The sequence below is a fragment of the Miscanthus floridulus genome, chromosome 13, assembly GCF_019320115.1.
Source record: "Miscanthus floridulus cultivar M001 chromosome 13, ASM1932011v1, whole genome shotgun sequence".
Lineage (NCBI taxonomy): Eukaryota > Viridiplantae > Streptophyta > Magnoliopsida > Poales > Poaceae > Miscanthus > Miscanthus floridulus.
Window position 1 is genome coordinate 48,298,593 of NC_089592.1, and position 144,179 is coordinate 48,442,771.

The following is a 144,179-nucleotide window of genomic DNA, read 5'->3' on the forward strand; positions in this document are numbered from 1 at the left end:
ATGGTAAATGGAACAATTTTAGTATTCATGACATGAACCAATGTTGCTTCTAAGTGTTGGTTTACTTTGAAATGCCATTTTCATGATGCTAGTTTGACTAAAGTTAAATAGTGGTTTAGACAGCCTTCATGGCTATATGACCTAAATAAAAGTTGTAGTTCACATCATGGGTAACAAACTTTATTTAAGGGTCATGAGCTAATTTAGTGCCTACCATGGTCAAATAGAGCCAATGAAATGTTGTTTCAGTGACTTAATAATTTTTTCTAAGTGTTTAAGTTGTTTTTAGTTTTAAAGTATCTTGCTTTGGAGCACTATAGTTTGAAAACCATTGGGAATTAGGCCAAACTCCTTTAAGAATTTTTGAAGTGTTCATGTAGCTCTACAAATTTTATTAATGAAGCTTGCATTGATTCACCATGGATTAGTAGTACTAATCGCTTGAAGATGCACTATCAATTGAGTTCAGGGTGGACTGAATTAGTGCCCCACGCACGCGTCATGCCCGACCGATGGTGTGCCTGGCCTCCGCGTGGTGGGCGTATGCCGGTGTTGGCCCCACCCGTTAGACCGGTGCGGGTAGATAAGCGTGCCACTCCCTCCCACTCTCCCTCATGCGCTCACTCGCCTTTGCCTCACCTCCCTCTTTCACTCTTGTGCTCACCGAGCAAAACACAGCGCTGCCATCGCCGCTGCACCTCCGCCTCGCTCACACGCCAATGTCACCATGCCATTGTGCGATTGCTCATGCACACTACTCAGCCATCACCTCCGCCACCTTGCCAACCTATTATCCGTGTCAATCAAGCCAAGGTAAAGGCCTACGAGAGAGTTCACCTTTACAGTGCCCTCGTCGAAGCATCGTCGAGCTTGCGCTCACCATGGCCGTGCTCCACCAAGCCATCTCGCTCACACTTTTCTCTCATTAGGGTTAACATAGGGTCACGTCTAGCTCACACTGCTGTCCATTGAGCCAATGCCATCACACCGACATTGGAACATAGTTGTGCACCACCGTGCTGCCATGCACGCGACCAAGCTTTGTTGCCACTCCACCTTGGCCTAATCCACTGCCATAGAGCTTTGCTAGGGTTTGTAGATGTCATAGGTGTGCTCACTTGGCCATGCCATTGCCGAGGATGGCCTAGAGCACCACCACGCACCACCGCCAAGCCACCATGACCGTCGTTGAGCTAGCTCCAATGATCCTCTGAGCAAACCGAGGCTACCTGTAGGTGTGGAATAGGATGGGGAACACATTGGTGCCGACCTCATCACCGGTGACCTCACCGACGATGAGTTCTCGCCAGTCAAAGCCAGTGCTCTTCTCGAATTCACTTACATGTGGGGTCAGTTGTCCTGTGGAGCCTAGTCATCAACACCTCTATGGTGTATAGACCAGGTGCACCTAGCAGTTAGGTTTTAGTAGTTTTTGAATTATTTTCACAAATGTGAATACAAACTTAAAAAATTCATATCTAGAGCTAGGAGTATCCAAATGAGGTGAACCAAATTTTGTTCGATTTATCTTGATGTGTACTATTTGATAAAAATATTAAATCTACTGATTATAGTATTTTTATAGGAGAATTAAATTGAGCAAGATAAGTGCTTTTAAAGTAGTTTAGTATCTTGTAAAATGCATAACTTGAGCTAGGAAAGTGATAAAATTGTGATTTCAATTTTGCTAGGTCTTATGTTGACATGCTATAGCTAGGAAAAATATTAAACCTATAGTAATCATACTTGAAATATGGTCTTCCTTTTTAATCTTAATTAATTGCTAGATTCTAGTGAAATTAATTGGGGTAAAAATAAATAACATATGATCATGCAAATTTTTGCATAGTATTCTGGTGCTAAGAGGAAAGTAAGAAAAATATTACATCTATTGCTTGACACTTTTTATTAGGCTAAACAATTTTTACTATAGTAAACCTATATAACTTGTCATTTCATTAGAGGTGGCTATACTTATCCAAATGGCATGAAATTTATACTGTAGACTATTAGGGTCATGTGTAGCACTTGGAAATATTTACTCTGTAAATCATGTTATTATCTAAGGAAATTAATAAATTAATATAAATAAATTAGTTTGGCTTAACCATGATGTTTTCTGTGGTGTGTGTGATGTATATGATCTATTGATGTTATTAGTTAGGCTTAGAAGAAACTGGTTGTATGCAACTAGTTAATTATTGCTTTATAATTCAACTAGATGGCTGCATATATAGTTTCTATTGTGATGATGATTTCATGATGATAATGATCTTTTCTATAAAACTTGTTAATAACAAAGTTATAGATCACTTACTTGTCTACCTAGTCTTAAATTTTAATAGACATAGGTTTTATGGTTTAAGAATTATGGCTATTAGAAATCTACAGTCAGAAATGCTTGTTCTCTAGACAGATCTGAAAGATTGATTTGTTTGACCTAGATAACTGCTTAATCCCATTAGGATAATTAAGAGCAAGTTGTAGGCAATTTCATAAGCTTTCTAGAAAGTCCACAACAATATTATTTTGATATGAATACCTCCAATTATGGTAAAAAATAACTGGCTGCTGTCTTGTAGTCTAGAAAATTACTTAGGTGAGAATTTGTTTAATTACTAGAGAAGAGATATACACCTACTCAATAAAAGAAAATGTAACTTGTTATCACCTTAATGCAATGCTGCTGAGAACACTTATGAGGATTCATTCATCCCATCATATCACATTATACATGTCATTATATATGCATCCAAGATATCTTATTCTGTGCTCATGCATATAGGATCATCTGAAGGGACAACTCTGTTGGAGTTCAAAGAAGAGCTAAAGGAACAACAGGAGGCACCTCAGGCCATAGCTCCAAAAGGAGAGGAGCAAACTCTTGTAGACTTACCCATGTGCCTAGACCATAGGCCAACTTCTTTTATCAAAGGCAAGCCCCAGAGCATTTTAAGCCTCCCATGTTTTACAAAATATCACTTAAGTCCTTTATGTTTGATGCATTAGGTTATAAGAGTTGAATTGGAAACCCTTGATGCATAGAACTACCTTGTCTAGATATATACCTTTAACCCTATGTAGGTCTAGGATTGAATATATACTTAGCCATGCTTAGACCGGTAGAAGTCGGGTGATTTCCTATCACCTGTGAGGTATAGGTTGATACCGAAGCATGGTTGACTATATTTGCTATCATGGAACAGAACCATGGGGTAATGTAACTGGAGGAAGGCGGAGTCTATGTGTGGGTTGACTCATGTGATTCTATCTGTGCCACTTTAGAACAGTACCATTGTTTGTGCTTCTATCGAGATTGAATGCATGCCTCTCACTTAGCTAGGTGGATAACTTATTCTGACCGCGAAGCCGAGTAGCTCAACTCAGGCCGGGACCCAGTTCTATAAAAGTGCGCACTCAAGATGATAGTAAGGATGTGCGGGGAGCCAAATGTGAGCCCAAGGGTAGGCCAGGCCTAAACATCCTGGCAGCTGATTGTCCCTAATTATGCGGCACTATTTGAACCCACAAAATGTGGACATGAGTTGTACCAAAGGTGACCGTTGATCTGGTCTGTCTAGGTTTGTGATAGGAATAAATTCCCTACTTGTTGAAATTGATTCAAATTGCCGTCTCTCCTAGATAGTGAAAAACTTGGCTAGTCCCAACATCATAGTAAGTGTATTATGGAATGATGGTTATGAAGAACATGGAATTACTACACCAGATATGGTTATTATTGTTGTACTACTAAATGATATACCACATGTTTGGCATAGGATAGTTGCTAATCTAGAGATGAATAGCTATAATTAACTTGATGACCGAACTATAAAAGGTATAGTTGAATTAGTGGCTTTTTATGCAAAATGTTGTCAAGCTTGCTCCACTTATAAAGCCTTGCATGATCCTTGGAGTCACTTTATTTTTGGTTTATGATGGGTAAGTCTAGCTGAGTACCTTCTTGTACTTAGGGTTTATTTCCCATTATTGCAGATAATACGATGTATCATGGCTACTGTAAGAACTACTTCTGTCCCACCATGGATGAGGAGTAGGGCCCTAGGCAAGGCATCTCTTGTTAATCCCTCTCTTATGCTTTTGTGGGATTGTGATCATGAGCTATCACCGTATTTGAATCATGATGATAGATGTTGGTTTCAAACTTTATTTTGCTTCCACTACTATTTTACCTGAACTTGGTTTGTAGTAACTTTTAATCATACTCTGATGTATGGAACTGTATTTGTGAACTTGGTTTGTAATAACTTTTAATCATACAATGATGACATGCATGTTGAATCATGTATGGTCTTGGTTGTATGTTGGTTGAATCGAGACCCTTCATGGTACTCGATAGACTACTAGGTTTATATGGGCTCAAGTATGATAGTGCGACCGCTTGCGGGCTACAGTTGTTCTTGTGCTCTTATAAATTGGACGGTTCTGCTATAGCTAACATCAGAGCAAGATTCAATATTAATTGCCACATGTGTATTTAAAACAAACGTTTTTGTTTTTCCAAAACCAATTTTATCAACTGATAGATATATATAGGTGTTTAAACCTAAAGTTTCAATCTAAAGTGTGCCAGTGATCACTTCCTTTATGTCCAGTTAAGGATTTTAGGTGGCTAATTAAGTACTAACTTGGGGGGTTTTATTTTCATCATCCATATGGCATGCTATTGTATGGATACCATTCACTTGAGTGGTAGTGTATGGATCAGTTGCCTCTACGCCCAAGGTAAGATGCCACTCATCATCACAGTGGCATGCCTGCAAGATGTGATCGTGCGGTCTATGGGGAGAGTTAGCTTTGATACTGAAGTTTATATATGTCATATATATGGTCCAAGTAGTTGCTTTTGAGGTGCTGAGCCAGTTAGTGCCACTGGTACTTTTCCTTGGGTGGCTCCATCCATAGTAGTTTGGGCACTAACGCAACCGCAATGCGTTGATCCAAGACCTGGATGAGCGAGCAGATAGTTCTAGTCCCGCTATGAGTGCAATGTTTGCTATGATGAAGATGTTCTATACTTGTCAGGATACCCTAGGACTTCTGGCAGGAGTCCTATACCACCTGCATGGATAGGCTCATGAGAGCCGAAGTTGCACAGCGGAAGCTAAGGAAGCATGTTCACAAGCACAAGAAGGAAGCAAGTGAGGCTCAATGGAAACTAATCAGGCATTTGTAGCATTGGGAAATCTCCACACTCAGATGGAGCAAGTTGATTAGTAGAGAGCTACCGCCCAAGAGGTAAGAGTTGATGATCAGGCAGTGCAAGCAGGACTGCGAGAGCAACTAGATGCCGCTCGTGCTGAGGCGCTCATGGCTACACACCAGCAGATCCAAGCAAAGAACCGTGCAACCCTAGCAAAAGTAACATGAAATAGGGCCGAAGCCCTAACTATGCAGTAGGACCATGTTGAAAGGGACTTGCACCATCAGCTTGTGCATACCCAAAACATGGTTGTTGATCTACAGCATGAGGTGCATTATCTAAACAACCAACTGCACCCTGCTCCTTCATGAGGAAGAAGAAGATCCAGAGATGTTAGTTGAAGATGATGGTTGGGAGGAAGAAGAAGTGGATCTAGAGGATGAGGATGATGCTATCTCTGACCTCGACAGCGAGCACACTGAAGAGTAGAACTGTTTAGTGACTAGTTTGAAGTGATAGTTGTATCCCTACTATTTATGTAACGGACTTGTAGTTTGAACTTCAGTACTCATGACGTAACTTCGGTGTAATATTGGTACTTTGCATGTTAATCCGTGATGGGTTGAATTTGATGAAATTCTAGTTTCATTTTTCTGGTGAAATATGACACAAATGTTAACACATTACGAGTACAATAAGTGATCAAATTGGTGATGTTATGTTGTGAGAATAAATTATTGTGCCTCTGTTTTATTGTATGAATTTAAGATTCTCTCTAGTAATTTAGTTTGGCATGATTACACAATTTAACTGCAATTTCTTGACCTCATCCAATAATCACTTATTATTGCAATTTTGTAGATCACTCGCACTCTTGCTAGAGTAGGCACCAGCCAAGGCAACAATGATGGTGACTTACCACCACCGTCATCACCGTCTGTGAATGAATTTTTCACATAGTTCCTAGGAAATTAGAGAGCAATGGAGGATACATTGCACCTCATTGCGTAGAACACTACACATGCCCGCTAGCAACATCAAGGGCCTAAACCAAATTAGTATAGCTTGTTCAAAGACTTCCAAGACACTAAGCCCCTTATCTTCAAAGAGGCCAAAGAACCGCTCCAAGCAGATGAGTGGCTAAACATGATCGAGGAGAAGTTTCTCCTATTGAGGGTTACTGAGCATCAGAAGACTGAATATGCGTCCCATCAACTATAGGGACCGGTAGGGATATGGTGGGCCCATTTCCTATCTTCTCTACTTGCAAACACATAGGTCTCCTAGGAATAGTTCAAGTTAGCGTTTAGGGGACATCACTTTTCCCCTAGCTGATGCGCATGAAAGTAGCCGAGTTCATGAGACCTACTCAAGGGACCAAAACCCTTACTAAGTACATGCTTGCCTTCAACAATTTGTCTAGATATGCCCTAGGGTTCGTCAATACAGAAGAAAAGAAAATAGAAAGCTTCAAGAGAGGCCTTGGCACCAAACTAATGAAGACCATGGCCAACTCAAGGTGTACTAGCTATAATGAGTTTGTCAGTGATGCCTTAACCTAGGAGAATCAAAACAACTTGCATGTAGCAGCTAAGGGCCGCAAAAGAGCAGCTAAGGTAGGTGCCTCAGGGTCATCTCAGTCGAGAGCTTTAGTGGTAGCCAAGCCATAATTTCGTCCACCAGCACCTAAGTATAGGCCTCCTCCGCCAAAAGCTCAAGCCAATTGCCCTCAAAAGACATTCCATAGAGCATTCACCATTGCCATACCTAAGGGCAATGCAGGCCAAGGAAGCTCAGTAGGACCAAGGAGCAACCAGCTATGCTTCAACTATAATCAGTTGGGTCATTGTGCCAAGGAGTGTCCCATCCGAAGAAGAATAGTAATAAAAATTAGGGTAATCAGAAACAAGCCAATCCCAAAGCACGTCCTAGATATGTGCATTATATAGCTACGGAAGCAATCCTTGTGGGAGAAGTAGTCACCATCGGTATGTTTCTTGTTAACAAACATCTCGCCATTATTTTGTTTGATTATGGAGCTTCTTATTCATTTATGAGCCAAACATTTGCATCTAAGTATGATCAAAAAATAATTGAGGTAAACAACAGTGGTTATAGTATAAGTTCAGCTAGGGCTACTATCTCTACAAATCAAATAGTCAGCGATGTGCTCATCTCGATAAAAGAGAGGGAGTACACAATGGATCTGATAGTATTGCTCGGATTAGCCATAGATGTGATCTTAGGCTTGAGATGGATGGGTGATCATGGAGTTCTCATTGACACATCCACTCAAACAATTATGTTGAGAGAACCAAAGGGGAGTAATGCTTTTCTAGTACCACTTCCCTAAAGTTTTGATCTCCAAAACTTGTCTTGTGGTATCCAAGCCACTACCCTCTATGATATTCCAGTGGTTTGCGAGTTTCTTGATGTATTTCTAGATGAATTGTTGGGTCTACCACCTGATAGGGATGTGGAATTTAAGATTGAGTTAGTGCCAGGTATGGCACCTATCTCAATAAGACCCTATAGGATGCCGCCAAATGAGTTAGCCGAACTTTAAATTCAGCTATAGGAACTTTTGGAAAAAGGTCTCATTTGACCTAGTTTGTCTCCATGGGGATGTCTAGCTTTATTTGTAAAGAAGAAGGACAAATCCTTGAGAATGTGTGTGGATTATAGGGCACTTAATGCAATGACCATTAAGAATAAGTATCCTTTGCCCCGTATCAATATTTTGTTTGATCAACTAGCAAAAGCAAAAGTATTCTCTAAGATTGACTTGAGATTAGGCTATCACCATATTAAAATCAGACCAGAAAATGCACCTAAAACAGCTTTCTCTAGTAGGTATGGCTTGTACGAGTATTTGGTCATGTCTTTTGGACTGACAAATGCTCCTGCCTACTTCATGTATTTGATGAATTTGGTATTCATGCCCGAGCTCGATAAGTTTGTGGTCATGTTTATCGATGATATCTTCATTTACTCAGAGAATGAAGCAGATCATGCAGAGCATCTGAGAGTTGTTTTGTCCAGATTGAGAAAGCATGAAGTTAATTATCCTACACATGATTTAGAACTCGTAACAGTTGTTCACGCCTTGAAGATATGGAGACATTACTTATTGGGAAATGTATGTCACATACACACTGATCACAAAAGTCTCAAATATATCTTTACTCAACCTGAGCTAAACATGAGACAACATAGATGGTTAGAGCTAATCAAGGACTATAATTTGAAAGTGCACTACCATCTAGGAAAAGCTAATGTTGTAGCATATGCACTTAGTCAGAAATCTCATTGTAACACTTGGAAGCCTTGTTGGAAGATGGATTTAATTTGTTACATCCTGTTGTGCCGCACAATATCACTGTCAGTTGCTCACTTGAGAGCAAAATCATAGAATTGCAGAAGACAGATGTAGGTGTATTTCACATTAAGAGAAAGATGAAAGAATAGGAAACAAAGCATTTTAGGTTGGATGAAAGAGGTGTGCTATGGTTTGAGGACCGACCTATGGTACTGAAAGACCGAGAACTTACAAATCAAATTTTAGATGAAGCTCATTCATCCAAGTTGTTTATCCATCTAGGTAGTAGCAGAATGTATCAAGATATGAAAACCTATTTTTGGTGGACCAAGATGAAGAAAGAGATCACCACCTATGTCGCTAGCTGTTATAATTGCAGTAGACTCAAGGCCATTCATTTTAAATCTACTGGATTACTTTAGTCATTGCCTATTCTAGGCTAGAAATGGGTGGAAATAAGTGTGGACTTTATTATAGGCCTCCCGTTGACACAACAAGGTCACGATTCTATATGGGTCATTGTAGATCGCCTCACCATGTCAGCACATTTTGTACCGGTTAACACAAAGTATCTAGCTGGAAAGTACGCTAAGCTATATGTTTCTTAGATCATGAGACTACATGGAGTATCAAGGACCATAATCTTAGATCAGGGACCATAGTTTATAGCTCACTTCTAGGAACACTTGCACTAGGCCTTCAGAACTAAACTAATTAGAAGTTTAGCATACCATCTACAAACTTCTAGATAGGCCGAGCGAGTGAACCAAATCTTAGAAGACATATTGAGAGCTTGTGTTATATCTTCCAAGGGTTCTTGGGAAAACTGGCTACCATTAGCTGAGTTTTCCTACAACAATAGTTATCAAGAGAGCATCAAATGACTCCTTTTGAATCCTTGTACGGTCAGAAATTTAGAACTCCTTTGAATTGGATTGAGCCCAAAGAAAGAAGATATTATGGCATTGACTATGTCGTAGAAGTTGAAGGACAAGCACATGTTATCCAACAACACATGAAAGTAGCTCAGTCAAGACAAAAGAGTTATACTGATAAAAGAAGAAGACCACTAACCTTTGAAGTGGGAGACTATGTGTAATTAAAAGTTTTTCCCATTAAAGGAGTGCAGAGATTTGGAGTAAAAAGGAAGCTTGCGCCTAAATATGTAGGGTCATACTAGATTATTGAATGGAAGGGAAATATTGCATACATGTTACAACTTCCCCTAGAGATGAGTGCTATATCCAATGTCTTCCATGTTTCCTAGTTAAAAATATGTCTTCGCAAACCTGATGAAGCATTTGCACCCACCAACATTAAGCTCCAATCGGATTTGACTTATGAGGAGAAACCAATCCCAGTGCTAGAAGAAATGGAAAGAGTAACATGGAGCAAAGTCATTAAGTTCTACAAGGTGGTGTGGAATAACCAAAATGAACAAGATGCTACATGGGAATGGGAGGATTATTTATGTGAGGTTTATCCCGCTTTTTTATGAAGAATGGTTGGTCTTGCAAATCTCAGGATGAGATTTCTATAAGGTGGAGGGGCTGTAACACCCCAGTGTTAAGCATTTCATTTAACACTTGCATTTCATGAGCACAAGCATCATCCATTCATTCATGAGCATGAGCATATGAAATTTCATTTCATTCTTTATACATTATCACATGTGATGTTGATTAAATATATGCATATGCTTGTAATCATGTATGACCAATGTATGAAATGGTTGTGAGGTCATTCGAACACCTTAGGCACATCTAGGATGGTAAATGGAACAATTTTTGTATTCATGACATGGACCAATTTTTCTTCTAAATGTTGGTTTACTTTGAAATGTCATTTTCATGATGCTAGTTTGACTAAAGTTGAACGGTAGTTTAGAGAGCTTGCATAGCTGTGTGACCTAAATAAAAGTTGTAGTTCACATCATGGGTAACAAACTTTATTCAAGGGTCATGAGCTAATTTAGTACCTAGCATGGTCAAATAGAGCCCACAAGTAGCAATGAAATGCTGTTTGGTGACTTAAGAATTTTTTCTAAGTGTTGAAGCTGTTATCAGTTTCAAAGTACCTTGCTTTGGAGCACTGTAGTTTCAAAAGCATTAGGAATTAGGCCAAACTCCTTTAAGCATTTTTGTAGTGTTCACGTAGCACTACAAATTTTATTAATGAAGCTTGCACTAATTTGCCATGGATTAGGAGTACTAATCGCTTGAAGATGCGCTATTAGTCGGGTTCAAGGTGGACTGAATCGGTGTCACGCATGCGTCGTGGCCGATCAATGTCAAGCCATGGCCACCACGTGGTGGCCATACGCTGGCATTGGCCCCACCTGTTAGGCCGGCATGGGCAGATATGTGTGCCACTCCCTCCCACTCTCTCTCTCGTGCTCACTCACCTCTGCCTCGCCTCCCTCTTTCATTCTTGCGCTCACCGAGCGAACCACAACACCGCCGTCACCGCCGCACCTCCACCCCACTCACACTCCACGGCAACCATGCCATTGTGTGATTGCTCGTGCACACCACACAACCATCACCTCCTCCACCTCACTGGCCTGTTATCCATGCCAATTGAGCCAAGGTAAAGGCCTACGGGCAAGTACGCCATCATCGCGCCCTTGTTGAAGCACCGCTAAGCTTGCACTCGACATGGCTGTGCTCCACCGAGCCATCTTGATCATGCTTTTCTCATGTTAGGGTTAGCCTAGGGTCACGTCTAGCTCATGCCATGGGCCGTTGAGCCAACGCTCGCACACCAGCACCAGAACACGGCTACGAACTACCGTGCTTGTGCCGTCGTGCCGCCATGCACGTGGCCAAGCTTCGTTGCCACTCTACCTTGACCTAATCCACATTGTAGAGCTTTGCTAGGTTTTGTAGATGCCATAGCCGCACTCGCCTAGCCATGCTATCATTAGGGATGGCCAAAGCACCACCGTGCATCACCGCTGAGCTGCCATGCTCACCAACGAGCTAGCTTTGATGATCCTTCAAGCAAACTGGGGGTAGCTATAGGTGCAGAATAGGATGGGGAACTATCGATGAAATCTGGTCGATAGTCTACCATAGGGTATGCCCACAGTTGTAGATGAATTAGTGGAGGTGCGTGTAATAGGATATGAATGGCGACACAAGCATAGAGACAAGCGATTTAGATAGGTTCATGTCATCCGATCGATGTAATACCCTATGTCCTATGTCTTTGGTGGATTGTATTGAATATCAGATGCATTCGAGGGGGTCCCTACCTACCTTATTCAAGGGTAGGGTTACAGGTCGGTTTAAGTCTAGATCTATTTAGCTATATAGTAAGTATTTACAAGGAATATGATATCTATCATATCCGAACAGATCTTCCTTTATCGCCAAGATGTCTTCTGATTGCCTTGTGGTGCACACAGACTAGAACCGAGCACCATAGGCCTTGATCTTATGGGCTAGACCTCCCCTGCTAGTGTGGCTCATGTTCATTGCTATGGGTACCTAGGGTTATACCCCCCACAGCTAGTCCCCAAGCGCCTTGTATCCACTGAGCAATGCCGTCTTTAGCAGGTCCGAGCAGTTTAACTTGGAGTCAGACAGTTAATCATGCAATCCGACAAGTTTAACTAGTAATCCAATCAACAAAATAAAGTGCCGACCTGTTTGACTGGTAATCCGATCAACAAAATGAAGTGCCAACCTAGTTTAACTGGTCAACAGGCCTCAAACATACTCAAGTAAGTCTTGCTAGAAGGATGTAAGGAGCTCAAGTTTAAAATTTAAAAAATTCTCCACCTTAGGTGAAGTGTACACCCTTAGGCTTCAGTTGGCAAAGTCAGATGATCATCATCGATGACTTAGTCAAAGAGGATGTTAGTATTGATACATGCGCCGCATGGTGCAATGTATACATTATAGTCCCCGAGCCTGACAGTAGATTGAAGAATGCACCTAGTGTCAGGATCAAAGAAGTACAATGATCAGTTATTTAGATTAACTGAGTCCTAGCTTAGCCAAGCACATAGCCAGCCCCTAGCTTAGCTGAAGACTAGTAAGAGGAAAAATAGTACACTCACTACTAAGTGAAGTGTACACACTTAGTTCACGAGCCCGCTTTAAGATAGAGCGGTATCTTGTAGCAGGATCAAAGAAACAAGTGAAATGGACTAAAATCCCCATGCTTAGCACTGGACATTGGAGTAAAATTTGGAGAGTGTTGAGCACTTAAAATGGAGAAAAATGAAGAGTGCTTAGCACTTTTACCATTAGAGAACATGGAGAGTGCTTAGCACTATATCGTGGTGAACATGGAAAGTGCTTAGCACTTAACCGTGGCAAAATTTCGATAGTGCTTAGCACTATATAGTGCCGAACATGGAGAGTGCTTAGCACTTAAACCTGTGGAGAAATGGAGAGTGCTTAGCACTTTTACCATTGGAGAACATGGAGAGTGCTTAGCACTATACCATGGTGAACATGGAGAGTGCTTACCACTTAAACCGTGGAGAAAATGGAGAGTGCTTAGCCCTTTTACCATTGGAGAACATGGAGAGTGATTAGCACTATATAGTGGTGAACATGGAGAGTGCTTAGCACTATACCGAGGTGAACATGGAGAGTGCTTAGCACTTAATCGTGGCAAAATTTGGAGAGTGCTTAGCACTTAAACCATGGAGAAAATGGAGAGTGCTTTGCACTTTTACCAGTTGGAGAACATGGAGAGTGCTTAGCACTTACCATGGCGAAAATTTGGAGGGTATACCCACAGTAGTAGATGAATTGGTGGAGGTGCGCATGATATGAGCTAGATGGTAATAGAGACACAAGACACAAGACACAAGATTTATACAGGTTCAGGTCATCAGCATGACGTAAAACCTACATCCTATGCTTTGTTATTTTGTATTGATTGAGTACTAGATTCAATATATCCCATCTAGGGGACCCCTTGCCTCTCCTTATATACTCTAGAGGGGTAGCGTTACAATAAAAATATCCTATTTGGTATTATATAATAAATCATATCTTCATGTAGTCTTGTAGTGCACACCTTGATCTTGTGGGCTAGGCCACCTTTGGGGCATGGCCCATGTCTTGTCTTATGTGTACCAGGGGTATATCCCCCACATCTAGTTCCCAAGCGCCTTGTATCCTTTGAGCAACTGCAGTCTTGAACAAGTCCGAGTAGTTTGATGTGAAGCCGACCAGTTGAACTAGTGATCTAAGCGATGGAAGTCGAAGCCAACCAGTTGAACTGGTGATCCGAGCGGTGGAAGTCGAAGCTGACTAGTTTAACTGGTTAGGAGACCTCAGACTTAGCCAAGTAAGGCTTGCCAAAAGGATATAAGGGGCTCAAGATTAATTTTAAAAATTATTCACCATAGATGAAGTGTATCCACTTATACTCTATTTGCGAGGTCAGATGATTATCATCCATGACTTAGTCAATAAGGAGGGTAAATTAGGAAATAAGCACTACATTCACCGCTAGGTGAAGTGTAGCCACTTAGTCCTCGAGCCTGCTAGAAGATGAAGAAATAAATCTTGTAGTAGGGTTAAAGAAAATAAGCCTCAAAGCTTGCCAATGTCATCTGTCATGTGCGTATCGAGACCCCAGATGTGCTACCCAAGATCAACACCTGATCCTAACACATGGTGCAAGTTGATAGCACACCAATGAGACATAGCAAGATTCGACCGCCAAGGGAGTCCCCTAGCTTAGCTAGCGACTCTTACATGAAAAATCCAAATGCCGAGGAGTCCCCAGCTTAGCTGGTGACTCTTTCATGCAGAATCCGAATGTCGAGGAGTCCCCAGTTTAGTTGGCGAGCCCCCAGTGTGGCTGACGATGAAGCGACGAAACAATCCAAATGCCGTGGAGTCCCTAGCTTAGCTAGTGAGCCCCTAGCATAGCTAATGATGAAGCGATGGACAATCCAACCTATTGGTTGGTGAAGAATCGAGCATCGAGCAACCCAACCAAGTGGTCGGCGGTGAAGTGAGCGTCGAGTAGAAGTGAACGTCGAAACAGTCCGACCAACTAGTCAGTGACAAAGTCCATAAACCTAGCTGTCTAACTAGTTGATCGGTAGAGAAGTCCGAAGGCCAGGTGGTGCGACCACTCGGACGATGATCCTATAATAAATATGTAGAATAAGTAGTACATGATGTAAAAATAAATATATGAACTCGGCGATGAAGGTAGCAGAGCGGAATAGATAGACATTATGTTTGTATGAAGTGTTCATATTTTAAATATGAGTAACTTTCTACCAGTTGGTTCTATATCGCATCTCCAGCCTTGAGTAGCCCATACTCCATAGCATAGAGTGCTTAGCACCCGTTTATGTGTAAGAGCACAGGCATCACCGAGGAGCCACTGCCGACCACCCATAATGCAGAGGGCTAGTGCTCGTGCACGTGTAGGAGTGAGATCGAGAATAGGGCTATTTCTGGTAATGCAAGTGAGAATGCAACTGGTCAGCGAGTCGATGAAGAATATCTTAAATATATTGTAAACATTAAATTTTCTTTTGGAGATGTGTTTATATTTAATATAAACTGCCTCGAGCCGTTAGTTTGTTGGTTAAGGCCCCTAGCCCATGGCATAAAGAGCTTAGCTTCTGTGCATGCTTAGGAATATAGGCATCACCGAGGAGCCACTGCCGACCACCCTATAACATAGAGGGCAGGGCACTCGTGCATGTGTAGGGAAAAGCCAGAGACAGGGTCGTCTCTAGAGAGCACAAGCATAAACGTGGCTGTTTGGGTAGCCGTTGAGGTGAAAAGCATATGTCATCTTTAAGATGGTATACATGGAGAAAAGTCATTTGGAGAATAATCATGTAGAGAATAGTATGAAGAAACATCATGGCAAAAACTTTATTAAATATTCATATATAAAAAGGTACTTATCTTTAGACATAACGTCTGATCAGCGGCGATGAAACTTGTGAGCTCTATTTGAACATGTTAGGCACTGATTTAGCTCATCACCCTTAAATAAAGTTTGTTACCCTCGATGTAAACTACAACTTTTATTTAGGTCACATAGCCATGCAAGCTCTCTAAACTACACTTCAACTTTAGTCAAACTAGTATCATGAAAATGGCATTTCAAATGAAACCAACACTTAGAAGCAAATTTGGTCTATGTCATGAATATAAACATTGTTCCATTTACCATCCTAGATGTGTATAAGGTGTTGTCATGACCTCACAACCATTTCATACATTGGTCATACATGATTACAGGCATATGTAAGTATATAAGCAACATCACATGTGATAAAGAGAAGGTAAATGAAATGAAACTTCATATGCTCATGCTCATGAATGCTTGGATGATGATTGTGCTCATGAAATGCAAATGCCAAATGCAATGCTTAACACTGGGGTGTTACAGCCCCTCCCCATTATAGAAATCTCATCCCGAGATTTGCAAGACCTACCATTCTTTGTAAAAAGTGGGATAGACTTCTTGCAAATAATCCTCCCATTCCCATGTGGCATCTTGTTAACTATGGCTATTCCACACCACCTTGTAGAACTTAATGACTTTGCTTTAGGTTACTCTTTCCATTTCTTCTAACACTCAGATTGGTTTCTCTTCATAAGTCAAATCTGATTGGGGCTTAATGTTGGTGGGTGCAATATCTTCGTCCTGGTATGCGAAGACATCTTTTTAACTAAGAAACATGGAACACATTGAATATAGCACTCATCTCTAGGGGAAGTTGTAACTTGTAGGCGACATTTCCTTTCTATTCAATAATCTAGTATGGGCCTACATATCTAGGCGCAAGCTTCCTTTACTCCAAATCTCTCACTCCCTTCATGGGCTGAAACTTTTAAGTACACATAGTCTCCCACTTCAAAGGTTAGTGATCTTCTTCATTTATCAGCATAACTCTTTTGTCTAGACTGAGCTACTCTCATATGCTACTGAATGATGTGTACTTGCTCTTCCACTTCAGTGACAAAATCTATGACATAGTATCTTCTTTCTCTGGGCTCAATCCAATTCAAGGGTGTTCCACATTTCTGACCATACAAGGCTTCAAAAGGAGCCATCTTGATGCTCTCTTGATAACTATGGTTGTAGGAAAACTTAGGCCAAAGTCAGCCATTTTTCCCATGAACCCTTGGAGGATATAAAAAAAACTCTCAAGATATCTTCCAAGTTTTGGTTCACTCGCTCAGTTTGTCTAGAAGTTTGTGGATGGTATGCTGAACTTCTGTTCAGTTTGGTTCCCAAGGCCTTGTGCAAGTATTCCCAAAAATGAGCTATAAACTATGGTCCCTGATATGAGATTATGATCCTTGGTACATCATGTAGTCTCACGATTAGAGAAACGTATAGCTTAGCGTACTTCCTAGCGTAATACAGTTGTGTTAAACGGTACAAAATGTACTGACTTGGTGAGGCGATCTACAATGACCCATATAGAATCATGACCTTGTTGTGTCAACGGGAGGTTTCTAATAAAGTCCATACTTATTTCTTTCCATTTCCAGCATGGAATAGGCAACGGCTAAAGTAATCTGGCAGATTTCAAATGAATGGCCTTGACTCTACTTGCAATTATCACACCTAGTGACATAGGCGGTGATCTCTTTCTTCATATTAGGTCCACCAAAAATGGGTTTTCAAATCTTGATACATTTTGCTACTCCCCGGATGTATAGACAACTTCGATGAGTGAGCTTCATCTAAAATTTGATTTATATGTTCTCGGTCCTTCGGTACCACAAGTTGGTCCTCAAACCATAGCACACCTCTTTCATCCAATCTAAAATGCTTAGTTTCCTAATCTTTCATCTTTCGCTTGTTGTGGAACACACCCACATCTGTCTTCTATAGTTCTATGATTTTGCTCTTAAGTGAGCAATTGACAATGATATTGTGTAGCACAACAGGATGTAACAAATTAAATCCATCTTCCAACAAGGCTTCTAAGGTGTTACAATGAGATTTTTGACTAAGTGCATCTGCTACAACATTAACTTTTCCAAGATGGTAGCACACTTCCAAATTATAGTCCTTGATTAGCTCTAACCACCTACGTTGTCTCATGTTCAACTCAGGTTGAGTGAAGATGCATTTGAGACTTTTGTGGTCAGTGTATATGTGACATATGTTTCAAATAATGTCTCCATATCTTCAAGGCATGAACAACTGTTGCAAGCTCCAAATCATGTGTAGGGTAGTTGACTTCATGCTTTTGTAATTGTTGGGAATCATAGGCAATCACTCGACCTTCTTGCATGAGCACACACCACAAACCTATACCTAATGCATCACAGAACACAAAACCTGGAGCGGTAGTTAACAAGGTCCTTAGGGTGTGAAAAGCAGCTTCACACTCTTAAGTCCAATTGAACTTTGCATCCTTCTAGGAGTAGTCTGGTCATGGGTTTTGCTATCTTGGAAAAGTCAAGAATGAAATGACGATAGTAACCTACTAGCCCTAGAAAACTCCGAACTTCATGAACCAAAGTTATAATTTATGCTCAACTAGAATTCACATTTGCTAAATTTGGCATATAATTTATGCTCCCTCAATTTGGACAACATAACTCTCAGATGCTCTGCATGATCTGCCTCATTCTCTGAGTAAATCAAGATATCATCGATAAACACAACCATGAACTTGTCGAGCTCGAGCATGAATACTAAATTCATCAAGTACATGAAGTAGGTAGGAGCATTTGTTAGTCCAAAGGACATGACCAAATACTCATAAAAGTCGTACCTAGTGGAGAAAGCTATTTTGCGTACATCTTCTGGCCTGATCTTAATCTGATGATAACTGGACCTCAAGTCAATCTTAGAGAATACCTTTGCTTTTGCTAGTTGATCAAATATGATATCGATGCGAGGCAAAGGATGCTTATTTTTAACGGTCACAGCATTAAGCGGCCTATAATCCACACACATCTGTAAGGATTTGTCCTTCTTCTTTACAAATAAAGCTAGACAACCCCATGGAGATGAACTAGGTCGAATAAGACCTTTGTCCAAAAGTTCTTATAACTAGATTTTAAGTTTGGCTAACTCATTTGTTGGTATCCTATAGGGTCTTCTTGAGATAGTTGTTGTACCTAGCACTAACTCAATCTTAAATTCCACATCCCTATCCAGGCGGTAAACCTGACAATTAATCTAGGAATACATCAGGAAATTCGCAAACCACTAGAATATCATAGAGACTAGTGGCTTGTATAGCACAAAACAAGTTTTGAAGATCAAAACTTTAGGGAAGTGGTACTAGAAAAGCATTAGTCCCCTTCGGTTCTCTCAACATAATTGTTCGAGTGGATGTGTCAATGAGAACCCCATGACCCCTCATCCAATTCATGCCCAAAATCACATCTATTACTAGTCCTATTCAATATTATAAGATCCATAGTGTACTCCCTCTCTTGTATAGAGATGATCACATCTCTCACTCATTGATTAGTAGAAATAGTGGTCCTAGCTAAAGTTATACTATAACCACCCTTGTCTACCTCAATTATCTTCTGATGATGCTTAGATGCAAATGTTTGGCTCATAAATGAATGAGAAGCTCTAGAATCAAATAAGACAATGGTGGGACATCTGTTAACAAGAAATATACTGGTGGTGACAACTTCTCCTACGGGAATTTCTTCCATGGTTGTATAATGCACGTATCTAGGACATGCTTTTGGATTGGGCTATTTCTGATTACCTTGGTTTTGATTACCATTCTTCTCGGGATGGGGATACTCCTTGGACCAATGGCCCAACTGATTGTAGTTGAAGCATGGCTAGTTATTCCTTGGTTCATCTAAGCTTCCCAGGATTGCATTGCCCTTAGGTATGGCAATGGTGAATGCCCTGTAGAATATCTTTTGAGGGCGACTAGCTTGAGCTTTTAGCTGAGGAGGCCTATACTTAGGCTGCTGGTGGACGAAAATTGTGGCCTAGCCACCACTAGAGCTCTAGCCTAAGATGATCCTAAGGCACTTGCCTTAGCTTCTCTTTTGTGGCCCTTTGCTGCTAGCGTGCAAGTTGTTCTGATTCTCCTGGGTTAAGGCATCACTAACAAACTCATTATAGGTGGCACACCTTGAGTTGGCCATAGTCTTCATTAGTTTGGTGCCAAGGCCTCTCTTGAAGCTCTCTATTTTCTTTTCCTCTATGTTGACAAAGTCTAGGGCATATCTGGAAAGATTGTTGAAGGCATTCATGAACTCGGTTACTTTCATACGCATCAGCCCCAAGGGAATGTGATGTCCCCTAAAGGCTAACTTAAACTGTTCCAAGGTGACCTATGCGTTTGTAGGTAAAGAAGATAGGAAATGGGTCCACCAAATCCCTGCTGGTCCTTGTAATTGATGGGACACATATTCTGCCTTCTGATGCTCAGTAACCCTCAACAGATGGAACTTTTGCTCTATCGTGTTTAGGCATTCATCTGCTTGGAGCGGTTCTTTCGGCCTCTTTAAAGATAGGAGGCTTGGTGTCTTGGAAATCTTTGAACGAGCTATACTGATTTAGTTTAGGCCCTTGATGTTGCTAGCGGGCCTGAGCGGTGTTTTGTGCAATGAGGCATAGTGTATCCTCCATGGCTCTCTGATTACCTAGGAACTATGTGAAGAATTCATTCATAGATGGTCACCGTCATTGCCACCTTGCCGGTGCCTACCCCAGCATGCGTGCAAGTCATCTACAAAATTGCAACAATAAGTGATTATTGGTTGATGTCTAAAGATTGCAGATGAATTGTGTGATCATGCCAAACTGAAATTACTAGAGAGAATCTTAAATTCATACAATAAAATAGAGGCATAATAATTCATTCTTGCAACATAGCATCACCAATGAGGTCACTTATTGTACTCGCAATGTGTTAACATGCATGTCATATTTCACTAGTAAAATGTAACTAGAATTTCATCAAAGTTCTACCCGTAATGACACAATATGCAAAGTGCTAATATTTCATCAAAGTTATGTCATGAGTACTAAATTCAAACTACAAGTCTATTACACAAATAGCAAGGATACAACTAGCGCCTCAAACTAGTCACTAAGTGGCTCTATTCTTCAGCGTGCTCACTGTCGAGGATGGAGATAGCATGATCCTCATCCTCTAGAACCACTTCTTGTTCTTCCCAACCGTCATCTAGGATTAGGTGCAATTGGTTGTTTAGATAATGCACCTCATGCTAAAGATCAACCACCATGTTCTGGGTCTATGTAAGCTGCTAGCGCAAATCCCTCTCGACACAGTCCTACTGCATGGTTAGGGCATCAGCTCTATTTCATGCTACTTCTACTAGGACTGCATGGTTGTTTGCTTGGATCTGCTGGCATGTAGCTATGAGCACCTCAGCACAATTGGCCTCTAGTTGCTCTCGTAGTACTAGCTAAGCACTACCTGATCATCAGCTCTTGCCTCTTGGAAAATAGCTCTCTACTGATCAACTTGCTCCATCTGAGTGTGGAGATTTCCCAATGCTACATATGCCTGATCAATTTCCCATGGAGCCTCACTTGCTGCCTTCTCGTGCTTGTGAACAAGCTTCCTCAGCTTTCACTGGGCAGCTTTCGGCTCTCATGAGCCTATCCATGCAAGTGGTACTAGGACTCCTGCTAGAAGTCCCGAGTATCCTGACGAGTATAGAACATCTTCATCATGGCAAACATTGCACTCATAGCGGGAGCAAAACTATCTAGTCGACTCATCCTAGTCTTGGATCAATGCATTGCGGTTGCGATATGCCCAAACTACCATGGATGGATTCACCTGAGGAAAAGTACTAGCGGCACTGTCGGTAAGCTCATCCCCATGTTGCTGACATATTTGGCTTAGCACCTCAAAAGCAACTACTTGGGCTACTTCCCAAGGAGTTTTTCTTTAGATTCTACCTTCCACTCTTGCCACTAGGGGTGCTTGGGTACAAGCAGGTATGGTTAGCTGCACCTCATACCATGGCTATCCTTCCATGAATACCTCATTCTAGGAATAGAGAGGCAGTTCAATATATCCCGCGTAATGTAGGACTCTCCAAAGTAGGGCAGGGGTACCAAACATCTCTAGGAAGGTCTCACTCCCAGCATCTATGTTAGGGCAAAGAAGATTGAAAGTTTTAAGAGAGGCCATAGCACTAAGTTGATGAAAACAATGGCCAACTCCAAATGTGCTACATACAATGACTTCGTTAGTGATGCCCTGACATAAGAAAACCAGAACAACCTACATATGGTAGCAAAAGGCCACAAATGGGCAGCTAAGGCAGGGGCCTCAGGGTCTTCTCACTCCAATGCTCCCAGTGGTAGCTAGGCCACAATTCCATCCCCTAGCACCTAAGTTTAGGCCTCCTTAGAAGAACACCTAGGCTAGCCAATCTCAGAAGGTATTTGTAAGGCATTCACCATTGCCCTGCCCAAGGGTAACATAGGCCAAGGAAGTTCTGTGTAACACCCCAAGTGTTAAGAATTGCATTTGGCATTTGCATTTCATGAGCACAAGCATCATCCAAGCATTTATGAGCATAAGCATATGAAGTTTCATTTCATTTACCTTCTCTTTATCACATGGGATGTTGCTTATATACTTAATTATGCTTGTGATCATATGTGACCAATGCATGAGATGGTTTTGAGGTCACTAAAATACCATAGACACATCTATAATGGTGGATGGAACAACTTTTGTATTCACAACTTAAGCCAATTTTGCTTCTAGGTGTTGGTGTACTTTGAAATGTCATTTTCATGATGCTAGATTGACCAAAGTTGAACAGTAGCTTAGAGTGTTTGCATGGTTGTGTTACCTAAATAATAGTTGTAGTTTACATCAAGGGTAACAAACTTTATTTATGGGTCATGAGCTGAATCAGTGTCTAACATGATTAAATGGAGCTCACATGTATCAACAAAATGCTATTTGGTGACTTAAGAATTTTTCTAAGTGTTGAAGTTGTTTTCAGTTTCAAAGTACCTTGCCTTGGAGCAATGTAGTTTGAAAATCGTTGGGAATTAGGCCAAACTCCTTTAAGAATTTTTGTAGTGTTCACATAGCTCTACAAATTTTATTAATGAAGCTTGCACTGATTCACCACGAATTAGGAGTACTAATCGCTTAAAGATGCACTGTCAGTCGAGTTCAAGGTGGACTGAATCAGCTGCTGCGTGCCTGTCATGGACAACTGGTGTCAGCCCACCCATTAGGCCAATATGGGTAGATAAGCATGCCACTCCCTCACACTCTCTCTAGGGGCTCACTCGCCTCTGCCTCGCCTCCCTCTTTCGCTCTCATGCTCGCTAAGCGAACCACAACATTGCGCCATCGCCGTTCGCACCCTCACCGCGCTCACACACCACTGCCATAAATCCATTGTGTGATTGCTCGTGCACATCGCTCAGCCATCACTTCCTCCACTTTGCTTGTCCTATTATCTATGCCAATCGAGCTAAGGTAAAGGCCTACGGGTGAGTTCGCCGTCGCCACGCCCTCGTTGGAGCACCGCTGAGCTTGTGCTCGTCAGTGGCCATGCTCCATCAAGCCATCTCGCTCACGCCTTTCTCTCATTAGGGTTAGCCTAGGGTCACGTCTATCTCACACCGCTGGTTGTTGAGCCAACGCTAGCACATCAGGGCATTGGAACATGGCTACGCACCTGCCCTACTCGTGTCGCCATGCCACCATACATGTGGCCAAGCTTCGTCGCTACTCCACCTTGACCTAATCCACACCGTAGAGCTTCGCTAGGGTTTGTAGATGTTGTAGCCATGCTCGCCTAGCCATGCCATCGCTGGGGATGACCAGAGCACCACCGCGCACCACCGCTAAGCCGCCATGCTCACTGGTGAGCTAGGTTTGGTGATCCTCTGAGCAAACCGAGGGTACCTATAGGTGCAAATTTGTATGGGGAACATGTTGGTGCCTGACCTCATCACCGGTGACCTCACTAACGGCGAGTTCTCATTGGTCAACGCTGGTGCTCGGCTTAGATTCACTGATGTGTGGGGTCAATTGACCCACGGGGCCCAGTCGTTAGCGCCTCTGTGGTGTATAGACCGTGTGCACCTAGCAATTAGGGTTTAGTTGTTTTTGAATTATTTTCACATATTTGAATACAAACTTCAAAAATTCATATCTAGAGCTAGGAGTACCCAAATGAGGTGAACAAAATTATGTTGGATTCATCTTGAAGTGTACTATTTGATAAAATATGAAATCTACTACTTAGAGTATTTTTCTAGGAGAATTAAATTGAGAAAGTTAAGTGCTTTTAAATGTGTTTATATTTGTAAATTGCATAACTTGAGCTAGGGAGGAGATAAAATTGTGATAGCAATTTTGCTGGTTTTGTGTTGGCATTCTATAGCTAGGAAAAATACTAAACCTATAGTAGGCATAATTGAAATTTGGTCTACCTATTTAATCTTGATTTATTGCTAGTTTCTAGTGAAATTAAATGGGGTAAAAATACATAACATATGATCATGCAAATTTTTACAAACTATTTCTATGCTAGGATGAAAGTAGGAAAAATATTAAATCTATTGCTTGACACTTTTCACTAGGCTAAACTATTTTTGCTAAAATAAGCATATGTAACTTATCATTTTTAAGAGGTGGCTATACTTATCCAAATGACATTAAATTTATATACTAGACTATTAGGGGTCATTTGTAAGCTACTATAATTTTCTCTTAATTTATTGAGCACAAGAAAAATATTTATCCTTTAAATCACCTTATTATATGAGGAAATTAATAAATGAATATAAATAAATTAGTTAGGCTTAACCATGATGTTTTTTGTGGTGTTTGTGATGCATATAATCTGTGGATGATATTAGTTAGGCTTAGAAGTAATTGGTTATAGGCAGCTAGTTAATTATTGCTTTATAATTTCAACTAGATGGCTACATGTATAGTTTCTGTTGTGGTGGTAAATTCATGATGATGATGATTTTTTTTGAGGAACTTGTTAATAACAAAGTTGTAGATAACTTAATCATCTACCTTGTGTTAAATTTTCATAGTCATAGGCCTAATGGTTTAAGAATTATAGATGTTAGAAGTCTGCTATCAGAAATGACTTGTTCTCTGTATAGATCTGAAAGATTGAATTGTTTGACCAAGATAACTCTAGAATCATATTAAGATGATTAAACTAAAGTAGTAGACAAGTTCACAAGATTTCCATAATGTCCACAACCATATTATTTTGATGTGTATAGCTCTAGTTATGGTCAAAATAAGTGGCTGCTGTCTTGTAGTTTAGAAAATGATTTACATAAGTTTTTGTTTAAGTTACTAGAGAAGAGATATGCACCTACTCAGTAAAAGAAAATGTAACCTATAATCACCTTAATGCAATGCTACTGATAACACTTATGAGGATGCATTCACCACATCATATCATATTATACATGTCATTATATATGCATCCATGATATCTTATTTCCTGCTCATGCATATAGGATCATTCGAGGGGGTCACTCTATTGGAATTCAACAAAGAAGAAGAGGAACAATAGGAGGCACCTTAGCCCATAGCTCTAGAAGATGAGGAGCAAACTCTTGAAGACTTACCCAAGTGCCCAGACCATAGGCCAACATCCTTTATCAAAGGCAAGCCCTGGAGCATTTTAAGCCTCCCATGTTTTACAAAATATCACTTGAGTCCTTTATGTTTGATGCATTAGGTTATAAGAATTGATTGGAAACACTCGATGCATAGCACCACCATGTCCAGATATACATACCTTCAACCCTGTGTAGGTCTAGGATCAAATATATGCTTAGCCATGCTTAGATTGGTAGAAGTCGTGTGATTTCCTATCACCTACGAGATGTAGGTGGATACCAAAGCATGGTTGGCTATATTTTGCTATCATGGAAAAGAACCATGGGGTAATGTAACTGGAGGTTGGATGGAGTCTTTATGTAGGTTGACTCATGTGATCCATCTATGCTAATTAAGGATAGTACCATTATTGGAACTTTTGTCTAGATTGGACGCATGCCTCTCACTTAGCTGGTCGGATAACTAGTTTCAACTATGAGGCCGAGTACCTCAACTCAGGCTAGGCCCCATTCTATAAAAGTGCGCACTCTGGACTAGTAGTAAGGATGTGTGGGGAGCTATACATGAGCCCAAGGGCAGGGGAGTCCTGATTGTCCTAGCGCTGGTTGAACCCATGAAATATGGACCTAAGTCATACCAAAGGAGACCGTTGATCTAGTCTGCCTAGGGTTTATGTTAGGAATAAATTCCTAGCTGGTTGAAATCAATTTGAATCACCGTCTCTCCTAGACATTGAGAAACTTTGCTAGCTCTAGTATCATAGTAAGTGTATTTATGGAATGATGGTTATGAAGAACATGGAATTACTACACCGGCTATGGTTATTATTGTTATGCTACTAAATGATATACCACATGTTTGGCACAAGTTAGTTGCTAATCTAGAGATGAATAGCTATAATGACCTTGATGACTAAATTATTACTGTATACTTGAATTAGTAAGCCTTTTATATAAAATGTTGTCAAGCTAGCTCCACTTATATAGCCCTGCATAATCCTTGGAGTCACTTTATTTTTGGTTTATGACGGGTAAGTCTAGTTGAGTACCTTTTTGTACTCAGGGTTTATTTTGCATTGTTGTAGATAATATAATGTATCATGGCTACTATAAGAACTGCTTCTATCCTGTCATGGACAAGGAGTAGGGCCCTAGGCAAGGCGTCTCTCGTTAATCCCTCTCTTATGCTTTTGTGGGATTGTGATCATGAGCTGGCACAGTATTTGAACAACGATGGAGATGTTGGTTTCAAACTTTAATTGCTTCTACTACTATTTCACCTAAACATGGTTAGTTATAACTTTTAGTCATACTCTGATGTATGAAACTATATTTGTGAACTTTATATAACGTGTGACATGTATGTTGAATCATGTATGATCTTAGTTGTATGTTGGTTGAATCAAGACCCTTTGTGGTACTCGATAGACTACCAGGTTTATATGGACTCAAGTATGACAGTGTGACCACTTGTGGGCTGCTATTGTACTTGTGCTCTTATAAATTGGACGGTTTTGCTATAGCTGGCATCAGAGCAAGACTCAACATTAATTGCCACATGTGTATTTAAAACAAAGGTTTTTGTTTTCCAAAACTAGTTTTTAGCAACTTATAGCTATATATATAGGTGTTTAAAAATAAAGTTTGAATCTAGAGTGTGCTAGTGATCACTTCCTTTATGTCTAGTTAAGGATTTTAGGTGGCTAATTAAGTACTAACATGGGGGGTTTTTACTTTCATCATCCATACAGGTGTGCTATTGTATGGAGGCCATTCACTTGAGTGGTTGTAACACCCTAGTGTTAAGCATTGCATTTGACTCTTCCATTTCATGAGCACAAGCATCATTCATTCATTCATGAGCATGAGCATATGAAGTTTCATTTCATTTACCTTCTCTTTATCACATGTGATGTTGCTCATGTACTTAATTATGCTTATTATCATATGTGACCAATGCATGAGATGGTTGTGAGGTCACCAAAGTACCTTAGACACATCAAGAATGATATTTGGAACAATGTTTATATTCATGACATAAGCAAATTTTGCTTCTAAGTGTTGGTTTACTTGGTAATGCCATTTTCATGATACTAGTTTGACTAAAGTTGAACAGTAGTTTAGAGAGTTTGCATGGCTATCTAAACTAAATAAAAGTTGTAGCTCACATCATGGGTAACAAACTTTATTTAAGTGTCATCAGCTAATTCAGTGCCTAGCATGGTCAGATAGAGCCCATAAGTAGCAATGAAATTCTATTTTCAAACTTTGAAAAATTTGCTAGGTCATAAGCTGATTTCAGTTTCAATGTGACCTACTTTGGAGCTTTGCATTTTCAAAACCATGATGAATTAGATGTTACTCCCTAAAGCAAAGTTGGAGATCTCACATAGCTCTACAACTTTCACTAATGCTATTTTTGCTGATTCGCCATAGATTAGGAGATAAAGGTTAGTGAATAGAGCCATTTTAGTTAGTCTAATGGCCTTTTCAAACCGACCGGACACGCGCCGATCATGGCCGATCAGCTCATATGCCATGCGCCATGTGCCACCACGTGCCTACCCATGCATCGCCATGTCAAGAGGGAGAGTGAGCCAGATACTTCCCATTTCCACTCACTTGCGCCCTCACTTTCTTCCTCTCACTCTTGTGCGCTCATCGAAGCGGAACCGCAGCGCCGCCATCCGCCATATCTCGCCCACCACTCAGCCATCACCTCCTCCACCTCACCAACCATCCATTGCCTTATCCCAAGCCAAGGTAAATGCCTAAGGGTAAGTTCATCATAGCCACGCCCTCACCATAGCACCGCTGAGCTCATGCTCATCGTGGCCGTGCTCCACCGAGCCATCTCACTCACGCTTTTCTCTCGTTAGGGTTAGCCAAGGGTCACATCTAGCTCATGCCGCTAGCCATCGAGCCAATGCCGGCACAACGGTGCTAGAACATGGCTGTTCATTGCTGTGCTCTCACCGCTGCCATGCCATGCACACGGCCAAGCTTCACCGTTGCTCCACCATCACCCTCACCTAACCCTAGGTCTTCACTAGGTAGCCCTAGAACTGGACCAGTGCTTGCCATGGCTTGGCGTCACCAGAGATGATGAGCCCACTAAACCGCAGCATCGCCTCCTGCTATGGTCATCATTGAGCTAGCTCCAACGAGCCTCTAAGCCAACCAAGGGCACCCGTAGATGCGGAATGGGTTGGGGAACACGTCGGGGGTGACGCTACCGCTAGCGACCTCGCCGTCGGTGAGCTTTTCACCTGTCAACTATAGCCTCTGCCTCGGTGTCACTAGCACATGGGGCTAGGTTGACCTGTGGGCCCCGCTGTCAGCCACCGTGGGTGTACCTAGCTGCAGCGCTCGAGTGGAAATTTGATTTTCTTTATTTATTTTTCATAGACTTTGTTGCTAACTTGCAAAAATTATATCTTGAGTTAGGAGTATCCAAATGGGGTGAACCAAATTTTGTTGGATTCATCTTGAAGTGTACTATTCAAAATAAATATGAAATCTACTATTTAGGGTATTTTTCTATAAGAATTAAATTGAGAAAAATAAGTGCTTTTAAATTGGTTTATATCATGTAAAATGCATATACTAAGCTCGGAAGGCGATAAAATTGTGATTCCAATTTTGCTGATCTTGTGTTGACATGCTCTAGCTAGAAAAAATATTAAACCTACAGTAAGCATACTTGAAATATGTTCTTCCTATTTAATCTTAATTAATTACTAGTTTCTATTGAAAATAAATGGGGTAAAAATACATAACATATGATCATATGAAATTTTACATAGTATTCTTATGCTAAGATGAAAGTAAGAAAAATATGAAATCTATTGCTTGACACTTTTCACTATGCTAAATTATTTTTGCTAAAATAAGCATATGTAACTTATCATTTTTGTAGAGGTAGCTATAATTATCCAAATGGCATGAAATTTGTATAGTAGACTATTTGGGTCATGTGTAGCCTATTGTAATCTTCTCAGAAGATATTGAGCACTGAAAATATTTACTCTATAAATCACCTTATTATGTAAGGAAATTCATAAATGAATATAAATAAATTAGTTAGGCTTAACCATGATGTTTTTTGTGGTGTGTGTGATGTATATAATCTATTAATACTATTAGTGAGGCTTAGAAGTATTTATTTATAGGCAACTAGTTAATTATTTCTTTATAATTCAACTAGATGGCTGCATGTGTAGTTTCTGTTGTTGTGATGATTTCATGATGATACTGATCTTTTCTGAAAAACTCGTTAATAACAAAGTTGTAGATAACTCACTTATCTACCATGTGTTAAATTTTCATAGTTATAGGCCTTATGGTTTGAGAATTATAGCTGTTAGAAGTAGGCTATGAGAAATACGTGCTGTCTGGATAGATCTTAAAGATTGAATTTTTTGACCTAGATAACTGCTTAATCACATTAAGATGATTAAAAGATTGAATTATTTGACCAAGATAACTGCAGAATCATATTAAGATGATTAAACTAAAGTTGTTGACAATTTCATAAGATTTCTAGAATGTCCACAACTATATTATTTTGATGTGTATAACTCTAGTTATGGTCAAAACAATTCACAATTGTCTTGTAGTCCAAAAAATGCTTTTGTCGACATAGAAATTTTGTCCCGTGCTGAGGGCACACGAGCAAGCCAGAAGGGTCCGACCGATGGAGCTAGAGATCCAACTAGCTTCAGCGCAGGGGTAGTCGATCCTGCACACTCCTCCTAAGACTGTGCCAGTCAATTTGACCCTATAATTGATAAGGAGAGAAAATTTATCAGTAATTTAGGGCAGAACGTGCTGGTGTTGCCAGACAGTCCCGAATGTGTGGCTCGAAGAGCCAATATGAAAGGAGATTGACTAAACAGTCAATTCCAGCATATTCATAAGAATAAATCAGTTAAAGCACATGGGTTGTGTAAGAAGAATCAGTTATCGTTCAGGATGAATATCATTATTTAGACTAAATATTGGTCAATGGCAAAAGGATGTCAACAATGATTAATTTATGCTAAGCTAATGACTGTAAGTAACCAAACCCCTTTATATAAAAGAAACAGCTCATCATCATTCAACCATTTAATAAAGATAAATCTAATGAACATGTTAGGCGGGCGGCCTTTCCCCTTCTCTGGCACAATTTTATCAATGGGCCAATGTGATTCGGTTCACGATGACCTTCAGCCTTGTGGGGACCCAGACTCCCTTCAATCCAAAGAAGCCTTGGTGGGTTGATCTCTGGTCATTGTAAATTCTTCGTATCCGTCCCATGATATTTTGTAATTTTGGGAAGCAATAAGTTCAAATCTGTTATCTCTTCGTTATCCGTCCCCTGAATTTTCGGAGTGTCAGTCTATTTCCATTTCTGATTTCAATTTCAAACCTGGGCGAAATCTATCTTCTCGCCTTCCTGAGCTATATATACGGGTCATGGTTGTGGATCAAAAAACAACCCTCTTCGTCTCAAACTTTCTACATCCTTAGTATAGTTCCTTCTTTTTTCATAGGTTTGAGATCATGGAGAATAGCAAGAGGTCTACTGAGGAGGCCCTCAACGGATTTGCATCAACGTGCCAGCGCCTTCATTGTTAGGAGGGTACAACTCGTGATGCCCCCACTACCTTGAGGGATAGGGCTGACTCTGTTTAGCCTTTAGGGTTCTCTTTGTTAACAGCTTGTAGCCAGCCCCATTATTATCAGAGGAGGTAGATTGACAATGACAATCTACTTGCCTCCATTGATCGGCATGGTCAGGGTCTCGCTGAATGTTTGTCCCTCGTAGAATCGGCTCTAGCCATGGTTCTATGTCGATCGCCTCCTGAGGCAAATTTGGTGGAGGATATGTTGGCCAAGGCCGAGGCTAGAATCATGGGTGAGATATCTATCATAACCTTTGCTTTCTTTCAATTTTCATCTTCAAGATTCTGATCATCTTCCTTTTGAATCTTTTAGATTTGTCTACTCAACTAGAAAGCCTCCGATTGGCTACGGAGTACGTGGTGGGATTCATCAACTCTAGGGGCACCATCCTAGTGGTTCAGTCTGCATGACATCCTGAACTATGTTAGGGAGGTCGCTCTTCATGGCGTTCAGTCATGGTGATGCCATGGCGTTGGTTGCTACACAAGCCCATTTTGGTCACAATCTTTGTCTTCTTCCTCATGGTTTTCTAGATGCGGTGCACCCTGGGGAGCATGAGCAGTTTGGTTGAGGATTTCTCTAGCACCGCCAACTTTGTAGCCTTCAACACCCAGGCCTGATGATATAGTAAGCAAAGTGTTTTTCGGCCCATAGCTTCTAATAAGTGATATTTAGCAAACAACTTCCTCATCTTGAGCTGATTTTCCTTTGCTTCATACTTCATATTATACACATCACTTCAGTTCATGTTTGCTTTGCTCCTGTAGGTGATACACATCATACCGGCTTTACCCCTTCAGGGTTTATTTTTGCACTAGAGGCGATACCTTTCTAATATCTGCTATTAGAGCTGACGACCAAACAAATTGGTTATTAAGTATTAATCCAAACACTAGGGTAATATTTCTTTAGATATTTCCCATTGATTGCTTGGCCAAATTCTTCCTCTCCTCTTAGTGTTTCCAAAATATAAGTATTACCAGGTGCACAATGTTTTATCCGATAAGGTCCTTCCTAGTTAGGTGACCATTTGCCGATTTTACTAGTCCTTTGACCCAATCGACAATTTCACTTTCCAGATCAAGTCTCCTTCAGAGAATTGCTTAATCTTGACCTTTTTATTGTAATATTTTGCAACCCTTAGTTTATTTGCTTAGATATTTTCAAGAGCATGCAGCTGAAGGCAACTCAAGTCCTCCAAATTGTCTATCATAAGATTCTTTTAGACTTCAACTAACAAATCATTCTATAGTGTAACACGCCTCAATCCTAGTCCAAACTTCCCAAGGAAGAACTGCATTATGGCCGTACACAAGTTCGTAAGGCGATGTTTTAATTGATCCATGACTAGGCCATCCTATATGCCCATAGTGCCTCATTAAGCGTCGAATGCCACTTCCTTGGTTGTTCCTCAATCTTTTTCTTGATCATCTTAATCATAATCTGGTTGGACGCCTCTGCCTAGTCATTAGCCTAAGCATAATAAGGAGAGAAATTCAGTAGCTTGATTCCCATACCAGCAGCAAAATCCCTGAACTCTTCTGATGTGAACATTGTCCCTTGATCGGTAGTTATAGTTTGAGGAATCCCAAAATGATACACAATGTGTTCCATGACAAAATCAATCATGTTCTTTGAGGTTACCATCTTCAAAGGAATTGCCTCAACCCATTTAGTAAAGTAATCTGTTGCTACAAATATGAACTTATGTCCTTTGCTTAAGGGCAGAAAAATCTAGCCAATTAAATCAATTCCCCAACCTCGAAACGGCCATGGCTTGATTATTGGATTCATGGCCTGACGCAGGCAATCTCTAGACAATACCAAAACATTGACAGTCCTAGCACCCCTTGTAATATTCAAAATAGTCTTCCAATATCATTGGCTAGAAATATCTAGTTCTGCGAATAATCCATTCATCATATAAGTCTATTGATGAGCTCCACATATCCCTTCACGCACCTCACCCATCAACACCTTAGCTTCTTCTTGATTTAAGCATTTGAGCAACACCCCATCGACTGCTTTATAATATAACTAATCATCTAACAAAACATACTTAGCCTGATTTATACCTTACCTTTCTGGTAACTTTCTTAGATGGATCTCTAAGGTAATCGGCTATTTCGACTCTCCAATCATCATTCAAGGTTGCACTACTCAAGACTTCTCAAAACACTCGATATCCTAATGCACTTTGAGCTAGACAATTAGCCTCTTAGTTTTGTGCTCTCAGAATATGTTGGAAAGATATATGAAGAAACCCCTTGAGCAACTTTTGGCACTCATCATAGTATCCTTTCAAAGTCTCTTCTTTGCACTCATATAGGCCGATCAACTGATTGATAATTAATTGTGAATCTCCAAATACTTCAATTGCTTCGGCCTTTACTTTGTGAAGAAGTTGTAGTCCCTGAAGAATAGCTTCATACTCCGCTTGGTTGTTAGTAATCATTGGTTCAGTTGGAAGAGCAAACTCAAAACTTGCCCCCTGAGGCAAAATAATAACAATACCAATGCCACCACCTTGCTTGCATGATGATCCATCAAAGAATAACGTCCAAGGCATTGGCTCTACATAACCAGTGCTTGGCTTATGATGCTAGGTGACAAAATCGGCCATTACTTGTCCTTTAACTGCTTTAGCTGATTCGTACTTCAAGTCAAATTCTGATAACGCAAGAATCCACTTTCCCACTCTTCCATTTAGTATTGGCATTGATAACATGTGCTTAATCACATCAGCCTTGGAAACAACCGTACACTCGACCAATAATAACTAGTGTTGCAACTTAGTGCAAGAGAAATATAAGCACAAGCATAACTTTGAGGTGGGAGAATATCTTATCTCTAGATCCAGTAGTCTTCTACTCAGACAGAAAACAACTTCTCTTTTCCTTTAAATTCTTGCATCAAGGCCGATCTAATTATCTTGTCATCAGCAGATATGTACAACTTAAAAGGCTTACCTTGCTAAGGAGGGACCAGCACAGGTGGACACTTCATGTATTCTTTTACTTCTTTGAATGCCTTTTGTTGTATGTCACCCCACTTGAATTCTTGATCACTTTGAAAATGGCAGGATCTTTTTCGATAAATTTGAAATGAATCTTCTAATGAAATTAATCTTACCAAGTAGAGATTACAACTCCATGTTAGTAGTTGGGGGAACTGTCTCATCAATTGCTTTTACGCTTTTCTGACCAACTTTGATTCCTCTCTCATGGACCATAAATCCCAAGAATTGTCCAGCTGACACTCCAAAAGCACACTTATTAGGATTCATCTTTAGACCATGTTTTCTTGTGCATTCTAGAGTCTCGCAAATCAGCTAGGTGCTCTTTGTACCCTTTAAATTTTATCATTACATCATTGATGTAGATTTCAATAATCCTGCCGATTAACTTATGAAAAATATAATTCATCGCCCTCTGATAAGTTGCAGCGGCATTCTTTGGACCAAAGGTAATCAAAACCCACTCGAACAAACTGATTGCACTAGGGAACCTGAAAGCGGTCTTTGCTATGTCTTGCTCAGCCATGAAAATTTGGTTGTATCCTAGATTGCCATCCATGAAGCTAATAACCTTGTGCCCGGCTACTGCATCTACTAACATATCAGCTATCAGCATTGGATAACCATCCATGGATGTGGCTTTGTTCAGATCCCCAAAATTGATGCAAACTCTTAATTTTCCATTCTTCTTATATACAGGGACAACATTCAATATCCACTCTGCATATCGGCATGGTCGGATAAACTTTGCCTCCAATAAACTTTTAGTCTCCTTTTTGATATCATCAAGCACGTTCGGATTGAATCTCCTTGGTGCCTATTTAAATGGCTGATACCCAGGTTTGATTGGCAACCAATATTCAACAATTGACCGGTCTAGACTAGGCATCTCATAGTACTCCCAAGCAAAACAGTCTTTAAATTCCTTTATCAAATTAACTAACTCTCGTTTATACTCAGGGTCCAACTTGGCACTTACATACATCGGCCTAGGTCTATCTCTAGAACCAATATCTACTTCTTCTAATTCATTCAGCCGACGTGAAACCATGTCCCAGTTTGCCATTTGTACCATCTATTGGATTATCAATTAAGACAAGTTTTCAAAGCCGACTGCTTGGATTGGCCGTTGGCTTTCATTGTTGATTCTAATGAAGCCTCCTTCCCATAACTTGCAAGAAAAGCATTTCAAAGTCTCCTAGTTCAAAGAAGACTGGATCGGCTATTGCGATGCTCACAGACTCATTAGCACAAACCAGTTCAATATCATCCCTATGCCATTGAAGTCAAACACTGATGCATGGTCGATGGCACACAATAGTTCGCATGAATCCAATCATGACCAAGGAGCAAACTATACAACCCTTTTCCATCGATGACAAAGAATGTGGTGAGCAGGGTCTTACTCCTGATTGTTAGTCCGACATTCATTGCCCCCCTAAGTCTTAGATGTGTTACCTCCGAAGTCTTTAAGCATCATGTTAGTCTCAATCAGATCTCCTGATCCCTTCCCAAGTTTACGTAAAGTGGTGTAAGGCATGAGATTGATAGAAGCACCTCCATCCACAAGCATCTTGTTCATCAGCTTCCCATCAACCAAACCTTTCATGTATAAAGCTTTTAAGTGTCAATGCTTTACTGGTTTATCAAATATTGCTTGCTATATAACCATCAACTTGGCAACTATCTCCTCATACCTCGATTCATCAAAATCTGAATAAACTTCTTGATCTACCAGAGCTCTGAACTCTAATGGCAACAGAAAAGCCATTTGAATATTAGCCAATGGGTGCTTTCTTTTGGCTGTCTGCTTAGCATGCCATACTTGAGGTTTACTGGATGCCTGAGCCTATTCCAACTCTTTATTCCTTAGGTGTTGCACCCTTCTCTTCTGGCTTCTTGTCAATCCTCCTGGACACCATTAGCCTTCCTACCAAACATATTTTCTTTTGTTGTCCTTTTCTTCATAATCAGTCCAGTCTTGATCAACAACTCTTTTTCCTAGCCGACTATGAAAACTTTTTATTTTTTAAGCACCGATCCATGTTATTATGATGATATGCATCTTGAGCATGGATAAACTGATGGTTGGTTTGAGATTGTCTAAACTCCGAGTATTGATTGCTACATTCTAGATAGTTATGTCTTGTAGGCAACTTCAAACCTTCATTCCAGCAATGTCTAAAAAAAGGACAATTCCAATGTGATTTAGCTTGTTTCCTTTCATACCTCTCTTTTTCCAATTGATGCTGGTATTCTTGATCCTTTAACCAACGTTGATAATCCATTTCCTTCTGCCACTACCACTTATTCAATAGGATCTGAGATGTAACTCGTGACTTTGTCGCCCCATCTTTCGACGTTTCCCCCTGCTCAAATTGGCTTCTTTTGATTATCGCGACGTCTTTTAATTTCCCTATATTCGTCGGCCGATATTTGCATCTTGGGATTGACTGTTCCAGCTTCTCTTGATTTGGTTGATGTCAGGACCTTAGTCTTTCCTTTGAGCAGCCTAGCGTCAACCATGTTTTGATCTCCTTGGAAAGGATTATCATCGACTTTCATTTTTTGAGGCGTATCAAATTTGAGCCTTCCTTACTGAATAGCGCTCTGTATAAGCTGTCGGAAAATTCTGCATTCATTAGTGGAATGAGAAGTAGCGTTATGGAACTTATAGAACTTCTTATTCTTCAACTGATCAGGGGGCAACATAACATGATTATCGGGCAACTTGATCTATCCCTTCTCAAGCAAAAATCGAAGAGCTTGTCTGATTTAGGTGACATCAAAGTCATATCTCTCTTCGACTCCTCTTCCCCAAGGATTTGGCACCATTACTATCTTTTTGCCCCAATTCCATTCAGCCGCTACAACCTCTTCTTCTTTATCTTCATAGCCATCATCGACTGAGTATGGATTATAAGCTTTGGCCACTATGGTACTCTTCTAGAATCGAGTATGTCTGCACATACTCTAGAACTGGCTATTGAGTGCTGCCACTCGTTGAGCCAATTGACCCAAGTTATCAAATTCTTGTCCCAGCAGTTTCTCTTTCCACATTGGTAGCATTCCTTGAACGGCTAAAGCAGCTAGTTGATCATCAGCCAAGTTTAAGGAGAAGCATAAGTTCTTAGTTTCTCAGAACCTCTGAAGAAACTCAATGCCTAATTCATTATTCTTCTGCCTTATAGTTGTCAGATCAGTAATCTTCTTTTCTCCAGTCCCACTATAAAAATATGTATGAAATTTCTTCTCTAGATTAGCCCAATTAGCAATGGAATTGACTGGCGGTGATGAAAACCAAGTGAAGGTTGGCCCTGACAGGGATAGGAAGAAGAAATGAACTCGATGGGCCTCTTCAATAGATGTCTCGCCCAATTGTGTGAGATACCGACTGACATGTTCTATCATGCTTGTACTATCTAGTCAGTGAACTTAGCAAACTCTAGGAGCCTGTAATTTGTGGAAAGAGCGACCAAATCATACTATTTTGGATATGGGTGTTTGTACGAAAAGGTTAGCCCTTTTGACTTTAGACCAAACTGATTCTTCATCAACTCGGTCACCTTTAGCAATAACTCGTCAACATGTTAATTTGGATTTCCCTGCACCTACTGACCCATCTATGGATTGAAATCCCATGTGCCTTGATACCCTAGATTGAGAATCATGTGAAGGGTGTTATAATCTGTGCCATAATGATACTCTTGTGGAATCTCTATCTGCTGGGTCCTTTGCTAGTTTGCTGCTTGAAGTCTCTGATTGTAGACATGAGGATCTATATCTCTACGGATCCTCTAAATTGATGGTGCTATCTTTTGAACCAACAATGGTATGTGGCCTGATGTGCCAAAATTAATCACCTAGTTCTGACCTTGCCCCACCGCCTATTGCGCATGTTGTACTGATGGTCCAGGAATATACTGTATCTAATTCATAGTAGTTCCTTGAGCTTGTTTAGATGAACCCTGAACTATTTGGACATCATCATTACTAGCTGGTGCTACTTCTTGATGGCTAGTACCAACATGATTAGTCCCTTGGGTCGATGGATCTAGAATGTTATAATAAGCCGGTCCAACTTGACCAATTGGAAACCCATGAATCGCCTCTTTCGTGGCGTTGTGGAATGTGTCCAAGAAAGCTTCATTGTGGCTTGACATGGCATCATGAACAGATTTGTCCACAATTTCTATAAAGAAACGCCTGTCTTCAACTTCAACAGTATCTGTCTGCCCATGTAATAGAACTCTTGGTAGTGGAAACTTTTGAACAATTATGTTGTCACGTGTTTTGGTGTAGGACAACAAACATTTGTTCTAAAATTCTTCTGTAGCTTTGTCGATGACATCTTTATCTCCATTAGGTAGGTCTTCATAATGTACTATAAGGATGTCGTTGTTGTTGTGAACCGCCATGATGATTGTGGTGTCCCACCGGGCGTCCTAGAAACATGTGTCGACACAAAAATTTTGTCCCGTGCTATGGGCACACGAGCAAGCAGGAAGGGTCCACTCAATGAAGCTAAAGATCCGCCTAGATTTAGCGCAGGGATAGTTGATCCTATGCAATCCTCTCAAGATGTGCCAGTCAATTTGACCCTGCAATTAACAAGGAGAGAAAGTTTATCAGTAATTTATGGTAGAACATGCCGGTGTTGCCAGATAGTCCCGAATGTGCGGCTCTGAGAGCCGATATGAAAGGAGATCAACTAAATAGTCGATTCTAGCATATTCATAAGAATAAATCAGTTAAAGCTCATGGGTTTGTGTAAGAAGAATCGGTTATCATTCAGGATGAATATCATTATTTAGACAAATATTGGTCAATGGCAAAAGGATGTCAACAATGATTAATTTATGCTAACCAATGATTGCAAGTAACCGAACCCCTTTATATAAAAGAAATAGCTCATCACCATTCAACCATTTAATAAAGATAAATCTAATGAACATATTAGATCTCATCTATCGCTATGACCAGTGGGGCATGAGGCAGAATCATGCAGGCCGCAGAAACAACAATAGACTCGATGACCCTAACTTATCACAAATATCAGTGGGGCATGAGGTAGAATCATGCAGACCATAATACAATAATAAGATCATGGGGCTAACACATCTTTCAACCTATCCCTACTTCAATGATCTCGTGATGTGAGCTGTTCGTGAAAGCGCTCGATATTGGCTAAAATAGTCGATTCAGGCATAGCACATAGTTAAGGTCATGCCCTCTTAGGAATAGATCTACCAAACAATGATCCCCTCTCCATGGTGCTAATAGTGGGGTGTGAGGCAGAATCACACAGGCCATGATAACGGGCCATGGAACGGTTTTTGCTAGCCAATAGATCTACTTGAGATCAAACATGCCTTAACCGCACGCTATGCACGATCAACATTGATATAAAACAGCCGATAAAACATAACTCATCATTTAAAGTGCAGATTAGATCAGTTTAGATTAACAAACGATGGGTTAAACAAGATATAAGGCTGATCTAGATCAATCCCAATCAGGCGAAGTGATATTGCTGTAATTAAATAAATAATGGAAGCAATAAGCAATATCTGTAACTTAATGAACATATCCGAAGGAACGTCACCCTTAGATAGAGCCAACAACTTAAACTTAATCTAGTTCGAGCAGTGGAGGTCGACTGGATTGATGCAGCTTTACCTGAACTAGACAAGAATCAATAACTAACTTATATCAGAGTCATAGTGGAGGTCGACCAGATCGATGCAGCCATACGAATAGAGGTATAAGCCATGATGGTACTTATAGACAAGCAGTGGAGGTCGACCAGATTGATGTAGCCATACTCACTGAAGAACTCATCGAGATCTACTCTACTCCTACTCCTAAGGGGTGGTCGGAGCAAAAAAAGTAAGTAACTTGTATTGGATTGATTGTGTGTGTTTTTTACAATAGCCGGGGTTTGATATTTATACCCAGGACCTACGCATGACTCCTATCTAAGCACGACTCATCACAATCTTTGGCCCTAGAGAAAACATTCCTAATTTAAGATAACTTGGACTCTAATCTTTCTCTTTTTGTAGAGTCCAACATGCTTTGTCCCGACACCGATCGTAGCCTTTGTCATTATCTGCTGGCGCTACCTAAAGAAAGCTGATTCTAGTGTTGCATTCGAATCAGCTAGTTCTGATTTGCACGCAATTGATTCCTTGATGACATGATCTTGGGAGCTTTTGAGTCCCTGCGACTCTTCTTCCAAATTTTGGTGTAAATAGATTTACATAAGAGTTTGTTTAAGTTACTAGAGAAGAGATATGCACCTACTCAGTAAAAGAAAATGTAACTTGTTATCACCTTAATGCAATGCTGCTGAGAACACTTATGAGGATGCATTCATCACACCATATCATATTATACATGTCATTATATATGCATCCATGATATCTTATTTCCTGCTCATGCTTATAGGATCGTCTGAGGGGATAACTCTATTGGAATTCAACGAAGAAGAAGAGGAACAATAGGAGGCACCTTAGGCCATAGATCTAGAAGGAGAGGAGCAAACTCTTGAAGACTTACCTGAGTGCCTAGACCATAGGCCAACTTCTTTTATCAAAGGCAACCCCATAAGCATTTTAAGCCCCCCATGTTTTACAAAATATCACTTGAGTCTTTTATGTTTGATGCATTAGGTTGTAAGAGTTGGTTGGGAACACTTGATGCATAGAACTACCTTGTCCAAATATATACCTTTAACCCTGTGTAGGTCTAGGATTGAATATATGCTTAGCCATGCATAGACCGATAGAAGTTGGGTGATTTCCTGTCACCTATGAGATATAGGTGGATACCAAAGTACAGTTGGCTATATTTCCTGTTTCATTTTACTGGTGAAATATGACATGCATGTTAACACGTTGCGAGTACGATAAGTGATCAAATTGGTGATGTTATGTTGCGAGAATGAATCATTGTGCCTCTGTTTTATTGTATGAATTTAAGATTCTCTCAAGTAATTTAGTTTGGTATGATTACACAATTCATCTGCAATCTCTTGATCTCATCCAATAATCACTTATTGTTGCAATTTTGCAAATGACTCGCACTCGCACTGGAGCAAGCACCAACCAAGGTGGCAATGATGGTGACTTACCACCACCACTGTCATAGACAATGAATGAGTTTTTCACACAATTCCTAGGAAATCATAGAGCAATGGAGGATACACTGTGCCTCATTACGCAGAACACTGCTCACGCCCACCAGCAACATCAAGGGCTTGAACCAAATCAATATAGCTCGTTCAAAGTTTTCCAAGAAACCAAGCCTCCTATCTTCAAAGAGGCCAAAGAACCGCTCTAGGCGGATGAGTGGCTTAACACAATCAAGCAGAAGTTCTGCCTATTGAGGGTTACTGAGCATTAAAAGGCTGAATATTGAGGGTTACTAGCTTAACACAATCTTATAATATTGCCAGGACTAGCAATAGATGTGATTTTGGGCATGAATTGGATGAGGGGCCATGGAGTTCTCATTGACACATCTAATAGAACAATTATGTTGAGAGAATCAAAGGGGGTAATGCTTTTCTAGTACCACTTCCTCAGAGTTTTGATCTCCAAAACTTGTCTTGCACTATCCAAGCCACCACTCTCTATGGTATTCCAGTAGTTTGTGAATTTCCTGATGTAGTTCTAGATGAGTTGCCTGGTTTACTGCCGGATAGGGATGTGGAATTTAAGATCAAGTTAGTGCCAAGTACAGCACCCATCTCAAGTAGACCCTATAGGATACCACCAAATGAGTTAGCTAAACTTAAAATCTAGTTACAAGAACTTTTGGACAAAGGTCTCATTCAACCCAGTTCATCTCCATAGGGTTGTCGAACCTTATTTGTAAAGAAGAAGGAGAAATCCTTGACAATGTGTGTGGATTATAGGCCGCTTAATGCTATGACCATTAAGAATAAGTATCCTTTGCTTCGTATCGATATTTTGTTTGATCAACTAGCAAAAGCAAAGGTATTCTCTAAGATTGACTTAAGGTTTGGTTATCATTGTCATAGAACCGACCAATTTATAAGAGCACAAGTACAAAAATAATCACCAAAATGATCAAATTCTCGCACTTGAGCCCATATAAACCCGATAGTCAACTGAAACCATGAAGGATTTCAAACCAACTTGCATACAACCAAGATCATAGTAATTCAACATAACATATCACACGTTACAACACTTCACAACAGTTTGTAGATAGATTACAACACATCAGAGTCATAGTTATTACAAACCAAGTCTTGTAAAGTAGCGGAAGCAAATAGTTTAACTCACACACATGAGTTCAAATACAAGTACCAGCTTGCCGATCACATCCCATAAAAGCATTCGGATAAGATAAATAGAGATCATGCCCATGATCTAGTCTTCATCACCCGTCGGGTGGAGACAATACTTACAGAAGCCCTGATAAAGAAGGTCATCTACAACAAGAGGGAATAAACCCTGAGTATGAGAATGTACTCAGCTAGACTTACCCATCGGAAACCAAAACCAAACACACCAAGGATCATGCATAGCTTAATTTAGTGGATTTGGCTGACACTTTCTTTTTGTGGAAAAGGACAAGTAATAATGATCAACTCTTAACCTTAGCTAGTAGTGACTTTTAGCCATTAACCTGTCATCTATATTAGCACCTGTACTAAACAATCATTTGATTAAGATGCAAACATTAATAACCATAGCAGGTATAAATCGTGGCAACATTATCATCATCATCCATTTAACCATATCGTTAATTTAATTGAATCTATGTTGCCGCTGCTCAGTCAAGTTCTCACTATTCGGGAGAGATGGCGATTCGAATCGATTCCAATCTAGCTAGAGGGGTATTCCTAAACACAAACCCTGCTTCCCCCGTCAAGGTCGCAATCAAGTCACTTTTGGCACAATTTAGGAGTCGTGAGTCTGAACAGATCGGCATTCTTAGAGAACCACTCTGCCAAGGTTGATCGGGACTCTAACCCACCTTGGGCTTATGCCAATGGTTCTCCGCACATCCTTACTACCTCCAGAATGCGCGCCACTGCTCATGTTCCTAGCCTAAGTCGAGCTACTAGGGTTCACGGTCGAAATGACTTATCTGGCCAGCTAAGTGTTAGGCTGCGTTCAATATGACATGAGGACGTATAGCGTATCAGTCCTTCAATGACACAGACAGAGTCATAATGTCCAACCCTACACAAGACTCCACCCAGTCTTCATTCATTATTAACATGGTTCTTTTCCACGATAGCAAATATAGCCAACCGTGATTCACCTCATCCTAAAGCTCGCAGGTGACAGGAAATCACCTGACTTCTACCGCACTAAGCATGGCTAAGCATTTAACCCGTTCCTGAACTTAAATAGGATTCAAGTGCGGTATCTAGACAAGGAAAGATATATAATGCAACAATTGTTCCAACCAATTGCTATACTTAATGCATCATCAATAATAAAAGATACTCAAGATATTTGTAAAAACATGGGAGACTTAGAATGCTCCGGGGCTTGCCTTTTAGGAAAGAGGATGGGTAGTGGTCAGGGCACTCGGGCAACTCCTCCTCGCGGCTGCTTCATCGATAACCTTGGGCTCCACCTCCTGGATCGCTCCCTCGAACTCCAGAAGCGTCACTCCCTCCGGCACACCTATTGCATGTATGCGCAAGATAAATATTATGGATGCACATGAACGAAGTTAGGAATGCTCGGGGAATGAACATGCTTACTGCAGTCCGCATTTTCCGACTTAAGCTCTATTCAAATCAATTTAACTTACAAAGTTTATACAACCTAATGTACAATTACTCATCTTCAGTTAAGGACCTAGCACCCACACCTAAGCATGTTCTCAAGTTAGGGTAGCACCTAAACAATCAACAAGAACATTGCAACAAAGCATACACACAAACATTCGTATTTCAGCAAAACAGGAACTATATAGTGGTACAATAAACTGATCATAACCGGGGATCCACAAATCGAAATGATAGGCAACAAGACAATTTGGAAAGCTTATGAAATTGCCTACAATTCATTTTCATACCTCAAGACATGATTCCAAACTTTACCAGGTCGAATTTACTGAACCACATAATCAGGTCCAAACAAGACAGAGAGCAAGCAAAACTGTGATTCAACTTTGAACGACTGTAACTCCTAAACTACTAAGCCAAATGCCACCAAATTTTAACAAGAGCTAGATACATAAGTTATATACAATCTTTGTATTCACCACTTTCCTAGCAAACCAAATTATCATGGTGAACTTTGTAAAGTTCCGAGAACTGTCCAGAAAGACATAATGCAAGGAAATATTTATTAACTTATTTTGTAAACATATAATTGGATAAAACCAACTTTACTCACTTATCACACATATCACAAGAACACCAGAAAATAAAGTGTTCACCACCAATTCATTTCTTTTAATACATTTCTTAATTTATTTAATTATTTAAGAGGAATGATAAACATATATGAAAACTACACCATTTAATCTACAAAAATTACAGTAGGTACTACATGCACCAAGTAGGCTACTGTAAACATTTCACATCATTTCAGCAAGTAGAACATCCTACACAAAAATGACAAGGCATAAAGGCTTAAAAGAACATAAATAGGAAACCCTAGTGAAAGGTGTCGAGAAATAGATTTTATATTTTTCATAGCATCCTTAAGGTACTAGGATAACCTCCAATAAATTTCATGGTCATTGGATTCATAGATAAATTACTAAAATTCACACAAGGATCATTCAATGATAAAAGGAAAATCTATAACTCAAAAACTATACATGCACCGACTCTCAAATTTTTACCAGAGCTTCTACTCATTACAAAGAGCACACCATCCAAATTTCATAATTTTTTGAGTAGCGGAACTCAAGATATAAATTAAACAAGTTTGCATTCATTTAAAAACACATTTCAAGTTTCAATTTAATTCGTCTAGAAATTCTATAACAAGTGTTCATGTTATATTTTTCCTAAATACTACACTTCACCATGACCCTAACAAAATTAGAACCACCCAATTTGGATCTACGAAACTAGATATACAAATTTTACAAAACAACATTCAAAACTAAACAAATGAACTATCCTTCTAATATTGAGTCACTGACACGCGAGACCCATCGGTCAGTAGGGCCCGCTTGTCATCGGCACCAAAATAGGGGAGGCGGCTTGGGACGACGCAGAACCAGCGGAGCTCATCGACGGTGGCATCTCCAGTGACAAGGAGGGTACCTCCGTGTTCACCATGACCTCCCGCACTGTTTGACATCCTAACCCTAAACTCTACCGGCCTCTAAGTACATCGGCCATGGCGCATGGCGGTGCTCCGACGAACCCTGATGCTAGGTGCCCAAACAAGGTGCGCATTAGCTTCCATGGACCAAGGCAGACCTTCCTACGCCATTGCTACCGGCTGCGGTGAACTGGTTGAGCGTGGCCGCCTGAGGCCACCGGCGGCGGCCATGGCTCAGCGGTGCTCGGAGTCGGCAATGTCGCTCACCTAGGCTTGGCTGGCTCAGTGAGAACATTGATGAGGTTCATGGGGTGCTAGCGGAGCTCTAGGTGGGATGGTGCTAGCTATGGTGCAGCGCTGAGCTGGTGCAAGTGCGACGGAGCAATGGCGACGGTGGTGGATGTTGCGGCTGCTGCGGGAAGAGAAGGAGGAGCAGAAAATGGAATGAGGTGCTGGGGGGGCTCATGGGCGTGTGGTGGGGCTTGCTATGGCGCGTAATAGCACATCGTGGCCTGACCAAGTAGGCCATTGGTGACGCGTAGCGCCACGCGGCGTTCATCCTCTGAAACGGTTGGCACTGTAGCAGCCGATTCAGTTCGGCCATCAGAGCCTAACAGCGCAACTTGACAACAATAGATCTCTTAAACCGTGGCGATCCAGGTTAAGGCATAGTTGACAAAATTGTAGTACCAAGTGAGGTCTTCAACTTTGCCAATTGGAGCTTGAGCTGGTTCGGCTTGGTTTGGGAGATACAAGGCTCCAAACATCAACACATGAAACTAAAAATCAGTTCCAAGACTTAGAATTTTTTCAGTCTCCAAATGGACCTCAAAACTGACTTATGGGCCCCTTTTGAGCATGTTCTGCACATTTTCATGAGATGGTCATAAAATAACTTTTGTTCCTTATAAGATTTGCTACAACTTTGCTTTAGGTTGCTCAAACATGCAAACAATCTAAGCTATACTTTTTAAACAGTCAAACAAAGGAGCTCTAGGGTCAACACTAGTCAAACCATTACTTGGAAACATAATTAGACACTAAGGTCAACATGAACATTGTTACTATTGACATTCTAAGTGTAGCTAAGTTGTTTAAGAGGATAATTAGCCACACCACACATTGATCACACCAAAATCAAGCATCACATGCATTGAAACAAGGAAAAACAAGTGAATTGCTACTTTTGTTTCAAAGCCATGTTTCATATGTTTCATGAGTTTGTGGCATAGTACTAGCTAACCATGTTTCACTAAAGTGAGTTGCACATGTTGCACTTGAGTGTTGCACACTATTCATTTCCTAAAACAAACACACATGGAATATAACAATATGTTGCAATGTTTCAAAAGCATGTTTCATACAATCTAAGCTTATGAATGGATTAATGATGCTCATGTTTATGAAATGCAAGTGCAAATGTGGAAGCCAAACACCTAGGGTGTTACAATCATCAGATTAAGATCAGGCCAGAAGAAGTACCTAAAACAGCTTTCTCCACTAGGTACGACTTGCACGAGTACTTGGTCATGTCTTTTGCACTAACAAATGCTCCTGCCTACTTCATGTACTAGATGAATTCAGTATTCATGCCTGAGCTCGACATGTTTGTGGTTGTGTTTATCAATGATATCTTGATTTACTCAAAGAATGAGGCAGATCATGCAGAGCATCTGAGAGTTTTTTTTGTCCAGATTGAGGGAGCATAAATTATATGCTAAATTTAGCAAATGTGAATTTTGGTTGAAGAAAGTACCTTTCTTGGGTCACATCTTATCTGAAGATGGAATTTCTATAGACCCACCTAAAGTACAAGAGGTCATGGATTGGAAGGCCCCGGCTTCGGTTCACGAAGTTTGAAGTTTTCTAGGGTTAGTAGGCTACTATCGTCATTTCATTCTAGATTTCTCTAAGATAGCTAAGCCCATGACTAGACTACTCTAGAAGGATGAAAAGTTCAATTAGACTCTAGAGTGTGAAGCTGCTTTTCACACTCTATGAACCTCGCTAACCACTACTGTTCTGCCACAACCCAACATTGAAAAGCCTTTCAATGTGTTCTGTGATGCATCAGGTATAGGTTTAGGGTGTGTGCTTATGCAACAAGGTCGAGTTATTGCATTTGCTTCTTGGCAGTTGAGAAGGCATGAAGTCAACTATCCTACCCATGATTTAGAGCTTGCCATAGTTGTCCATGCATTGAAGATATGGGGACATTATTTGTTGGAGAATGTGTCTTACACATACACTAATCACAAAAGTATCAAATACAACTTCACTCAACCTAAACTGAACATGAGACAGCGTAGATGGTTAGACCTGATTAAGAACTATAATTTGGAAGTGCACTATCATCCGAGAAAAGCCAATGTTGTAGCAGATGCACTTAGTTGGAAATCTCATTGTAACACCTTAGAAGCCTTGTTGGAAGATGGATTCAATCTATTTCATCCTGTTGTGCTACACAACATCACTGTCAGTTGTTCACTTGAGAGCAAAATCATAGAACTACAGAAGATAGATGTAGGTGTGTTTCACATAAAGAGAAAGATGAAGGAATAGGAAACCAAGCATTTCAGGTTGTATGAAAGAGGTGTGCTATGGTTCAAAAACCAACTAGTGGTACCAAAAGACCATGAACTTATAAATCAAATCCTAGATGAAGCTCAATCATCCAAGTTGTCCATACATCCAAGTAGTAGCAAAATGTAACAAGATTTGAAAACTCATTTTTGGTGGACCAAGTTGAAGAAAGAGATCATCATCTATGTCGCTAAGTGTGATAATTGCAGTGGAGTCAAAGCTGATCATTTGAAGCCTACCAGATTGCTCAAACCTTTGTTTGTTCTAGGATGGAAGTGGGAGGAGATCTGCATGGATTTCATTGTTGGACTCCCACCCACTCAAAAGGGTTTTGACTTAGTATGGGTAATTGTAGACTATCTAACCAAGTCCACACACTTCATTCTCGTAAGAACCAACTATCGACCGCATGAATATGTAGAAATATACATAGCTTGGATAGTACGCTTGAATGGGGTACCAAAAACAATTGTGTTAGATAGGGGATCTCAATTCACTACTCAGTTTTGGGAGCACTTGCACAAGTAGTTAGGTACCAACCTTGTTCGAAGCTTAGCATATCACACTCAGACCTCTAGGCAGACTAAGCGAGTAAATCAAATCTTAGAAGATATGTTGAGAGCATGTGTGATCTCTTCCAAAGGTTCGTGGGAAAAGTGGCTACCTTTAGCCGAGTTTTCCTACAACAACAGTTATCAAGAGAGGATCAAGATGGCTCCTTTTGAGGATTTGTATGGTCGAAAATGTAGAACTCTTTTGAATTGGGTTGAGCTCAAAGAGAGGAGATACTTTGGCATTGATTTTGTCACAGAAGCTAAAGAGCAAGTGCGTATTAACAACATATGAAACCTACTCAGTCTAGGCAAAAGAGTTATGTTGACAACAGGCCTATCGATTTGAGGTAGGTGACAACGTATACCTCAACGTATCACCCATGAAAAATGTGCAATGGTTTGGGGTGAAAAGAAAACTACCACCTAGATATGTAGGCCCATACAAGATCATCAAGCGAAGTGGAAGAGTGGCCTACAAGCTATAGTACCTCTGAAAATGCGAGCCATATTCAATGTCTTTCATGTTTCTCAACTTAAAAAGTGCCTTCGCATAGCTGATGAAGCCATTGAACCTGCCAATATTAAGCTCCAATTAGATTTGACTTATGAAGAGAAACCGATCCAAGTTTTGGAAGAAATGGAAAGGGTAACCCAGAGCAAAGTCATTAAGTTCTACAAGGTGGTGTGGAATAACCATAGTGAACAAGATGCCACATGGGAACGAGAAGACTATCTACGTGAGGTTTATCCCACCTTTTATGAAAAATGGTAGGTCATCCCAATTTTGGGGCAAGATTTCTATAAGGGAGGAGGGGTTGTAACACCCTAGTGTTAAGCATACAATTGTTACTTGCATTTCATGAGTACAAGCATCATCCAAGCATTCATGAGCATGAGCATATGAAGTTTCATCTCATTTCACTCTATCTTTATCACATGTGATGTTGCTTATATACATGCATAAGCTTGTGATAATGTGTGACCAATGCCAGAAATGGTTGTAAGGTCACAAAAACACCTTAGACACATCTAGGATGGAAAATGGAACAATGTTTGTATTCATGACATGGGCCAATTTTGCTTCTAAGTCCTAGTTTACTCATAATATCATTTTTCATGATCCTACTTTGACCAAAGTTGAACTATAGCATAGATTGTTTTCATGGTAGTGCACCCTTAATAAAAGTTGTAGTTCTTGACATGGGTAACAAACTTTATTTAAGGGTCATGAGCTAATTCAGTGCCTAGCATGGTCAAATAGGGCCCACAAGTAGCAAAGAAATGCTATTTTCAGACATGGAAAAAATTACTAAGTCACAAGCTCATTTTGGTTTCAGTGTGCACCACTTTGGAGCATTGTAACTTGTAAACCAACTCGAATTAGGCCAAACTCATTTCAGCAAAGTTGTAGATCTATGATAGTTCTTCAATTCATATTATGCATGTTTTCACTGAATCGAGCTCGTTTGGGAGTTACATGTACACGAACTGGATCTGTCAGTCGTCTGTTGCAGGCCTAAAACCGGCTGGGGCAGCGCGACGTCGTGGACGACCAGCCATAGGTCATGTCTGCCACATGGATACTGTACGCTAGTGTTAGGACCATGCATCAGGCCAGGGCAGATAGCAAGGGAGTCGTGTCGCTGCTCGCTCTCCATGTGTGCTCACTCTCTCTAACTCACCTTGCCTCGCTCTCTCGCTCAAAGTCAAGCGAAGCAAGCTGTCATAGCCACAGCCATGCTCGCGTACCACCACCACTGCACCTCCATCTAATCCATCACGTTCATAGCTTCACCATGAGCCACTCTACCTTCCTAACCCACCATTGTCACCGTTCGAGCAAAGGTAAAGCTACATTACGCATTATCATTGCCGCCATGGCCATGGAGCGCTGCTGAGCTCTGATCTCGCCGTGGCTAGCCCTCTCTACAGCTCCTCCTACCTCCTTCTCCCATAGTTTGTCATTACCTTAGGTCACAGAAGCTCACGCTGTAGCCTGTTTAATCGCTACCAACACCATGACATGGGTTCGCACAACTGTGTCGAGCGCACCTGCCTTGGCCATGAGCTCGAGCTCATTGCGGCCGACCCTAGCTAGACCCCATTGTCCCCCTATAGAATGTGCTTCCACAATGCCATGAACCCTAGCACCATCCCTAAAGACGGAGACCCATCACCAACCACCATCTCATTAGAACGGTGACCTCACCATTGTCACGTTCGCACCGCCATGCCACCATGCACATGGCCAGAGCTCACTGCTGCTTTGCCATGGCCGTAACCTAGCCCTAGAGCTCTGCTAGGACATCCTAATGCTGTAGCCATGCTCACCTGGCCATGTCATCACCAAAGATAGTGAATCCGCCATAGCGTGCCACCGCTAAGCCACCATGCTCGCCGTGCGAGGTTGCTCCAATGATGCGCTGAGTCAATCATGGGTACCAGTCGATGTGGGGTGTCGAGGGGACCACGTTAGTGGCGACCTCACCGCTAGTGACCTCACCACCGTCGACGAGATATGGCCGGTCAAATGCTATGCCCCCTCCTGTGTCGCTAATGCGTGGGGTCTATTGATTATGGGGCCCAGCTATCAGCGCCTCTGTGGTGCACTAGACCGGGTACACGTAGCATTTAATAGGGTGTTGGTGGTTTAGTTTTATTTGTTTTTTTAGATTTGAATGCAATCTTGCAAAAATTATATCTTGAGCTAGGAGTATCAAAATGAGGTGATCCAAATTTTATTGGATTCATCATGAAGTGTACTATTTGATAAAAATATGAAACCTACTATTTAGGGTATTTTCTAGGGGAATTAAATTAAACTAATAAATTGCTTTTAACATAGTTTCTATCTTGTAAAATGCATAACTTGAGCTAGGAAAGTGCTAAAATTGTTATTCTAATTTTGCTGGTCTTATGTTGCCATGCTCTAGCTTGGAAAAATAATAAACCTATAGTAAGCATACTTTAATATTTAACCTTAATTAATTGCTAGTTTCAAGTGAAAATAAATGGGGTAAAAATACATTACTTATGATCATGCAAATTTTTACACGGTGTTATCATGCTAGGATGAAAGTAAGAAAAGTATGAAATCTGTTGTTTGACACTTTTCACTAGGCTAAACTATTTTTGATAAAATAAGCCTATGCAACTTGTCATTTTTGTAGAGGTGGCTATACTTATCCAAATGGCATGAAATTTGTATAGTAGTCTATTGGGGTCAAATGTAACCTACTGTAAGTTTTTCTGAATTTATTGATCATTGGAAATAATTATCCTCTAAATCACCCTATTATATAAGAAAATTAATAAATGCACATAAGTAAATTATTTGGGCTTAACCATGATGTTTTATGTGGTGTTTGTGATGCATATGATCTGTTGATGTTATCAGTTAGGCTTAGAAGTAATTGGTTATAGGCAGCTAGTTAATTATTGCTTTATAATTCAACTAAATGGCTGCATGAGTAGTTTCCGCTGTGTTGACAAATTCATGATGATAGTGACCTTTCCTATGAAACTTGTTAATAACAAAGCTATAGATATCTTACTCATATTGCTTGTCCTAAAATTTCATAGTCATAGGCTTAATGGTTTAAGAGTTATAGCTGTTAGAAATCTGCTATCAGATTTGCTTATCCTCTGGACAGATCTGAAAGATTGAATTGTTTGACCTAGAAAGCTACTTAATCACCTTAAGATGATTAAAAGAAAGTTGTAGGAAATTTTATATACTATGCAGAAAGTCCACAACCATATTGTTTGGATGTGTATAACTCTAGTTATGGTCAAAACAAGTGGCTGCTGTCTTGCAATCCAAAAAATGCTTAAATGGACATTTGTTTAATTACTCGAGAAGAGATATGCACCTACTTAGTAAAAGAAAATTTATCTTGTTGTCACTTTAATACATTACTGTTAAGGACACTTATGAGTATGCATTTTATCATATCATATCATCCATGTCATTATCTATGCATCCATGATATCTTATTTCATGCTCATACATATAGGATCACCCGAAGGAGTAACCCTACTAGAATTCGAAGAAGAGGCGGAGGAGAATCAGGAGACACCATAGCCCATAGCTCCCAAAGGCGAGGAGTAGGCTCTAGAAGAACTACCTAAGTGCCCTAATCATAGGCCTACTTCTTTCCTAAAAGGCAAGCCCCAGAGCATTATAAGCCTCCTATGTTTTATAAAATATCACTTGAGTCCTTTATGTTTGATGCATTAGGTTATAATAGTTGATTGGAAACAAATGATGCATAGAACTACCTTGTCCAGAAATATACCTTGAATCCTATGTAGGTCTAGGATTGAATAACTGCTTAGCAATGCTTAGCTCGGTAGAAGTCGGGTGATTTCCTATCACCTATGAGATATAGGTGGACACTAAACCACGGTTGGCTATATTTGCTATCATGTAAAAGAACCATGGGATGTTGTAAATCAAGGCTGGATAGAGTCTATGTTGTAAGTTGACTCATGTGATTCTGTCTGCACCGATTAAGGACCGTATCATTATTGGTCCTTGGTCATTTTGAACACATGCCTCTCACTTAGCTGGTCAGATAACTTGTTCCAACCATGAAGTTGAGGAGCTCAACATAGGTCGGGCCTCGTTCTATCAAAGTGTGCACACTAGAGGTAGTAAGGATGTGCAGGGAGCTAGACATGAGCCCATGGGTAGGGTAGTCCTAATCATCCTGGCAACTGGTAGAGTCCCTGATTGTGCGGCGCTGATCAAACTCGTGAAATGTGTGCCTAAGTTGTACCAAAGGTGACCTAAGGCTACCATGGCTGGTAGATCTGGGTTTGTGTTGGGAATAAATTCCTAGCTGGTTGCAATCGATTTGAATCGCCGTCTCTCCTGGATAATGAGAAACTTGACTGAGCTTCCTTCTATCGTCATGATAATGGCAAGTGGAATGGTTCTGAGAATGATATAATAAATTGCTATGGTTACTATTGTTCTATCACTACTGATATACCATGTGTTTGGCATAGGTTAGTTGCTAATCTATTGATGAATAGCTATAATTAACTAACTTGATGACCGAATTATAAAATATATAGCTCAACTAGTAGCTTTAATGCAAAATGTTGTCAAGCTAGCTCCACATATAAAGCCTTGCATGATTGTTGGAGTCACTTTACTTTTGGTTTATCATAGGTAAGTCTAGCTAAGTACCTACTTGTACTCAGGTTTTATTTCCCACTTATTGCAGGTAGCATAGTCTTTCATGGCTATTGTAAGAATTGCTTCTGTCCCAATGTGGACAAGGAGTAGTCCCCATGCAAGGCACTTCTATTTATAAATCTAATCTATGATGCTTTTGTGGGTTGTGATCTTAGACTAGCAAGTATTTGAACAATGGTGTGATATATTGGTTTAAAAACTACTTTGCTTCGGCTACTACTTTATTTGAACTTGGTTTGTAATAACTTCAATCGCACTTTGATGTATGGCAATGTATTTGTGAACTATATGTAACATGTGGCATATATGTTGAATCATGTACGATCTTGGTTGTATGTTGGCGATGAATCGAGACCCTTCATGGTACTTAATGGACTACTGGGTTTATATGGGCTCAAGTACGATAGTGCGACTACTTGTGGGTTGCCATTGTACTTGTGCTCTTATAAATTGGATGGTTCTATCACATCCCCTACGAGTGGTACCTATGGTGGATGCATGTGAGATGAGGAGATCCTAAGGTGGAGTGTCTTTGTGGGATGAAGGCCCTAAAAGGTCCTAATGGCTAGAGGGGGGTGAATAGCCTAATAAAAATTTCTACAACAACACTTAACAAAATGGTTAGACAATTATGAGGCGAAGCAAGTGTTGCTCTAGCATACTCAAAATGCAAGCCACCTACCACAATTCTAGTTTAGATAGTATCTATTCACACAATAGCTATGACACTACCCTATGTTAGTGTGCTCTCAAAAGCTAACTAAAGAGCCACACCAAGCAAGCAAGCAAGCTCTCACAACTAGCTACACTAAAGAGCTTGAAAACTAGTTTGCGGTAATGTAAAAAGAGTGATCAAGAAGGTTATACTACCATGTAGATGAATGTGCCAATCAATCACAAGGATGAATAACAATGAAGACCAATCACCTCAGAATCAATGATGAACACAATGATTTTTTATCGAGGTTCACTTGCTTGCCGGCAAGCTAGTCCTCGTTGTGGTGATTCACTCACTTGGAGATTCACGTGCTTATTGGCTTCACACACCAAACCCTCAATAGCGTGCCACACAACCAACACAAGGTGAGGATCACACAAGCCATGAGTAATCGACAAGAGTACCTTTTGGCTCTCCACCGAGGAAAGGTCAAGAGCCCCTCACAATCACCATGATCGGAGCCGGAGACAATCAACAACCTCCGCTCGACGATCCTTGCTGCTCCAAGCCATCTAGGTGGCGGCAACCACCAAGAGTAACAAGCGAATCCCGCAGCGAAACACGAACACCAAGTGCCTCTTGATGCAATCACTCAAGCAATGCACTTGGATTCTCTCCCAATCTCACAAAGATAATGAATCAATGATGGAGATGAGTGGGAGGACTTTGGCTAAGCTCACAAGGTTGCTATGTTAATGAAAATGGCCAAAGGTATGAGCTTCAACAAGCCATGGGGGTTAAATAGAAGCCCCCATGAAATAGAGCCATTGTACCCCTTCATTGGGCACAACACGGGATGACCGGACGCTCCGGTCCGATCGACTGGACACTGGCCCTCAACATCCGGTCATGTCATACACGCCACATGTCCCCTGCTTCAAATACTATTCATCATATTTCAACGGTTGTCTCTTGATGGGACACAGCGCACAAACTGACCGGATGCTTAGCATTCAGCGTCCGATCATTTCCAGTAAGGTTCCAGAAATGATTTTCTTCGACCGAACGCATCCGGTCATGCTTGACCGGACCCTACCAGTGTTCGATCACTCAGTGACTTTTCTCTGTGCTATCTGATAGCAGGACCGGACCTTGGACCTCAGCATTCGATCAGTCCAAGACCTAGCGTCCGGTCGTATGATCGACGCTAGTGTCTTTGCCGCCACACTTGACCGGACACGTCGGTCCCTCTAAGACCAGCATTCGGTCACTTAGTGACCAACAAGACTAACTCTTTTTCACCTCTAACTTCTTCACCCTTGCTCAAATGTGCCAACCACCAAGTGTATCACCTTGTGCACATGTGTTAGCATATTTTCACAAACATTTTCAAGGGTGTTAGCTTTCCACTAGATCCTAAATGCATTTGCAATGAGTTAGGGCATCTAGTGGCACTTTGATAACCACATTCCGATATGAGTTCACCCCTCTTAATAGTATGGCTATCAAACCTAAATGTGATCACACTCTATAAGTGTCTTGATCACCAAAACAAAATAGCTCCTATGGTTTATACCTTTGCCTTGAGCTTTTGTTTTTCTCTTTCTTCTTTCTAAGTCCAAGCACTTGATCAATGTCATGGCATCATCATCGTCATGCTATGATCTTCATTTGCTTCACCACTTGGAATGTGCTACCTATCTCATTGATCACTTGATAAACTAGGTTAGCACTTACGATTTCATCAATTCACCAAAACCAAACTAGAGCTTTCAATCTCCCCCTTTTTGGTAATTGATGACAACCCTTTCACAAAGATATGAATTAAAATTCAGTTGAATCCATATTGCTTGCCCAAGCATATTTACCATATGTAAAAGGATATGGACAAGTTTCATGAACCCCAAATGGTAGCAATTGCTCCCCCTACATATGTGCTAAGAGTTTGGATTGTAGCTTGCACATATGTTTAGATAGGAAATATAGGAGACAATGTCTACCAAATGATGCTAAGGTATAAAAGATGGACCTTTGAAGCATGATACCAATTGGAGTGCACCATTATACCATCCTTAGCACCATGGTTAGCTTGATACCACTTAGAAACACATGGAAATGAAAGTTATCTAGTGATTTCATTTCATCATTCAAGCTTACAACTAGCATAGATCACACAAGCGTGGATATTTTAAATTTAAAACGTGTGCTATGCAAGCAAACATATGAAATGCATGTTCAAATGCATCAAACAAGTTCATGTGCTTGCTCCCCCTACTTGTGTGCTTAAAATTTTAATTGATCCCTTTCCTTTCCTTTATCATATTTTTCCCTTTTGTCCAAATTCTCCCCCTTTGTTGTCTTTTCACCACCTTAGTACACTAATATATCTTTTGTGTTTCTCCCATGTACTAATATCTTTGTTATTTCTCCCCCTTATCACATATATCTTTGTTTCTCTCTCCCTTTGTCATCAATGACCACAAAGGTTTAAAATATAGATAGGTAGAGATTATCAATGTCAATCAATGGGGTGAGGATCATGTTCTCAAATTTGGTTCAAACTAGAATATTTGTCAAAGAGATTTAACTCAGTTTGATCCAAGGACAAGCTTCTTCACACCTCCAAATAAGGGTTATCTTATACCATGTTGAGTTAAACACTTAGAGTTCATTTTCTAGATTAAACACTTGGTTTACAAGCCCATAAACATGTCATATGCTACCACTAGATTAAGACAAGCATAGAAGCAATAGTGATACCATATAGACATCCAATTCATTTGATTTACATGAATGAGCCTAATAAAATAGAACCACTTGAAAGGTCCTAATAAAATTGAGAATGTGACTAGATGCACTAACCATGTCCTTAGCAGGGATGTATGTCATGCCAATCAACTTTTACCTTGGATTGCTTGAAGGAGAGGCATGTCATATGAGTGGGGGGTGCATCAACACATATTTGAGAAATCCAATATATTCAACTCATTCCTTAGCTTGCAAAACCTTTTCTCATCCAATGGCTTGGTGAATATGTTGGCAAGTTGATCTTCGGTGCCTACACTCTCAATGCAAATGTCCCCTTTTTGTTGGTGATCTCTTATGAAATGGTGGCGGACATCAATGTGCTTTGTTCTTGCATGTTGAACCGGATTGTTGGTCCACTTGATTGCACTCTCATTGTCACATAGCAATGTCACTTTCTTGAACTTGATTCCAAAGTCACTCAAAGTGGCCTTCATCCAAAGTACTTGTGCACAACAACTACCGATGGATATGTATTCACCTTCGGCAGTTGATAATGCAACTCTATTTTGCTTCTTTGATGACCATGAAACAAGTGATCTTCCCAACAATTGACATGTGCTCGAGGTGCTCTTCCTTTCAACCTTGCATCCCGCATAATATGAGTCAGAGTAACCAACTAGCTCAAACTTTGCTCCTTTGGGATACCATAAACCAACATTTGATGTATGCTTCAAGTACCTCAATATTCTCTTTGTAGCCTTCAAATGACTTTCTTTTGGTGAGGCTTGAAATCTTGCACACATGCATACACTAAACATGACATCCGGCCTTGATGCAGTCACATAGAGTAGGCTTCCAATCATAGACTGATACAATTTTTGATCCACCATATTTCCACTTGCATCACTATCCAAGTTTTCATTTGTTCCCATTGGTGTGCTAATGACTTTGCTATCACACATGCCAAATTTCTTGATCATGTCCTTGATATACTTTCCTTGACTCACAAAAGTACCATTCTTCAATTGCTTGATTTGAAGACCAAGGAAGTAACTCAACTCTCCAATCATGGACATCTCAAACTCATTAGCCATCATTTTTCCAAACTCATCACAAAAATCTTGATTGGTTGATCCAAATATGATGTCATCAACATAGATTTGCAACACAAACAAGTCTTTTTCAATCTTCTTGATGAAAAGAGTAGTGTCAACCTTACCCATCATGAACCCTTTAGAGAGTAGGAAGTCCCTCAATCTCTCATACCATGCTCTAGGTGCTTGTTTCAATCCATACAAAGCCTTCTTCAACTTGTATACATGGTTTGGCTTCTTGTCATCTTCAAAACTAGGAGGTTGCTCAACATATACTTCTTCATTGATGTAGCCATTTAGAAATGCACTCTTAACATCCATTTGATAGAGCTTGATGTTGTGGGCACAAGCATAGGCTAGCAAGATTCTAATTGCTTCCAATCTAGCAACCAGGGCATATGTTTCTCCAAAGTCAAGACCTTCAACTTATGTATAGCATTGTGCTACCAATCTTGCTTTGTTCCTTACTACTATCCCATCTTGATCTTGCTTGTTTCTAAAGACCCATTTGGTTCTAGTCACATTATGTCCCTTTGGTCTTTCTACCAACTCCAATACTTGATTTCTTATGAAGTTATTCAATTCTTCATTCATAGCATTTACCCAATCAACATCCTTCAATGCTTCATCTATCTTCTTTGGTTCAATGGATAACACAAATGAGAAGTTTTCACAAAATGAAGCCAATCTTGACCTTGTTTGAACACCTCTTGAAAGGTCACCAATGATAGTGTCCAATGGATGATCCCTTGCAATATTTGTTGGTTGGAGGATTGGAACTTGATTGCTTGCACTCGCTTGATCATTAGGTTGAGATAATGTACTAGCCACTTGATCTTGTTCATTATCATGAGATCCACTTGCACTAACTTGATTTGCATCATCTTGCACATTTGAGTTAGAGAGCACTTGCACTTGATCATCTTCATCATCATTCACTTGCTTAGGCCTCAATTTACCAATATCCATGTTCTTCATAGCATTTGAAAGTTGAATGCCTCTAACATCTTCTAAGTTCTCACTCTCTACTTGTGAACCCTTGGTTTCATCAAATTCAACATCATGAACTTCCTCAAGAGTACCATTATCCAAATTCCAAACTCTATATGCTTTGCTTGTAGTGGAATAACCAAGTAGGAATCCGTTATTACATTTCTTGTCAAACTTGCCCAATCTAGTGCTTTTCTTCAAGATATAGCATTTGCAACCAAAAACCCGAAAATATGCAATGTTGGGCTTTCTACCATTCAAGGGCTCATATGGTGTCTTCTCTTTCAAATGGTGACAATAAGAGGCGGTTGCTACAATAGCAAGCCGTGTTGATAGCTTTGGCCCAAAAAGATTGACTCACATTGTACTCACTAAGCATAGACCTTGCCATATCAATGAGTGTTCTATTCTTCCTCTCAATAAGTCCATTTGATTGAGGTGTGTATTTGGCTGAGAATTGATGTCTAATTCCAAATTCATCACATAACTCATCAATTCTAGTGTTCTTGAACTCACTACCATTGTCACTTCTAACTCTCTTTGTGGTTGTTTCAAACTCATTGTGAATGCCTTTGACAAATGATTTGAATGTTGCAAATACATCACTTTTGTCCACTAGAAAGAATACCCATGCGTATCTAGTGTAGTCATCCACTATGACAAATCCATATTTGTTACCACCAATGCTAGTATATTGTGTTGGCCCAAACAAATCCATGTGCAATAACTCAAATGCTTTACTAGTGCTCATCATGCTTTTCTTAGGATGGGTGTTTCCAACTTGTTTGCTAGCTTGACAAGAGCTACAAAGTTTATCCTTCTCAAACACAACATCTTTCAAGCCTCTAACCAAGTCATGCTTAACCAATCTATTCAATTGTTTCATTCCAACATGACCAAGCCTTCTATGCCATAACCATCCTATGCTAGACTTAGTGAACAAGCATGTTGATAATTTAGCTTCACTAGCATTGAAATCAACCAAGTATAGATTCTCATATCTAAAGCCTTTGAAGATCAAGTTAGAGCCATCTACACTTATGATCTCTACATCATCTACCCCAAATATGCATTTGAATCCAAGATCACACAATTGAGCCACGATTAGCAAATTGAAATTCAAGCTCTCTACTAGCAACACATTGGATATGCTCATGTCATTGGATATTGCGATCTTACCAAGCCCTTTGACCTTGCCTTTGCCATTATCACAAAATGTAATACTATCATAACCATCATTGCCATTGGTGTTGATTGAGTTGAACATTCTTGCATCACCGGTCATGTGTTGAGTGCACCCACTATCAAGAACCCAATGCCTTCCTCTGGCTTTGTAATTTACCTACAAAAGAAGATCAATTCTTTTTAGGTACCCAAACTTGCTTGGGTCCTTGAAGGTTAGTCACTAAGCTCTTTGGTACCCAACTGGCTTTCTTCTTTGAGCCCATCCATGGTTTACTAATGAACTTAACCTTCACACCATTTGTACCCTTGGAAAGCATATAGCATGAATCAAGCTTTATAGAGGATACATTAGCATTTTTGCTCTTGTTATTGCATTTTTGCTCTACATGACCCACTTTGTTGCAACTAGTGCAAAACCGACCATTGTTCTTCACAAAACTAGTCTTATGAGGAGCAAAGGTCGCCTTGCCTTTCTTGGGGGTATAGCCTAATCCCTCTTTGTAGAGAGAAGCTCTTTGGCTACCCAAGCACATAAGCAAGCGGTCCTCACCACTATAAGCCTTAGCTAAGGTGTGAGTGAGCTTGTTGACCTCCTTCTTGAGGTTCTCATTCTCAACCACTAGTGAGGCATCATAAGTGAGACCGTCACTACTAGATAAGGTGGAGGTGGAAGTACTACAAGAAGGGTTAGTGGGAGCAACAATGATAGGCATAGATAATGATTCATCAATTATATCACAAGTTAAACCTACATTGCAAGTTTCAACATGCTTGTTTTTATTTTGCTCATTGAGCAAAGAGGAATGAGCCTATTCAAGCTTTTTGTGAGCTTTGCCAAGCTTCTCATGGGCTTCCTCTAGCCTCTCATGAGTTGCTTTGAGCTCATCAAGGGCTTTCTTAAGGGCTTTAACCTCCTTATTCAAGCTCTTGCATTCTCTTCTCTTAATGTCAAAATGTTCTTTAGCATCTTCTAGCATGTCAAACAATTCATCTTTGGTAGGCTCATCATCATCACTATCACTATCATTTTCATTTTCATGTTGATTTTCATCATCATGTTCTTCATCACTTTCATCATCACAAGATTGTACCTTAGTGGCCTTAGCCATGAAGCATGATGAAGACTCGAAGAGAGAAGGCTTCTCATTGATAGCAATGCTTGCAAGAACCTTCTCCTTGGTGGTCTTAACATCATCACTATCATCATCATCATCACTTGAGGAAGCATCACTATCCAAAGTGACTACATATGAACCACCCTTCTTCTTCTTGAAGGCCATCTTGTCCTTCTTCTCTTTCTTTTCCTTCTTGTCCTTCTTCTTGTTCTTCTTGTTGTCATCATCATTGTCGCTATTGTATGGACATTGAGCAACAAGATGATCTTTGCTTCCACACTTGAAGCACCTTCTTGACTCTTCTTTATTCTTGGATGAGGACTTCTTTCTTCTAGCATGGTAGCCCTTCTTCACCATGAACTTGCCAAATCTCTTCACAAAGAGAGCCATCTTCTCATCATCATCATCATCCCATGAATCATCATCTTCACTTGATGTTTCTTGCTTGGCTTTGCCTTTGGATGATGTGGCCTTGAATGCCACGCTCTTCTTCTTGTCATCCTTCTTCTCATCTTTCTTCTCCTTCTTTTCTTCCTTCTCATCATCATCTCTATATGTATCATCGGTCATTATATCCCCCAATACTTGGTTTGGTGTCATGGTGTCCAAACCACTTCTCACTAGAATGGTGACCAATGTGCCAAATCTTGAAGGTAAGCATCTTAAGAACTTGTGGGAGAAGTCCTTGTCCTTCACCTCTTCACCAAGTGCTTTTAGATCATTGACAAGCACTTGAAGCCTATGGAACATCTCCGACACACTCTCATCCTCCTTCATCTTGAAGCTTGCAAACTTCTCTTTAAGGATGTATGCCTTTGCACCCTTCATGGCTTGAGTGCCCTCAAATGATTCTTCCAACTTCTTCCAAGCCTCATGAGCCATCTCAATATTCTTTATTTGCTCAAATGTTCTCTCATCAATTGCATCATGAATAGCACTTAGAGCAATGTCATTGTTTTGGAGAAGCACTTCTTCGGCGGTGGTGGGATTCTCTGGATCACCAATCTCAATTTTGGTTTCCACTACCTTCCACACCTTTCTATTGATTGACTTGATGTGTGTGGTCATCTTTGACTTCCAATAAGGATAATTTGTGCCATCAAATTGGGGTGGCTTCTTGGTGTTGTTGATTTAAGCTATTTTTACACCGAAGGTTGTTAAGCCTCAAATCACGGTGACCTTGGCTCGGATACCACTTGAAAGGTCCTAATGGCTAGAGGGGGGTGAATAGCCTAATAAAAATTTCTACAACACTTAACAAAATGGTTAGATAATTATGAGGCGAAGCAAGTGTTGCACTAGCCTACTCAAAATGCAAGCCACCTACCACAATTCTAGTTTAGATAGTATCTATTCACACAATAGCTATGACACTACCCTATGTTAGTGTGCTCTCAAAAGCTAACTAACAAGCCACACCAAGCAAGCAAGCAAGCTCTCACAACTAGCTACACTAAAGAGCTTGACAACTAGTTTGCGGTAATATAAAGAGAGTGATCAAGAATGTTATACCGCTGTGTAGATGAATGAGCCAATCAATCACAAGGATGAATAACAATGAAGACCAATCACCTCAGAATCAATGATGAACACAATGATTTTTTACCGAGGTTCACTTGCTTGCCGGCAAGCTAGTCCTCGTTGTGGCAATTCACTCACTTGGAGGTTCACACGCTTATTGGCTTCACACGCCAAACCCTCAATAGGGTGCCGCACAACCAACACAAGGTGAGAATCTCACAAAGATGATGAATCAATGATGGAGATGAGTGGGAGGACTTTGGCTAAGCTCACAAGGTTGCTATGTCAATGAAAATGGCCAAAGGTATGAGCTTCAACTGGCCATGGGGCTTAAATAGAAGCCCCCATGAAATAGAGCTGTTGTACCCCTTCATTGGGCACAACACGGGATGACCGGATGCTCCGGTCCGATCAACCGGACACTGGCCCTCAGCGTCTGGTCATGTGATACACGCCACATGTCCCCTGCTTCAAATACTGTTTGTTAATTTCAACGGTCATCTCTTGACCGGACACATCGCACAAACTGACTAGACGCTCAGCCTTCAGCGTCCGATCATTTCTAGTAAGGTTCTAGAAATGACTTTCTTCGACCGAATGCGTCCGGTCATGCTTGATCGGACCCTGCTAGCATCTGGTCACTTAGTGACTTTTCTCTGCATTGTCTAACAGCAAGACTAGACCCTGGACCTCAATGTCTAGTCAGTCCAAGACCCAAGTCTGGTCGTATGACTGATGCCAGCATCTTTGCTGCCACACTTGACCGGATGCGCCGGTCCCTCTAAGACCAGTGTCCGGTCACTTAGTGACCAGCAAGACTAACTCCTTTTCACCTCTAACTTCTTCACCCTTGCTCAAATGTGCCAACCACCAAGTGTATCACCTTGTGCACATGTGTTAGCATATTTTCACAAACATTTTCAAGGGTGTTAGCATTCCACTAGATCCTAAATGCATATGCAATGAGTTAGGGCATCTAGTGGCACTTTGATAACCGCATTCCAATATGAGTTTCATCCCTCTTAATAGTATGGCTATCAAACCTAAACGTGATCACACTCTCTAAGTGTCTTGATCACCAAAACAAAATAGCTCCTATGGTTTATACCTTTGCCTTGACCTTTTTGTTTTTCTCTTTCTTCTTTCCAAGTCCAAGCACTTGATCAACGTCATGGCATCGTCATCATCATGCTATGATCTTCATTTGCTTCACCACTTGGAATGTGCTACCTATCTCATTGATCACTTGATAAACTAGGTTAGCACTTAGGGTTTCATCAATTCACCAAAACCAAATTAGAGCTTTCAGCCCTAGGATGGAGGTGCTGTCGAGGCATGGGGTGTTGGTTATCCCCTTTGAGAAGATATCCTATCTGGTCCTCCTAAGGACTAGTATGTCAAGAGAACCGGATCATAGGATCCTACGTGAACACCACTCATCCCTAAATGGGTGGGGAATGAATGCAGACTAGTGAGGATGGTGCCACTACTACTAGGTTGCAAGTGGATAGTGTAGAGAGGTACGAGTGTTTGGCCCACACCCTCCTAAGATAGTGTAGTGACCTCTAGGGCCCGATACTATGTATCATAGTCTTAGCATTTTGGTGGACTCCAAGGTGGCCCAAGGCTGAGTGGTAGGGTGGCATCGCACCAGTTGGAAGGTAGCCCAGTATCAGCCTAGGTAGGGCACACCGATGATGGTGATCTTGTGGTTCCAAGTGTACAGACTCTATAGAGTTGATCGATCTATACGTATAGCCGCATCCTCGAATATGGACATTCCTATGACCTACGCTTCCCTTGATTAGTGAGTGGAGTCCTTTCTTCTCTCCCCCTAGGTTCTTTTGTTGGTTTCTGGCTTTGGTTGATGAGGCAAGGTATTAGTGGGAGTCATCCTTGTCACCAAGAGAGTGTGAGAGTGGTGAGATGTGTGTGATGGGATGGGAGAATGTGTGGATGAGATAGGTTAAAACTTGATGAATTATTATTATTAAAACTTGACATACTCGCATAGGAAACTATAGCCACAAATAGGTCTTTTGCTCTACCCTTGCATTGCACTACCACAAAGCAAATGCAAAGCATAGGGTGGGAGCTAGTGGCCAGTACAAATCATACTGATAATTGTTTGATAGGTTTTGAGCCCGAGTACGACTACTAGGGAGATGATTGGGAGGATTAGAGGTCTTGTTCCTGTGCTCAAGTTTGGTTGAGAAGATGGAGTCAACTTCCGCTGCCTTTCTACTTGATACTATTCTGGATGTTGCATGCTCTGAGTGATTCTGCCAAGTGGTGATGTAATAATGAGTAAACCTTGCTATTTGTACTCTATTTAAAATAGGTATTCAATGTATGACTGTGATATCAACTGTTATTTGATAATGTGATGGGATGATCACCTAGGACTATGACGTTATACTTTGAATCTATGGATTTCCCTTCGAGGAAATCTGGATCATTTTAGCCACCATATATATTCACAACATACATCCACACACATGCACATTTTGATTTGATTGTATGACTCAACTCTCTTTGGATCTGAGGTTTGACTTTACAATATATGTTTTGCATGTATGCTCTTTTATGCTTTCTCCACTCCTATGAGCTCCACATAAGCCTTAGATGTAAGAAGAGAAAGGCATAACACCACTAATGCCTTGGTGAGGATCCACAAATACCACATATATTGAGAGACTTGAGAGTGTCATACAAAGGAAGCTCTGAGTTTTATTTTGAAAATCTATAAAAACTCTAGAATAATGGTTGAACAAAGTACTTGAGACAGTGCCTGACTTGATCATTCTGTCTTTAAATTGCTCAAGACCCAAGTGAAGGTTAAAAGCCCCATGGTTGAAGGTAATATGGGTGAGTTTGAATGTTAGATCGGTTTATTCTAATCCAGAGGAGAAGTCTTGTTTGAACGCATGTGTACTTTTGAGGAGTTGCATCAATGTTTTCAAAATCCTTAATCTCCTAATCCATTTGCTAAGTTTAGCTTTGCTAAGGGACTAGCAAAGGTTAAGCTTGGGGGAGCATGTTGATGGTAGTTAACAACCATTATAAACCATCAATATAACATGCATAAGGGCATAAATATAATCACTAATGAAGGTCTAGGGGTTTAAACTGATAAATTCCACGAGTTTTGGTGAATTTGTATTTTCTACATGGTTTATCCAAAAATCCGTCAAGGTGGACCTACATGTCAGATTTAATCATGCTTATCAGCAGTGAAACAAACACTGGAAGACTCAAGAGGACTCCACACCAAGGCAGAGCTCGAGTGGCTGCCAAGTGGGGCTGGGCCGGCCGGCCCTTAGGCCCACTTGTCAGCCTCTGCATCAGAATGTCAGTTCTCCACCACCACCTAGGTTGCATCTATGCCATACTTTAAGTCGATTTGATACAAGAGCTCATGTTGGATGCTCCGGACTATAAACTATTGATGGTACTACATAGCATTACTGAGCTCATGTTGGATGCTCCGGCCTATATACTATTGATGGTACTACATAGCATTACTACTAGAATAATACTAAGTAGTTCTTTATCATTTTATGTGACTAGAAAGAATATATAAATAAATGAATGAAAAGGATCTGTAAGCGCACAGATAATATACCATTGTAGCACTTCACCCGAGAGTATTCTAGGTATCATTATTTATATTTTTACCATAGGGAAGGTCTAGCATGGACATGTATTGATAACTTATACTATTGATGGAGAAGTAAACCATAACTAGTATTCTACTCATAACAGGGGTAAGACATAGGATAAGATATATATATATATATATGATAAGTATTGATCAATGATAATGATAAATCACTCAGAGTACTCCTTTCTATGGCATGAGCATGGTTAGGTAGAATATTAGAGGAATAATTCCTAAGTCATTCTTAATTACAAGTCAAAGCATACATTGATTAGTGCAATTATACCTAGTAATCATTGCTAAGATCATCGTCTTATCTACACATAAGGGATATTACTAAGGAAGATTAAGAACAACTTGTCTTCCTTCATAACCGCATCCTACGTGCACCTACATTAGTGGAGTGGACTACAAAGGACTCAACAGGAGTGTCACGTCCGCAATCAACCACATGACCCAAAATATAGGGTGTATCTACAGGTAAACAATGTATAAGCACCATGCTTACACAATGTTGACCACCCACCCATGGATCCTTAGAGTGAGCACTATATGAACTTATGCATGAACATGATGATAATCCAACTATACTAAGCATATAATCAAAGTAGACGATGAACATTATAATGAAGAACAAAAATGAGATGAATATTAATATTGTCATAACAATTGTAGCTAGCACATAAAAGTAATGGAGATACAAAGAGAGGGGGTACAAAGATTATACCGAACCATGCCCTTGACATGATCAGGAATCCAAGCGAAGCCTGCTTGCCTTCCTCTAGACATAGCCTAGCTAGCTATGCCCTAGAATTGATGGAGCTCTGAGGATGATTAGGGTTTCTATCTTCTCAAATGATTTATCTCTATATGCCTTAGGGGGTGGCAGGCTCCTGATGATTGTGAGGGGTCATGTACCTTCCCCGGTGGAGAGCTAAAAGGTAACTCTAGTAAATTGCTTGTGTCATTGAGTTACCTCACTTGTGGTTAGGTTCTTGCGGCGCCAAGTGTTGGCTAGGTGTGTGATATGTATTAGGCACCGAGCCATCAAATGTTGGTCAACACAACGGGGACTAGCGTGCTGGCAAGCACGTGAACCTTGGGAGAAAAATTGTGTGTCACTTGTCCCTTGAATTTATGCCGGTGATTGTTTTGGTATCCATTGATTGGTTCATCTCTCTTGCCATGGCGGTATAATCTTTCTACACACTCTCTTGTATTTACTTTGTTTACATTCTTGCCTATTCAAGCTCTTTAGTTTAGTTAGTCTTTGAGAGCATATTAGTTTGGTTAGTGAGGCTCTTTAGTTAGTCTTTGAGAGCTCACTAGCTTAGAGAGTAGTGACATAGCCTTTTTGTGAACCTAGATATCATAGCAACTAGAATTGTTGGTATAGGTGGCTTGCAACCCTTGTAGAGCTAGAGAAAAATTGCATTTTGCCATTTAGGTTACTAACCTTTAGCTCTAGTGAATTTGTAGAGAATTTTTATATGCTATTCACCCGCCTCTAGCCATTTAGGACCTTTCAAGTGGTATCAGTTCTGTGGTCACCGTTTGATTGAAGGCTTAATAACCTCAGTATCAAAAGATGGCTCAAGTTGTATTCAACCATGTGGGGGGCAAACCACCATTTTTTGATGGAACATGCTATGATTATTGGAAGAGAAAGATGAAGATCTATCTTATTTCAATCAATGATCAAGTGTGGGATGTGTCCAAGAATGATTATGCGATTATTGATCCCACCAACCTCACCAACAATGATAATGCAAACAAGCAGTGCAACACTATGGCTCTCAACACCATATACAATGCAATTGATTCAAGGTGTTTGACCATATCAAAGATTGTGAGAGAGCAAGTGAAACATGGAAGAGATTGGAGGAAACCTATGAGGGGATAGTGGCGGTTAAGAGTGCCAAGATATATATTCTCAAGGACAAGTTAACAAGTTCCATAGGCTCCAAGTGATTGTGAATAACTTGAAGGCATTGGGTGAGAACATCAATGATGGTCATGTCTCTCATCGGTTCTTCATGTGCCTACCTCCAAGATTTGATACATTGAGATTGATCATCAATAGAGGAGGATTGAAGCAACTATCCCCCAACCAAGTACTAGGTGATGTCATGACACAAGAGACATACCATGTGGAAAGGGAAGGGGTTGACCAAGATGAGAAAAAGGATGAAGACAAGAAGAAGAAGAGTGTAGCATCCAAGGTTAGCACCTCATCCAAGAGCAACGGCAAAGCCAAGAAAGAAGAATCAAGTGAACAGGAAGAAGCTAGTGATTTTGATGATGAAGCTATGGCTCTCTTTGTGCGCAAGATGGGAAAATTCATGAAGAAGGGCTATGGTGCAAGAAAGAGAAGATATCACAGCAAGGAGTATGTGAGATGATGCTACAAGTGCAAGAGCAAGGATCATGTTGTAGCAGATTGTCCCTATAATAGTGACAATGATGAGGATGAGAAGAAGAAAGAAAAGAAAGAGAAGAATATGATATTCAAGAAGAAGAAGAAGAAGGGTGGCGGCTATGTGTTCACTTGGGATAGTGATGGCTCTATGGATGATGATAATTCTAGTGATGATGACAAAAAATCCATCAAGAAGGCACTAGCAAGCATCACCATCAATAACAAACCATCTCTCTTTGACACTTCTTCAACATGCTTAATGGCTAAGTCTGCTGAGGTAAAAATGATGAGAGTGATAGTGATAGTGATGAGGAGGTAGATCTCGTGGACATGCTAGAACAAGCTCAAGAATGTTTTGAGATAAAGAGGAAGGAGTGCAAAGAATTGTGGAAGGAGCTTAAAGCTCTCAAGCAATCCTTTGATGAGCTCAATGCCTCTCATGAGAGTCTAAAGGAAGACCATGAGAAGCTTGGGAAGGCTCACACAAAGCTTGAAAAAGCTCACTCCTCCCTCCTTGATCAAAACAAGAAGGATGTTGTTCTAACATGTGATGTGGGTTCTACATGTGATCTAATTAATGAATCTTTTTATGAACCTATCATTGTTGCTCCCACTAACCCTTCTTCTAGCATTTCCACTTCCACCTCACCTACTAGTGATGGTTTCACTTGTGATGCCTCACTAATGGTTAAGAATGAGACCCTCAAAGGAGGTCAATGAGCTCACTCGCGCCTTAGGCAAAGCCTATGGTGGTGAGGACCGCTTGCTTATGTGCTTGGGTAGCCAAAGAGCGTCTCTCCATAAGGAAGGATTGGGCTATACCCCAAAAAAGACAAGGCAACCTTGCTCTTCACAAGACTAGTTTTGTGAAGAACAATGGTCAGTTTTGTACTAGTTGCAAGCAAGTTGGTCACAAAGAGCATGATTTCAAGAACAAGAAATTGCATGCTAATGTATCCTCAATTAAGTTTGATTCTTGTTATTTGCTTACCAAGTGTGCCAATGGTGTGAAGGCTAACTTTGTTGGTACATCCATGTTGGGCCCAAAGAAGAAGGTCATTTGGGTACCAAAGAACTTAGTGACTAACCTTGAAGGACCCAAGCAAGTTTGGGTATCTAAAAAGAATTGATCTTCTTTTGTAGGTAAATTATAAAGCTAGAGGAAGGCATTGGGTGCTTGATAGTGGGTGCACACAACACATGACCGTTGATTCAAGAATGTTCAATTCAATCAACACAAGTGATAGCAACGGGGTTGATAGTATAACATTTGGTGTTAATGGAAAAAGCAAGGTCAAAGGGCTTGGTAAGATTGCAATATCCAATGACTTGAGCATTTCCAATGTGCTACTAGTAGAGAGCTTGAACTTCAACCTATTGTTGGTAGCTTGATTGTGTGATCTTGGTTTCAAGTGCATATTTGGTGTGGATGATGTAGAGATCATAAGTGTACATATCTCTAACTTGATATTCAAAGGATTTAGATATGAGAATCTATACTTAGTTGATTTCAATGCTAGAGAAGCTTAATTGTCAACATGTTTGCTCACTAATTCTAGCATGGGTTGGTTATGGCATAGAAGGCTTGGTCATGTTGAAATGAAATAATTGAACAAATTGATTAAGCATGATCTAGTAAGGGGCTTGAAAGATGTCACTTTTGAGAAGGATAAGCTATGTAGTGCATGTCAAGCCAAAAAACAAGTTGGTAACACACATCCTAAGAAGAGCATGATGAGCACATCTAAGGCATTTGAGTTGTTGCACATGGATTGTTGAGACCAACCACATACACTAGTATTGGTGGAAACAAATATGGATTTGTGATAGTGAATGATCTTACTAGATACACATGGGTGTTCTTTCTTATTGATAAGAGTGATGTGTTTGCAACTTTCAAGATATTCTTCAAGATAATACATAATGAGTTTGAGACAACCATCAAGAAAGTAAGAAGTGATAATGATAGTAAATTCAAGAACACTAGAATTGATGAGTTTGGAATTAGACATCAATTCTTAGACAAGTACACTCCATAATCAAATGGCCTTGTTGAGAGGAAGAATAGAACTTTGATTGATATGGCAAGATCAATGTTGAGTGAATACAATGTTAGTCATTCATTTTGGGCTAAAGCAATCAACATGGCTTGCTACTATAGCAACTGCCTCTATTGTCACCCAATGAAAGGAGAAGACACTATATGAGCTCTTGAATGGAAAAAAGCCCAATATTGCATATTTTTGGGTTTTTGGTTACAAATGCTACATATTGAAGAAAGGTACTAGATTGAGCAAGTTTGAGAAGAAGTGTGATGAAGGCTTGTTGCTTGGTTACTCCACTACTAGCAAGGCTTATAGAATTTGGAATTTGGCTGGTGGTACTCTTAAGGAGGTTCATGATGTGGAATTTGATGAAACCAATGTTCCTAAGAGGAAGATGAGAATCTAGATGATGTGAGAGACACTCAATTGCCCAATGCAATGAAGAAGATGGACATCGGTGATATAAGGCCTAGAGAAGTGACTGAAGTTGAAGATGACAAATATCAAGTGCTCTCTAACTCAAATGTGCAAGCTAGTGGTTCTCATGATCAAAATCAAGCTAGTACAAGCGATGCTCAAGTGCAAGATCAACAACAAGTGGTTGGTTCATCATCTCAAGTGGATCATTCAAATGTCAAACCAAGTGCAAGCAATCAAGTTCAAGTGCTCTAACCAACCAATGTTGCAAGAGATCATCCTTTGGACTCTATAATTGGTGATACTTCAAGAGATGTGCAAACTAGATCAAGATTAGCATCATTTTGTGAACATTTCTTATTTTTGTCATCCATTGAACCAAAGAAGATAGATGAAGCTTTGAAGGATGTTGATTAGGTAATGCTATGCATGAAGAGCTAAATAACTTTACAAGATATCAAGTATGGGAGTTAGTTGAGAGGCCTAAGGATCATAATGTGATTGGAACCAAATGGGTCTTTTGGAACAAGCAAGATCAAGATGGGATAGTAGTAAGGAACAAAGCAAGATTAGTGGCTCAAGGTTACACTCAAGTTGAAGGTCTTGACTTTGGAGAAACATATGCCGTGGTTGCAAAATTGGAAGCAATTAGGATCTTATTAGCCTATGCTTGTGCCCACAACATCAAGTTATACCAAAAGGATGTGAAGAGTGCATTTCTCAATAGGTACATCAATGAGCTTGTGTATGTTGAGCAACCTCCTAGTTTTGAATATGAGAAGAAACCCAACCATGTCTACAAGTTGAGAAAGGCTTTGTATGGTTTGTAGCAAGCACCAAGAGCATGGTATGAGAGTTTGAGGGATTTCCTACACTCTAAGGGATTCAAGATGGGCAAGGTTGACACCACTCTCTTCACCAAGAAGATAGGCAATGACTTGTTTGTGTTGCAAATCTATGTGGATGACATTATCTTTGGTTCAACCAATCAAGACTTTTGTGAAGAGTTTGAAAAGATGATGGCTAATGAGTTTGAGATGTCTATGATTGTAGAGCTTAGTTATTGTCTTGGTCTTCAAATCAACCAAATGAAGAATGGCACATTTGTAAGTCAAGGCAAGTACATCAAAGACATGCTCAAAAAGTTTGGAATGGATGATGCAAAGGCTATTACTACACCAATGGGGGCAAATGGAAACTTGGATAGTGATGCTAGTGGCAAAATGGTGGATCAAAATAAGTATCGGTCTATGATTGGAAGCCTACTCTATATGACCGCATCAAGGCCGGATGTGACGTTTAGTGTATGCATATGTGCTAGATTTCAAGCTTCACCAAGAGAGAGTCATTTGAAGGCAACAAAGAGAATATTGAGATACTTGAAGCATACACAAAATGTTGGATTGTGGTACCCCAAAGGAGCAAGATTTGAGTTGATTGGGTATTTGGACTCCGATTATGTGGGATTCAAAGTTGAGAGAAAGAGCACATCAGGCACATGTCAATTATTGAGAAGACCACTTGTGTCTTGGTCATCAAAGAAGCAAAATAGTGTAGCACTTTCAACTGCCAAAGTGGAGTACATTTTGGCCAGTAGTTGTTGTGCTCAATTACTTTGGATGAGGGCTACTTTGAATGATTTTGGAATCAAGTTCAAATAAGTGTCATTGCTATGTGACAATGAGAGTGCCATGAAGCTCACTAACAACCTGGTTCAATATTCAGGAACAAAGCACATAGATGTCCGCTGTCATTTCATAAGAGATCATCTACAAAAAGGGGACATTTGCATAGAGAGTGTGGGCACCGATGATCTACTTGTAGATATATTCACCAAGCCACTTGATGAGAAGAGGTTTTGCAAGCTAAGGAATGAATTGAAGATACTTGACTTCTCAAATATGTGTTAAATTCACCCTCATTATATGACATGACTCTCCTTCGAGCAAAGCAAGGTAAAATTGATTGACATGTCATTCATTCATTGCTAAGGACTTGTTTAGTACATCTAGTCATTCTTTACATGTCTTAGGCTCATTCGTGAAAAACAAATGGATTTGATGCTTGTATGGTACCACTATTGTCTCTATGCTTGAAATGATCTATTAGTAGCATATGACATGTTTGTGGGCTTGTGAGCCTAGTGTTTAATCTAGAAAATGAGCTATAACTGTTTAACTCAACATTGTCAAGATAACCCTTGAAATGAGGTGTGAAGAAGCTTGCCAATGGATCAAACCAAGTTAAATATCTTTTGCAAGTGATCTAGATTGAACCAAATTTGGGAAAATGATCCTCACATAACATGGTTTCACCTCACGTATCTAAAATTTGAGCTCACCTTTTGTGGTACTTAATGACAAAGGAGGAGAAGTAATTCACAAAGATAGTAAGATAAAGGGAGAAACAAATGAAATGTCATTGGAAAGGGATCAATTAAAATTTGAAGCACACAAGTAGGGGGAGCAAGCTCATAAACTTGTTTGATGCATTTGGATGTGCATTATATATGTTTGCTTGCATGGCACAAGTTTTAAATTCCATATCTGTGCTTGTGTGGTGTATGCTAGATTGTAAAAAAATAATTGATGAAATGAAAAACTAGCATGCATAGGATGATAGTTAGATATGTCTTGCATGTTTTACAAGTGGTACTAGAGCCTTGATTATAATGTTGATCTCATGAGGTATCTTGTGTTTGTGTTGCAAGAGCAATCTAACTAATCATGGTGCTAAGGATGGTGTTCAAAGGGCAACTCCGATTAGTATCATGCTTCAAAGGTCCATTCTTTACACATTAGCATCATTTGGTAGTCATTACTTCCCACACTTTCTATCTATGCATATGTGCAAGCTTTCAAATCCAAACTCCTAGCACATGTGTAGGGGGAGCTAATGCTACCAATTTAGGTTTATGAAACTTGTCCATATCCTTTACACATGGTAAAATGCTTGGGCAAGCAACATGAATCCAAAAAGATTTCATTGCATATCTTTGTGAAAAGGTTGTCATCAATTAGCAAAAAGGGGGAGATTGAAAGCCCTAGTTTGGTTTTGGATAATTAATGAAACCTAGTATACTGACCCTTGGCATCTAGTGTTGTGATTGAGATAGGATTGTACACACCAAGTAATGGAGCTAGATGATGGTCGTGGTGATGGAGGTAGCCAAACTTGAAGATCAAGTGCGCCAACATGGAAAAGGAGAAAGAGAAAAACAAAAACCAAGTGTTGATCATGGCAAAGGTATCAAATATATTTTTGTTTTGGTGATCAAGACACTATAGAGAGTGTGATCATGTTTAGGATCAATAGCCATACTATAAAGAGGGGAAATCTTTGTCTAAGCGGTTATCAAGTGCCACTAGGTGACATGATTCTTGCATATGCATTGGGGACCTAGTGTGCTAACAATTAACCCTTAAAAAATACTTTGAAAAATGCTAGCACATGGGCATACAAGTTCTACACTTTGTGGTTAGCATCTTGGAAGCAAGGGTGAAGCGGTTAAGGAGTTAAAAAAGGAAAAGGAGGCAAAACTCAGGATTGAACCTTGCCTGTAGGATGATTAGACCCTGACTGGCGTGCATTCAGTTAGTGTTGAGGGCACGGTTGAGAAGGCCTAGCGAGGACCAGACCCAGGCGTGCTGTAGGACCGGACCCTGCCAGCTGAGTCCGGTTAGGTGGTGATGTTGACTCTAAAGCAAGAGAGGGTGACATGGTGTGATGAGGAGGACCGGACCCAGGCTGTGAGTCTGGTCATGAGGGTCGGACTAGGTCCAAAGCACTTGGATGCTCTCTAGACGTCTCTGGACACAACTAGACTCAGGTGATCAGTCGGTCTGATCATTCTAACTGGTGGGTCTAGTCATCTGCTACTCTGAGCGTGCATGCCTAGAGTTGTAAGGATCAGACCTAGGCTATGGGTCTAGTCTTGCTTTGTTGGACCGAGTCCGATCATGTTTTAGGGGCTTGGGAACTCTCTAGAAATGTTCGGACGTGTGCATATTAATGACCGAACCTAGGGGCCGTAAGTCTGGTCTGAAGCTCACATTTGGGCATGACTTAAGTAACCGCTGTGATCGTCAGCCAAAATTCAAATTAGGGACACATGGATGGCCAGGAGTGATCAGACCTAGGTGACCGAACTTTGGTCAGGGTCTAGTCGGTGAGTCCGGTCCTGCCTATGCGAGCCCAATGGCTCTCTAAGCCAAGGAGGCTCTATAAATAGTTCTTGGCCAGCTTGGGGCTCACTCTCTTGGCACTTTGACATACTTGACATCCTTGTGAGCCTAAGTAAACACCTACCACTCATCTGCATCATTGATTCATGATCATAGTGAGACTGGGAGTGATTCCTAGTGCATTTGCATGAGTGATTGCATCTAGTTGCACTTGGGGATTGTTGTGGCTGTGTATTTCTTTTTACTCTTGGTGTTTGTTGACACCTAGATGACTTGGAGCAGTAGAGGAGCATTGGCACGAGTTGGTGATTGTTTGTGGCCATCTCCTGGTGATTCTGAGGGGTCTTGTAGCTTCCCCGGTGAAGAGCCAAAAGGTAACTCTAGTAAATTACTCGTGTCATTGAGTTAACTCACTTGTGGGTAGGTTCTTGTGGTGCCAAGTGTTGGCTAGGTGTGTGAAACCAATAAGTGTTGGTCGACATAATGGGGACTAGTGTGCTAGCAAGCATGTGAACTGTAACATCCTAGATGTTAAAAAATAGCTAAAACTTGACCATGAGCATCGTGAAGCATAATCATCAAGTATGTTTCAATATTAGTATGTCCATGTTGCATATGTAGTGTTTCATATGTTGTTTATAACATGTTTCACATGTTGCATGAAATGATGTCAATGTTAATGATTAAGGTTCTTTGTGATTTTAAATATGTGAATTTGATTAAACAATTAAAATTTTGTTAATATAAACTTTGTAGTGCTAAGTGTGTGCTTTTTGTATGAAATCAAAGTTTGATGATATTTATAAGTCAAGCATGTTTAATTTTGAGCCCAAAGATTGGACTTGATACTGAATTCCATAGCCATTATGTCTAAGTCCCTGAAATAAAGTTATTAAGTTCATTATTTGGAGAATGATTAAATGAATTTTTATAAATAAAACATGTCCAACTTTTGTTGCATTGCTTGGTAGTATAATTGTGCTATGTTAATGTGTAATTAGTTGTATTGATTATCAATTGGTTGCTCATAAATTAATTTCCCAAAGTTGTTAATTAAGACAAGCTGCAAAACCCTAAAAACTACTTTAGTCTTTTAGTTTTAAGGTACCCACTTTCCAAAATCAAAATCTTCAGAACAATCTAGTTTCTTGTGTCAATCCTTGAAGAGATGTTGGAGAGCACATGTAGATGAACAACTTTTTTTCATAGCGTTGGTTGAGTTGCTGCACAGAATCTAGAGAAAAAGAGCAATGAAGATATGGGTTTAAGTCAGAACAGTAGCATCGGTGAGCAGTCTGCTTCCCTGCTTAACATCGGTGGCCGCCACTGCCCTTGCTTGCCGCTTCATGCATGCTTGGCACATAGCAGCTTTGTAGTGGCATGCCCAAGCAGCTGTTGTCGCTCGCTCACGTCTTGCCCTCGGTGTTAAGTCACCGAACTGCTAGCACTCCCTTCTTTTCCCTTCCTGCTCGCCGATGACCACCTCCACTCTGTTGGTAAAATTGGCCACCACCTTTGCACCTTCGTAACCTTGCCACATCCTTGCGCAACCCTTTGACTCGCTCGCACTGTCTCTCTTGGCCAAAATTGTCCATGCACTGGAATCCCGCTGCGATGACCTACCATGGCCTCCGAGACCAGCTCCACCATGGCTAGCCCACCCAGAGCCACTCCTAATTCCCCTCTTGTCGTTTTGGTTTCCTCGCTATGTCGTGATGCTCCTCGGCTTGGCCATTTCTCGTTTGGCTCGCAGGGATCACCGAAACATGACCTCACCATCTAGTTCACGCCGCTACACTCGACCTCACCACCGGCAGCTGCGTCCGTGCCGCCTTCGCTTCAACCTTCTAGCCGAGTATGTTCACATTGATGTTACCTGTCATCTCCATTTAACTCCTACCGCACCATAGTGAGCAGAGCACCGCTACGTCAATGAGATCTACTCTGCCATCCACCATGGCCGCAGCCAAGCTCAATAGGAACCCTAGCTCGCTCAACCGTCACCGTGGTTAGGTTCACTAGGTCGTGGGGAACGCGATGGTGGTCTCCCCATCACTGGTACCCTCACTGTCGTCATGTTGTACCTCACCAAAATGCCATCATGCCACCATGACCGGCGTCGAGTGCGCCATGTAGCCCAAGGTGCTCAACTACTAACCTTAGTCGACGCGCATGATCACCACGAGCACGTAGATGTCCTCGCTGGCAAGAAAATGATGGTCAACTACCTAGAAAACACGGCCACATGTGGGGGTACTATGTGTTTGAGCCTAGCCCCACTTTTCATTGATTGTGGATGGTTTTGGGCTGGGTATAGAAAGATTTTCAACCAGTTTTGATTTTTAGAAAATGTTTTTATATGCAATTTTTTTGTTAAATTCATAACTAAATGTAGGAGCATGATAAAATTATGAATTTATTCTGTAGGCTTGCTATGATGTGGTCTACCATGGAAAAAATATGAATTGGTCATTTCTAGCAGTTTTTATGCTTTAAAATTACCCCTTTAAATTAATAAATGGATGTTATATGATTTTTATAGACTGAAATAATTATCCTTTCATCATGAAACTTTTTGTGTATATTTTACTTGCTTATACCTGCCTTCACAAAAAGTTTGGTACTATTTTGATAAATATAAAATGTCCACTTAATTCCAATGCCTTTGCTTTATTTAATAAATGCTAAAAAGATTTAGATAAATCCTTAAATGAATTGGGTGTATTTTATACGTTGATTGTGGACCTTGGAACACTAATCCCTTTGTTGTTCCTTCACAAATTAATCCTTTTCATGTTATGCTCATGATTAACTTGGTAGTTAATAAATAAAATAGTTTACTCAATGTTTAATTAATAAATACATGTGATTAGGTCATGTAATGATCCTTGCTTGCTCATATAGTTGAACTTGGTGTAATGTTATTTATACCTTGCCTTGTTGACTAGTGTAATATGAAAAGTGCTACTTTCTTAATAACAACATAATCAACTTGTTTATATAATAATTAATATGCCTTAATTATTAGTTCCTTATAATGGTCAAGACTTAAGATAGATGTTAATCTCTTGCTAGTTCAAGTTAGTGTATGTGGTAGAACTGTCCAAGTTATATGGCCCACATGTGCCTACCATTGTGCTTCAGACTTCTGACTGCTGCACATGGGAGCTAGACAACTCTGGTAGTATGTCAGGTGTCCTCAGGGAAAACCTAAATCATCCACATTTACCTTTCCAAGCAAGATACATCACATGAAGCATTACAGTATTACAACAGTTGTACAAATATACAAAAATTATATTACATCAGAGTAAGTGGCGAAAGTCTTACAAACCATTTATTTAGTTATTACAAACCATAAGTTTTTAGCCATCCAGGCAGTGGGGTAGCAGAATAGGTACCACCTATACTACAATCAAAAGAAGTTCACCCTGCCAAAGGGTGCACAACAACTGCTCTACTATTGGGAGTCCTCCCTCGATCTACATCGTAGTTAATCAATGGAACATGGTTTCTAGAGGATAAGAGATGAACCTGAGATGAGATGAATAATGAAGTGATTGAGCTAGATTAGGTGCAAATTGGATTCAGATAATGACTTAATACATGACTAAAACATTAAAAGTAAGGATCCATTTGTAGTAACTTTTCTACAAAAGTTATTCTTGCTTCTAACTTTCCTTTAAGCCTGCATGCCCTTGGAGTATTTTCTTTTAGTCGGGTAAGACTTGTTGAGCACCCCTCAATTAATCAAGGTTTGTTAACACCTTGAAGTGGACCATGACGCGTAAGAGGGGGGGGGGTGAATTAGGCAACTTAAAAATCTAACTCTAAACTATGGCCTCTTTTTCTAACCTAAGCAAAAACTATGCAAAAGATAAACTATCTAAATGTGCAACTACAGGTTTGCTAATGTGTTGCTATCTCTACCACAAAAGGAGTAATACAATTAATGTAAATGCAGAAGCTAAAGAGCAAGGTAGAGATATGCAAACTCCCATCGACGACTCTGGTATTTGTACTGAGGTATTAAGAAGCACTCAAGCTTCCCCCTAGTCCTTGTTGGAGCCCCTCGCAAGGGCCAAGCTCCTAGTTGGGTAACTCCGTGGATAGCCTTGGGCCTTCCCCATGTGCAAGTGGGTCTCTAATGTGCCTTCCGGCAAGCCTCTCCTGGATGCTCCCCGCCATCTTCACTATCAAGCTTCCAGCCGAAACGCTGCGGGCCTTGTTCCCTCCGGTACATGGTGGTGGCCACACCACAAACGCGGTTGGTGTGATCTCACAAGACTACAAGCCCCTCCGATGTACAACAATGATGCGCGCAAGCACCGAGTGATAAGAGGTATGCAAACCTCACTAAACACTAGGCCTAAACCAAGAGCAAGCGCACAAGCAGTGGTCTAATCAACCTAAGCACTTCGCAAAGCACCTACACTAATCACCTAATACAACACTAAGCACTATGCAAGTGGAGATCACTAAAATGGTGTATCAACACCCTTGGTATGTTTCCTTAGCTCCACACACCTCATTTGGCCGGTTGAGGGTTGTATTTATAAGCCCCACTGAGAAAGTAGCCGTTGGGGACGAAATCCCGCTTTTCTGCTACTGACCGAACGCTGATCATGTCCTGACCAGACACGTCCGGTCGTCCTAACCGTTGGAGCCACAATCCACTGATCGGATGCTGCTAGAGTCCGGTCACATGTGACCAGATGTGTTAGGTCATAAATTTGCCACTCTAGAACCTCTCTGTACTTGATCGGACGCTGTTGTCCTATGTCCGGTTGGTTTGCCACCAGCGTCCGATCGCTGCTGCTATTGCCGAACCTCCTAATCGGAGCGTCCGGTCACTTTTCTCCAGCGTCCGGTCACCTTTGTGAGCTTGTTTCTTCATGCTTAGACTTTGCTTGATATCTTAGGTCTTCTCTTGTGCTCCTAAGGTCTTCTTTGAGGTGTTGATCATCGGATCATCACGTCGCCTTTGTCCAAGTCACATCTTGCATCCTATTGAACTACAAAACAATCACTTGCAAATTCATTAGTCCAATTTGGTTGTGTTGGTCATTAAACACCAAAATCCAAAGTAAATGGGCCTAGGGTCCATTTTACTTACAATCTCCCCCTTTTTGGTGATTGATGACAACACAACCAAAGTAAGCAAATAATAAAAAAATGAATTAAAAACCTATCTACTTGCTAGGATGCAATGTAAGGGGCAAGGTTATATGATTCTAAAAGATACTACTTGTAAGACTACATAAAAACTTATCTTGCCCTTGCAAATGTCCCTATGTGGTATTATGGATTTAAGCCTTGTTTTCTACAAATTCTCCATATTACATAGGCTAATCCATATTACATAGGCTAATCCATAATCCACTATCCACACTTTCTCGGACCATTATTACAAATTAATGCTTGCTTTTGGTCCTCTAAATTCTCCCCCTTTGGAATCAAACACCAAAAAGGAAGATATTAGTAGCACAAGGGAGGGTCAAACTTTGTGAACCTTTATGTGTAGAGTGGAATAGGTCACAAAATTTGACTCTCACATTATATAGATTAAGCTCCCCTTAAATATATGCATACATATGGTAGAAGGCAAAGCATATGCATACTTGGCAAAATATTGCACAAGGAAATTTAGTCTATATAATGCATGGAGAAAGCATATAAATATCAAAATGAAATCAACATGATGATATCAGTTTAGAAATACCACATGTGAAAACCAATTTGATTTCTACTACTTGCAATAGGTGGTGGATATTTGAAGTATGATGCTTATCTCCGGGGAGTCCATTTTCCTTGCAATGAGACTACAACACACATGATAAGCTTGAAAAGGTGTTAGTCTCAAAGTATCCAACCTGTAGAGTAACCTCCCCCTAAATTTATGCACACAAGTGTGGAATACTTGTAGGAAACGTGCACATTGATTTTAGAAAAATAAATACCACTTGAAAGATGACATCATATGAATGTGAGAGCCATTTTCAACGGTGATATCAGGGAGGGATTATCTACAATTTGGACTTTGGCACATATTAGATGAACAATTGTAAGACAAGCTATGTGCCATGCTCCTAAACAATTTTAAACCATGTAGGATTGCTCCAAGGAATAAGAATGAAACCGAGCAAGGCTACCATATGAAATACCTAGTGTATGCATGACAAAATATATAAGAATGCAAATGCAAACCTAGGCATGAAGAGTAACTAGATGCTAAAAGATACCAATTGTATGAAAAATCAAATCTAATACCAATTGAAATAATTTGAATCTAGTTACCTAACATGGGAAGAGGAATTTGGGTCCATAGTATTCACTAACCCACTTAGCAATGTCTTTGTCCATCATGATGCATCCCATGAAATGCATCCACACTTTGCCAAGTCTCCAAATTCCTGAAGTCCATAGGACTTCTCACTTCCCTTTCAGGATCCAAACCTTCTTGGTGCTCTTCATGTTGGAAATGATTTCCTTTGGCACCCAAAAGCGTTTGGCCCCATTGTTGGCCTGCTTGTTCACCTTGATGGCCACCACCTTATCATTTTTCTTCTTCTTCAAGAGATAAGGTATGGAGGCCTTCTTGTCCACCTTGTTGGTGTAGGTGTTGGAGAGCTTTCTTGTTTGCTTCTTCTCTTTCTTCTTTGCTCCTCCCCCATTCTTCACCTTGCACTCATAGGACTTGTGACCTTCCTTGTGGCACACATAGCAAACCACGATTTGTCCTTCATCAAGCTTCTTCACTCCCTTGACAGTGTTGTCTTGATGAAGTTGGTCTTGCTTCGCCTTGCCTTTCACTTGAGTCAAGTCCTTGGTGAGGTGAGCTACTTCTTGCTTGAGTTGCTCATTCTCCTTTGCAACCTCTTGTGTGCATGTATCTACAACAACTTTCTCAACACAAACTTGGTTGCACAAAGGTGAGTCTAAACATAAATCATTGCAAGAGGTAGAGGCATCATTGTTAGACACGTTAGAAATTTTCTTTTTAGATGCCTTAGTGGGAGTTGTACTAACGGCTTCAAGATTAGCAACTTTATTAGTTAGCTCATCACAATGTTTGCACATGGTTTCCATTTTAGCAAGCAAACTTTTATATGCATCTTGTGAGCTAGCTAACTTTTCTTTTAATTTTTCATTTTTCTTTACAAGTTGCTCATCATTGATTGTGCATGCATTTGTTGTTGCACTAGCCTCAAGTTGCTAAATTTTAGTAGATAGTTAAACATTAAGATTAGCAAAATTCTCATATTGTTCAAGCAAAGTTTTGTATGCTTCTTGTGAAATATCTAGCTTTTCTTTTATTTTCCCAAGCTTCTTTTGTTGACTAGTGCAAACTTTAGCATAATTAAGGTTTGGTTGTACAATTTCTTCATAAGAAGGCATATCATCATCACTATCACTCTCACTAGAGGATGAGCTTTCATTACCTCGTGCCATAAGGCACACATGAGAAGAGCTTGATGATGAGTGCTTGCGCCCTCGCCTCTTGTGATGGTGTTCTTCTTCACTTGAAGAATCATCCCATGTCCTTGTTGATGTGAGGGCTTGTTTCTTGCATGCCTTCTTCTTTTTCTTGGGTGTGGGCTTATTTGGACAAGCTTCCACAAAGTGCCCCAACTCGCCGCATCCATAGCATCCTCTCTTTCTTTGCTCATTTCTTTGATTTGTGAAAATGAGATCTTGGATTTGGATGGGCACACCCTTGACATTGAGCTTTTGGATCATCTTCTCCACCTTGCTGATTAGTTTGATTGATTCTTCATCACTTGAGTCTTCATCATCATCATCATCTTCTTCTTCTTCTTCTTCACTTGAGGAGCTTGAGCTGGAGCTTGTCTCAACTTACTTGCTCTTCATCTTCTTCTTACCACATCCAAGAGCTTTGCCTTTGCTTGATGAAGAGGCTTCTTCTTGACCCATCTTCCATGACATTTCAAATGCCACTATCTTGCCATTGACTATGGCCAGGGTCATGGTGCTCAAGTCCTCCATGTTGTGAAGGATGGTGATGATGCTTGCATATTTCTTTTGTGGTACCACGGAGATAATCTTCCTCACAATATCCGCATCATCTAGCTTTGTTAATCCTATAGAATGGAGCTCATTGATAATTAGATTCAAATGAGAATACATATCATGAGCAAGCTCATCATCATTCATTTCGAAGGAATTATAATTTTGTTTAGCTAGACAATGTTTTTGCTCACAGACATTACTTGTGCCATCATGGAGCTCTTGGAGTTTTAACCATATTTCATTTGCCGTATTTAAGGTGAATACTTGGTTAAACACATCCATGCTAAAAGATTCAAACAAGCAATTTTTTGCTCTAGCATCGAAATGAATTTCTTTTTCATCACTCTTCATGGGTTTATCGAGATTCTTAATGGGTTTCATCCCATCATGAGTGACTCTCCAAACTCTGAAGTCAACCACCTCAAGCTAGCAAGCCATTCTAGCTCTATAATAGGGGAAGTTAGTGTCATCAAAGTGTGGAGGCCTAGAGGTATCCATCACAACCACTCTAAATAGCGTCGGCTCAACGGCGGTTAAGCCAAAGCTCCAAATTGAGCCAACCGGCTCTGATACCAATTGAAGTGGACCATGATGCCTAAGAGGGGGGGGGGTGAATTAGGCAACTTAAAAATCTAACTCTAAACTATGGCCTCTTTTTCTAACCTTAGCAAAACCTATGCAAAAGATAAACTATCTAAATGTGCAACTATGGTTTTACTAATGTGTTGCTATCTCTACCGCAAAAGGAGTAATACAATCAATGTAAATGTGGAAGCTAAAGAGTAAGGTAGAGATATGCAATCTCCTGTCGACGACTTTGGTATTTTTACCGAGGTATCAAGAAGCGCTCAAGCTTCCCCCTAGTCCTTATTGGAGCCCCTCGCAAGGAATCCCTCGCAAGGGCCAAGCTCCCAATCGGGTAACTCTGTGGATAGCCTCAGGCCTTCCCCATGCACAAGTGGGTCTCCGACATGCCTTCTAGCAAGCCTCTCCCCAATACTCCCCGCCGTCTTCACTATCAAGCTTTTGGCCAAACTACCATGGGCCTTGTTCCCTCCGGTACATGGTGGCAGCCACACCACAAACACGGTTGGTGTGATCTCACAAGACTACAAGCCCCTCCGATGTCCAATAATGGTGCGCGCAAGCACTGAGTGGTAAGAGGTATGCAAACCTCACTAAACACTATGCCTAAACCTAGAGCAAGCGCATAAGCGGTGGTTTAATCAACCTAAGCACTTCGCAAAGCACCTACACTAATCACCTAATACAACACTAAGCAATATGCAAGTGGAGATCCCTAAAATGGTGTATCAACACCCTTGGTATGTTTCCTTAGCTCCACACACCTCATTTGGCCGGTTGGGGGTTGTATTTATAAGCCCACTGAGAAAGTAGCCGTTGGGGATGAAATCCCACTTTTCTGCTACTGACCGGACGCTGATCACGTCCTGACCAGACACGTTCGGTCATCCTGACCGTTGGAGCCACGATCTACTGATTGGAAGCTGCTAGCGTCCGGTCACATGCCACTGGACACGTCCAGTCGCAAATTCAACGCTCTAGAACCTCTCTGTACTCGATTGGACGCTACTGTCCTACGTCCGGTCGGTTTGCCGCTAGCGTCCGGTCCAGCATCCGGTCACTGCTGCTATTGCCGAGCCTCCAAATTGGAGCGTTCGATCACTTTTCTCTAGCATCCGGTCACCTTTGTGAGCTCGTTTCTTCATGATCTTGCGTGTGGCTTGGTTCCTATCTTCGTGCTTGGACATGGCTTGATATCTTAGGTCTTCTCTTGTGCTCCTAAGGTCTTCTTTGAGGTGTTGATCATTGGATCATCATGTCGCCTTTGTCCAATTCACATCTTGCATCCTATTGAACTATAATACAGTCACTTGCAAATTCATTAGTCTAATTTGGTTGTGTTGGTCATCAAACACCAAAATCCAAAGTAAATGGGCCTAGTGTCCATTTTCCTTACACCCCAATTGCAGGATCTGACTCATGCTTCTTGTTGAGGTCATGTCAATGGGCTCAACATGATCCAGACATCTCTTCTACCTTAGATGCTTTACCAAAGTCGCTTCCACAATTCTACTCACATTTTGGAACTTAAGTTAAGTTTGACTTGAACATGTTTTGTAATATATTCCTGTAGATCTTTTGCACTCTGATGTAACTTATTCCTATACCAAATGTTGTATTGTTGTGGTAACTCGATGTTGATGCTATATGAGTTGTAAAATGTGGATGATTTGGGGTTCCCCGAGGACACCCAACAGACTACCAGAGTTATCTGGCTCTTATGTGTAGTTGTTAGAGGTCTTTAGGACAATGACATGTGCACGTGGGCCATAAAATTTGGGTGATTCTGCCATAGCTGGTATTAGAGCTCATACATTGGATCTGCTACAATATTACTTTTGAAAACTTAAAAATGATTTTGCAAGTTGAAAGTTTTTGAAGGCAACCAATTAAAAATGATCCTTAATCTCCCGTATGCTTGCTATAAAGCCTCATGAAGACTTTCTGGCAACTCAAGTAGAAGGCATCAGAAAGGTGTCAACTCTTTTTGAGCATGTCAAGTGAAGAGTTGAACTTCTCTGACAATGCTCTACCTAGTGTCTTTCAACATTCCGTCTATAGAGTGAAGATAGTGTACAAACTATTGCCCTATATAAGTAAGTTGTATCCTGACCAACATTGTGAAGACATATAGGATGAGCATACATCGTATCATCCACATAAGGATAGAATATAAGAATGTTCAAATTTCCTCCTTTAATTCTATGATAACTATTATGTCCTAAAGCTGTTCTATTCAAATGAGTCTTGTCATGTACTAGGGAAAGGCTCTAGTTTAGTTTTGGTAAATTGATGAAACCCTAAAAGTGCTAACCTATTACTCTAGTGATTATGAAATAGGTAGTGCATTCCAAGTGATGGAGCAAATGGAGAATATCATGGTGATGGTGGAGTTCATGGAGATGATCAAGTGCTCAGGCTTGGATAAGAAGAAAGAGAAAAACAAATTAGGCTCAAGGAAAAGGTATAATTATAGGGCCATTTTGTTTTTGGGGATCAAGACACTATATAGAGTGTGATCACATATAGGATAGATGGTCATACTATTAAGAGGGAAGCTCTTATCGGACAACTCGATTATCTAGTGCCACTAGGTGTTGGAAAACTTGCATATGCATTTTAGGCTTTGTGCACAATCGGTGAGAAGTGAATAACCTTTGATAAATGCTTGTGAAAATGCTAACACACTTGCACGTGATGGTAAAACACTTGTGTTAGCACATTTGCAAAGGTGGTGAAAAAGGTGAAATGAAGGAGGCAAAACTTGGCTTGGGGTGCTGCCATAGGAGCAATGCCATTCCGTGTCTAGTGCATCACCACCCCTATGATAGTGACTAGCTAGGTGGCCGAGAGCAGCGTGTTACCCTGGGGGCACCGCCACTATGTCTAGTGGCACCGCCACCCCTAGGGCAGTGCCCACCTAGACTTGGCTGAGGAACGAAGAGAAGGGGCTATCACTGGTCTATCTGGTGTACACCGCCTCTATGAGGATGGTGCACCACCAGGTCACCACTGTAGGCAAGGCGGTGCCACTGCCATTTTTATCTAGAGGCTAGGGTAAATGGGGTTAGTCACCACCACAGTCATCGTCGTCCTAAGGGTAGTGCACCGCTGCTTTTATCTAAAGACTTGGTCTCTTAGGTAGCTGGCTAGGTGCTCACCGCCACCCTAGGGGTGCTGCCACCACCGCTTCTTTGGTGACCACTGACCAGTCAACTAGCTATTGGATTTGACCATTGGGGGGCACCGCCACCCTTAGGGCAGTGCCACCACTATCGTGTCTGGTGCCCTCATAGAGGCTGGCTCCAAAGGGTAACCGCTCTATTCGCTTGTGGGCTTATAAATAGAGGGTGTGGCTGGCCTTGCCACCCTCTTGGCACTTCTAACAGTTGCATACACCCTTTGAGAGCTGAGCACACCGCTCCACTCACTTGCACACTTGATTTGATCTTCTTGAGTGAGACTAGAGAGCCTCTAGTGCATTGCTTAGTGGTCTAGCATCTTGTGGCACTAGTTGGGTGATTTGGGCTAGTGGAGATCTTGTTACTCTTGGTGTTTGCCGACACCTAGATGGCCTAGTGATTGGTGGATCATTGAGCGGAGGAAGGTTATTGTCTCTAGCTCTGATCATTGTGATTGAGGGGTTCTTGTGCCTTCCCCGATAGAGCACCAAAGGCATCTCTAGTGGATTGCGCGTGGCTTGTGAATCCTCATCTTGTGTTGGTTGTGTGGCACCCGGTTATGGGTTAGGCGTGTGATGCCTATTAATGTGTGAACCTCCAAGTGAGTGAATCGCTGCAATGGGGACTAGCTTGTCAGCAAGCAAGTGAACCTAGGAGGAAAAATTGATTGTGTCATCATTGTCTCCTTGGAATTCTTGGTATTCATTGTGATTGATCACTTGCCATGGCGGTATATCAACCATACCTCTCTTGCATTACTTTCCTAGTGTAGCTAAGCTCTTTAGTGTACTTAGTTTTGAGAGCTAGCTTATGTCTTGTTAGTGGTTAGTGAGGCTCTTTAGTTAGTCTCTAGAGCTCACTAACTTAGAGGTAGTGACCTAGCCCTTTGTGTGTGACATAGAGATTATAACTACTAAAACTGTGGTAGGTGGCTTGCATTTTTAGTAGGCTAGCACAAAACTTGTTTCACTTCATATTTGTCTAACATTTTGTCATAATGTTGTTGTAGATTTTTTAATAGGCTATTAACCCCCCTCTAGCCATTAGGACCTTTCAAGTGGTATCAGAGCCATGGTCACCTTGATTTGCGGCTTAACAACCTTTGGTGTTGTTGACAGTCACTAACACCAATTATAAACCATCAACATAACCAATATTTATACTTAATTCCATCACTAAACATAGGTATAGGAGTTTAAACTAATAAATTATATGAGTTTTTGTGAATCTATGTTTTCAGCAGGGTTCATCTAGAAAACTGTCAAGGAGGACATATTCGTCAAAGTAAATCACGTTTATCCACAAAAAATGACATGGGATGACTCTAGAACACTCCAGAAGGCAACCCACCAAAGGAGACTATTGGTATATTTAATGCACACAGATAAATCTGTAAGCGCATGGATACCGCTGTAGCTTTCACCCAGAGGTATTCCAAGTATTATATCCATAGGGAAACATGTGAGACTAACTATGGTCTAACTTAACTAAGGGTAGTAACAAGGTTAGGATAAATAGGAGAATAGAGAGGCTAACTAAAGTTCTCTAGTTTTGACTTGGGTAAGCTTATGTCTTCTACTATTCAACTAGAGGCATTACTAGAGAAAGACACCAGCAGAGGATGCTTTCCTTTGCAATTGCGTCCTACGTGTGCCTACAGACGGGAGGTGGACTACAAAGGATCAATGAAGCTATATAGTATAGGCTATATAGAACTTATGTCACTCACGTGATCTACCACCTTCCAGAATGCAGGGTGCATCCACGATTAATCCATATCAAGCACCATGCTTACACTTATGATTAATACTCAACTCCCTCTAGAACATGAATAAAGCTATCAAAAGAGTTGTGAGCCTGAAGAACAATATAAACAAGATGCTTACTTGAATCAGAAGTTGATTACTAGAGATATCTTGAAGGCAAGCTCAAGTAGACCTTAGAACCATTAAGGCACAAGCCATAAAGAGAGCACAGATAGGCTGGCACCTCCTCCAAACTCTTCACTCACTCTTTATCTCCCTATTTCTATTCATAAGACTAGATCCTATAGAGGACTAATCTTCTCTTGATAGCTGGCTCTAATCCTAACAAGGAGAATATGAATTAAGGTTTCAGGATCTACTATGGGAGGGGCATAGGGGCTGGTATATATAGGCCAGAGCATCCAACATAAGCCCCTAGATCAAAACAACTTAAAGGATGGCATAGATGCAACCTAAGAGGCTAGTGGGGAATCGACTTAGCAATGAGGGGCTGACTGGTGGACCCCAGGGGCTAGGTGGCTTGCATGTGGGGCTGGGTGGCCCCACCTATTAGTGTCTCGAGCTCCGCTTCGGTGGAGAGCCTCCTGGAGTCTTCTAGAGTCTTCCCACATCGGTTTTACTATGGAATTACATGATTTCCTTTGATGAATAGGTTCCCCCTTGGCATTTTTCTAGATAAACCCTGCCTGAAAACATAGATTCACTAAAACTCATGGAATTTATTAGTTTAAACCCCTATACCTATGTTTGGTGATCGAATTAAGTATAAATACAGTTTATGTCGATGTTTTATAATTGATGTTAGTGACCATCAACAAGTTCCCCCAAGCTAAACCTTTGCTAGTCCTTGAGCAAAGCCAAACTCAGCAATGGATTAGGAGTGGCTACAATGTTTTCACTCCTCAAAAGTACACATGCAGTTCAATCAAAAATTCTCCTTCGGATTAGAATAAACTAATCTAACTTTCAAACTTACCCATATTACCTTCAATAATGGGGCTTCTTAATCTTCACTTGGGTCTTGAGCAATTGAAAGACAGAATGATCAAGTCAAGCACTATGTCTTTAGTTCTTTGTTCTACCATTGTTCTAGAGTTTTTATAAGTTTTCAAAATAAAACTTAGAGATTCCATTGTATGACACTCTCAAGTCTCTCAATATACAGTGGTATATGTGGATCCTCACCAAGGCAATAAAGATGTTATGCCTTTTTCTCATCCTACAACTAAGGCTTATGTGGAGTTCATAGGTAGGGAGAAAGCTAGAGCATACTTGCAATGCATATATTGTGAAGTCAAACAACGAATCCAAAGAGAGTTGAGTCATACAATCAAATCAAGATGTGCATGTGTGTGGATATATGGTGGATATATATATGGTTGCTAACCTAATTCTACTATGCTCCTTTAAAACTTATCTCTTTTTTCAAACATGAAAATAATTTTGCAAGAGAACAGGGGCTATATTATTCATCCTTTTCTTTTTTTAGGCAGGCATCTAAGTACCCATTGTTTTAAATATCTTGGACACTTGTCCATTTTTTCATCTCTTTTTTTTTCTTTTTTTATGAATAACTTTTGCATAGCCCCATGTCTCTTTTTTGCAACAAAACTTTCGAGAGATAGCAACAAGAACTTGGAGCATTTATTTGATGGATGAGAAACATAACAAGCATGTTTTTGGTGTTCACTCCTAGTGTAAGAGTAGAACATTTTTGGGTGGATCTAAATGGAAAGCATGTTCTTGCGCCTACCCCTAGTGTAGGAGTAGTGCATATTTGGGTGGTGTGTACGTGATCTTGATTTTGAGAACATGACAAATCACTCATACGGGTTAACAAAGCTTGACAAAATTCAATGCAAAAGCAAGCAACATATGTATGAAAGTTTTCCTAGCCTAAATAAAATGTATGGCTCTGGTGGGAATTCAAGCTTTGTCATACAAGAACTTATCATGTAGGATTTTTATGTTTTTCTAAAGATAAACCTCCATAACTTTAGTGTCACTTGGAATAAGATAAACAATAGCATAGATATTCTCATATCATATCCATTAATTACCTAGACTTAGATCAATCATATGCTACCAATGAGTTTCAAGTTCAGAGTAAATCCTTATATCAAATCAGTCATATCCAAAACTCGAGAGAATTCGAGGCTGAAAACTAGGTACTTGAAAGGAATTACAACAAAGCAACTATTCATCATTTCCATTTAAGAGATTATTCCAAGTCCTCTTTATTTTATTCAACTCTTAAAAATAAATTAAAGCAAACTAGACAAACCTTTTTATTTTGTTTTCAATTTCACCATTTTCTTAACTATTTAAAAGAAACTAAAACTAGAACAAAGGGAACGCATACTTACTTGGATACACCGGAGTGCTTCTCCCCCAAGCTAGCTCTTTCAGTGAGGGTTTGGTGTTTTAAGTCCTTCGAACCTGACTTCTCCTTGTGAAGTTTATTGACCAAATACCTTTGTTTGCTCTGAAGAGGAGGATTCTTGTTATGGTGCCCCTAATGGTGATGTCACCTTTTTCCACCAAATCTGTCTTAGTTTTTAGTTTGGACTTTGGTTTGATAGGTTTAGAACACTTGTAGAAATTGGGGAGTCGACTGTCTTCCCCCATACTTTGCTTGAAGTGTGTCCTGCTCATGAAGACAAGGTAGAGATCAAGTGCATGGGCTCTGTTGCTGGGAAAACACCAACATAACCAAAATTTTATTCATTCCTCTCTAACCTTAGGCACATTGAATATGATGAAGTTGATGTTTATGTGCTTTGTTCAATTATGCCATGGGTGATAAGACCAGAAGATTGAGCATGCATGTAGCATTTAAGTTCATTTGTCCAAAAGGGTTGAGTTTCTTAACCCTTGGAAGGATTGTCTATCTTTACATAATGTATCGAACATTATATCATTATGACTATCATTTTTCAGAGATAGGATGTGCAATATTTTAGCTCATTTGGTTAAAACTAGGAAATCAAGAAAGTGGTGCTAGGAACAAGCTGAAAGAACAAGACATGTTGAGCTAATCAGGTCTGATCAGGTAAATTGTAACTCAAACATATTTTGTTTCTTATTTATGTGCCTACCAGAATCATGGAAAAGCTTATTAAATAATGACTATTTACCTTAGGATGTTACCTTTGTCATTGGAGCGTAATGTCACCATATGACGAAGGGTAGATGACTCGTGATGGTCCTTCCCTTTTGCTTGAAGTTTTCCATGTTGGGCTAGTCTCGTAGCTTGAGCTGTTCATGAGCTTGTTGTCTCCTAGATTGCACCTTTTCTTTCACATCCTTTTGTCATGCCATCAATCTACTCTTTGATCTTTTGACACCTTATTAGACCTTTTGCCTCACTCATTATTTTATGCTTGCACAGAATTAGTGGACAACACATACCAAAAGGAATATACAATTTTGAAACATGGGTTGTTTGTCCAGATTTTGGTAATTTCCCTCTATGCTAATGAAAATATGGTTTTGAGATTACTTTAGTATAGAGAGCATGGCTCAAGGCAAAGGTAGCTTACAGCAAAACACAAAGTGAATGAACTTTGGTACTTACAGTTCTTTCATCCATCTTGTGTCACACCTAGATTTGAGAGAGCAAACCAGGTGCGTATCACATGTGTGCCAGGATCTCAAATTACACACATGCAACAACATCATCAATGGTACAAAACACAATGTTCGTACATTAAAGCATAAATGACTACAAGAGTATCATTATGACAAGTCTTTCATCGAAGTTCTAGCAAAAACTTAAATAATATCATTCGAATGAAACAAATAAATGACAACATCAATGTAGCAGATCCACCTCACCATAGGAAGGTCGACAACAAGAGAAACATGAGCCTAACAACTAGGTAAATCTTCTAGGAAGTCCATGTCCCAATCTTGATCGTCCGAGCACCCTTTATTTGTGATTATAGCAAGTGTGAGTCCATGTCGAACTCAACAAGTACAGACAAAAAGTAATGACATGCAAGGCTTATTCAAAAGGATGGTTGACACAATTTGACTGCAGGTAAACATTTTTAGTTGGTAACTTTTATTAGAACAAACTGTTACTACTATGAGTAGAATATCCCAACCCTTAATTAAATGGAGTAGAATAAATAATGTTGTTAATCATCATCATTATAATTAATTAATATCACCGAGGTAGCAACCCCAAATAGAAACCCTAGGGCAGCAACCCTAATAAGAACATGGGATAGCGATCCCGCCAAAACACGAGATAGCCACCTCAATCCATAAACTGCCTCCACTGTCCAAGTGAGTCAAGTTCTAATCATGTGAGAGTCTAGGCCACTCGTGACCATGAGCATGACTGATATATTAGTTTTAACTCTATTGAGGTGTACACTTTCACTTCAAGTCATGATTCCCATTAACCTAGTATCATGACTCCACAAAACACTACCGAGGTGAATAGGAAGGGTTTCATGTAACACCCTAGTGTTAAGCATTGCATTTGACACCTGCATTTCATGAGCAAAAGCATCATCCAAGCATTCATGAACATGAGCATATGAAATCTCATATCATTCCTATACTTTGTCACATGAAATGTTGATTTATATATATGTTTATGCTTGCAATCATGTATGAACAATGTATGAAATGGTTGTGAGGTCATGAAAACACTTTAGACACATCTAGGATGGTAAATGGAACAATGTTTGTATTCATGACATAGGCCAAATTTGCTTCTAAGTGTTGGTTTCATTTGAAATAACATTTTCATGATACTAGCTTGACTAAAGTTGAACAGTAGCATAGAATGTTTGCATGGCTATGTAACCTAAATAAAAGTTGTAGTACATGACTAGGGTAACAACTTTTATTTTTGGGTGAAGGTCCAATTCAGTGCATAGCATGTTCAAAAATAGCTCACAAGTATCAACAAAATGTTGTTTTGAGACTTGCAAAAATTTCTAAGTGTTGAAACAGTTTTTAGTTTCAAAGTACCTCACTTTGGAGCAATGTAGTTTGTTAACCAGTGAGAATTTGATGATGGCTCTTAAAGCAAAGTTGGAGATCTCATGTAGCTCTACAACTTTCATTAAGGTAGTTTTGTAGTGGACAAACGGATTAGGAAGTATAGCATCAATAAGTTACATTATCAGTCGACGATGTCGGCGCCTCAACCCGTGGCCGTGCGTGGCATCATGACCTACCGGCTATAGGCTGTGGCCACCACATGGTAGTAGCAAACCGGCGTTGGCCTAGCCAGTCAGGCCTGAGCGTGCACTTAAGCACCGTGCACCCACCACTCCATCCAGTCGCCCGCTCTCACTCCCTCTTGCATGCTCTGCCCCTTCACAGCGCCATGCCAATCACCGCCGCAGCACCACCACAGCGCTGCTATAGCCGCTCGCCACTGATGTAGCTCCATCGGCCAATTTGTCATGGCCACAGCTGCTCTGCCATCACCTACACCTCCTTGAGCCACTAGTCCCACCTACCAACCATAGGTAGAGCAGCATTTCACCTCTCCACAGTGGCCATCGTCACCAGAGCGCCGCTGCGCTCGTGGCTCACCATGGCTCTGTCGTTCTACCACACCACATGCCTTCATTTTCTTTGGTCCAGCACTATGATAGAGTCTAGAAGCTTAGGCCGGAATTAGGGATGATGCCACCACTTGACGGCGCTAGAATGAGTCACCGCCCCGCCCGCATCTGCCATGGCTGCCGTGGCACTCGAGCTCACCACCGTCGACTTGGTTCACCGTCTTCCTCCATTCTCTCGCCCCTTAGGTCGAGTAACCCTAGGCCTCACTAGTGGATTGAAGGAGACCTGCCTTTCACCGCCATTTAGCTGGAATAGCGTGAGCACCGCCGTGCTCCGTGCGCCGCCACATGGCCATGCACGCAGCCGAGCTCACCGACGCCACCCTAAGCCATCACCTGCGCCGTGTAGCTCCGCTAGGTCACCAGGATTGAGTAGCCATCATCACCTGAGTGTGCCATAGCCAAAGATGGCCAATGTACTACCACTGACCTCCCTCATCTACCATGGACACCGTCGAGCTTGCTCCGGTGAGCCACTGTACCAACTAAGCCTACCAGTCGATGCTTGGGGGTGAGGAGAGTACAGTGGTGAAGACGCTATCGTCGGAGACCTCACCATATGCAAGTTCTTGCCAGTCAGCGCCGTCCCCTGTTTTGTCTTGCTGATAGGTGGGTCCCCGTTGACCGTGGGCCCCGGCTATCAGTCTGTGTGATGTTTGATTTTCTAATTTATTTTTCTAGATTTGAATGCATGTTTCAAAAATTCATATCTCAAGCTAGGAGTGTCCAATTTTGGTGAACTAGATTTTGTTAGTTTCATCTTGAAGTGTAGTATTTGATAAAAATATGAGATGCACTGTTTCTAGTACTTTTCTGGGAGAATAAAATGTAGCTAGATAAATGCTTTTTAAATGGTTTCTATCTTTTAAATTGCATAACTTGAGCTAGATACATGATAAAATTGTGATTCCAATCTTTCTGGTCTTGTGTTGACATGCTCTATCTAGGAAAAAATACTAAACTTGTAGTGGTCATAATTTGAATATGGTCTTCATATTTAATCCTAATTAATTGCTAGTTTCTAGTGAAATTAATTAGGGTAAAAATACATAACATATGATCATGCAAATTTTTACACAGTATTCTTATGCTTGGAGGAATGTAAGTTGCTAATCTAGAGATGAATAGCTATAATTAACTTGATGATCAAATTATAAGTGTACAACTGAATTAGTTGTTTTTATGCAAAATGTTGTCAAGCTACCTCCAATTATAAAGCCTTGCATAATCCTTGGAGTCACTTTGTTTTTGGTTTATGATAGGTAAGTCTAGCTGAGTACCTTCTCATACTTAGGGTTTTATTCCCATTGTTATAGGTACAGTTTATCATGGCTATCGCAAGAACTGCTTTTGTCCCGTCATGGATGAGGAGTGAGCCCTAGGCAGGCATCTCTAATTAATCCTTCTTATATGATTTTGTGGCAGTATGATCATGAACTAGCACTATGTATTTGAACTATGATGGCAGATGTTAGTTTCAAACTTTAATTTGCTTCCGCTACTATTTACTGAACTTGGTTTGTAATAACCTTAATTCATACTCTGATGAATGAACTTTATTTGTGAACCTTATGTAACATGTGACATGTATGTTGAATCATGTACTATCTTGGTTGTATGTTGATGGTTTATCGAGAACCATCATGGTACTTGACGGACTACCGGGTTTATATGGGCTCAAGTATGATAGTGCGACCACTTGTGGGCTGCCATTGTACTTGTACTCTTATAAATTGGTTGGTTCTACTACAGCTGGCATCAGAGCAAGATTCAACATTAATTGCCACATGTGTGATTAAAACAAAGGTTTTTGTTTTCCAAAACCAGTTTTTAGCAACATATAGCTATTTATATAGCTGTTTTAAAACCTAGAGTTTGAATCTAAAGTGTGCCAGTGATCACTTCCTTTATGCTCAGTTAAGGACTTTAGGTGGCTAATTAAGTACTAACTTGGGGTTTTGATTTTCGTCGTCCATATGGCGTGCTATTGTATGGATGCCATTCATTTGAGTGGTAATGTATGTATCGAATGCCTCTACGCCCAAGGTAAGATGCCAATCATCATCATAGTGGCATGACTACAAGATGTGAGCGTGCGGTCTGTTGGGGGAGTTAGCTTTGATACTAAAGTATATATATGTCTCATATATATGCGGAGGTATTTATTTGTGGGTTAGCTTTGATACGACTGTGTATGCATAATTATATGTATATATAGGATGTCTTTACTATTAGGTAGCTTTGATATGGAAGTATCTACACAAGTATTTAGACTGCAACCTAGAGCCCAGATTTACATTCTGCATTTATAATTGTGGGATTGGGCTGAAATGAAATTCTTGTGTAGATACAGTAACAGCGAAATGTATAGCCCGACTAGTTTCATTATATATGAGAGAACATATGTATAACACCGTGTATGCCATTAGAAGTTTTAATTTTTTTCTAAGTTTATGAGAACGTACGGAATGTGCATGCATCATGATAAATCATTATTTTATACTTGCATTTTTCCTCCCCTTATAAATCTCATACTCGGTTATGTGACTCCTATCCATTTTGACTTTGTCTCATGTGAGTTGCACCATGTTGTTGGTACAGATGGCAGCATCGGTAGGAAGTGAGAATTTCATGTTGATGTTTGGTACTCCTGCCCTACTTTGGAGAGTCTTGCATTATGTGGGGTATTATGAACCACCCCTTTATTACTAGAATGAAGTATACCTGGAGGGAGAACTATGGTATGAAATACAGATGACCATACCAGCTCATACTCAAGCACCATTCTGGCAGGAATGGAGGGCAGAATATAAAGGAAGAACTCCTTGGGAAGCTGCCCAAGTAGTGGCTTTTGAGGTGCTAAGTCAGATTTGTCAACAGCACAGGGATGAGCTTACCAGTAGTGCCGCTGGTATTTTTCCTTAGGTGGATCCATCCACAACAATATGGGCACAGTGCAATAGTAATGCATTGATCCAAGACTGAGATGAGCGGGCAGATAGTTCTAGTCACGCTATGAGCGCAATGTTTGTAGTGATGAAGATGTACTATACTCGTTAGGACACCAGGGACTTCTGGTAGGAGTCCTATTCCACCTGCATGGATAAGCTCATGAGAGTCAAAGTTGCACATTGTAAGCTAAAGAAGAGTGTGCGAAATAACAAAAAGGCAGCAAGTGAGCCTCGATGGGAAACTGATCAAGCTTATGTAGTGCTGGGAAATCTCCACACCCAAATAAAGCAAGTTGATTAGCAGAGAGCTGCCGCCCAAGATTAGCATCGCCTAGTTACTAGTTAAAGCACTAGATGTATCCCTGTTATATATGTAATGGACTTGTAGCTTTAAGTTTGGTATTCATGATTTGACTTCCGTGTAATATTGGCACTCTGCATGTTGTTTCACGATGGGTTGAACTTTAATGAAATTCCAGTTTTGTTTTACTTGTGATTATGGCATGCATGTTGAAAGGATCAAGATGCCCAAGAGGGGTGATGAATTGGGCTAATTCTAAAATTCTTTGTAATAATTAAACCCTACACTTAGCCCACTTCACCCCTTGTGCCTAGAATGTGTTCCTATTGATCTACCGCACATAAGTTTTTCACCCTAGGTTCCAATCCTACTCTAGCATGGCAATTCTAAGAATGTAAAGACAAAAATTGAATTGCTCAAATGTAAATGCTTAAAGTAAAGAGAGGAGAAGGAATGTGGCGATGTTTTGCCAAGGTATCGGAGAGTTGCCACTCCCCACTAGTCCTCATTGGAGCACCCATGCAAGGGTGTAGCTCCCCCTTGATCCATGCAAGGATCAAGTGCTCTCTATGGGCTGATTTTTTGACACTCCATTGCGGTGAATCACCCACAACCGCTAACAACTTGAGTTGGGTCATCCACTAGCTCCGCCGGATGATCACCAAACTCCCAATCACCACCAAGCCATCTAGGTGGTGGCGATCACCAAGAGTAACAAGCACGAACTCTCACTTGACCACAACAAGCCTAATGAGAAGGGTGGATGCACACTTGCTACTCTATTTAAACTAATGAGGCCTTAATCTTGGATTCTCAAATCCCAATCACCTCACTAGGCTCTTGCTGTCCTTAGCACTCTCAAAGGTGTTTCTCAGCTAAACAAATGGGCAAGAGACCTCCCTTGGATGAATAGAGAAAGTATTTATACCCCCTCATTCAAAATGAACTATTAGGAGGTTGTGTCAGCACTCTGCGGGGTGACCAAATACTATAGTCAAGGTGACCGGACGCTCTAGTTAGTTATCCCCACCATAGAGCCATTAAGTTGTGATCAGACTCTAACTTGCATCCAATTAGCACTGATTGGACGCGTCTGGTCATGAAAACTGCTCTTTGGAACCTTACTAATTTTGACCAGATGCTAATGCCTAGAGTCCGGCCACTTCGTTGTTTAGTGTCCGGTCAGTAACTAGATCCTGACCAGCGTCCGGTCTGCACTGACCGGACGCGTCCAATCAGGAAATTCCTTCTCTAGAACCTCTCTGGAGTTGATCGGACTTTGGCACCCAATGTTCAGTCACTTTTCACTCAGTGTTCGGTCATAACCAGATGGCTCCAGTTGATCAAATGAACTAATTGGACTCATCCTTCAGCATTCGGTCACAACCAGACTAGCGTTCGGTCAATCATTTGACCCTCCATTCACTTCGAACTAGAAATCATATGTGAATGAAGTTTGCTCTAATTGTTCTTAGGGCTACTCCTGAGCTACCTAGTGCTAGATTTGACAAGTGTGCACCACACCTAACCCACTAGACTCACCTTGGTCAAGCTACTAGTCCATAATTAACCTTGTCATCCATCCTTTGAAAACCAAAATGATTTCCATCGTAGGGCATGACAACCATGATTGCCCAATCAATTGCTATTACCATGACCTAACTTAATTGCCTCTACAAAACACACATTAGTCATAGTAATCTTGTATTATCATTAATCACCGAAACCCAACTAAGGGGCTAGAAGCTTTCAATCTCCACTTTTTGGTGATTGATGACAATACAATCTCGTGTATGTAAAAGAGATGAGGTTTTCAACATGCTTGGTTCATATAAGCTTTTGACAATAAGAACAAAAGAGTTAGGCATGCTTATATGACCCAAGCCAACATGATGTACTCAATAGGTATGAGATAAGCATGAGTACAAGAAATAAAGCTCATTTGAATCGGAGTAAAACATGGAAGCAAACCAAATGAGCATAATGAAGTGACATGACATATATAAAGATCAAAGTAGAGAGCACACATGTCACATATCACATAAGTATCACACATATCACATAAATATCATAATCACACATATGTAGTTCAATGCATGAAAGTAAACATGAATGCATAGCAATGTATCACACATAAAAAACCAAAAGTAATAAATCATAAGCTCCCCCTAGATATATCACTCCCCCTAGATCTAACATACTCGATCCCTCTCCCCCTTTGGCATTAAGCACCAAAACCTAAGGGTTGGTTAGCGGGGCAGGAGCAGATGAGTCGGGCGCTAAGGTGCGATGAGCGATCTAAATCTATGTAGCATCATCATCTGATCTAGAGCTCTGAGCTATCTAAACCTCTGTCACTGGAAGTGAAGCTAAAGCAGTCTAGGTCTGCTCTTAGACTAGCGTAGCCTGTGACTTGGTAGGTATCACTATAGTAGCTAGCTCTAATGATGCGATAGATGATGGGAGCATCTCTACAGTCCTAGTAACTAGAGTGACTATAGTGGGAGCAAGGACATGTAGCTCTAGTGGTGTAGGCTGCCCTATAAGCTCACTGAATGTCGCACCAAGACTCCTGGATACTAGGGTGTCAGTCACAAGCACTGTAGAGCTCTAAGCTAGAGTAAAGCCCATAATAATAGGTGTGAAGTGAGGACCCTAGGCTATCACTAGCGAAGCAAACCACTGGGCACCTACTCTGTAGGTGAAGCAAACTGTGTAGCTGGCTATCCCTGACTCTGAAGCCCACTAGGCTGTATAGATGGAGTCATTGACATGGTGGTAGGCTGGGCAAGCTAAGGTGTAGATAGTGGTGGAGCAACCCCAATAGTAATGACAACATGCTGCATAAATCCAAGTAACTGCTGCTGCATTAGGAGTTGTTGTTGCTACTGTATGGCCTACTGCTATCTCTAGAACTCATCCTATCTGATGTAGACTAGGCCCGATCTTTCGAAGGGTATGATACCGTTGATTTGTGGAGACTCAACGTTCACGATCTAGGCTTCGAACCAAGGCTGATTCAGACCCCCGTAACCATTACACCACTACTCCATTGGTTATCAACCACGCGAACGCGATTGACCTTGCCGAAAAGGCTTTCCTGCAAACGAATCAAGAACACAAGCAAGAATGGGATGAATGCAATCTGAAATTGCAAATAAATATGAGGCTTATGATAACAAGAAGGATTTCAAGTCTTTATTCGAAAGGACTAATCACCACAGGCAAACAAGATCAAGAACTAGGGCCCTAGTTCACAGCAAGCAGCCTTGGCGACATAGTTGTGGCAAAATGATGTCTGTTTCACGAGGAAATCAAGAACTAAACAAAACCCAAACCCTAAGGAGAGCAATAGCTGCTATTTATAGTCTTGGGCGTCACCCCCCTGGACGCGCCCCCTAATTGGCCCAAACACGATACACGGTCCAACAGACCAAAAGACATTGCACAGCACCCTAGCAGATTCTGCATGCTGACTTGTTTCAATGATTCCTAGTTGATTCTCAAGGTATTTTGATGTGAGACCACTTGGATTGACTTCCTTATCAAATTAGCTTTCCACCCATATTTGGATCGTCGAAAACAGAGTCTGGATGTGTCCTGGGTGACCAGTTTAAGGTAGACTAGTCCTGGAGGCCGAGGCAGACTCGAACTTGAGTTGCTTTGGGCCTCTACCTTAGGGATTCAAACCGAATTAGCCTCGGGCCTCCTTCTTGACTTGGACACCCTTGCTGGCCTCCTACCCCTCCATACCATGCACCAAACATGGTCATATGCATGGGTGTCATGTCCTCATCATCCTCCCCTTTTTGACGAAAAGCCATCCTCGGCGTCGATTGTGCTTGAAACTAATCCAGCACAACACAAAAGAGAATGGGGTTGCGAATACAAAGGGAACTGAAATAATTGTGAGATGGAACATGACCATATTTCCAATTTTCTAGCATGTCATCTCGCATAAAAATTTCAGCAAGCATGTAGACTCCATGATCCGAATGCACACGATGTATGTCAACACTATCCTGCAAAAGATTAGAACTAACCAAAGACAATGTAGGAATAGATGGTCTAGCAGACATAGGTAACAACCAACAATGCTCCCCTTCTTGGAAGTGAACTTGTTTCTTTGAGGAACATGAGAAAATGTTTGTATTATTATGGCTGCCCTCTAAATGATCATAATCTTGTACAACAAAAGGAGAATTCATATTACTACGAATGTATACTCGATGTATCATATATTGTCCCTTGTTGTTATATTTGCCAATAACATGATATGTGTGTTTAGAAAACCAAGGCAAATTAGCATATTTAAAAAGGCTCTCCTCCAAGCAATCTAGGTTACACAAAATATCAAATTCAATGTAACCCAAAGTATGTAAAGAAGACAACAGTTTGAACTCATCAGTTTTAGTAGCAATATGAATAATATGTTTATTTTCAGCACAAGTGACTGGATCCAAAACATTTAAAACTAAAGCATCATCAACCAATTCATCTTTATCACAAGGAACATCAAGCAAATTATCATGGGACAAAGATAAATCAAGAGAGGGTTCCACTAACAATTGCTCTATGATAGCATGGTTTGTGGAAGAATTTAGTACATTAAAACAATTCTCACCTTCCATGACTGTAGCACCATGGGTATTACCTGTATTTTTAGCAGGAGTAATAGGTACATTGTGTAGTGATGGTTCTGAATTTGCATATGAGGTTGTGAGCTCCTCATTTTCTTTCATGTCATCCTCTCGCTTATGTACATTATCCTGCAGAAGGTTAGTCATAGCAAGAGGAATAACAATAGACTCTTCCTCTAAATGGTGCACCTCAACATATGAAGTCAAAATAGGAGAAGGATTAACAAAGGTTCCTTGCATAAGGAGTTTCATATCATTCCAAGTTTGAGGTTTATCAGAAGGATCTAAAGACTCCCACCAAGATAAAGCAGAATGTCGCAAAACACTAGCTGCATTTGTTACCTTCCTCCTTGGACACATAAAGTGAGTAGCAAATATGTTATCTATGGCAATTTCCCACTCCATGTACTCATCAGCACCTATATACCATTATAAGTTGGTGGATACGAACAACCTATCATTGTTAGAAGACAGCAAAAGACAACACAAAAGTATTATCCCTACCAACTACTTAGGTTGTGGACAAGGAAAAACAAGGCACTTAACTCTCAAGCATCTTACCACGGTCTTACAAGTGTTCTTACCAAAGAAACAGGCGGTGCAATCGGTCGGTGACTGTGATACCATTGTAGCTTGAGTGTAACAGTTGCAAGGCAAACCTGTACTTGGTTAGAAGAAAGTGGAGCTTGGACAGGCACAATATAGTAGCAAGGAATAGCAAAATTCACAACTGAATAGCAAAGCTGAATAAGTATCCCAAGTACTTGTCTTAGTTGCTGGCCTACTCATGTTCCAAATACCAGATGTATTAAGTGATGTGAACAATAGGAATATGATTAGGAACAAGGCAGAAATCAGCACACGCAAACACAGCTCAAATGGCGCTCTCTATGTGCTCCTCTAGATATTGTTCCACTTTTGCCCCTCTCTTCTTTCTCTATTTTTTGGTTGTCGTTGTTTTTGGGATTCTTTGACTTTTTCTTTTTAATTTTTTGATATTTTTTATTCACTTAGGAGCACAAAAGAAGTAACCATAGAAAATATGAGCTTAAACAAGTGAAAGGCGTGGCCGGTGGAAATTTTAGAAGATGTGCTCAAAATCGACAAAAAGCCTATGACCACAAAAAGATGATCTTGTGACCAGTTTTTGGCCAAAATAAAAATTTCCGAACCCAGCAAAGCCAGGGACGGACGGATCCAAAAAAAATTTCTGATAGATTTTGATATATGGAATGTTGAAATTCGAGTTCCTATGCGAAAACTAGACCAATTTTATGAACTAACTCTGAATTAGAGGATAAAACAGGAATAATGCGCGCAAAAGTTGTTGCGGCGGCTTTGGATAGATGCAAATAGTGAAGATAAGTGTAACAAATTAGATGCTATTGACTAGAGTTTGATGGATACAAAGGAAACACAGCAAGACTTGAAGTTGTTCACGGATTATGATGAAAAACAAAGGAAAAGACACAAACTGGACTAAAAAAGGATCTAAAACCAGCATCCAGAACTTTCCCTAGGACACAAACTCAACAACGCGAAACAGAGATGAAATTGCATGGCACAACGAGGCTATAGGATAGGGAATAGGTGGCGGTGTATATTTTTTTGGCTTTTTGTGGACTATAGGTAATGCAAAAATAGTAACAATCTAAAGGGGCAAACAAAGTTATACCTAACGGGCAAAAAGGGCTCTGATACCACTTGATGTAGACTAGGCCCGATCTTCCGAAAGGTATGATAGGGTCGATTGGTGGAGACTCGATGTTCACGATCTAGGATTTGAACCAAGGCTAATTCGGAGCCCCGCAACTATTACACCACTGCTCCATTAGTTATCAACCACGCGAACACGATTGACCTCGTCGAAAAGGCTTTCCTACAAGCGAATCGAGAACAAAAGCAAGAATAGGATGAACGCAATCTAAAATTGCAAATAAATATGAGGCTTATGATAACAAGAAGGAGTTCAAGTATTTATTCGAAAGGACTAATCACCACAAGCGAACAAGATAAAGAACAAGATAAAGAAGGAGCCCAAACACGATACATGGTCCAACGGACCAAAAGACGGTGTCGCAGGACCCTGGCAGATTCTGGATGCTGACTTGTTTTGATGATTCCTGTTGATTACCAAGGTCTTTTGATGTGAGGCCACTTGGATTGGCTTCCTTATCAAATTAGCATTCCAACCATATGTGAATTGTTGAAAACAGAGTCTGGATGCATCCTGGGTGACTAGTTTAAGGCAGACTAGTCCTGGAGGCCGAGATAGACTCGAACTTGAGTTGCTTTGGGCCTCCACCTCGGGGATTCGAACTGAATTAGCCTCAGGCCTCCTTCTTGACTTGGACACCCTTGCTGGCCTCCTACCCCTCCATACCATGCACCAAACATGGTCATATGCATGGGTGTCATGTCCTCATCACTATCTGGCTTGAACCTATGCAAGGGCAGTTGTGGTCTGATGAGCCTGGCGTGCCTGATCCTGCCTCATCCGCTCAAGATAGCAAGGAGAGTGGGGTCTGTCTATGGTGGCTATGGTGGAGCTGAGCTAGAGCCACCGGCCTCACTATCATGTCATCGAGGAGGCATCTAAAGGATTGCCTGATAATCATCATCTAAATTGTCACTAGGGTCGCTCTCAACCATACCCTCCTGCTAAGCATCTAGCTGCTCCTCCTCTATCGCTGCTACGCCCCTAATGATCTCATCCTGCTGGGTTGCAGTCTCTGGCACCTTTGGATGATGGCACAGCTAGATAGGTGTCCTTGCATGGCTATGATGGAGCATCTAGGTCATGTTATAAGGAGGGAACTCTATAGTGGCACCAGTATACTTTGCCATCATCTCTGGATACTTCACTGTAACTGCCTTGTGAATCTAGAATGTGATCTAGTGAGCATAAGGAAGCTGACGATGGCCTCTAAACCCCTCTACAAGAGTGTCCTCCATCTCTGATAGAATAACATCCCAAATGTCAAAATCTGTCTGTTGGATCAGAGAGTTCACCAACCATAGCTGAATGCGAGTCAATTGCTCGTGGTAACCCATCCTCGGGAGCAAAGTCCTCCACATGATAGCATCAAGTAGCCTAGCTATAGGAGTAAGATCTCTAGGTGTCCTGCTCGACACCTCGCCAAAAGGCTCTATGAAGCAAGGTTAGACCAGATCTGTGGGAGGAACAAGACCACCATGAGTGCATCTAGGAGGCTCTGTCTGACCATAGCAAACCTTGTGAAGGCGGATGGGTGACTCTAGAATCCTAAGCATCTCTCTAACCCTCGAGCTCTACAGCATGTAGTCATGGCCTTTGAATGCAAAGTATATAAACCTGTCCCCCGGGTGAATCCAAAGTGAAGAGTAGAACTCATGGGCCCATGATGGAACATATCTGCCAGTTCATCCAAGTAAATCAGTCCACCCTGGTAAGTATGAGAGGTGAGGGCGGATCTGCTCTCCTACTACTGCTACAAGTGCCTTAATAGAACAAACCCTCTAAGATCTAAATGCAACCCCACTGTTAAGATATGCCTGATAGAAATACTCCTACAGTGGTGTATAAAATCCCTCTAAAGCACGCTCATCCCGCCTTGATGGAAACCAGTCCTCGAACTGCACGAACCTAAGCTGCTGCACCTACTTGGCTATGGCTGCCCTCAGGTCAAGCTAAGTCACCGAAGGTGGACCCTGTGGTCTAGAAGGCAGATGAGAACCCCTCCTATATGTCTTAGGCCTTGGTGTCACTTGAGTACGAGTACGACTAGAGCGTCATAACTATGGCTGAGGTGCCTGCTCTGTCTCCTCAGTCTACTCTATCGGCTAGGTACCCTCTAACCGCTCTGTTGGTTGTGCCTATTGCTCAACAGTCTCCCCCTAAGGCTGACTTTCATCTATAACAACATGTCATCCTCCAAGCATGATAGTCCTAGCTGGACTACCATGAAGACTCTCAACCCTCTCGACAGCTGCCCTCTATGCAGGTGAAAGCTAATCTGTAATGCGAACACTACTCTGAGCTCCTCCTCTCTACGCACGCTCTGTGGCGGCTACAACTGCTGCTGCTCTCTCAGCCTCCACATCAACAAGCTTCTACTTCTTTGTTGTTGTCTTCTTGGCCTTGCCTTTCTCCTAAGTAGTCAAGTGAGGTGGAGGCCTTGGATTCTCATCACCTAGACCACCTCTGACATTCTTGACACGTGCCATTGCTAAAGCTAAGACAAAATGCTATCATGGACAAGAACCAACTACCAACTATCACTTGTGAGGCTTTGCCTCGATTTGTAATCATGGGCTTGGCCCTGAGTTCACTAAGAACTACCAAAGTAAACTCAAAAACACCGACTCGCTGCACGATAGAATAGATCAGATATATGAATAATTACAATATACATCTAGAGATGTGAAACTAGAGGCGATGGCTTGCTACCTGACAAATTGGTGATCTGAAGAGCAAAGGAATGGAACACGAGGGCACCATCGAGAAAACGCCTAGGGTTAGGGTTCTGGCGTGAAGAGGTTCGATGACCGAGAAGATGCAGGACAGTGATGAACTAGGGCACCAGCATGGAGCAATGTGGCGCAAGCGTGTGGAGATGCACGCACTAAGGAGCAGGCGGTGTTGGCACGGCATGGGCTCGGTGGCACTAGGGCATGGCTATGTGGGAGCAGTGCGGGCACGGCTGTGCAGGAGCGGTGCAGGTGTGGCTGTGTGGGAGTGGCGCGGGTAGTGCACGGGGTGTGTGGTGGTGCACGGGCATGAGGAGGCATAGTGCTATGTGGGACAGCGGCAATATAGGGGGTGGCTAGGGCGAGGAAAGCTGCAATAGCAAAGTCAGCGCGGGTGCGGGCGATGCAAGGTCAAAGCAGTGTATGGTATATATGGTGGCCCACTCATGATGGATAAGGAAAGAAATAAGAGTATTAGATCTTCATGACTTCTACTAACTGGACGCTTCAGTGGCAACAACCGGGCACTGCCACCTAGAGTCTGATCGACTACAAAGAGGTCCAAATCCCCTCAAATCATGATCGGACGCGTCTAGTTGATCCTATATTCATCTTCTTCGCTTGACCAGACGTAGGATCACCATCTGACCGGATGTAGGAAGAAGACTAATTCAGCGTCCGATCACTCCTTTGCACTTCTATTTATCTCCTATGACTGACTGGACGTTGGAATTTAGAGTCTGGTGCAGCGTCCAGTCGCCTTTTTCATCAAATCTTTAATATTCCTTCACGCTGTGTGTTCTCAATTAAGTCCCAACATTAATAAGACCCAAATAAACACCAATTGGGACTGATGTGAGTGACCTCTCTCAAACCCTCAAAATTTTCAAAATATTTTGTCTTAGGCTATACTTCTTTTTAAGAAAATAGGCAATAAAAGGGTAATTGAAAGGAAACGACAAAACAACACACATGCATATGTATATTACAATGCAATGCAAGGGACAACACAAGCTCATTTTCTAGTGAAGTTACTAAAATCAAGCACATTGAGCTCATTCCTCAACCGAGAAATTGTCACCTCATCTAGCGGTTTAGTGAAGATATCCGCCAATTGATCCTCGATCCTTACACCTTCTAGTGAAATATCATTCTTAGCCACATGATCTCTAAGAAAGTGATGGCAGATATCTATGTGCTTGGTGCGAGAGTGTTGAACTGGATTATTAGCAAGCTTTACCACACTCTCATTGTCACACAAAAGAGGTACTTTTTTATAGAACTACACCATAGTCTAGCAAAGTTTGCTTCATGTAAAGTATTTGTGCACAACAAGCACCCACGGTAATGTATTTCACTTTGGCGGTGGACAAAGCCACACTATTTTGCTTCTTGGAGGACCAAGACACAAGTGATCTACCAAGCAAATGGCACCCTCCGGATGTGCTTTTCCTATCAACTTTGCAACTGGCATAATTCGAATCAGAATAGCCAACTAATTGAAATCTAGCTCCTTTGAGATACCAAAGACCAATGCTTCCTGTGTGCTTAAGGTACCTAAGGACTCTTTTAATGGCTACCAAATGAGTTTCCTTAGGATTAGCTTGAAATCTAGCACACATACACACACTAAGCATGATGTCCGGCCTAGATGCAGTTAAATATAACAAGCTACCAATCATAGAGTGGTAGAGAGTTTGATCAACTATTTTACCTCTCTCATCTAAGTCAAGATGTCCATTAGATGACACTAGTGTCTTGATTGGCTTACATTCATCCATATTGAACCTCTTGAGGAGATCCTTGGTATACTTTTCTTGAGAGATGCAAATCCCTTCTCTCATTTGCTTGACTTGAAAACCAAGAAAGAATGTAAGTTCTCCAATCATAGACATCTCAAACTCCTTCGACATCAATTCACCAAACTCTTTGCAATAATCTTCATTTGATGATCCAAAGATGATATCATTAACATATACTTGACAAATGAAGATTTCTCCATCAAGCTTCATGAATAGTGTGGTGTCGACCTTCGTGATGGTGAAGCCCTTCTCAATGAGGAAATCCTAAAGGCGCTCATACCAAGCTCTTGGGGCTTGCTTAAGCCCATATAGCACCTTGGACAACCTATAAACATGATTAGGATATCTAGGGTCTTCAAACCCAAGAGGTTGATCAACATAGACTAGTTCATTTATGAAGCCATTTAAAAATGAACTTTTAACATCCATTTGATATAATTTCATTTCATGATGTGATGCATATGCAAGGAGGATACGAATAGCTTCAAGTATTGCAACTGGTGCAAAGGTCTCTCCAAAATCCAATCCTTCAACTTGAGAGAACCCCTTTGAAACTAATTTTGCCTTGTTCCTCACTACAATGCCTTGATCATCTGGCTTGTTGTGGAACACCCACTTTGTTCCAATGACTCTTGCACCTTGTGGTCGCTCTTCAAGAGTCTAAACTTCATTGCGAGTGAAGTTGTTCAACTCTTCATGCATGGCATTTATCCAATCTGAATCTTGAAGAGCTTCTTCTACATTCTTAGGTTCAACACAAGAGACAAAAGAGTGATGTTCAATAAATGAAGCAAGTTTTTTAGATCGAGTCATTACACCCTTTGAAGGACTCCCTATGATGAGATCTTGTGGATGAGCTTATAGTAGAGGTGAATTTCTTCTATCAACCACTTGAGGCAGAGGTTGTGGAGCATCAACATCTTGTGCTTATGCCACCATTTGATCATGAGAGACATGAGTATCTTCATTTTCTACTCTCCCATCTTTATCACCATCTTGTGGCACATTTGATGAAGAAGGTGGATCAATCACTTGTACATCATCTTTAGGCTTGATGTCTCCAACTAGAATGTTCTTCATAGCCTCCCTCAATGGTTCATCACTTACATCATCAAGATTCTCATGTGCTCCTTGGGAGCTATTAGATTCATCAAATTCCACATCATATGTTTCTTCAACCAAGCCGATGGCATGATTAAATACTCGATATGCTTTGGACTTTGATGAGTAACCAACAAGAAAGTCAATATCACAACATCTTTGAAACTTCCATAGGTGTTGTCCCTTCTTGTAGATGTAGCATTTGCAAACCAAACACCTAGAAGAATGAGACGTTCGGCTTCTTTCCATTGAGCAACTCATAAGGTGTCTTGTCAAGAAACTTTTGAAGGAATAGGCGGTTGGATGCATAGCATGCGGTGTTGATAGCTTCTGCCCATAGAGCTTCGGGTGTATTGTACTCATCAAGCATTGTTGTTGCAAGTGTGATAAGTGTTTGGTTCTTTCTCTCAACTACACCATTTTGTCGAGGAGTATATGTTGCGGAGACCTCATGCTTGATTCCAACTTCATCACAATAAGCTTCAATGTTTGTGTTGTCAAACTCTTTTCTATTATTACTTCTTATCTTCTTGAGCTTCACTTCAAACTCATTTTGTGCTGTCTTGGCAAACTTCTTGAAACATGATGCAACTTCAGTCTTGTCATGAACGAAGAACACCCATGTATATCTAGAGTAGTCATCAATAATCACAAGACAATAGAGATTGCCTCCCAAGCTCTTGTAAGTTGTTGGTCCAAATAAGTCCATGTGAAGGAGCTCTAGCACTCTTGTTGTTGACATGAAAGCTTTTGTAGGATGAGTGTTTGCAACTTGTTTATCATCTTGACATGCACTACAAAGCTTGTCCTTCTCAAATTTCACATCCTTCAACCCTCTCACCAATTCATTCTTCATAAGCTTCTTGAGTGAGCTCATTCCAACATGAGCAAGTCTTCTATGCCATAGCTACCCAAGTGATGTTTTGGTGAATAGGCATGTCTTCAAGTTAGCATCTTTGGAGGTGAAATCCACTAGATATAGGTTGTTGTATCTAAATCCCTTGAATATAACTTAATCATCATCTTTCTTAGATACAACCACTTCCTTCTCAGTAAACAAGCATTGGAAGCCAAGATCACACAATTGTCCAACGGATAGCAAGTTGAAACTCAATGAAACAACATATAGGACATTTGAGATTGAATGATCATTTGATATTACCACTTTGCCCAATCCTTTGACATTGCCCTTTGAATTATCACCAAATGTTATCCTTCCTTGGCCATCAACTTCTTCATCTAGTGAGGTGAACATACGAGGATCACTAGTCATATGTTGAGTGCAACTACTATCAATTACCTAATGACTTCCACCGGTCTTGTAGTTCACATACACACAAGAGATCAAGCTTATTTAGGTACCCAAACTTGTTGAGGGCCCTTGACTTTCTCAACAAGTGTCTTTGCAACCCAAATTTTCTGAGGCCTATTCTTGTTGGGAGGTCCTAAGAACATGACTTTCATTTTACCACTAGAATCCTTTCTAAGCATGTAATGAGCATTGAAAGCAAAAGGTCTTTGACTTATGTTGTGGTTCGCATGCTTGGGCAAGGGTTGTGGTGGAGGAGTTTGACACTCATGGGCAAAGTGACCTTCTCGTCCACACTCAAAATACCTCTTTAGCTTTGGCTTTGACTTATGTTGTTATTGGTGTAGGGGTCACCGTAGGGTTCAATCTCCTCCACCTCGTCCTCCTCTTCTTCCATAGATTGGGTTCGAGGCTCATCACAAACGATCTCCTCCACCTCGTCCTCCTCTTTCGTAGTAGTAGGGGTCACCATAGGGGGGCCCTATGGCCAGACAGTGGGTCCAAGCATGACTTGTGACCCCTCAGGGGGCACCGTTAGCTCCTTGAGCACCCCTGGTCTTGCTGACCCAGATTCTATTGCTTTGCTGGCAGCTCTAGTTTTAGCTCCCAAGGGTCCAGTGCTACCCATCATTGCTTCGGGCATTGTCGCTGAGCCAGCCTCTGCTGATGCTGGCCCCTCACTGTCTCCATCTCCACCCGTAGTAGTTGTTGATTTTTCCGCTGGCTACCGAGCACTAGGGGACTCTAACACAAGGGCGGCAGGCGTTACCTCCGCCTCGGGGTTAGCTCAGGGTTGCTTGTTAGTCTAGGTGGTTGATTTTGGATCCTCCATGTGCCTTGCGCTGCATTAGAACATTTGGTCGATCACCCAAATAGCTATGATCAAATAGCAAAACAACGCCAATGCGAGGATACTTACCATTTGGTCTGTTGATGTGCTTTTTTGAATCGGCGAGGCCTGTTCGAGCCCCCAGGTGCGACCATGGGGTCGACCCCCATACTCTCGGGTGGAGGTCTGTCCTCCTCTATAGTCGAGCTTTGCTCCGCCTATTGTTCCAGTGTTTCCTCCACCTATAACACCGGGTTTACCTCCATCTATTGCTTGGGGACTCCCGTCGCTTGCTCCGTGGGGATTTTTGTTCTCTGCAGCTTGGGGACTTTATCGATCCCCCTTGGTTGCTCCTCCACGTGCGTACTGCATGAAGTTGTTTGCACGCTTGGGGGAGGGGGAACTGTATCTTTGTCGTCGTCAGGCCACTCAATTACCTCGGCCCTCCACGGACGAGTGGTCTGGTCGCCACCTAGTGATATACCGCTTGGTTTGCGGGGAGCGACAGTCGCCGTTTTCCTCTTCTTCTAGGCCGGCTCATCTACTGCTGCCCGTTTCCCCTGGGATTTCTCCGATAACAGGGGGGATGCGCCATGTGATCAACATCCGAATTTCTGGATTCTGATGAGATACCAATGGAACTTTCTTCAGGGCTTTCTGTTGGTCGGACGTCTGCCGCCGGTAGCCATTCAGCTCTTGGCACATCAGAAAAATATACTGCCCTGTCCTACGAATGGGTCTTTGCATAAGTAAGTCTTTTTCGTGCTTGGCAATCGACATTTGAACAATGCGGGTTATGATGATTACCTGAGGAGGCAGGTTCATATAGTTGAAGGCCTTTGTTTCATTCGGCCAGCTAAATGAGGCGCTGGAGGTGAATAGTTCTATGGCACAGCTTATTACTTCTTTCCTTGACAGCCATTCAGGTCTCTCTCGGGTTCCGTCGTCATCGCCCTTGTAGTCAAAGGCAGGGTAGGCCCTCTCCTTACAGGCCTGGACATGGCGTACTATGAAGCTTGCTGCCACAAGTTCACCTCTCAACTCTATACCTTGAATCAAGTCAAGGAGCTCCTTCACTTGCTCCATGTCGATACTTCTTGGTCTCTCTGACCTACTTCTTTGGTTCTCCAGGATATGGTGGACGTCGCAGTGGATGACTGGGTGGTTCTATTTCATGTAGAACCACATGGAATTCCCTCCTTTCAGCTAAGTGTTCAGTGGTACACTGATATAATCGCTGGCCATTCCATCCCAGAGCTGAAGATATACGCCACCGACCACCTTGGAGCCACCGCCGCCTTTCTTCTTTGACCAAAACAAGTGTCTAAAGAGGTTCAAGTGTGGCAGAATCCTAAGAAATGCCTCACAAAAGTGAATAAAGATCGAGATGTGGAGTATAGTGTTGGGCTAGAGATTGCATAGACTAATCGACCAAAATACCAACAACTCTCGCAAAAAAGGATGAACAGGGAACCCCAATCAACGCCAGAAATAATCTTCAAAGACTATGACTTCATTGGTGTTAGGCATTGGAAAGGGCTCACCACTGGCTGGCCACCATCCGGCGGTGACGTGGTCAGGAAGCATGCCCGCCGTCACCATTCTTTTGAGCTCTGTTTCTCCAATTCACGACGGCATCCACTCTTCATCGCAATTGGCTCTGCTTCCTGCCCTCTTTGGGCTTCTTTTCTTCGGGTTCATGGCTCTCCTCTTCGGTGCCATCACTCAGATCTAGATGTGGTCTAGTGTCAGCAACGTGTGTGCCTGCGAATCTAGAGGTGTGGTGGCTGAGATGGAAGATGAAATGGCAAAGTGGCAAGGGTGGAAGAATGGGGGGTGATGGCACTATTATAAAGCACTTTCCCCACTTTTTGACTCAAGGGTTTTTGAGAAACTGTTCCCATGATCTGTGCCGCTCCGAATTCTCCGATGCGGCTTAATGGGCCGTTACCAGGATTTCCGTGCAACCTCAGCCCACATCGCTCGTTTGTTGCTACCTTCAGTTGCCCCTCACCGAAATATCGCCGACATCTCTGCCATTTATTGAGGCTAAGTAACTGATACTAAACAGCTGTTACTCCAGTTTTTCTTCCACGATTTGATTTCTCCGATAACTACGCTTGTAGCTCGATGACTGGCGGTCTATTTTGTTGGTCGATTGTTTGTTTTTCTGTTATTGACCCTGGCACCACATGACTACATCACCTACTGCTAGGCTCGGGGACTAAGTGGGCACACTTCACCTCGCGGTGAATGTGCTTTGTCTCTTTCTGGGACATGGCCGGGGACTGGTTTCTTGCTCGGCTGGTTTTCTACTATTCTTCAAGTTTCTGACGCTGGCACCACATGACTACATCATCTGCTATTAGGCTTGGGGACTAAGTGGGCACACTTCACCTCGTGGTGAGTGTGTAGGGTTATCTCAAAGACTACATGACCATAGAGGAAGATTGACTCCTACAATTTTGTTTGGACTCTAAGTGGGCACACTTGGTCCACTACAGAGAAATTTTTGATTCTAAACTTGAGCTCCTTACACCCTTATAGCAAGCCGTACTTTGGTCACTCTGCTCGGCGATGGTTCACGCTGCTCAGCGATAGGTCATGCTGCTCGGCGATGGGTTACTCTGCTCGGCAATGGTTCACACTGCTCAGCAACGGCTCACACAGCTTGGTAGTTCAGCAAGGTGGTTGGACCATGAGCTTGACTGCTCGGTGTTGTTAGCACCTGCTCGGACAAGCAAAAGATGATGTTGCACAACGGGTACAAGGCGCTCGAGGACTAGCTATGGGGTGTATGACCCTAGATACCCATGGCCGACCACATGGGCTGTGCCCCTAGGGGTGGCCTAGCCCACAAGAAGAAGCCTTGCGGGGCATGACTCTGCTCGGTGCCTTCCGCAAGACATCGAGAAGATATCCTGAAGATACTATGAGATCTGTTAGGATATGTATGATCCCAAGATTCCTATAATCAGTTATTACCTTTTGGTTATCTCTTAGATCTAACCGACTTGTAACCCTACCTCCCGAACTATATAAGGCGGGTAGGGCCCCCCCTCTAAAATCACGACATATCATACGATAGCTAATACAAACCAATAGACCATAGGAGTAGGGTATTACATCATACTGACGACCTAAACCTGCCTAACTCATGTGTCTCTGTTGCCTTCTTGTTCTTGATCTCGCGCTCCTCTGCCGATCAATCTACCTTCATGGGATACCCCTCGGAGGACTACCAACAATATTCTATCGACACGCGCCATGCACCGCCACAACACTACCGCAGCGCTGCCACAGCCACTCGCTAATAACATAGCTCTATTGGTGAAAGGTCCTAATGGCTAGAGGGGGGTGAATAGCCTAATAAAAATTTCTACAACAATACTTAACAAAATAGTTAGACAATTATGAGGTGAAGCAAGTGTTGTGCTAGCCTACTCAAAAAGCAAGCCACCTACCACAATTCAAGTTTAGATAGTATCTATTCACACAATGGCTATGACACTACCCTATGTTACTATGCTCTCAAAGGCTAACTAAAGAGCCACACCAACCAACCAAGCAAGCTCTCACAACTAGCTACACTAAAGAGCTTGACAACTAGTTAGCGGTAATGTAAAGAGAGTGATCAAGAAGGTTATACCGCCGTGTAGATGAAGGAACCAATCAATCACAAGGATGAATAACAATGAAGACCAATCACCTCGGAATCAATGATAAACACAATGATTTTTACCGAGGTTCACTTGCTTGCCGGCAAGCTAGTCCTCATTGTGGCGATTCACTCACTTGGAGGTTCACATGCTAATTTGCTTCACATGCCAAACCCTCAATAGGGTGCCGCACAACCAACACAAGATGAGGATCACACAAGCCATGAGCAATCCACTAGAGTACCTTTTGGCTCTCCACCGAGGAAAGGTCAAGAACCCCTCACAATCACCACGATCGGAGCCAGAGACAATCACCAACCTCTGCTCAATGATCCTCGCTGCTCCAAGCCATCTAGGTGGCGGCAACCACCAAGAGTAACAAGTGAATCCTGCAGCAAAACAAGAACACCAAGTGCCTCTAGATGCAAATAGCCAAGCAATGCACTTGGAATCTCTTCCAATATCACAAAGATGATGAATCAATGATGGAGATGAGTGGGAGGGCTTTGGCTAAGCTCACAAGGTTGCTATGTCAATGCAAATGGCCAAAGGTGTGAGCTTCAACTGGCCATGGGGCTTAAATAGAAGCCCCCATGAAATAGAGCCATTGTACCCCTTCACTGGGCACAACGCGGGGTGACCAGACGCTCTGGTCTGATTGACCAGACACTGGCCCTCAGCGTCCGGTCATGTGATTCACGCCACGTGTCCCCTGCTTCAAATACTGTTCATCAGATTTCAATGGTCATCAGCTAACCGGACGCTGCGCACAAGCTAACCAAACACTGAGCCACTCGCGTCTGGTCATTTCCAGTAAGGTTCCAGAAATAGATTTCTTCGACCAGATGCGTCTGGTCATGCTTGACTGGACCCTGCCAGCATCTGGTCACTCAATGACTTTTCTCTGCGCTGCTCGACAATAGGACCAGACCCTGGACCTAAGCATATGGTCAGTCCAAGACCTAGCATCTGGTCGTATGACCGACGCTAGTGTCTTTGCTGCCACACTTGACCGGACACGCCGGTCTCTCTAAGACCAGCATCCGATCACTTAGTGACCAGCAAGACTAACTCCTTTTCACCTCTAACTTCTTCACCCTTGCTTAAATGTTCCAACCACCAAGTGTATCACCTTGTGCACATGTGTTAGCATATTTTCACAAACATTTTCAAGGGTGTTAGCATTCCACTAGATCCTAAATGCATATGCAATGAGTTAGAGCATCTAGTGGCACTTTGATAACCGCATTCCGATACGAGTTTCACCCCTCTTAATAGTACGGCTATCAATCCTAAATGTGATCACACTCTCTAAGTGTCTTGATCACCAAAACAAAATAGCTCCTATGGTTTATATCTTTGCCTTGAGCTTTTTGTTTTTCTCTTTCTTCTTTCTAGGTCCAAGCACTTGATCATCATCATGGCATCATCATCATCATCATCATGCTATGATCTTCATTTGCTTCACCACTTGGAATGTGCTACCTATCTCATGATCACTTGATAAACTAGGTTAGCACTTAGGGTTTCATCAATTCACCAAAACCAAACTAGAGCTTTAAATCTCCCCCTTTTTTGGTAATTAATGACAACCCTTTCACAAAGATATGAATTGAAATTCAATTGAATCCATGTTGCTTGCCCAAGTATATTTACTATGTGTAAAAGAGTATGGACAAGTTTCAGGAACCCCAAATGGTAGCAATTGCTCCCCCTACATATGTGCTAAGAGTTTGGATTGAAGCTTGCACATATGCTTAGATAGGAAATATAGGAGACAATGTCTACCAAATGATGCTAAGGTATAAAAGATGGATCTTTGAAGCATGATACCAATCAGAGTGCACCATTATACCATCCTTAGCACCATGGTTAGCTCTATACCACTTGGAAACAATACTTTGAAAAGATACCACCTATAAAAACTTACTTAGAAATAAAGGTTATCTAGTGATTTCATTTCATCATTCAATCTTATAACTAGCATACATCACACAAGCATGGATATTGAAATTTAAAACTTGTGCTATGCAAGCAAACATATGAAATGCACTTTCAAATGCACCATACAAGTTCATGAGCTTGCTCCCCCTACTTGTGTGCTCAAAATTTTAATTGATCCCTTTCCTTTGTCATATTTCTCCCCCTATTTCTTATATCTTTGTTTCTCTTCCCCTTTGTGTTGTCTTTTCACTATCTTTGTGCACTATCTCTCCCCCTTTGTCATCAATGACCACAAAGGTTCAAGATATAGATAGGTTGAGATTATCAATGTCAATCAATGGGGTGAGGATCATTTTCTCAAATTTAGTTCAAACTAGAATATTTGCTAAAGATATTTAACTCGGTTTGATCCAAGGACAAGCTTCTTCACACCTCCAAATAAGGGTTATCTTGTACCATGTTGAGTTAAACACTTAGAGGTCATTTTCTAGATTAAACACTAGGTTTACAAGCCCACAAACATGTCATATGCTACCACTAGATCAAGTCAAGCATAGAAGCAATAGTGATACCATATAGACATCAAATTCATTTGATTTACATGAATGAGCCTAATAAAATAGAACCACTTGAAAAGTCCTAATAAAAATTGAAAATGTGACTAGATGCACTAACCATGTCCTTAGCAAGGATGTATGTCATGCCAATCAACTTTTACCTTGGATTGCTCGAAGGAGAGGCATGTCATATAAGTGGGGGGGTGCATCAACACATATTTGAGAAATCCAATATATTCAACTCATTCCTTAGCTTGCAAAACCTTTTCTCATCCAATGGCTTGGTGAATATATTGGCAAGTTGATCTTCGGTGCCTACACTCTCAATGCAAATGTCCCCTTTTTGTTGGTGATCTCTTGTGAAATGGTGGCGGACATCAATGTGGTTTGTTCTTGCATGTTGAACCGGATTGTTGGTCAACTTGATTGCACTCTCATTGTCACATAGCAATGGCACTTTCTTGAACTTGATTCCAAAATCCCTCAAAGTGGCCTTCATCCAAAGTACTTGTGCACAACAACTACTAGCGGATATGTATTCGGCTTCGGTGGTTGATAATACAACACTATTCTGCTTCTTTGATCACCATGAAACAAGTGATCTTCCAAACAATTGACATGTGCCTGAGGTGCTCTTGCTTTCAACCTTGCATCCCACATAATCTGAGTTAGAGTAACCAACTAACTCAAACTTTGCTCCTTTGGGATACCACAAACCAACATTTGGTGTATGCTTCAAGTACCTCAATATCCTCTTTGTAGCTTTCAAATGACTTTCTCTTGGAGAGGCTTGAAATCTTGCACACATGCATACACTAAACATGACATCTGGCCTTGATGCGGTCACATAGAGTAGGCTTCTAATCATAGACCGATACAATTTTTTATCCACCATATTGCCACTTGCATCACTATCTAAGTTTCCATTTATTCCCATTGGTGTGCTAATGACTTTGCTATCACACATGCTAAATTTATTGATCATGTCCTTGATACACTTGCCTTGACTCACAAAAGTACCATTCTTCAATTGCTTGATTTGAAGACCAAGTAACTCAACTCTCCAATCATGGACATCTCAAACTCATTAGCCATCATTTTTCCAAACTCATCACAAAAATCTTGATTGGTTGATCCAAATATGATGTCATCAACATAGATTTGCAACACACACAAGTCTTTTCCAATCTTCTTGATGAAAAGAGTGGTGTCAACCTTGCCCATTGTGAACCCTTTAGAGAGTAGGAAGTCCCTCAATCTCTCGTACCATGCTCTAGGTGCTTGCTTCAAGCCATACAATGCCTTCTTCAACTTGTACACATGGTTGGGCTTCTTGTCATCTTTAAAACCAGGAGGTTGCTCAACATATACTTCTTCATTGATGTAACCATTGAGAAATGCACTCTTGACATCCATTTGATAGAGCTTGATGTTGTGGGCACAAGCATAGGCTAGCAAGATTCTAATTGCTTCCAATCTAGCAACCGGGGCATATGTTTCTCCAAAGTCAAGACCTTCAACTTGTGTATAGCCTTGTGCTACCAATCTTGCTTTGTTCCTTACTACTATCCCATCTTGATCTTGCTTGTTTCTAAAGACCCATTTGGTTCCAATCACATTGTATCCCTTTGGTCTTTCTACCAATTCCCATACTTGATTTCTTGTGAAATTATTCAATTCTTCATGCATAGCATTTACCCAATCAACATCATTCAATGCTTCTTCTATCTTCTTTGGTTCAATGGATGACACAAATGAGAAATGCTCACAAAATGAAGCCAATCTTGATCTTGTTTGTACACCTCTTGAAATATCACTAATGATAGTGTCCAATGGATGATCTTTTGCTATATTGGTTGGTTGGAGGATTGGAACTTGATTGCTTGCACTTGCTTGATCATTGGGTTGAGATGATGTACTAGCCACTTGATTTTGTTCATTATCATGAGATCCACTTGCATTAACTTGATTTGTATCATCTTGCACATTTGAGTTAGAGAGCACTTGCACTTGATCATCTTCATCATCATTCACTTGCCTAGGCCTCAATTCACCAATATCCATGTTCTTCATGGCATTTGAAAGTTGAATGCCTCTAACATCTTCTAAGTTCTCATTCTCTACTTGTGAACCCTTGGTTTCATCAAATTCAACATCATGAACTTCCTCAAGAGTACCACTATCCAAATTCCAAACTCTATATGCTTTTGCTTGTAGTGGAATAACCAAGTAGGAATCCTTCATCACATTTCTTGTCAAACTTGCCCAATCTAGTGCCTTTCTTCAAGATATAGCATTTGCAACCAAAGACCCAGAAATATGCAATGTTGGGCTTTCTACCATTCAAAAGCACATATGGTGTCTTCTCTTTCAATGGGTGACAATAGAGGCGGTTGCTACAATAGCAAGTCATGTTGATAGCTTCGGCCCAAAAAGATTGACTCACATTGTACTCACTAAGCATAGACCTTGCCATATCAACGAGTGTTCTAATTTTTCCTCTCAACAAGGCCATTTGATTGAGGTGTGTACTTGGCCGAGAATTGATGTCTAATTCCACATTCATCACATAACTCATCAATTCTAGTGTTCTTGAACTCACTACCATTATCACTTCTTACTCTCTTGATGGTTGTTTCAAACTCATTGTGAATGCCCTTGACAAATGATTTGAATGTTGCAAACACATCACTCTTGTCCACTAGAAAAAATACCCAAGTGTATCTAGTATAATCATCCACTATCACAAAGCCATATTTGTTTCCACCGATACTAGTGTATTGTGTTGGCCCAAACAAATCTATGTGCAATAACTCAAATGCATTACTAGTGCTCATCATGCTTTTCTTAGGATGGGTGTTTCCAACTTGTTTTCTAGCTTGACAAGAGCTACAAAGCTTATCCTTTTCAAACACAACATCTTTCAAGCCTTTAACTAAGTCATGCTTGACCAATCTATTCAATTGTTTCATTCCAACATGACCAAGCCTTCTATGCCATAACCAACCCACGCTAGACTTAGTGAACAAGCATGTTGATAATCTAGCTTCACTAGCATTAAAATCAACCAAGTATAGATTCTCATATCTAAAGCTTTTGAAGATCAAGTTAGAGCCATCTACACTTATGATCTCTACATCATCTACCCCAAATATGCATTTGAATCCAAGATCACACAATTGAGCCACGAATAGCAAATTGAAGTTCAAGCTCTCCACTAGCAACACATTGGATATGCTCATGTCATTGGATATTGCAATCTTACCAAGCCCTTTGACTTTGCCTTTGCCATTATCACCAAATGTGATACTATCATAACTATCATTGCCATTGGTGTTGATTGAGTTGAACATTCTTGCATCACCGGTCATGTGTTGAGTGCACCCACTATCAAGAACCCAATGCCTTCCTCCGGCTTTGTAATTGACCTACAAAAGAAGGTCAATTCTTTTTAGGTACCCAAACTTGCTTGGGTCCTTGAAGGTTAGTCACTAAGCTCTTTGGTACCCAAATGGCTTTCTTCTTTGAGCCCATCCATGGTTTACCTATGAACTTAGCCTTCACACCATTTGTACCATTAGTAAGCATATAGCATGAATCAAGCTTTATGAAGGATACATTAGCATTTTTGCTCCTGTTGTTGCATTTTTTCTCTACATGACCCACTTGCTTGCAACTAGTGCAAAACCAATTATTATTCTCCACAAAACTAGTTTTGTGAGGAGCAAAGGTCGCCTTGCCTTTCTTGGGGGTATAGCCCAATCCCTCTTTGTAGAGAGAAGCTCTTTGGCTACCCAAGCACATAAGCAAGTGGTCCTCACCACCATAAGCCTTAGCTAAGGTGTGAGTGAGCTTGTTGACCTCCTTCTTGAGGTTCTCATTCTCAACCACTAGTGAGGCATCACAAGTGAGACCGTCACTACTAGATGAGGTGGAGGTGGAAGTGCTACAAGAAGGGTTAGTGGGAGCAACAATGATAGGCATAGATAATGATTCATCAATTATATCACAAGTTAAACCTACATTGCAAGTTTCAACATGCATCTTTTTATTTTGCTCATCAAGCAAAGAGGAATGAGCCTTTTCAAGCTTTTTGTGAGCCTTGCCAAGCTTCTCATGGGCTTCCTTTTGCCTCTCATGAGATGCATTGAGCTCATCAAAGGCTTGATTAAGGGATTTAAGTTCCTTATGCAAGCTTTTGCATTCCCTTCTCTTGATGTCAAAGTGTTCTCTAGCATCTTCTAGCATGTCAAATAATTCATCTTTTGTAGGTTCATCATCATCACTATCACTATCATGATTATTTTCATTTTCATTTTGATCATCATGTTCTTCATCGCTTTCATCATCACTAGTTTGTACCTTAGTGGCCTTAGCCATGAAGCATGATGAAGATTCGAAGAGAGAAGGCTTCTCATTGATAGCAATGCTTGCAAGAACTTTCTTCTTGGTGGTCTTGACATCATCACTATCATCATCATCATCACTTGAGGAAGCATCACTATCCCAAGTGACTACATATAAACCACCCTTCTTCTTCTTGAAGGCCATCTTGTCCTTCTTCTCTTTCTTTTCCTTTTTGTCCTTCTTCTTGTTCTTCTTGTTGTCATCATCATTGTCGCTATTGTATGGACATTGAGCAACAAGATGATCTTTGCTTCCACACTTGAAGCACCTTCTTGACTCTTCTTTGTTCTTGGATGAAGATATCTTCCTCCTAGCATGATAGCCTTTCTTCACCAAAAACTTGCCAAATCTCTTGACAAAAAGAGCCATCTTCTCATCATCATCATCATCATCCCATGAATCATCATCTTCACTTGATGTTTCTTGCTTGGCTTTTCCTTTGGATGATGTGGCCTTGAATGCCACACTCTTCTTCTTCTCATCCTTCTTCTCATCTTTCTTCTGCTTCTTTTCTTCCTTCTCATCTTCATCTCCATATGTATCATCGGTCATGATGTCTACCAACACTTGGTTTGGTGTCATGGTGTCCAATCCACTCCTTACTAGAATAGTGACCAATGTGCCAAATCTTAAAGGTAAGCATCTCAAGAACTTGTGGGAGAAGTCATTGTCCTTCACCTCTTCTCCAAGTGCTTTGAGATCATTGATAAGCACTTGAAGCCTATGAAACATCTCCGGCACACTCTCATCCTCCTTCATCTTGAAGCTTGTAAACTTCTCCTTGATAATGTAAGCCTTTGCACCCTTCATGGCTTGAGTGCCCTCAAATGATTCTTCCAAGTTCTTCCAAGCCTCATGTGCTATCTCAATATTCTTGATTTGCTCAAATGTTCTCTCATCAATTGCATCATGAATAGCACTTAGAGCAATGTTATTATTTTGGAGCAGCACTTCTTCGGCTGTGGTGGGATTCTCTGGATCACCAATCTCAATTTTGGTTTCTACCACCTTCCACACCTTTCTATTGATTGACTTGATCTGTGTGGTCATTTTTGACTTCCAATAAGGATAATTTGTGCCATCAAATTGGGGTGGCTTATTTGTGTTGTTGATTTGAGCCATTTTTACACTGAAGGTTGTTAAGCCTCAAATCATGGTGACCTCGGCTCTGATACCACTTGAAAGGTCCTAATGGCTAGAGGGGGGTGAATAGCCTAATAAAAATTTCTACAACAACACTTAACAAAATGGTTAGACAATTATGAGGCAAAGCAAGTGTTGCACTAGCCTACTCAAAAAGCAAGCCACCTACCACAATTCTAGTTTAGATAGTATCTATTCACACAATGGCTATGACTCTACCCTAGTGTTAGTGTGCTCTCAAAGGTTAACTAAAGAGCCACACCAACCAAGCAAGCAAGCTCTCACAACTAGCTACACTAAAGAGCTTGACAACTAGTTTGCGGTAATGTAAAGAGAGTGATCAAGAAGGTTATACCACCGTGTAGATGAAGGAACCAATCAATCACAAGGATGAATAACAATGAAGACCAATCACCTTGGAATCAATGATAAACACAATGATTTTTACCGAGGTTCACTTGCTTGCCAATAAGCTAGTCCTCGTTAGTGGCGATTCACTCACTTGGAGGTTCAGGCATTATTGGCTTCACACACCAAACCCTCAATAGGGTGCCATAGAACCAACACAAGATGAGGATCACACAAGCCACTGAGCAATCCACTAGAGTACCTTTTGGCTCTTCCATCGGGGAAAGATCAAGAACCCCTCACAATCACCACGATCAGAGCTAGAAACAATCACCAACCTCCACTCAATGATCCTCGCTACTCTAAGCTATCTAGGTGGTGGCAACCACTAAGAGTAACAAGCGAATCCCATAGCAAAACACAAACACCAAGTGCCTCTAGATGCAAACACTCAAGCAATGCACTTGGATTCTCTCCCAATCTCACAAAGATGATGAATCAATGATGGATATGAGTGGGAGGGCTTTGGCTAAGCTCACAAGGTTGCTATGTCAATGCAAATGGCCAAAGGTGTGAGCTTCAACCGGCCATGGGGCTTAAATAGAAGCCCCCATGAAATAGAGCTATTGTACCCCTTCACTAGGCACAATGCGGGGTGACCGGACGCTCCGGTCTAATTGACCAGACGCTGGCCCTCAGCGTCCGGTCACATGATTCACGCCTATGTGTCCCCTGCTTCAAATACTGTTCATCAGATTTCAACGGTCATCAGCTGACCAGACGCTGCGCACAAGCTGACCGGACGCTGAGCCACTAGCGTCCGGTCATTTCTAGTAAGGATCTAGAAATGGATTTCTTCGACCAGACCCTTCTAGCATCCTGATCACTCAGTGACTTTTCTCTACGCTGCTCGACAATAGGACCAGACCCTGGACCTCAGCGTCTGGTCAGTCCAAGACCCAGCATCTAGGTCGTATGACCAACGCTAGTGTCTTTGCTGCCACACTTGACTAGATGCGCCGGCCCCTCTAAGACCAGCGTCCGGTCACTTAGTGACCAGCAAGACTAACTCCTTTTCACCTCTAAATTCTTCACCCTTGCTTAAATGTGCCAACCACCAAGTGTATCACCTTGTGCACATGTGTTAGCATATTTTCAGAAACATTTTCAAGGGTGTTAGCATTCCACTAGATCCTAAATGCATATGCAATGAGTTAGAGCATCTAGTGGCACTTTGATAACCGCATTCTGATATGAGTTTCACCCCACTTAATAGTATGGCTATCAATCCTAAATGTGATCACACTCTCTAAGTGTCTTGATCTCTAAAACAAAATAGCTCCTATGGTTTATACCTTTGCCTTGAGCTTTTTGTTTTTCTCTTTCTTCTTTCTAAGTCCAAGCACTTGATCATCATAATGGCTTCTTCATCATCATGCTATGATCTTCATTTACTTCACCACTTGGAATGTGCTACCTATCTCATGATCACTTGATAAACTAGGTTAGCACTTAGGCTTTTATCAATTCATCAAAACCAAACTAGAGCTTTCAATCGGCCAATTTGTCTTGGCCATAGCTACTCTACCATCACCTCCACCTTCTTAAGCCACCAGCACCACCTACCGACCATAGGTTAGAGCGGCATTTTGCCTCGCCACAGCCGCCATCGTCATCAGAGTCTAGAATGTTAGGCCAGAGTTAGGGATGATGCCACCACTTGACGGTGCTAGAACAAGTCACAGCTCCGTCCGCGTCCGCCATGGCCACCGTGGCACTCGAGCTCACCGTCCGTCGAGTTGGTTAACTTGTCTTCCTTCTTTCTCTCATGCCTTAGGTCGAGTAACCCTAGGCCTCGCTAGTGGCATGATGGAGACCCACCTTTCATTGTCAATTAGCCAAAATAGCATGAACACCGTCGTGCTCCACGTGCCACCGCACAGCCATGCACGCGGCCAAGCTCACCGATGCCACCCCTGAGCCCTCACCTATGCCATGAAGCTTCGCTAGGTCACTAGGATGGAGTAGCCATCCTCACCTGAGTGTGCCATAGCCAGATATGGCTAGCATACCACCACTGAACCTCGTCATCCGCCATGGCCACCGTCGAGCTTGCTCCGGTGAGCCACTGGGCCAACTAAGTCTACTAGTCGATGCACGGGGGGTGAGAGAGTACAATGGTCAAGACGCTACCACCAAAGACCTCATTGTCAGTGAGTTCTGACTAGTCAGCGTCGTCCCCTATTTTGTCTCACTGACAGGTGGGTCCCCGTTAACCGCGGGCCCTGGTTATCAGTCTATGTGATGTTTGATTTTCTGATTTATTTTTCTAGATTTGAATGCATGTTTCAAAAATTCATATCTCAAGCTAGGAGTGTCCAATTTTGGTGAACCAAATTTTGTTAGTTTCATCTTGAAGTGTAGTATTTGATAAGAATATGGGATGCACTGTTTTTGGTATTTTTCTAGGAGAATAAAATGTAGCTACATAAATGCTTTTTAAATGGTTTCTATGTTGTAAATTGCATAACTTGAGCTAGATAGGTGATAAAATTGTGATTCCAATTTTGTTGGTCTTGTGTTGACATTCTATATCTAGGAAAAATACTAAACTTGTAGTGGTCATATTTTGAATATGGTCCTAATATTTAATCCTAATTAATTGCTAGTTTCTAGTGAAATTAATTGGGGTAAAAATACATTACATATGATCATGCAAATTTTTACACAGCATTCTTATACTTGGAAGAATGTAAGAAAAATATGAAATCTATTGTTTGACACTTTTCACTATGCTAAACTATTTTTTGTTAAAATAAGCCTATGTATCTTATCATTTTTGTAGAGGTAGTTATAGTTATCCAAATGGCATGAAAATTATACAGTAGACTATTGAGGTCATTTGTTAGCTATTGTATTTTCTTAGAATTTATTTAGCACCAAAAATATTTATCCTTTAAATCACCTTATTATCTAAGGAAATTAGTAAATGGATATAAATAATTTAGTTATGTTTAACCATAATGTTTTCTATAGTGCTTGAGATGCATATGATCTATTGATGTTATTAGTTAGGTTTAAAAGCAATGGGTTGTATGCAACTAGTTAATTATTGCTTTATAATTCAACTAGATGGCTGCATATATAGTTTTAGTTGAGTTGATAATTTCATGACGATAGTAGTCTTTTTTGTAAAACTTGTCAATAAAAAAGTTGTAGATAACTTACTTATCTACCTTATGTTAAATGTTCATAGTCATAGGCCTTATGGTTTAAGAATTATGGCTATTAGAAGTCTGCTATCAGAAATGCTTGCTCTCTAGACAGATTTCAATGATTGAATTGTTTGACCTTGATATATGCTGAATCACATTAAGTGTATTAAAACAAAGTTGTAGGAAATTTTATAAGCTTTCTAGAATGTGCACAACCATATTATTTTTATGTATATAACTCTAGTTATGGTCAAAACAAGTGGCTGCTGTCATGTAGTCCAAAAAATAATTTACATAAGTGTTTGTTAGCTATTAGAAAACAGATATCCACCTACTCAGTGAAATATGATGCAACTTGTTATTACTTTAATGCAAAGCTATTGAAAACACTTGGGAGGATGCATTCATCACATCATATCATATTATATATGTCATCATATATGCATTCGTGATATCTTATTTCATGCTCATGCATATAGGATTGTCCGAAGCGATAACTCTCCTATAGTTCAACGAAGAAGAGGAGGAAGATCAGTAGGAGATGACTCAGGCCATAGCTCCAAGAGTAGAGGAGCAGACTCTCAAAGATCTTCCTAAGTGCTTGGATCACCGGCCAACCTCTTTCCTCAAAGGCAAGCTCCAAAGCATTCTAAGTCTCACTTGTTTTAAAAAATATCACTTGAGTGCTTTATATTTGATGCATTAGGTTATAAGTGTAACACCCTAGGTGTTAGCCTTGCATAACTTGACTTGCATAGCATGAGCATGATCATCAAGCATTCATAAACAAGCATTTACAATTGAAACACTGGATTGCAACATATGCAACATCTGCTTGTTATTGCATGTTTCCTTGTACATATGCAAATGACCATGAGTGTAAACATGTACTTGGTTGATATGGGTCACAAAAACATGTAGCCACACTTAGGTTAGCAAATAGGACATTTTTCATGAAGGTCACCTTTCATGACCAAACCCTTAAGTAAGATTTCATGTGTTAACCTAGATAGCACTATGAGTGACTAATACATGAAATGATTTTATGACCTTGCAATTAGCTTAAACATGTTTAGAGTATCATTATGAACAACTTTGATATTCATGGTTAGGGGTAAATAGATCATTAAGCCTTAGTTTGAAGTGTACCAACATTTAAATGTGACATGTTTGACCAAGTTTGAACTATGTGTTAGAGGCCTTGCATGGAGGTGGTCACTAAAGCAAAGTTGTAGTATTTGATATAGTGAACAACTTTTATGTTTGGGTCATTGATTGGTTTAGCTCCTAACATGCTTGGATTTGGATCACAAGAATCAGCAAAACCAACATTTCAACACTTAACATTTTTTCCCAAGTCTGTATGAGGTGCAGCCTGACAAGCTGACCTTCAGGGCGATATAACTTGGTTTTAGTTGTGAATTAGAGCATGATTCCTTAACAAGAATTGGAGCTAGTACATTGAGCTACAAATTTGGTTTAGACTCTATGTGTGCTAATACTCCACGGATTGGAAGTTTGATCTTCGTTAAAACCCGCTGTTAGGCAGCCATCGCGTGTGCTGAATGAACTGAACGACGACGTTCAGTGGCTGACCAGCTTAGAGCCGAGCCACCACGTGGTGGCCAGCGGATGCCGTGCATCGCCGGCGCACTACTGTGTGTGGCCAAGGTAGGCCAGCGCACGCCTTAACCTTCCCCGCACTCGCCCGCACTGCCCAGTGCACGCCATTTGCCTCGCCTCAGCCTCCTTCCTCGCCTGTAGCTACAGCTGTCCCCACACCGAGAGCCGCTGTCTCCATTGCTGACGACAGCTCATCCTCGCTGCTCCTCCATCACCACAGTAGCTCCACCAGCCCACCCATGACCCCACCGCGTCCACCAGTGTCCGCTGACTGTGCTCGGTATGCTCTAGCACCATGCACAAGCTCGCCGGAGCTCCACCATTGACTCCGTCATCATGGCCACGCTGCCATAGTCACCTCTTGCTACGCTAGTTTGTGCGCTAGGTTCCCCGTAGTTCATAGATGCTCATCCGAGCTCTAGGTTGAGCCGCCGTGGCCTCCACCGGCGTACCGCTATCGTCCCACCCCGCCGAGCTGCCATAGCTGCCGCCGTCGTCGCTAGCGCTGACGATAGGGCCGGCCAAGTGGTGCAATCAATACGCCAGGTCGAGAGGGTCATGCCATGAAGATGTCACCACCGGCAAACTCACCGTCGGCGAGCTCTAGCCACGCCAGCAGCACGCAGCACCGCTGCTCTACTTTCGGTCACTGATCGGTGGGGCCGACTGTTTAGTGGGTCCCAGTCGTCAGTGACAACAGTACTAAAGGATAGTTCATTTTGATTCAAGATTTCATGTGTTTTGTGATTTTTAGATCTCCAGTTGTATAGCTTCAAAAATTGTGAAATAAATTTGGTAGTGTTCCTTAGGAAGTGTAGTATTTAATAAAAATATGATCTTGACACTTACAGTAGAAATTTTGGAAGATTTAAATTGAAATTTGAAATGTGTTTTTGAATGCATGCAAACTTGTTTATTTTATATCTAGAGTTCCTTTTCTCCAAAAATTATGAAATTTTTGTGGTAAGCTACTCTTGACATTTATGAGCTCTGGTAAAAATTTGAGGATCAATGCATGTATAGATTTGTAGTTATAGATTTTTCTTTTATAAATAGGTAATCCTTGTATGAATTTTTATAAATTATTTAGGAATCCAATATTCATGAAATTTGTGGGAGGTTATGCCTAGTACCATAAGGATGATAAGAAAAATAGGAAATCTATTGCTTGACACTTTCACTAGGGTTTTCTGTTTATGCTATTTTAAGCCTTTATGCCTTGTCTTTTTTGTATAGAATGTTTTACTGTATAAAATGGCATGAAACTTTTACAGTAGTCTTTTGGTAGCATTAGAAATGCACTGTAAAGTTTTAAGAATTATGATGCACATTTGGTATATGTTTATTATTTAACCTATGTATCTAAGAAAAATAATAAAGGCATGTAAATAAATAGTTTGGCTTTTCCATTAAGTGTTCTTGAATGTTTTTGGTATGCTTAAACTGTTGGTAGATTTTATGTGGTCAAACTTTACATGATTACATGAAGTAGAAGTATTGTTGCTTCATAATGCGAATTGGAATAGTTTCTGACAGATTCTGTAGTTTGATGAGTTGCATGATAAAAATGATGTTTGCTGTAAAAATGGTTAATAACAAAGTTGTAGATAACTTCATCATATGTCTTTTGTTAAAATTTCAGGACCATACGTCAAACGGTTTAGGAGTTACAGCTGTTTAAAGTTAGCATTTCTGAATTACTTGCTCTCTGGAATTTCTGGACAGCACTGATATGATTGTCTGTTTTGGCTACGATAAGTTGTGAATTAGCTTTGTGAGTTAAATAAGAGTTGTAGATAATTTTGTAAGCTTTCCAGGAAGTCCAGGATCACTACATTTGGATAATTAGAACTCCAGTTATGAGTAAAACAATTAGCTGCTGTTTGTGAAATAGTTGATGCATTGTTGAAGTAGTTAATTACATAATCAAGAAGAGATATGCACCTACTCAGTAAACGCGATGCACTTGTTGTTACTTAAACCACATGCTGTTAAGAATATTTGCAAGAATGCATTCTTCATGTATCATCATACCACACTTGTTAACATATATGCATTCGCAATATCTTATGCCATATTCATGCATCTAGGAACGGAGGAAGAAATAACGTTGCTGGAATTCGACGAAGTAGAGGAAGGGGACCAGCAGGAGAATCCTCAAGTCGCAGCTCCCAAAGGCGAGGAGCAGAATCCTAAAGAGCTTCCGGAGTTTCCTGACCACCACCCCACTTCCTTTCTGCGAGGCAAGCCCCGGAGCATTTTAAGTCTCCCTAGCATTTTACAAATGATTACTTAAGTACTTATGATTGATGCATTAGGTTATAAGAGTTGAATGGAACCACTTGATGCATATGAATTCCTTGTCCAGATATTACACCTTTAACTGGTATAGGTCTAGGATCAAATATATGCTTAGCCATGCTTAGACCGGTAGAAGTCGGGTGATGTCTTGTCACCTGCGAGATATAGGTGGATACCGGAGCATGGTTGGCTATATTTGCTATCGTGGAACAGAACCATAGGGTAAAAGAAAATCGAGGCCAGGCGGAGTCTATGCGTAGGATGACTCATGTGATTCCGTCTGAGCTGATTAAGGACCGTACCATTGTTGGCGCTTTTGACAAGATTGAACACAGGCCTATCACTTAGCTGGCTAGATAACTCGTTCTGACTGCAAAGCCGAGTAGCTCAACTTAGGTCGGGCCCCGTTCTATTGTGCGCTCCTTGTGGCGGTGATCAGACTAAGCCCAAGGGCAGGCTAGGCCTGAATGTCCTGGCATCTGGTGTCCTAGATTGTGCAGGCATGGTACGGACCCATGAAATGTGGACCTAAGTTGTACCAAAGGTGACCTAAGGCTGCCTTCGTGCGGTATGCCTAGGTTTATGTTAGGAATAAATTCCCAGCTGGTTGAAATCGATTCGAATCGCTGTCTCTCTCGGATAGTGAGAAACTTGGCTAGTCCCAACATCATAGTAACTGTGTCATGGAACATGATGGTTTGAATGTATATGGAATTACAATACCTGCTATGGTTACTATTGTATGCTTTTAAATTGATATACCACATGTTTGGCACAGGATAGTTGCTAATCTAGAGATGGATAGTTATAATTAACTTGATAACGGAATCATAATTGTATAACTGAGTCAATCGCTTTTATGCAAAATGTTGTCCAGCTATATCCACTTATACAGCCTTGCATAATCCTTGGAGTCATTTTATTTCTGGTTTATGATGGGTAAGTCTAGCTGAGTACCTTCTCGTACTCAGCGTTTTATTTCCCATTGTTGCAAATGGCACTGTGTATCATAGTTATTGCAAGAGTTGCTTCTATCCCGCCATGGATGAGGAGTAAGCCTTGGGCAGGCTTCTTTATTAATCCCTATCTTTTCTTTTGTGGACCGTGATCCTACTTGGCACTGTACTAAACTATGTTGGCAACTTTACTTTCAAACTTAATTTGCTTCCGCTTTTATCTATCAAACTCGGTTTGTAATAACTTGGTTTCATACTTTGATGATGAAAATGTATTTGTGAACTTTATGTAATATGTGATATGTATGTTGAATCATGTATGATCTTGGTTGTTGTAAAGCGTTTATCAAGACCCGTTGTGGTACTCGACGGACTACCGGGTTTATATGGGTTCAAGTATGATAGTGCGACCGCTTGAGGGCTGCCATTGTACTTGTACTCATATAAATTGGTCGGTTTTGCGACAACTGGCATCAGAGCAAGATTCAACATTAATTGTCACATGTGTATTTAAAACAAAAGTTTTTGTTTTCCAAAAAACCCTTCTCTAGCAACTAATAGTATATTAGTAGGTAATTGAAATCTAAAGTGTGCCAATGATCACTTTCCTTATGCCCAAATTAAGGACTATTAGGTGGCTATTTAAGTACTAACATGGGGGTTTTTACTTCAGTCGTCCATACGGCGTGCTATTGTATGGATGCCATTCACTTGAATGGTAATGTATGGATCAAATGCCTCTACGCCAAGGTAAGATGATGAGTGTATGACCTGCAAGATGTGAGCATGCGGTTGGGGAGAGTTAGCTTTGGTACGGCTATGTATGCATGCTTGCATGTGTATATGGTACGTATTTAATTGTGGGTTTAAATTATTATCGGGTAGCTTGATACGGAAGTATATGTATGGGTATACATATATGGAAGTATTTAAATTACATTCTGCATATTTCATTATGGGTTTGGGCTGAAATGAAATTTTATGTAGGTACACTAACAACGAAACAGTGTAGTTCAACTAGTTACGATATATATGAGAGAACGTGTGTATGCCACCGTGTCTACCGTTAGAAACAAATTTTTCCTAAGTTTGTGAGGACGTACGGAATGAGCATGCATCATGATAATTACCATTCACATAATTACATTATTCCTCCCCTTATAAATTTCTTACTCGGTTATGTAACTCTTATCCATTATGGCCTTGTCTCACAAAGTGTACATGTTGATGGTACAATGGCAGCACCCGTCGGAAGTGAGAATTTCCTGATGGTTTTCGGAACACCTACCCTCTTGTGGAGAGTTCTGCACTTTGCGGGGTACCATGAACTGCCCCTTTATCATTGGATTGAAGAGTACTTGGAAGGATAGCCATGGTATGAGGTGCGGCTCACTATACCAGCCTACACACAACCACCCTTCTGGCAGGAGTGGAAGGCAGAATCGGAAGGGAAGACTCCTTGGGAGGCTGCCCAAGTTGTGGCCTTTGAGGTTTTGAGGCAAATACTGCCAACAGCATGGGGATGCACTCACTGGTAGTGTAGCGAGTATGTTTCCTTGGGTGGATCCATCCACCACAAATTGGGAACAACATAGCCAAAATGCTTTGATCAGAGATCGAGATGAGCGAGCAGATAGCTCTAGTCCCTCCATGAGTGCAATGTTTGTCCGTGATGAAGATGTTTTGTGCACGCCTAGGACACTAGGGATTTCTGGCAGGAATCATACACCATCCTGCATGGACAAAACTCCATGAGAGCTGAAGGCCATGCAAAACAAGCTCAAGAAGTGGTGTGCAGCAAGCAAAAGAAAGCCTGCAAGTAAAGCCTGATGGGAATCTGACCAAGCTTATGCAGCTTTGGGCACTCTTCATGCCCAAATGGAGCAAGTGGATCAGCAGAGAGCAGTAGCTCAAGAAGCTAGAGCCTAATGATCAAGGTAGTACTTGTAGAGACTATGGGAGCAGTTGGAGACCCGCCCGTGCGGAGGTGTCCACTAGCTAGACGCCAGCGTGATGCAGCAAGAAAACCGATGTCGCTAACATAAGGATAGAGCGAGATAGGCACCACGACATGAGCCACGGCTAAGATCGTGCTGAAAGGGGCCTACGTCAATAGCTTGCACAAGCTCAACTTCAAGTAATGAACCTTCAGCATGAAGTGGCACTATTTGAACAACAGCTGAAACCCTATCCTTGATGGGGAAGAGGATGGTACAAATATGGAAGAAGATGATGATGAGGATGATGAAGAGGAAGAGCTAGAGCCTAAGGAAGGAGATGACCCTATCTCTGACCTCAATAGTGATCATGATGAGGATTAGATCATGTAGTACTTAGTATAAGTACTTAATGTATCATCGTTGGTTATGTAATGGACCTGTAGTTTGGATTTGGTGTTGGTGATTTGAACTATCATGTAATATTGTTATTTGCATGACTATCGCATGTTCGGTTAAAACTCTAATTCCAGTTGATCTATCTGAGCTCATGATTTGGATATTAACATGCTATGAGTCCGATGAGCGATCAAATTGGTGATGTCATGTTGTGAGAATGAATTGTTATGCCTCTAGTTTTTATTGTGAATTTGAGAATTTTCTCCTAGTAATTTTAGTTTGGCATGATTATGATTCATCTGCAATCTTGTGGCATCAACCAATAATCGCTTATTGTTGCAACTTCGCAGATGACGCACCCCATGCAGGAGCTAGTAGCAGCCATGATGGCAATAATGATGACTTACCACCCACCACCGCCGCTGTTCGCTCAGGAGTTCTTTGCCCAGTTCTTGGGGAGCCAAAGGACAATGGAAGAAGCTCTGCGCCTCATCGCGCAAAACACCACTCGTGGCCACCCACATCAACCAGGGGCCGAGCCAAATCAGCATAGTACATTCAAGGAATTTCTGGATACGAAGCCTCCTATCTTCAAGGTGGCTGAGGAACCACTACAGGCTGACGAGTGGCTCAACACCATTGAGCAGAAGTTTCATCTGCTAAGGGTCATCGAGCATCTAAAAGTTGAGTATGCTTCTCATCAGCTACAAGGACCAGCAGGAATCTGGTGGACACATTTCTTGTCGTCTCTACCTGCTAATGCGCAAGTGACATGGGAGCAGTTCAAGTTGGCTTTTTGGGGACATCATATTCCCCCGGGCCTAATGCGCATGAAAGCGAACTGAATTTATGAGGCTCACTCAAGGAATGAAGACCCTCACAAAATATATGCACGCATTCAACAACCTGTCCAGGTATGCTCCTGGTTTTGTGGATACTGAGGAGAAGAAGATAGAGAGCTTCAAGCGGGGTCTGGTACCAAACTAATGAAGACCATGGCCAACTCTAGGTGCGCCACATACAACGAGTTCATTAGTGATGCTTTGACCCAAGAAAACCACAATAACATGCATGCTGTTGCTAAGGGTCGCAAGAGGGCATATGAGGCAGGTGCCTCTAGATCATCAAGGCAAGAGCACCTATCACAGCTAGGCCACAATTCCATCCACCTGCACCCAAGTTTAGGCCTCCACCACCTAAAGCTCAGAATAGCAGGTCACCTAAAAACCATTCCGTAAGGCATTCACTATTGCCTTACCAAAAGGGGACTAGCAGTCAGGGGAGCTCCACAGGACCTAGGAATAATCAGCCATGTTTCAACTGCAATCAAATGGGTCATTGGGCCAAGGAATGCCCCCACCCCAAGAAGAATGGCAACCCAAATTAGAACAATCAGAGGCAGGCGAACACAAGGGCACGTCGGGATACTGTGCATTTATACCGCTGTTGAGGAAGTGCCCGCTGGAGAAGGTTGTCACGGCTGGTATGTTTCTTGTCAACAAGCATCCTGCTGTGTTTTATTTGATTCGGGAGCTTCTCATTCATTTATGAGTCAAGCATTTGCATCTAGACATGATCAAGAAATAATTGAAGTAAGCAAAGGGGGTTATAATATAAGTTCAGTAGGGGTAACTATTGCTACAAATAAGATAGTCAAAAATGTGCTCATCTCTATACAAGGGAGGGAGTATACAACTGATTTGATAATATTGCCTGGGTTATCGATAAGTGTAATCTTAGGCATGAATTGGATGAAGGATCATGGTGTTCTCATTGACACCAGCACCCTGTACTATTATGTTGAGAGAACCCACGGGAGGGAATGCTTTTCTAGTACCACTCTCCCACAATTTTGAACTCCAACATTTAGGCTTGTGCTATCCAAACCACCACACTTTGTGATATCCCAGTGGTTTGTGAGTTTCTGGATGTATTTCTAGAGGAATTACCAGGCTTACCACCTGATAGGGAGGTGTAATTTAAGATTGAGTTAGTACCAGGTACGGCACCCATATCAAGAAGGCCCTATAGAATGCCACCCAATGAGTTAGCAGGAACTTAAGGTTCAATTACAAGATCTATTGGACAAGGGTCTTATCCAACCTAGCTCATCTCCATGGGGATGTCCAGCATTGTTTGTGAAAAAGAAGGACAAGTCACTGAGAATGTGTGTAGATTACAGACCACTCAATGCTGTGACCATCAAGAACAAATATCCTGTTGCCTCGCCATCGACATCTTGTTCGATCAGCTAGCAAAGGCAAAGGTATTCTCCAAAATTGACTTGAGATCAGGCTACCATCAAATAAAGATCAGACCGAGGACATACCTAAAACTACTTTCTCTACTAGGTACGGCTTATATGAGTATTTGGTTATGTCTTTCGGACTAACAAATGCTCCAGCCTACTTCATGTACCTGATGAACTCGGTATTCATGCCCGAGCTCGACAAGTTCGTGGTCATGTTTATCGATGATATATTGATTATTCAAAAATGAGTCAGATCATGAAGAGCATCTAAGGATTGTTTTATCCTAGACTGAAGGGAGCATAAGCTATATGCAAAGTTTAGCTAAGTGTGAATTTTGGTTGAGCAAAGTACCTTTCTTAGGTCACATCTTATCAAGAGATGGAATCTCTGTAGACCCATCAAAAGTACAAGAGGTCATGGATTGGAAAGCCCCAACTTCGGTTCATGAAGTTCAGAGTTTTCTAGGGTTAGCAGGATATTATCGTCGTTTCATTCTAGATTTCTCAAAGATAGCTAAGCCCATGACCAGACTACTTTAGAAAGATGAGAAGTACAAATGGACACCTAGAATGGAAGCAGCTTTTCACACCCTCAGAACTCTGTTAACTACAGCACCTGTGCTAGCACAACCAGACATTGAAAAGCCTTTTGATGTATTTTGTGATGCATCTGGAATAGGTTTGGGATGTGTGCTTATGCAAGAAGGAAGAGTTATTGCATATGCTTCTCGGCAATTGAGAAAAGCATGAAGTCAACTACCCTACACATGATTTAGAACTTGCAGCAGTTGTTCATGCATTAAAGATATGGAGACATTATTTGTTGGGCAATTATGTCATATATATACTGACCACAAAAGTCTCAAGTATATCTTTACCCAACCAGAGCTGAACATGAGACAACGAAGATGGTTTAGAATTGATTAAGGACTACAATTTAGAAGTGCACTACCATCCTGGTAAAAGCTAATGTAGTAGCAGATGCACTCAGTCGAAAGTCTCATTGCAACACTATAGAAGCATTATTGGAAGATGGATTCAACTTGTTACACCCTGTCTGTACTACACAATATCACGATTCAGTTGTTCACTTGAGAGCAAAATCATAGAGCTATGCAGCAGACAGATGTAGGAATAAGTCACATGCAAGAGAAAAATGCAAGAGCAAGAGACCAAGCATTTTAGATTGGACGAAAGAGGTGTGTTATTGGTTTGAGGACCGACTTGTGGTACCAAAAGACCATGAGCTTAGGACCAAATTTTAGATGAAGCTCACTCGTCCAAATTATCTATTCATCCGCGTAGTAGTAAGATGTACCAAGATTTCAAAATCCATTTTTGGGGACTAAGATGAAGAAAGTGATCGCAGCCTATGTCACTAGGTGTGATAACTACAGTAGTAGTAAAAGTTGTTCATATGAAATCTGCCGGATTACTTCAGCTATTGCCTATCCCAGGTTGGAAATGGGAGGAAATCAGTATGATTTATCATAGGTCTTCCAATGACACCACAAGGTCACGATTCAATATGGGTTATTGTTGATCGTCTCACCAAGTCAGCACATTTTATACCATGAACACAAGGTATATAGTTGGGAAATACGCTGAGATATATGTTTCTCAGATCATGAGACTGCATGGAGTACCCAGCACTATAATCTCAGATTGAGGACCACATTTCATAGCTCGTTTCTGGGAGCACTTACACCAGGCTTTGGGAACCCAGCTAATCAGAGTTCGGCATACCATCCACAAAACTTCAGGACAGACGGAGCGAGTGAACCAAATCCTAGAAGATTTGCTTAGAGCTTGTGTTATATCTTCAAAAGGTTCATGGGAGAAATGGTTACCTTTAGCTAAGTTCTCCTATAACAACAGTTATCAAGCAGAGTATCAAGATGGCTCCATTTGAAGCCTTGTATGGCCAGAAAATGTAGAACTCCATTGAATTGGATTGAGCCCGGTGAAAGGAGATACTTTGGTATTGACTTTGTCAATGAAGCTGAAGAGCAAGTACATGTGATCCAATAGCATATGAAGGCAGCTCAATCAGACAAAAGAGTTATGCTGATAGAAGGAAGGAGACCACTGACTTTTGAAGTGGGTGGACTATGTATACTTGAAAGTATCACCCATGAAAGGGGTGAAGAGATTTGGGATGAAAAAGAAGCTTTCACCTAGATATGTGGGGCCATACAAGATTTTGGAACGAAAAGGGAATGTTGCTTATAAGTTACAACTTCCACCTGAGATGAGTGCAATATTCAATGTCTTCCATGTTTCTCAGTTGAAGAAATGTCTTCGAGTACCTGAAGAAGCTATTGCACCCACCCATGTACAGCTTCAATCAGATTTGACCTATGAAGAAAAACCAATTCGAGTATTAGAGGAGATGGAAAGAGTAACACGGAGTAAGATTATTAAGTTCTATAAGGTGGTGTGGAACAATCATAGTGAACAAGATGCTACATGGGAAAGAGAAGATTATTTATGAGAAGTTTATCCCGCCTTTTTCCAAGAATGGTAGGTCTTGCAAATCTTAGGATGAGATTTTTATAAGGGGGAGGGGCTGTAACACCCTAGGTGTTAGCCTTGCATAACTTGACTTGCATAGCATGAGCATGCTCATCAAGCATTCATAAACAAGCATTTACAATTGAAACATTGGATTGAAACATATGCAACATTTGCTTGTTATTGCATGTTTCCTTGTACATATGCAAATGACCATGAGTGTAAACATGTACTTGGTTGATATGGGTCACAAAAACATGTAGCCACACTTAGGTTAGCAAATAGGACATTGTTCATGAAGGTCACCTTTCATGACCAAACCCTTAAGTAAGATTTCATGTGTTAACCTAGATAGCACTATGAGTGACGAATACATGAAATGATTGTATGACCTTGCAATTAGCTTAAACATGTTTAGAGTATCATTATGAACAACTTTGATATTCATGGTTAGGGGTAAATAGATCATTAAGCCTTAGTTTGAAGTGTACCAACATTTAAATGTGACATGTTTGACCAAGTTTGAACTATGTGTTAGAGGCCTTGCATGGAGGTGGTCACTAAAGCAAAGTTGTAGTATTTGATATAGTGAACAACTTTTATGTTTGGGTCATTGACTGAGTTTAGCTCTAACATGCTTGGATTTGGATCACAAGAATCAGCAAAACCAACATTTCAACACTTAACATTTTTCCCAAGTCTGGATGAGGTGCAGCCTGACAAGATGACCTTCAAGCGATATAACTTGGTTTTGTTGTGAATTAGAGCATGATTCCTTAACAAGAATTGGAGCTGGTACAGTGAGCTACAAATTTGGTTAGACTATGTGCGCTAATACTCAATGGATTGGAAGTTTGATCTTCGTTATAAAACTGCTGTCACGGGCCATAGCAGTGTTCTGAATGAACTGAACGACGATGTCAGGGCCGACCGGCTCAGAGCGAGCCACCGCGTGGTGGCCAGCGGAAGCCACGCGTCGTCGGTGCCCTACCGCGTGTGGCCAAGGTAGGCCAGTGCGTGCCATAACCTTCCCCGCACTCGCCCGCACTGCCCAGTGCACGCCATTCACTCGCCTCGGCCTCCTTACTCACCCGCAGCTGCAGCCGTCCTCGCACTGAGAGACGTCGTTGCCATTGCGACGACAGCTGTCCTGCCGCTCCTCCATCACACAGTAGCTCCACTCGCCCACTCGTGACGCACCGCGTCCACCAGTGTCCGCTGACCATGCTCGGTAAGCTCCAGCACCATGCGCAAGCTCACCAGAGCTCTGCCACCGACTCCGTCGTCGTGGCCACGCCACCACAGTCCACCTCTTGCTACGCTAGTTTGTGCGCTAGGTTCCTCGTAGTTCATAGATGCTCGTTCGAGCTCTAGGTTGAGCCACCATGGCCTCTAGCAGCGTACCGCCGTTGTCCCGCCCTAGCTGAGCCACCATAGCCTGCCGCCGTCGTCGCTAGCGCCGACGATAGGGTCGGCCAAGTGGTGCAATCAATACGCCAGGTCGAGAGGGTCATGCCGTGAAGATGTCACAGCTAGGCTAACTCGCCGTCGGTGAGCTTTGGCCGCGCCAGCAGCGCGCAGCGCCGCTGCTCTGCTTTCGGTCACTGACCGGTGGGGCCGACTATTCAGTGGGTCCCAGTCGTCAGTGATAGCAGTACTAAAGGATAGTTCATTTTGATTCCAGATTTCATGTGTTTTGTGATTTTTAGATCTCTAGTTGTATAGCTTCAAAAATTGTGAAGTAAATTTGATAGTGTTCCTTAGGAAGTGTAGTATTTAATAAAAATATGATCTTGACACTTACAATAGAAATTTTGGAAGATTTAAATTGAAATTTGAAATGTGTTCTTGAATGCATGCAAACTTGTTTATTTTATATCTAGAGTTCCTGTGGTCCAAAAATTATGAAATTTTTGTGGTAAGCTATTCTTGACATGTGTGAGCTCTGGTAAAAAATTGAGGATCAGTGCATGTATAGATTTGTAGTTATAGATTTTTCTTTTATAAATAGGTAATCCTTGTATGAATTTTTATAAATTATTTAGGAATCCAATATTCATGAAATTTGTGGGAGGTTACCCTAGCTCCATAAGGATGATAAGAAAAATAGGAAATCTGTTGCTTGACACTTTTCACTATGGTTTTCTATTTATGCTATTTTAAGCCTTTATGCCTTGTCTTTTTTGTATAGAATGTTTTACTGTATAAAATGGCATGAAACGTTTACAGTAGTCTTTTGGTAGCATTAGAAATGCACTGTAAAAGTTTTAAGAATTTATGATGCAAATTTGTATATGTTTATTATTTAACCTATGTATCTAAGAAAAATAATAAAGGCATGTAAATAAATAGTTTTGGCTTTTCCATTAAGTGTTCTTGAATGTTTTTGGTATGCTTAAACTGTTGGTAGATTTTGTGTGGTCAAACTTTACATGATTACACGAAGTAGAAGTATTGTTGCTTCATAATGCGAATTGGAATAGTTTCCGGACAGATTCTGTAGTTTGATGAGTTGCATGATAAAAATGATGTTTGCTGTAAAAATGGTTAATAATCAAAGTTGTAGATAACTTCATCATATGTCTTGTGTTAAAACTACAGGACCATAGGTCAAACGGTTTAGGAGTTACAGCTGTTTAAAGTTAGCATTTCCGAATTATTTGCTCTCTGGATTTTCTGAACAGCACTGGTATGATTGTCTGTTTTGGCTAAGATAAGTTGTGAATTAGCTTTTGTGAGTTAAATAAGAGTTGTATACAATTTTGTAAGCTTTCCAGGAAGTCTAGGATCACTGCATTTAGATAATTAGAACTCTAGTTATGAGTAAAACAAGTAGCTGCTGTTTGTGAAATAGTTGATGCATTGTTGAAGTAGTTAATTACATAATCAAGAAGAGATTTGCACCTACTCAGTAAACGCGATGCACTTGTTGTTACTTAAACCACATGCTGTTAAGAATATTTGCAAGAATGCATTCTTCATGTATCATCATACCACACTTGTTAACATATATGCATTCGCAATATCTTATGCCATATTCATGCATCTAGGAACGGAGGAAGAAATAACGTTGCTGGAATTCGACGAAGTAGAGGAAGGGGACCAGTAGGAGAATCCTCAAGTCGCAGCTCCCAAAGGTGAGGAGCAAAATCCTAAAGAGCTTCCTGAGTGTCCTGACCATAGCCCCACTTCCTTTCTGTGAGGCAAGCCCCTGGAGCATTTTAAGTCTCCCAACATTTTACAAATGATTACTTAAGTACTTATGATTGATGCATTAGGTTATAAGAGTTGAATGGAACCACTTGATGCATATGAATTCCTTGTCTAGATGTTACACCTTTAATCGGTATAGGTCCAGGATCGAATATATGCTTAGCCATGCTTAGACCGGTAGAAGTCGGGTGATGTCCTGTCACCTGCGAGATATAGGTGGATACCAGAGGACGGTTGGCTATATTTGCTATCGTGGAACAGAACCATGGGGTAAAAGAAAATCAAGGTTAGGCGGAGTCTATGCATAGGATGACTCATGTGATTCCGTCTGAGCTGATTAAGGACCATACCATTGTTGGCGCTTCTGACATGATTGGGCACATGCCTATCACTTAGCTGGTCCGGATAACTCGTTCCGACCACGAAGCCGAGTAGCTCAACTTAGGACTGGGCCCCGTTCTATTGTGTGCTCCTTGCAGGGGCAATCAGACTGAGCCCAAGGGTAGGCTAGGCCTGAACATCCTGGCATCTAGTGTCCTAGATTGTGCGGCATGGTACGGACCCGCGAAATGTGGACCTGAGTTGTACCAAAGGTGACCTAAGGCTGCCTCCATGCGGTATGCCTAGGTTTGTGTTAGGAATAAATTCCTAGTTGGTTGAAATCGATTCAAATCGCCGTCTCTCCTGAATAGTGAGAAACTTGGCTAGACCCAACATCGTAGTAACTATGTCATGGAACATGATGGTTCGAATGTATATGGAATTACAATACCTTCTATGGTTACTATTGTATGCTTTTAAATTGATATACCGCATGTTTGGCATAGGATAGTTGCTAATCTAGAGATGGATAGTTATAATTAACTTGATAACGGAATCATAATTGTATAACTGAGTCAATCGCTTTTATGCAAAATGTTGTCCAGCTATATCCACTTATACAGCCTTGCATAATCTTTGGAGTCATTTTATTTCTAGTTTATGATGGGTAAGTCTAGCTGAGTACCTTCTCGTACTCAGGGTTTTATTTCCCATTGTTGCAGATGGCACTGTGTATCATGGTTATTGCAAGAGTTGCTTCTATCCCACCGTGGATGAGGAGTAAGCCTTGGGCAGGCTTCTTTATTAATCCCTATCTTTTCTTTTGTGGACCGTGATCCTACTTGGCACTGTACTAAACTATGTTGGCCACTTTACTTTCAAACTTAATTTTCTTCCGCTTTTATCTATCAAACTTGGTTTGTAATAACTTGGTTTCATACTCTGATGATGAAAATGTATCTGTGAACTTTATGTAATATGTGATATGTATGTTGAATCATGTACGATCTTGGTTGTTGTAAAGCATTTATCAAGACCCGTTGTGGTACTCGACGGACTACCTAGGTTTATATGGGTTCAAGTATGACAGTGCGACCGCTTGTAGGCTGCCATTGTACTTGTACTCTTATAAATTGGTCAGTTCTGCGACAATAAGAGTTGATTGAAAACACTTGATGCATAGAACTACCTTGTCTAGTTACATATACCTTTAACCCTATGTTGGTCTAGGATCGAATATATGCTTAGCCATGCTGAGACCAGTAGAAGTCGGGTGATTTCCTGAAACCTACGAGATATAGGTGGATATCGAAGCACGGTTGGCTATATTTGCTATTGTCAAAAAGAACCATGGGGATAATGTAAATGGAGGCCAGATGGAGTCTATGTGTAGGTTGACTCATGTGATTCCATCTGTGCCGATTAAGGACCGTACTGTTCTTGGACGCTTCTGACAA